At 36.7% G+C, this 144,179-nt stretch overlaps 2 protein-coding genes across 2 annotated transcripts; one reads left to right on the top strand and one right to left on the bottom strand.

Annotated features, from left to right (window-relative positions):
• Window positions 1-76,449: 76,449 nt before the first annotated feature.
• On the bottom strand, window positions 76,450-81,098 carry FGF20 (fibroblast growth factor 20). The gene is made up of 3 exons (XM_039551196.1): window positions 80,495-81,098; window positions 78,153-78,256; window positions 76,450-77,517 (listed from the first exon to the last, which is right to left on the bottom strand). Exons 1-3 carry the CDS (start codon window positions 81,018-81,020, stop codon window positions 77,272-77,274), a joined length of 876 nt encoding a protein of 291 aa, XP_039407130.1. The 5' UTR covers window positions 81,021-81,098; the 3' UTR covers window positions 76,450-77,271.
• A 5,429-nt stretch (window positions 81,099-86,527) lies between these two features.
• MICU3 (mitochondrial calcium uptake family member 3) lies at window positions 86,528-141,087 on the top strand. Its single transcript, XM_039550581.1, has 14 exons — window positions 86,528-86,674; window positions 99,105-99,258; window positions 102,904-102,935; window positions 103,726-103,804; window positions 107,150-107,197; window positions 108,543-108,625; window positions 113,575-113,646; window positions 114,970-115,008; window positions 117,376-117,471; window positions 122,570-122,670; window positions 124,057-124,228; window positions 128,837-128,945; window positions 129,901-130,058; window positions 138,817-141,087. Exons 2-14 carry the CDS (start codon window positions 99,210-99,212, stop codon window positions 138,925-138,927), a joined length of 1,149 nt encoding a protein of 382 aa, XP_039406515.1. The 5' UTR covers window positions 86,528-86,674; window positions 99,105-99,209; the 3' UTR covers window positions 138,928-141,087.
• The last annotated feature ends 3,092 nt before the right edge of the window (window positions 141,088-144,179 follow it).

Below are 144,179 nucleotides of genomic sequence, written 5' to 3'. Positions count from 1 at the left end.
GATACACTGGACACTATGGAAAATACTGCTGAGGAACATACCAATATATCTGAAAACATAAGGCATGAACTGGCTTTGATCTTAAAAGAAAGCGAGGAAAGTAATAAATACATCCTACAAGGAAATGTGATGGAGTAAATCACTGATAGGCTTTTGCACTTTAAGCTCTTTAAAAAAAAATAACAACATGACAGTAAAGTAATTAATTCAGCCCTTCCAGTGCATCAATGCTTCCTCACTCATGATTCTTTCCAGTCATAGTGATCTAATACGTGTAAACAGGTCTGTGGCATTTGACTTGGTGTTAACCTTCCCTAGGTTTTAGTACTTCAAAGAAACAGAGGGAGTTTTGGAAGGTTCTTGTATTACCTACAAATCAAGGGGCTTGGAAGAGCAAAGGTCATCCATGGCACAGCTTTAGCAATAGGGTGTGTGACTGAGCAATGAGACTGAGATAAAGACAAATCTAGAGGAAGCTGGGAAAAGGACTGAAGATTCCCTACAGGGATAACTGGGGTTGAAACAGTTGCTGGAGGAAAAAAACAAAAACAAACAGAACCAACCAACCAACCAAAAAAACTTAAAAAAAAACAAAAACAGAGTAAAGCAAGGCTGCGTGCCTTCTGGCAGAAGAGATGAAATTAAGAATGTAGGAAAGGCAGGTCCAGCTCCAGCTAAAAGCTGGTAAGCAATCTTGTACTCAGGAAACCTAATAGATGAGAGCAAGGACTTAGACTGAAAGAGAAGAATTTACAAAATCCACTCCTCCTGGAAGGAAACAAATGAAGGGTCCATGCTCTCCACAGTTCATTCCATTCCCAAACTTGGAGAGAATTCCAAATACCTGAACTTCACTATTTCTCTGTGGATATAGTACATTTCTCCGCCTATCCAGCATGCATTTTTGTAGCAACTGACAAAATAGTTCTGAGGATCTATCCTAGCGTAATTGTAGTTCAGGAGTAACTCAGTAGATTATACAGAGCCAAGACACTAAAGAGACACTTTGCTGCAAAATTGGAATACACCAATACACCTGAATTTTTTCTTCCTGCCTACACTCATAGGACAGACCACAAGAACTAAGGTGCATCACTTGCATGATTACATATTGTCCTACCTCAGTGAATATGCAAGTGAAATCAGCAGCAAGTTACTGCACTTTGTGCCTGTGGGTTCAACATATTGTTCCATGCATTCCCTGCTCTGAATCACAGTAATTCATTTTTCTTCTCATTTTTTTTCAAAATGATCATTATTATTGCACCTGATCTTCTCACAGACCTTAAATATTAAAATACTGATGAGACCTAAATAATTGAATATGTTGCTATTTTACAAATCAGAAACTGAGGCTAGCAGAGCCAAAACCATCCACAAAACCATCAACTTTAACACAGAACTAGAGTTCATATTCATCACTTTCTTTGGAGGAAACACCAAAAACCACTCAATTGTAGAGGGAAGAAAAAATTCCATACAGTGCGTTTTTATCAATTTTTAGGCAGAGTAGAACAAAGTTTTTCAGTTTCTCTCCGTCTTTACATTTAAGTGCTTGAATGTGAAGATTATGTCACAAAGGTAATGGTGGAAGATATAGCAAAGAGCAAGGTGCCACATTTGGAATGTCAAGGTACACTCCAAAAACAGGATTTGATTGCTTTATGAGACAGGATAAGGGGGAAAAAAGAGAAAGAGAAATAGACAGCAATTCTGTTTCAGCAGTTTTTAACCTTGTCAGCAGCAAATATGTTTCGGGTGAAGATTTGTACACAACAGAACAAAATTCCATTACTTCTCTCTCCAGCAGGATTTGGAACTGAACAGGAGTCCAACTCCATAGTTTTTAAAAAGCATCCCAGCTTCCAGGGAATTGAAGATGCACCACGAAAGAAATTTGCTTCAAGTAAAATCAAAACCATAGGAAGCAACCCTGCGAAACTTTAATTCAGTGTAAATCAAATTGAAAAGAAACATTTAAAAAATTGAGACAAACTTCCATTTATTTCAGCAAGCTTTGAATTTAGATCTTTTAAACCTAGACATTTCAAACTGAACAAATTAAGTAAAAATTGAGGAGCTAGATTCTCAAGTTAGAAGGCAAACCTGTGACTATTCTAACTTTGACATTAGGCTGAGCTATTTTTCATGATGTGCAAGATCTTAATTTATCTGAGTATCTATTACATTTTGTCACTGTCTATACAAAGAGTATAGTCATTGATTACCTTGCCAGAAGAGTCAAGATAATAAAAATTAAAATTCTCATATAACAGACCTATTCAAATTAACCTCCTCGATGAGAGGCAACATCAAGATTGTGATTTGCAAAAGCCAGAAACTTCCCTTGAAGTGGCTTAGAATAAATAGTTGTACAGTATACCATCTGAGGTCTGAGGTAAAGACAGTAGTAAAAGACAACAGACATCTCTTGAATTCACTAGAGTCAAGAGCAAGCTCTTAAAAAGTAATGCTATCTCCTTTGAGGCAAGAGTTATTGGCTAGACAGGATGGCTCCTATTTTTGTACGTAAGGTTAAAGTAGTGTTTCTCTCCCGGGTTCCAAATAAAGTCAAAAATCTTCAAAGATAAATTTCTCCTCAGTAATCAACTCAGCATAAAACTGAACTGTCAAAGAAAGATTATGATATTTCAGGCTTAAGAGAACATGTAAAAAGTACCTCACTGTTTTCCCTTCCTATGCATGTATCCATGAATCCAGCAATGGGATAATGGTTAGGCAGAATCAGAAATATAGACAAAAGTTTAAGTCACAGAGAAACAGAAGAAATATATGCAAAAAAATCAAAAACAAACAAAAAAAAACAACTCCACAGTCAGGGAGCAAAATTATGTAAAGGACAAAATAAACCATCATGAGAAAGCAGTGTGAACCCCAAGCAACAGATGTTTTTTTCCGGTAGCCAAACAACTGGGGAATTGTGTACCAAGAATGCACTCTTGTGGGATTCTTTTTTTCCTCTCTTAATGCAGCTACTGGTTCAAGTACCAGATAAATTTCAACCCAAGCATCTCTGTTAACACTATCAATATTGCATAGAGACTATATTTACATAGCCCATAATTTAGCTTATTAACATGATAGGCCAGCTCTTTGAATCAAAGTCACATTTATGCCTCATTGAATAAAGCCTTAAATACTGCCAGACAATAAAATCTATTAACATGTACATGAGATGTATCTGGTGCATAATTAGATTTATTAAGATGAGCTCACTCAAAATTTTGCATTTATATTTTTATATTTGTTTATCAAGGGCTGAAAAGTAGAAATTAATATCTTCCCATGTATCTTTTATTATTAATCCAAAAATTATAACCACCCGTGTGAATTAGATCAGGTCTGTAGCAGCAGACACTTTCAGGGCCATTCAACACTGCACTTACAAACTGTACTGATAAAAGAGACAAGAGTCACTTCTTCATCGTAACTCAGTCTGGCAAAACAAAGCCAGGGCTAAATGAAAATGAGATATTGCCAGGAACACAACACAGATGCCCACACTGGCAGTAGCCATCGATGTTCACATGTCTTAAAAGCATGGGTCTGCATCTTTTACAGCCACAAGTTTTCTGTACATCTACAGGTCAGCAAGTAACAAAAAAATACGAATTACAAAAAGCAACATAAAAGTTATGAATTGTCTTAAAAGCAACAATGCCTCTTCACAATTATCACTTCATTATTGTGCAGGTACTGCTTTATCATCTGCATAGCTATATAAGTAGACATTTGTGGTGACACAATGTTTTTCAGTATCAGTGACTACTCTGATATGTGATTAAACCACCTTAACGCATAACAGTGTAGAATGAAGACAAGCTATTGAAATCAGGTTTGGAAGCATGTCTGATGTTTGAAATTACAATTAAGGCCTTCCAGCTGTTTAATGAGTTTAACACTAAACAGCAAATATAAACTTCCTTATTTCCTTTCCTCAGTTGAAAAAACTTCAATACTAGTTTGCTCATACCATCTGAGGCACATCTAAATATTTAAGGATATTTGGTGAATAAGAAATGTGAGTCATTCTAAATTTTGCATTAGATGCAAAATCGTGTCTAGGAGAGAGTATAAAATTTAGAATGAATAGTTCACATCTGTCACTACTTACAAGACTGTTGATACTAGTTGGCAACTTGAACTTATATAAAGTATTATCCAGATCATTTATTCTAAGAAAGAGATTTTAACTGCAATACTTGTTGTCTAAGTGTAAATTCATTTAGTCAGATCTGTAATTAATAAACCGATAAACAAGTACCCATTCAGGCTGACTTAAATATCATAAATAACAGTTGAAAAGGAAGACTAATGAAGGGAATGTAGATGTTTATCCAAGCCATGTATTCATCACAGACACTGAATTCAAATATATGTATCTAGTACCAGATACAGACACAACTCATTTATAAGTGGGTGTAATGACCCTTTGCATAAAAACATGAATATAAGTCTACACAAGTCAAGAGCAAATATGTCACCAGTCCAGAGGAATTTGTTCTTCTGATGAATAGTACAATACTGCACTATTAGCAGCTCATTTCTAAGCTACCATACACTTCTGCAAAAGCTGCAGAATAGAGGAAGAAAAACTAATCTAGAAAGTAAGGCAGGAAATCAGTAATCTGCCAGGGAACATAGTTTTCCTGATCATTAACCTTTCCATTTATTAGGGCTTGTATTTCATAAAAGCAGTACGTACATGCTTCGAAAAGTAACATCATCAAATTCTGAAAGGCTGTATTGGTTATGTCTCTACACATGAAAACATCTACTGTGTGCATGTGGAGAGTCACACAGGCACACTAATTGAGCTATTTGCTGTAGTACTACATGTTTGGGAGTTTTCCTTTTCAATGTTACCAATCCTTTCAATGTACCCACAGCAACACAGTGAAAGGCCTCCTATTTAAATGCAAGAAGCAGACTAGGTTTCATCCCATATCAGAAGTAAATTGATCTTTCAGAAACTCTGGGGAGGTCTTCTCTGGGTTTTACACTGAGGCCATTAGAAGTAAGCACAGTCAAACATCAAAGGATGTGTCAGTTCATTCTCTTCATGAATATACTCCCAATTCAAATCTATCTTTTTATATGAGCTTTTGATTTTGAGTCACTGTATTTTCACTGAGGTTATTTTGTTTGACTGCTAAGGAGATGGCCTACACTAAAGTTCAGCTATCTTTAACTCCAGAAACCTCCCTTGGGATTAGCCCTGAACAAGCCCCTGTACTTCAAATGTTATTCAGTAGAACTGCTAGCCATCAGTCAAGGCAACATGGAGTATCCTGCCTGGCAGCTGCTTGTTTTCATAATGCCAAAACCAATATGTAGCTTGTCACTGGATCTAAAATAAGGGAAAGTTGTTGCTGCTTTCAAGCTTAAACAGTTCTAAAACTATTAAACAAATAGTTAAAATCTCTGGGCAACATTGCCCTTTTTGCAGAGCTAGGGAGTGTTCTTCTCTCCAGAAGACTGACACCAACAGGCAGGGCAGGATTCAGAGTGGCAAATCAAACACGTGGATAAAGAAATACCCAGAGTTGCTTCCTGACTGTAGAAAGTCAAAGTACATACATAGAAAGCATTACAGCACAACAGTAAACATAAGGGTTAACTCCACTTTCTAAAAGGATATTCAGAAACTGGAAAAGAAATTACGGAATGCAGCTGAAACTAAAGTCCATTAAAGCTACTATTAAAATAAATTCCTCTAGTGCTTCCATAATTACTTCAATAGATGTCTTTTTAAGACTCCATTAAACACACTGTGAGAAAATTCTGATATTTAATCTTAACATTGGCTAAACATTCCTCATCTCCATTTTAAAAGTAACCAGAGAAGTAGAAAATGAAAAGGAGATTAAATAGTTCAAAGACATTTAGGTCCAGGCTTTTGAACATTTGGGACCTCTAACAGCAGAGAAAAATGACAAGTGTTCCTGAAATCTGTGGGAGAATAGATTACTGCCTATATTTCAGTTTGCAAGTTCAAGAAGTTGTCAAACAGAATGCAAGATGTCAATTTCATACATCTCACCTGAGCTACACACAGTGCCTCTGCATCAGCACATTGTCTCTATACACCATCATTTTTTATTAATTAAGTACTGACTTGTATACCATCCCATTAACCAGATTCAGACTCCATGTCATCACATGGAGAGACTGATTCAGTACTGGCACAGAGGGACACATTTCCAACTACCAAATCACCAAAGATCTATTTGTTTTGAAAAGACTAATGAGTGATGGAGAGAACTGTTAGTAAAAAGAGAAGATATAAGCTGTTAATGTAGTCAATCATTCAGTCTTCTGAAAATGCTGTAGGAAATAGAAGAGAAATAACAAAAAATAAATCAGAAGACAAAAATAAAAAGTCAAATTAAATATTACTAAAAATATAATTTGCTTTGATGGAAATGTGAAAATCATTTTTTTTTCTTCCACTAGAAGTAGTGTCTTGCTACTATATGCATTTAATATACATATTGTAGCATTGTAGCAGTAACATTACAATGATTTGTACAGAAAGAGATAATTATTTTGCCACAACTCTCATTTTTGTACTCTAGAAAGTATGACTCCTTAAATTATACTTTTTTGACACCAGTTTAAAAAATTAATATAGACTCCTCTACATAAGCATAAAGACTCTGAGGTCACATAGCTTATAATGCAGCCAAGATTTAGCTTATAGCTCTTGAAGCATCATTATGTCACCATTTAGTCATTAAAGTTTGGTTTGGCTTTTCTTTTAATTATAGATGTGTTCAAACAATTTCATCATTACCCTATCTCAAATGGTATTGCTGTTTTGTCAGTAGCCTGGATATCTTTCTTGAAGACATAAGTGTCACAGGTCCTCTAACTGAAGCAGTTGTTGGTGCTCTTAGAGTTCACAGTAGCACTGTTTTCTTTACATGTAGCTTCCTGCTTCTGTTTTGAAAGAAAAGATACCTATGTTAAAAAAAAAAAAAAAATCTGTGGCTTTTTTCTGTGCAGAGTACTTGGCCTTCACTTTCCCATCACCTTTACTTTCTGCCATCACCTCTGGTAGATACTTCCAGATTTCCAATAAACTCCTGTCTGTCCACCCATGCCTCCCACCTGCTGCCAGACCTTCTGTCTTCACATTTCCTTCCTGCCTCTAGTCACAACTTCTGCTAAGATCAGCCTCTTCTGGCCCCTTTTTTTATTTTGTTATTTAAAAAAAATCACACAAACAATGGCAGAAGTCATGCTGAAAACGAAGATGAAAAAGCATCTGATAGCTGGAAGCAAGGTCACCAGGAGCTGCTTTTCTAACATCCCAACTGGGTCCTCCCTTAGGAGGCAGAAATCTTCTGTCCTTATCAACTCAGCAAACAAGAGAATTCTAAGAAAAACATTTTTGTGGATTTATCTGGGAGATATTTTAGTTCTATTAATTACATTTCTGGCTTCTCAATCTACACTTTCTATCTCTTACAGTAAAACACCCTGCATTGGAAACTAGCGACAGAGTTAGCTGTCAAGTTTGTTTTTGGATTAAGTCAGTTCTTTTCCACTCTTCCTCAGTTATAATTGTGGTCTCTGCACTACATTTTAAAAGTCCTTCCAAGACAAAAGACACAAGTGCAAGCTCTTGAATAAACTGTAAACTAGTAAATATTTATATATTCCTACAATTTCTTGTAAAGATAAAATCTGATCTAACACAGACACTCTCTGTAGCCCCCAAGAATTCAGTGTGAATTTTGAAAGTAATTTCCTGTTGATTTCCATGCACAATTCATTTCACTTCTTTTGAGTACAATATACAAATATGCTTTTTTTCTATAATCACATAAGCTATATGTTAGGTTGGTTTGAGTAAAAAAATTACTTTTTTCATTTACATTTTCATATAATTACAAAAAGGATATTCTGGCTGGGAATTTTACCATGCATCTTTCACATAAAGGGAATATCTATGCTTTTCACTTTATCCTCTGGTAAATGAAGTACATAAAATCCACTGCTATCATTAGTTTTTCAATATGTTGTTTTTATTCTGCTGTATTAATCCACCACTATTATGATATCTAAACAAAAACTAGTGCAGTTATTGGAACATGAAAATAAAATAACAACCCAAAACATAGGTATTCTTTTTCACTTACAGTATGGATGTCACGTGAGCTACACGAACACAGAGTTGCTAAAGAGCTATAAAAAAGAGAAGCCGCTAAAGAATTTACTTCAAACTTTGGCCCATTTGTTGTCTCAGCCACATATCCCAGTTTTCCCCATAAGACAGAGTCAGTTAATTAAATCATTGTCTGGTACAATGCTACTGTATTGATGTTCTCTGTTTTTCTTTGAGGATAACTTTGAGGATAAAAGCATAGGCAGGGTTGCTTCCTATTTTGTCTGAAAATACATGTACTCTGGGGGCAGGTGGAACAAAAGACTTTGATTTTTTATGTCATTTTCAGTTTTGGGAACTGCTGCTGCCTGAAGGCTATGGGGCCCTGAGTGCTACTGTTGCTGTATTTAGAGAGGTTGACAGAGATACCCATTCTTAAGGCTTGATGTTGCTGATGTGGAATTCTTCTGCTCCATTTGAACATTTGCAACTCTGGTCCTAAAGCACTTTATTAAATTCAGAATTTATCTGAAGATTATTTTTTTATGTCACGTCACTGAAGCTTTGCAATACCTTTTTTGTCTATTAGAACTGTTCTGAAGTCTTCATTGGCACCACTGGGTATCTGTCACTTTAGCCTTTCAGATTCCAAGAACAGACTTCCTCAGTACCTCCTACAGCTATTTTAGCTTCAGCTGAACCAAAATACTAAAAATGGTAACATTTTGTCCTTGAATGAGCCTGTTAGGGATATTGTAGGTAGATGTTCCCAAAGTGGAAATTGCATAGCTTAGGTCAAACCTAAGCCTTCTCTGATCCTTTCAGCCTCAAGTACAGGGACTACAGCTACGTGGAGACACTGTCTACAACCATTAAAAAGAGGTATTATTGTTACTTTGCTGTTTCCCTGACAGTGCCATAGAAACCACTATGCTCAGCATTAATTTGTTCTGACCACCTGTTCTGCCAGTAGAAAAATGATAACTTAATTTCCTTTCACCTGAGAAATAACTACATTCCATTTTTATTCTCATTTGTTTTTTCCTCCTTATCTTGTCCCTAACAAAAGGAAAAAAAAAAAACAGAAAAAGAAAGAGCAAGGGAGTATCATTGTATTTCTTCATATTTGACAAAGATGAAAGTCTCTCCCAAAAAACCAGCACTTTCCTTTCAAAGGCATAATTATCTCCTTCTTTTGTTACTCAATCCCACTTGATAAAATCAAACTTTGCTCCCCAAAGACATCTTTACCCCTCAAATATCTTCCAAAATTCAGAAAAAAACCAACACAATGTACACTGCAAAGGTTTCCTAGTTCTGTAATGGTTTCCCAGTTCACGAAACAGTGAAAGATCTTTTACTATTTGGAACAAAAGGAAAAAGCTTGAAGTTATGCAAAAGTGCTGTTTTTGCCACAGTTCTTTTCCATGACTTCAGATTTCTAAAAGGTGAAAATCTTTAGTGAAAGCTAAGTTTTAGCACCCCTCTTAAGATTCACCACCATCACAGTGATTTAAAATGTACTTTTTAAAAATGACGATTTTTTTCCAACTGGCTAAGCAAATCAGCCCCATAGGAATGTTGCTTTTCTGTAGAATATTTTGAACTGATCAAGTGATGGAGCCAGAGCAGGCTAAATACAAAAGCTGGCAGAAGAAAGAACTTTTATAGTAGTTGCCACTCAACTCTTCACTATGCTGACACTTCTGCAAAGAGTCTCCTGATCAGTCTTTGAACTGTTTGACTTTTCTGTGCAAGGACTATGCTTTTCATGCAACAGCCAATAATGTACAGAAGAGAACAAAAACAACTCTGTGCTCTAGCACAAATCAACAGAAGTCAGTCTTCCTCTCACACACACTGAAATGTTAAACTCTAAGCATCAGTGATCTGACCACTACTCTAAACAGAGATTTCAGAAGCAAAGCTACAGAGTTCAGCATATCTTAATGTAAGAAATAACTTGAAGGTGCTTTGGGAGAAACTGAAACCTTCAGAAGCTAGAGCAAGGATTCCCCCTACTGGAAAAAATGTAGACTTTCTACAGATTCCCATTTTGGTTTTAAATAGGGAATGTTAGTGATATTTTTAATGTATGAGGAGTAGGTGCAGTCTTACTAGCTTTGTTAAGGGCTGCTGAAAATAGCCGTTACTAAACTTGAAGAGAAATGACTGCAGAAAAAAAAATCAAATCAGGAACAAAAAGTAGCATGTTTGGTCATAAAGACAGAAAGATTAAAAGATATGGTGACTAAATTAAGAAGTGGCCATAGCAAAGAATTAAATCTGCTCTCCTGGCCTCATATTACTGATTATTACAGTCAGCAGTGAACTTCTTAAAGACCCACTGGAGATAATTTTGATTTCATAACGCTGCACTAAGGTGAGGACTATCTCATACCCACAGCATGTTCTGCCACAAAGGTTGGTCTGTTTGCTACCATCACTCTGCTATCTGATAAGATGGTTCCAACTAGCCAGCCAGAATGCAGATAAGATCTCCAGATTTTAAATCGCATATATTACCAAATATGAAACTACTCATTTTTGTTCTTAGGTTTCATATTCTATTTACTTGTGGCTGGCTTTTTTTAAGCTGTCCTCTCTTAATAATATTATTGAAAATTCAAAGCGGAGCCACTGATTGCTTTGAGTTAAAAAAAAAATTTACACAACTTTGGAAAGCTATCTGCTGACGTACTCACATAAAATATTTTGTAGATTTTACATGCAAGTTCTTCACTATGTAGATTTTCTGGGAACCAGCTATACCTACAGAATAATTCCCCTTAGTAATATCAGGTTATCATGTGTCCCTGGGAAAGGTCAAGACAGACCTCAGAAGAACTGCATCTGTTAGGGTTTTGAAACTATGTCCAGAATGAAAGTTTTCCAGACTTACTTCCGTAAATGAAACTGCAAATTTTCAACACTGTTCGTCTTGTTTTTTCACCTAAAACAACCACAGTACAAGATAGCAAAAATATTTTTATGAAGAAAAATATATTTCCAGAGACGAAAATAACCTTATTACTTCAGTAAATAAGGCATTCTTTGTTTTTTGGGGAAACAGCATTTACTAACCATAGCTACATTTTTTTGACATTTGTGTCTGTATAGGAAAAAAAAGTATGTCTTCATTAAAAACAGCTACTTGAGGGGTTTTTTTCTTCTTATGAATGAGAAACCTGATTCCTTTGAATAAGAGTATAAGGGCAATGGGAAGCTAATTGATATAGTGGCCACATGACACCCTGTCAGATTCATATTTTCTTCCAAAACATGCAAAAGCAACTAAAAAAAGCTAAGCTTTAGTGACCTAAACTTAAAATCTATAGCTTTAATATCCAATAACACTGCAAACAACAGGCTTACTCCTGAAACTATGATGACTTATGGATGTGCCATTTTCTCCCTAGCCATTCTATCTTAAAATATAAAATAAATGTGAGCAAAAATTTGTGAGGTTATCATATACTTTTCAGGAAAAAGCTTCTCAAGCTGTGTCTTTCCCAGAATACTAAAGACATTTCAAAGGAGTGCATGTAAACCAGGGAAACTCTTCAGTCTGCATAACTGTAGAAGGACCTCTTTGGTCAGATATACTAAGTCTTTGGAGGTACAAATTTACTTGCCTTATTCCCCAAGAACTTGTCCTTGATACCAAACCTGACTGGAAACAGCACCTATTGGACCCCCTAACAGTTCTTTATTAACTGCTTCTGAATAAAATTGTATTTTGAGTTGGCTTCTTCCCAGATCAGTGTAAGCTGCAAAGAAAAACACATCTAATTGCAGCCACTCAGAAAAATCACAGCTAAAGAGATAATCTGATGGACTCCACAGGTTTACATTTCACATGTGAAACCCAAACAATGCCCACAGGCAGGGATGTGGAAGTGTATAAATACAGCTCCAGGGAAAAGATAAGTTACTATGAGATAGACTGAATTCAAAATCTTTAAGCCAAACACATGTGTAATCTAAAGAATATTTACATTTGGATTCTGATTCACAGCATGAGCCAAGTTATGATCCTATTTTCTTCACAGTTTTGGGGTTTGTTTGTTTGTTTGTTTTTTTGTTAATGGAAGGAACTTCATCCTCTGCTCTTTTCTCTCACTGCAGAAAGTCAGAATTTGCAAAGCTGTATGCTGAGAAATCTACAAGATCATCAGAAAAAAATTCCTGTAGTCCATGAAATTTCTGGAAGTGGAGGAAGGTGGTTTATTTTTATCTTTCCCAGCTTATGATTTTTGCACTGAGTCACAGTCAAACATTTTTCTGAAAAAAAACTAACTTATCAAAAGCATAAAGGAGAAATTATAGTAAATGTCTATGAAATCAAAAACAACACTAAAGACATACAGGAAAAATCAAAGGAAAATCAAAGCAATAATTATGCTATGTTGTTTTGCCCTGACATTAAAAAAAAAAAAATTACTTAATAAATGTAATGGAGATGATCATAGCATTCACATTTGCATTCTCATGAAACCTTGTTATTTTGCAGATTTTAAAAAAAGGTTGAAAGATTAGAATATTGGGAAGTCAGCTTTCTCTGTAGACATGAATTCATCATCCAGTATGATGCTATGGATTATTATTCAGTTGGATGATTTCAAGGCTAAAGTGAATAATGGTTTTCATTATTACATCCTGCATAACTTTTTTCTGGGGAACTAATTTGCCTGAAATTTAGTCATTTAATTGGAGGCAAAGCTAAAGAGGTGAGACCCCTCCATTGGCTTTTGAAGTTCACGTTCATGGCACAAGACTGCAGAGACATCCCACTTGGTGTGGTTAGACAGCCAGGAAAATGATGCATGCCTCAACAGCAGTTGATGCTCAAATTCAGTTATCAATGAGGTCTTCAGTGTTGGTCCTCTTCTGCTGATCTCACCTCTCAGTCTTTGAGGTGCTTTTTAACCCTTTCAGATCACCATGATCTGTGGCTTTTTGTACTTTCTCACTCTGTCCAGGCTGACTGTTCATCGTTCCCAGTGAGTCAGTTCCACACCGGACCCAGGGATAACTGCTCACTTTGCGCCTGCTTTGCAGCTGTCTTAACTGCAGCGTTGTCACATTATTTACCTTATGGCCCCTTATGGCCTGCTAAATGTTAAATCAGCAATTTGCTAAGTATGCTTATGCTAAATCCATATACCCATAAGGCAGTAATCAAATAGTTGATTTAGCAATTCAGCTAGTCTCCATCTTGCCACTAGAAATGCTAAATAGATTTGTGCAAGATTGGTAATGTATCTCCACTCAAGAGTCACCTCCCCTTTGCATTGGTCCATGACCTCTTCCTGCTTTCAGATCTGTTTTGCCATACAAATGCAGAACTTTGCAGATATAAAGAATCTGAATAGGCAGTTACCTGCACATGGTGCAAGTTTCAAGTGCCTTCTTACTTTTGAGGGGTTTAACCCAAATCATACTGGTAAAAATTCAAATAGAAAAGCCAAAACACTGCTGAAGGCAATCAAATTTCTGTTGGACTGAAATGTTTATAGCTTTCACACCCATGATATACAAGTTCACATGCTACATGTGAATGCAGTAATTTTAATTCTCCTGAATACAAACACAAAAGAAACGGGAAGCAGGCAGAAAGAGCAGGAGCATTGATGGAAAGATGTGCAGAAAGAACAGCAGCAACAAAAGCAACAAAGAAGGAGGTGGGATGAGAAGGGATTTTGATTTCTCAGAGAAGGGTGAGTGTGCAGATAAGGTTCCTAAGAGGCCACTTAGGAGTGTGTCTGAGGAAAATTGAGGATAGCATGTCCATTCAAGTTTTAACCCACTAATAACCACAGTCATTTTCCATAGTTCATTGTGGGGATGAGGGCAGGACAGAAGGGGAAGAGTCAAATTCAGATTAGTACAGAACTGTTTTGTCTGGAAGTGAGTCAGTGAGAAGACAAGAACTGTTTCAAATTATTTTGGCCATCACCAAATTTCAAAATACTGTTTCCATAATTAGGATTATTTTATAATACTTCCAGAATTTCATCTGAATCTTAGCTTTCTAATAAGTCTGTATTTCTTTTGCTTGCAGGAAAATGGACTGCAAAGGTACAAATTGTGCAAGTTCGAAATAGTCAAAATATGCTTGCTTCCTATAATTAATATAATTATAATTAATATACTTAAAATAACTGAATTGCTATGCAAGGCAATTTCTCAAGACGTTTTCATATATCAGATAGCACTACAAACTACCAGATCTGAGAAGTTATTTCTCTATAAAAGCACAGAAAAATACGGTAGTGGTATGGTTTATTAATAGTACATGAAATCTTATTCCTTCTTTTCCACTCTGAAAATAAAGTGTCTGTATGGGAAATCCTGGGCAAGGAGTCTGCTGGGCGTATCTAGCAGTGTTTAACCAGCAGGATGCTGCTTCCAGGTGCCCTGTATGGGAGGAGGCCATGACAGGACCAGCACTGGTCTCACTTCTCTAGACAGCTCTGAAACAGGTGGAAACCACTCAATGTTCACCAAAACTTACACCAGCTGGGGAGCACACGGTGCCTTTGCTCAAACATATTAATGAAAGTGATGGCCACAAGGGTCAGGAGACATAAGAGTAGAAAGAGAGGACAAATATAAGAAGATAAATGATGAAAAGGGCTTAGAGAACTGCGAGGCTGAAAACAGAGGCAGAGAAACAAGAGAGACAGGTGGAAGAAGATATTTTGAAGGATGCACCTGGAGACATGCTCTTGGAAGGAGCTGCTCCATGCAAGAGGATGGAAGTCTGAGAAATTACAGCCCACGGGCCATACATACCAGAGCAGAGATACCCCCCAGGGACTGCTGCACAGAGGCAACCCATGCCAGAGCAGATGAAAATGTTTAAGAAGCAAGAAGCTGTGGAGGAAAACAAGAAGCAAGGAGTGGCAAAAAGAAATTCTTATACACACCTCAGCCTGCCCCAGTCTGTCCCCTCACCAAACAAACTGGGACACACTGAGTGTTACGTGCTGCAAAAGCTAGCAAAGTTGAGGCTAAGGGTAAAGGAGTTTGAAGCTGAATCTGGTAAAGGATAAGGAAAGGTGACAACTTAAGTGTTTATAAAAACTTTTTTTCTTCAATACCCAACTCAATAATTAAATTTTACATTAATTAGTAATAACTAGAAACAGTGAAACTTCCCAACTTTCTTGTTGCAGGGTTTGCCTGCAACAAGACATCAAAAAATTTTTGTTGGGAACACTTGATCTTCAGAAGAAAGGGACAATGTTAAAAACACTGAGAAATTCTGATCATTTAGCTGGCTCCTGCTTTATGAAGGAGACCGTCCTGCCAGAATAGCTGCATCAGCTGATTTTCTTGAACAATTCTGTCTGTGTTTTTCCATTTGTATGTTTCCCTTCCTGTTCCCTTTGGTCTCAGGTTCTACTGTGGCACTTGAACAGCTTCAGAAGGTTTAAGTTTCCAGTACTATCAGTTGCTTAAAGCTCCACCTGCCTTTACGTTCTCCCTGAAGTACATAATTGACATATCAATTGCAGCAACCGGCCCACTAGGTTTTATTTAGCTAATGAAAAATGATTTATTATTTATCGTCTTTTATGTACTCTTTACATCTTTAGTAAAATTGTCTAAAACTTGTTATGCATTTCAAGAACTGATTTTTGTACCTCTTGAAAGGCAAAGCACAGAGACAAAAAAAGATTAGAGCCAAATATCATTTTACTATTCATCTTGGTATAAAGGCAGAATTGGTTTGTCATATTTGTTATTCCATGAGTAAACTTACAACTTAAATTCCAGCAAAATATATCAATCATCCCCTTCCATGAAACACTAGTTCCGAGAATACCTGTCATAACTTCCAGTGCAGAAAAAAAAGCTAACACATGGAAACAGAATTTAAACATAAAACCAGTAAAGGAGGTTTGGGTGTCTCACTCCAAGGCTCGATTCTCAGTCCCTTTCTGGAACTGAAAATTTTCCACACCTCCTTGCAGCAGCCTATTTTTTCGTTGTACTTTCTAAGCTGTTGCACCTGTTTTACTCCTCAGTGAAATCACTAGTAATGCTTCTGCCTTCCTAGTAAAATGTCCTTTGCTCTATGAAACTGTAGTCTATTCCTTGCTGAGTGAGATTCAACTGAATTCAGCTGGAGCTAAGTATCAGCCAGTCTAGTATTCATGAACACCAAGCAAAAACTGGGTGCTTATTGGCAGTCATATTTCTAGATGTTTGATAAAACATGTCACTACATCACTTGCTTAACAACTTTTCCTTCACTCCCTACATTCCTCAGAGTTTAAATTTATTAATTATAAAAAACAAAACAAAAAAAAACCACACAAAAAAATCGCAAACCAACAAACCAACTAAAAAGAAAAAAAAACAGCCAAACAAACAGCCAACCAGACAAACAAAAAAGACCACCAACAGACTTTAAAGGTGAGGAAAAAAACTAACCAGACCGGCAAAGCAGTGACATATTTGCTTTATGTTGTGTGCCCCTTTTGGAAACAAGCACTCTGTTTCACCTGGTGATGTGTATTTCAGGCAGTAGAGGGAGTCTTTTATTCAATGGAGCCACATTCAGTTCCACTCATTTACTCTTGAGTCTGATATTTTGGGGGATAATTGATTTAAAGGTCAAGGCCAGCAAACCAAAAAAAGATTATCAAGCAGAATGTTTGCTCTTTCTTCTTATTCAGGAGGGAAGGAGAACTAAGATCTTTTGCCATCTAATTGTCACTAATGTTTTCTTCCAAAAAGAAGAAAAATGTTAATCCATGCTTATCTTTCCTCATCTCAGCATTGGTTTGCAAAGGCCTTGAATGTTTTCAACAAGAGGTAGTAAAGATTTGGCTGCAGAAGACAGGATTTCTTTTTTTTTTTCCAGGACATGAAACAGCAAGTCTTGCAAATAATGGCTATTTACCCCCAGCTCTTTGCACTGCTGCCTCCATCTATGTACTGTTGCCATTAGTATTGAGAGAGCCATTGTTCATTGTAAGAAAATATAAAAGAACATCATTATAAGTTCAGATTTCTACAGTGGCTTTCTGGATGGGTTTTGATCAATGCAGAAGGACTGCCTGAAAAGAGAAACATTCTCCAAGAGAGTGTATTACACAGAAAGAGAATGCCCTGACACTGAAAGGAACCAGGGAACAAAACCATACCTACCAGTAGGCCTAGACAAAGGGCACAGGTCGAGTCCCTTCCTTTGAAAGCACTGATTAATGTGAGGTCCTGTTACCTGCTATAATCATTGTTTTGTTCTGAGTGAAAGCTTTCCTACATTCCTAATTTGTCTTAGGGATGGTAAAAGAGAAAAAAAACTGTCTACCTCACTCCAAGGGTGAGACAGTGTCATTTTGCCTGTTCACTTGTTCAAAGTGATGGATACAAAGCACACAGGTTGACGTACAAATGTTAACCGAGTGATTCCCCTGACAAGCAGCCCCTGTGGCTCACATCACTCAATTATTTACTATTTAGCTTGATAAGAAGGAGCATTAATGTTGTTTCTAAATAAGACCTTGTTATGGCAAAGTTAGCAAGAATGGTTACATTCTGTTAGAGAAAACTCTCCATTTATATGCACATGTGTAATTTCATATTAAGAAGCTAGATAGGTGTTTGCACCAATTAAGTCTCTGTATTTGATTTTTCACTGTGAAATACAAAAAATTCTTGCAATCCCTGACTTATTAAAATTAGTAAACTAGGTATGCTGGGGTCCTGATGCTGTTGTCATGAAAGCCCATTTCCACTTGATTAAAATGTGATTTACAGACATTTGGGGCATGAGGAAAGCTCAACACCTTTGCTAGTGATAGAATAGCAAAAGGGAACCCAGAACAGACAGACTTCTAGGACTCAGTCAGGTGCCTAATCTAATACAGAATGAATACATGTTAAGAGCCACAGGATACAGAAAGTAAAGTACAGCAAAAATTCCAGTAGCTGAGCTTGTGGACAGAATAAAGTCAGCACTCAGATTTTGTCTACATCAAGAGCAAAAAGGAACAGTTTAACTATTTCATATACAAGGAGTCACTGACACTACGGACATGTCCTACCTAGGGTGGGAAACTTTGGAACTAGCACCATCAACAATATCATGACTTTCTTCATTATCAGCAGATATTTTGCCCAAAACTTTAATTAGTCAATAAAAGTATGAGGTACCATGCCACTCAACTTCCTACTTTCTTCAGACTCGGCCCAAAAATGGGAGGCCTGCTTTTTTTATTCTGTCAGAATATTATCATCCAACTAAATGTTGCGATTTGGAGATGGCACAGAGTAATTGACTTGTGTGCTGCTCTGAAGCATGGAAGTTATATTGCTCACAGAGCATGTACAACATCTGCCACCTGATATAAGCATACAACAAAATAACTAGTTTTCTAAAAAAATATTTTAATTTAACAGTACAGGAAGAGGCAAGAAGAAGTACTCTCTTGGATATAGTTCATAGGCTGTGAGACCAAAAATCCCTGAAACAGGTATTGCCAGGGCTAAAGAGAAAATGTGAAAGTCCCTTCATGAATACATGGAAGATGAGAATAACAGAAGTTTTCATCCCTGCTGTTACTTCTCCTAGGAAAAGCCATGAAAATCCTCATAAACTGGAAAGGAATATAACATTTTGACTGTGAACTAGCAGGCTAGGCAGAATTCAAGAGTTAGGGGACTTGAAGAAATAAACAGAATCCAGCATGTTTCGTCATTAGATTCAGCTTCACCTGCACTCCTTGAGCAGGGCTTCTAGCCATTCTGTGCTTCTGATGGTAAGCACTACTAATCAAACAATAAACAAGCTCTTTAGTTAATAGTAGTGGTTAAATACCAAAACTCAGCAACCCCAGTACGAAGTACAATGCAATTTGTATTCTGAAGAAAATCCCTGCTCGTCTAACATCTCAAGCTACTGATTAAAGTAAAATTATTGACTGTTTATTGGTCTGATAAATCAGGTGACGTATTGTTGGTGCTTTATGCAATACTTCAGCTTTTATCAATGGCCTTTTTAACCTAATTTATAGAGTGTAGGCAGCCATTCTTGAGCATGAAATAGCTTTTAAACCAAAATGGGATTTAAAAAATACAAAACGTTGCCTTATACAGCCCAGTGTCTGGCCACCATTTGATGCTTTGGACATTCCCCAAATAATTTATGGCAAACAGTGACATGTAGTAACGTTTAATAACATTTGTCATTTTACGTTCCTTCAAACATTTGAGAAAATGCCCCCTGTTCAGGTTATGTACTTTTGAAAAGCTTCACCTTTATCAGTTAAAGCCAACCAATCATGATAACATAACAATGTTTTTCTCTTTCCCCTCTCTCTCCACACACACACATATATATATATTTAAAATCAATTACATATCTTTCTCATACTTAAAACTCTGTGTTTCTCACACAGATGACATTTAGTTCAGATATTTATCACCTATGAACTTCATCACAAATACCACAACTTGCATGGAAGCCCCCCTAATGCCATACAAATCTCTCTAATCATCTCGACGAAAATTCACCCATGCTTTGCCCACTTAGAAGACCAGAGGAATCATTTGGATCATCCACAACACACGCTTGGTAGCATTTAGCTGCTACAGGCAGCACCAGAAAGCTATGCAAGAGAGCTAAATAAACCAGCTTATATACAGCAAAGTAGCATTGAATCAGATAAATATCCCATTCTTGCTGAAATGACTACGAAATAGAGACAAACAAAAAACGAGACCAATGAAGTGAAACAGATTTCTACTCTGTACTGAACAAGGTAAAAGTCCTGATACAAGTTACCCCACATTCTCAGTAGGAAATGTAGATTTTGGGTTGTCTTTTTCTGCATTTCACAATTGTGATCTCATGTCAGAATACTGCAATTCAAACACTCTTAAAAATCAATTACATGCTTAGACAGGGCTGCACTGTGTTAGAAAAAGATTGCGTGTACAAACTGACATTACTGACACAGCATAGAAAACATGAGACTTTATTTAATGCATCCTGCAAGTTACATAATTTTTTGTTGATTTTAAGTTTGTGCAATTAAACTATTTTCTAATAAGACCAGGTGCTACCTTTAGGTAAACTGATTTAATTTACTGATTTGCATTAATCTGTAATGAGGTATACCATAAAACAGATATAATCCCATGGACATAGTAGGTCTGTTGTGTCCTTGACTAGCCCTGATGCAAGACTTTTCCTCATGATGTGTAGACAGGTCCAGACTTTTAAGGGGAAGACACCCTTCAACACAAGTCTGGCTGTCACAAGGCCACATCGAGTCACAAGAATGTGACTACAGCTATCTGCAAACCTAAATGCCATTTTCTATCCTTTCATTTTCACTGAAGCTTTGAAGTAAATACGAAAAGAGCCAGAACTGAGCAAATTACCTGAGGACTGAAACATTTTTGACATAAGTCTCAAATGCAGTTCAAGCCTTTTATACTTGTTCTTCGTTGTTCTAGTTTTGTTTCATCTCAGAATGTGAGTGATGGCAGTGATGATGGAAAGATTGGACAGCTGGCCTCAATTCCCCGTGTTGGATACAGATAGAAACACAGTGAGGTGCCCTCTTTCAGGAGCCTCAGAGCCCGTGCAGCAGAAACATTTAACTATTTCTTTCTGAAGGAATTGTGCAACAGGAAGGATCCATTTCACATCCACTACTTCAGCAGGTTCTGTATGCTAAAAGATTTCCTCTCTAAGTGAAAAGGCTGTAATTTCAAACCCAGCTGCAAGTAATGTGCCCAACTTGCTGTGCCAACATGAAAAATTCTCAAATCCTCTTACTGCCATAAGTCCCAGCAAGAAGTTGCTGAGCAATCTCTGCTTTGACCCATTCACAAAACATGGGAAGAAGGTTATATTTTAAAAATTGTGCACTAAGTCTAGGACAATGAAGTTTGCAATGAAATCTGACTTAGAAGTCAAAGCAATCTCTTATTCCAAGTATCATCCTCTAGAAAACAGTTTCTAATGAATTCTGCCCATCTCTACCCCCATGACAGTTGCCCCTATTAGACTACTTTACCAGTCTGTGTTTTGCTTCAATTGGCATCCACCATATGTCCTACGGCATAAGAATAAGGACTCCATCACAATAAAAAAGGATGGAACGAAGACTGGACTCTCATATTTTCTGCCTCAGCACCTTTAAAATATGTAGAGTAAGGTAACTGGTCTAAGAAACCAATTTATATCTCCCCATTACCGTCAGGTCAGTTCTCAGGGAGGTAAGTGTAGGCTTCATCTGCGTCACTTACAGGTTGAAGCAAGAAAGAGAACCTATCCACACTCCTGCTGGCACAGGAAAAATAGGGGAATATACTGAAAATTTATGATAATTTTTTTATAAAGCCTTGACTTGTAGTCAAACCACCACAGTTTAGGGCTTTTAATATCATCTATAACATGTGAGTGAATATGTAACACTTGATGGATAAGGGAGTGTTTTTTCAACACTCCTACTTGGTAATTATGCATTCTGGAATAAAAAGATGCAATTATTAGATACATTTTTGTATGCCATGCTAGATAGAGCAAGAATGGAGCTGTTCCACAAGATAAGGTCACTGAAGAAAGCAGGACAGTGCCCTCACTACCAGAACACAGTCCCAGGAACTGAGTATGGCATGGGTTGTAATCATCAAATATAGGCAAGGTGGCAAGTCAGGCTAAGATCAGACCAGTAAAACCATTCAGGACCAGCAGGGATGCAGGAAAAGAAGACGTAGATCTGCCCATGGCTTTGCTCAGGTAACGGCTGAAGCCCAAGCCCATAATCCATGAGTTCAGGTTGGGGCTGGGCAGTGCAGTTTAGGTCTGTCCCCCTAAAGCATCAATGATATCAATTTGAGCACTGTTTGCACTAATACTTAATCCCCCATAAAAGGCCAAAATATTTCACAGGTGAAAATAAGACAGGTAACAGAGATGTTAAGTATTCTTAAAAAAAAAAAAAACCAGCAAAATCATCTTCTCCTTTTCTTATTCAAGCAATACTGGATAACAGGAATTCTCAAAAATATGCAGCAACTATTCAGATAGTAATATTAGTAAGTTATTGTGACACCTTTCTCTTCTGCCTCCTATTTTTAATGTGACTTCTGTAACCAAAAAGGCAGATGCATTATAATCAGCCTCAGTGGGTTAGCAAACAACATCCAGAGCATGAGAACAGATACTATATAAGACAGCACTGACAGACAGAAACTTTAAAGGAAACAGGATAAAAATCATGACTACACACAGAGGCCTCTTGCACAGTTGGCATTTAAGAGCCAGACTCAAACTTTGATAAAGAATGCAGTTCAAATTCTTTCATTTCACTGTGATGCCAGCATGTGACATGGCAGGCTTTCAGAGATTGTGAACAGGTCTTTTATTCTTGCAGCACATTAATCTTACTTCAGAAAAGGTGTCAATTTTGGGGTTTTTTGAAAACTTATATCAACTATTTAATACTTACATTTTACCAACAAAACATCGGTAACTTCCTGTGGGAAGAATCTACGTGCATAATGCTCTTGTTCCTTTTGAATTACCATCACATCTGTGAGTTCTTAGACACCCTATCGGGTGTATAGGAGTAATAATACACAAGAAGACTACATCAATTTAAAAAAAAAAAGAAAGCTCTTCAGCCCTTCGCCAAGGAATTTAGCATCTATATAAATGTAGGGACAGCAGATAGGTAAAGTGCCAGATTAGAGGACTACACTGCCCCAGGAAACGAAGGGACTTTATCACTTGAAGAAGCAGAATAAGGAACTTTATCACTTGAAGAAGCAGAATAAGAGATTTAAAGGCAGAGGAGGTGATTTACTGCTTGTGCCAGATTCCCTGTGATATCCAACTTGAATTTTATTTTACTGGTGTAAATAATAATATTAGTTACATTATAATCTCTTCATAGTCTGTTGTTTCTAACTGGGTCTTCCACTGAAAAATATTAAAGCAGGCTGCTCTATTATTAATTTTTTAATGTTTGCATTTAAGGCTCCATAATATGTCAGAGAGCTTTATCAAATTAAGTTTAGGTTACCTGTGATATATGAAGCATATACATGTTAAATCATAGAGTCACAGGATGGTTTGGGTTGGAAGGCACATTTAAAGGTCATTTAGTCCAAACCCCTTGCAATGATCAGTGACATCTTCAACTAGATCAGGTTGTTCAGAACCTAATCCAAGCAGACATTGAATCTTTCCAAGCATACAACATCATCTCTGGACAACCTGTTCCACTGCTTCACCACTCTCATTATACAAATCTTCTTCCTTATGTCTAGTCTTGTCATCCCTCTTTTAGTTTAAAATCATCACCCCTCGTCCTGTTGCAACAGGTCATCATTTCTTATGAGCTCCTTTAAGTACTAGAAGGCCACAATCAGGTCTCCCCAAAGCCTTCTCTTCTCCAGGCTGAACAACTCCAGCTCTCTCAGCCTGACTTCATGGGAGATGTGCTCCAGCCCTTTGATCATCTTCATTACCCTCCTCTGGACCCACACCAACAGGACTCCAGGACCAGACACAATATTCCAGGAATACTGCAGAGTAGAGAGGAAGAATCCCCTCCCAACCTGCTGGCCATGCTTTTCATGCAGCCCAGGGTACCCTTCACTCCCTAGGTTATGAATGCACACAACCAGCTCATGTCCAGTTTTTCATCTACCAGCACCCCAAGTGCTTCTCCACAGGGTTCCTCGCAATACTAATTTCCTGAGTGCTATAGAGTGGAAATTAGAAACCAAATTTCCCAATTTTTGATCCTAGGATCTCAGTTCAAAAGTAGGCAATTCTTAACAGATAGGATTTGAAAAAAATGAATAGGACAAATAATGTAACATCTGCTTGAAATTTGGACTGAGATCATTGTTCAGCTGACAATATTTGATGCTCTTTTCTCCATTCTACTCATAAAGAACCATGGCTATATTAACAGAATTTAGTTACTTACATGCCAAGAAAAGGCCTTTAGGTTATAATTTATCTTACTTCCTATAGCAAATTGTGGCATATCTTCTAGAGAACTGTGGATGTCTTAGTTTACCAGACATTGCATCTCCTGTTTATGTTAAAGTTTCAGCATGAGAGAAAAGGCAGCACGTTTACATTGGATCGAATTGCCTAGAGCAAAATGGACTTTCAAATACTGCATGGAAAAATAATCACACAAAATCCACTTCTAGAGATGTGGGAGTCTCAGCAACTGATGGCCAGTTTCAAAAATATGTTACCCCTCAAAACCAGATAAGTAGAATTTATCTTATGAGAAGCCATACAATTAGTGACAGTGAAGCATATGGTAAATCACTCCAACAAAAAAAGGAAAGGAAAGAAATAAAAGGATGGAAACTTACTGATACCATGTTGTGGGAAACAGAAATACATTGATGATTTCAGAAAAGCAGGTGGCCATCCATTCAGATGAAGAGTTGGCTAAGTCTGTTTTTTTAACTCAAGAACATTGCTTCGTCATGTCCTGTCTTTGGCAGGGATTGAGTTAATTTTCTTTCTAGTAGCTGGAAAAGGGCTGTGTTTTAGGTTTAGGATGAGAAAAAAATTGATAACACATTGATGTTTCAGTTGTTGCCGAGTAGTGCTTATACAAGTCAAGGAGTTTTAAGTGTCTCATGCTCTGAAGAGGTGCACAAGAAGCCGTGAAGTAGCATAACCAGGACAGCTGATCCAAATTACCCACAGGGGTATTCCAAAGAACAGAATGAATAGTGACTCCCAGATGAGGGATATTTGTCACTGCTCAGGATGAAGAACAAATAAATAACTTAAAAGGGCATAAACACAGAACTCGCTCTCTTTCCTTCACCTCCTCCAATGGCTCTGTGCCTTCCATCAAATCTAAACACATCTACCAGAGGCAGAAACCACCAGGAACTAGTGATCCCTCATGTCTTTGCCACACCTCCTCCATGACAATGCCTAGACCCAGAAGAAAGTAACATGGAGAACACAACCCAAGCACAAAGGCAGAAAGAGAACAAAAAAATATTTACATGCTATGGCAGCTTAGGGCATATCTATAGCTTTCATAACAAACCTGAAAGAGAAGCTAAACATTGTCATAGCAGCTCCTTTTCATCAAAGAAACAAAGCAGTTAATTTATGCCATGAATTCTAGCTGAATTTTGATTTACTGAAATGGCAGCACAATAGGTTCACTAATTCCTGGCATGCCACTTATTTAATGTACTTAGAGAGCAGGATAAAGAAAAGTACCAGCTTATCATTCAGTTTATAGAAAAATAGAGCAAAGCCCGTTCCAAAACATTTCTCCATATTGAATGGTCTTAAATCTTTTATTTTAAAACCATCAAATTTTAAGTTCAAATGCATTTTTGAAGAGATCATGTGTGGAATATAAAAACTAATGAAGAATACTATAGGTGATCTTATGAATTGTGGATCTATTCTAGACAGCTGTAACTGCTCTTAGTCCAGAGATATTTTGTGTGAAATATTTCACCTAGAGATGACCTATTCTTAAAAGTTTGTAACAATAGACAGCTCTGTAATATTAAATCCAGATACTTTTCTATCCACTTTTAATGCTACGTGAACACTGCAAATAGCTGTTAACAGGCATCTCAGGCTAATTTATGTTTCTCTGATTTTGACATCCACATTTCTTTCAGCTAATGTTTTAGCAGAGACTAATCACTGACAACCTTGTACTTCCCCTTTCAGTTCAAACTTTTAAGGCAATAAACTCAACCTCTTCACTTCTTTTTCCTTGCTTCCTTATTGTGCACAAGTCCTCATGCCCTCCAGCATTGTCTTAGCTACCTGCTTTTGATAACTTGATTTCACTTTCTAAATTTATTTTTTGCCACACCAGATTATTCCTAACATTCAGTGTTGCTTATTGTGATACATCTAGTAACAAAATATTTAGCTAAAACAGACTGAGAAATGCTGAGAAATTCCTGATCTTTTAATTTTGCATATTATCAAAATGCTTACTGATGGCTTGCAGTAGAGGAATATAGAAAATGCTATATATATAGCATATATACATATAGCAATATAGTGATCTTCCTTCACTCGTGAGTAGTGCTTATCATTTCTTATGGAAGTTGTACTACAAAAATCAGATTTGCATTTTATCAGTTAAGGCTCATCTGTTTCATACTTTCCATGCCACATGCTGCCAAGTATTCATCAAGTACTAAAGATGGCCAAAATGGCTAATCATAACTGCTAGCACAGACAAAAAAGAAATTAAGCAGATAAATTGTTGTGACCAGAGTGAAGAGTTCAGGTTTTTTTCCAAATTCTCCATGCATTCTGTTTTTTCTGGTCATGCCATAAGACTTTTGTTTGTCTAGTCTGCCAGACTGTAAAAGCTAAAATGCTGAAGTGGATAGCATGATAAAGTTGAATTGCCACCTATAGTCTTTTTCCCAATTACTTGAAAGATGATGTTTATTAAATAGATTTACACTTGGTAAATTATATATTTTATAGCATGTGCCATAAAACAGATGGGTCTGACTGGCACAGTTACAATTAGTGACAGTGAAGCATATGGTAAGTCACTCCAACAGTGGCAACCCAAAACAGTCAGTTCAATTAACCAGGGCCCTGTTAAACCTTTTCAGACTCAAATTAGTATTGCTAGCATTGCCATTAGCATTTGTAGCTAAACACCAGATCTGCTGTTAAATTTTCATGCCCTTGAAAATAAAACTACATCTATGGCCAAAGCTCCAAATGGAAATTTAAACATTCAAGGATTTGTTCAATTAGTAGTTCTAAGTTGATAAGTATTTCTCCTTCAAGCTCTCTCCTGAACTTAGAGAGCTCCAGCTATAAGTTCCTGATAAACTGATTCTACGTGTTTAAAACACAGGCTTGGCAATCGCTGTTGTTTTAATGGATATCCTTTGTTTGAAACCTGATGTTTACTGAATAAGAATTTACTTTGAACAGTTCAGTGTATTTATCAAGCAAAGTCATGCAAATACTTTTGCTGTTACTTCTCATTCAGCTTTGGCAGTCTTGTCTCCATCTGTGACCAAAGGGTACAGAGTGCCTTCTGCAACGGCCGTGGGCACATAGCTCTGCTGCTCTCATTGTGACATTACATAAACAACCAGGCAACAAACATGTCAGGTCACCTCGCTCATTCAGATGAAAATTAACCTGGCAAAAACAGTAACAACAAAAAAAAGGTTTCAGACATCTTCTAACTGCACATAGGTTGACGGGCACGTGCAGATTAAAGTAGGGAGAAGAGCAGGACGATTCATTTCAATAGCAGAGTGAAATGTGCCAGCCAAAGCCACATCTCAATAGGTAGATACCTATGTAAGACTTTAACACCAGCTCTGACTTAAGTTTTGACCTCTGAAATTCATTTCCATCCTACTATTTTACACCTATGTCCTATTGCTTATAGAAACACACGTAGTCATCATTGTTAAAATTTACTTAGACCATAGCTATTAAAAATTAACAAGTGATTTCCTCAAAAGTGCAATCTGAAATGATAACTTAAAGATAAATTCTAAAAATGTTATGCTTATATTTGAAACATATAGAAATCAATCAAAAATATGAGACATCTGAGGATTCCTAAAGATAAAAATCCAGTTGACTACATTAGCATGCATCATTCTAATTTTGTCAGGATTTCAGTTACACAGACAAATAAATAAAATCTATTTCTTAATACATTATCTTATTTCATTAAACTGACCTCATTCTCCTGTCCTTAATGCACACTGTCATTGCTGTTGGCTTTATATATATTTGAAACAAGTAGATCATCTACTACCACTTCCCTTTTACTTTCACACTCAATAGAAAAGTAAGGTACCAGCTCTCATCCTTCATGCAACACCCCAACTCAAAATTTAGACTACTCTAACAATTTGATTCCCCTCTAAAGCAGAGGAATTACTGTTCATTACTTTTTGCAGGTGGAAAAGCCAAAGTCTCTGATTCCCTGTTGCCCTTGTCTTGCCATGTAGGGTGTAGAAGTTGCTACAACAGCATCTTGGATTACTTGGTCAGTAAAGAGCACAATGTAATAGGCACAAGGATGAAAGGGTTCAAATTTTCAATAGTAGATAACTAGAATATATATTAGTATCAGCATTATTGAGAATTTTTTAGTGTTATTTTTCCCTTTGCTTCAGCGAAAGTCCAGGACAAGAATCTGGTTCAGAGAACAGCTGCTTCTTGTGCAAACAGAACAAAACCATCCAAAACTCAAGATATGCATACTCTCTAAAGGTATGTAAATATCATCAAAAATATATTAGGAGAGATATAAAAACTGTGCTATCTATCTTAGAAGAGATGTTTATCACTGTAGGACTCCACAATGTGAAACAAGCATCAGTATAATTTCACCACAGGAGAGTATAATTTTGCCACCACACTTGAGGAATTGTGGCTCACACAAGGAATAATACCAATCTAACCATTGACTGAATAAGTATTCTCATCTCAGAAGAATTTCAAATATAACCTGGAAGGTCTGTGGGCTTTTCAGAATTCTAGCTGGACTTCCACAGAAAAATAAGCAGCAGCAGCTTTGATATTGTATTAAAATGGAGTCATATCATGAAAAGCACTGCTTCATATTACAGGGTGAACATTATATTGAAAACTGAATTCCCTCTTTATTAAATAAATATAATTTAACTCTAGTTTCAAATAGACAAAAGAAACCATGTACACCTTAAGCTGAAGTTCAAATATTGTTTTTCTGAACATAAACTAGCAGAAAAAAAGTTCAGGAAATGAGTCAAGCATCAGAAAACCAATCATATGAGGAAAGTTGGAAACTAAGGCCCACAAACCAAAGCTTTTTTAATTCTGCACCTACAAAATTTGTCTCAACAAGCAGAAAGAATAATAAACATGAGCCTGGTAAACACAGATGCACGTTCACTGCATATACGAAGAGTACGACAAAAAGAATTTGGAAAGCTGTGAATTGCTTCATTCATCTAATATGATAACTCCGAAACCTATCTGTGGTAATCTAAAGATACCATCTTAAGATGGAACTGATACCTTATACCAAGCTTAGTATCATTAACTCTCCTTCCAAGTTCCTGAACACAAAAATTATTAACTATTATCTTAACAGAAAGATAAGTTTAATTTATTTTAAAATCCTAAATGCTAGTCAGAAATCAGCCTTTTATCCCTCCTTTTTCCCCCCAGGCTTTCAAAGCCTTAACTTGACTTTTTTTGTCAAATAAAATCTGACAGTTCAGAATGAAGCTTATAAGGTAAAATAAACAGACATCAAACTAAGTAATGTAAGGGCTACTCCAAAGATGTTCTATTTCATGTTTCATTTCAAAACCTCTGTTTTCTTCTATTTTTCCTGAAATGGATATAAAATGTCCAGATTTGTTAAAATATGTATTTATAGTTAAATCCGTGAGCCTAGTCGGGGTACTGCATCCAAACAGAGAGAACACACGTGCCTTTTACCACCCACCAACACTATCTATACAACATTAACATCAATAATAATTTCTATTCTTTGACTTACAAGGTATGATAACTCTGTAAAAATAAGAAGCATACTGGTAGCTGTGTACTGCTTCATCACAGACAATGAAAAATATTGCAAAAAGGCAAGTTTACCATAAAACTCTGGCTTTAAATCTTTGAGACAATTACTTTGACTTTAAGAACATTGCAACAAATCAGCATTTTGTTCACTTTAAAATTAAATTTACCATTACAGGTAAGCATTAACAGTCAAGAAAGGGTTGAATATAGCTAATAGGTTTGTTAAATTTGAAGCTTGAGGCTTGCTATTTCAAAAAAAAAAAAAAAATTGAAAAAGCAACGTCCTGAGAAGGAAACTTTGCCAGTAACTGGTCAAACAACATTACCTGGCATGACAGGAAATCAGCATGTGGCAACAAGCCAACTTCTAAAGCTTTCGTCAGATGTTTTAATCACCAAAGATTATTATTCCAACTTTAAGAAGCTTATGTGATTTATCTTCGTGGGTCTGACAAAAGAAAGTCAGCAGTCATTCCAAGAGAGGCACTACTATTGTGCTCTGTGATATTCTAGACTGTCAGGAAGTAGTACAATGTACATGATACACTCTGTGTAATTCTTACATTCCTGATTGTATAAGCCTCAAGAGAAAAGCTCTATGTGATGATGGTCACATACTTAAGTGGGGAATTGAACATCATGCAGGACCAGTGTTCTTATTTCTTCAGTGAAATAATTACACATTATGGAAATACAGAAGAATCTATGATTGAAGGAAGAAGGTTCATTCTTCCTCTTAGAAATGTTACCAGAGAGTCATGTTTTCTTAGTAGAATTTTTATTCCTGTTCTGAAAGGGCTACTGTAAAGAAGTAGTTTCTTAAGAAGCTTGTAACAGAAATAATTGATGGACTTCCAATAAAAACTAAATTAGACTATGTGAAATACATTTATCATGACAAGAATCACAAGAACCAATACTGCGCAGATTTGAAAATACAGGATGATCACAATTCCCTAAGCAACTGGCTCCAACCCTAATTCCATCCCCCAGGGTTCCCAGAGAAATGATTTGGCCTTCTCCTGAGACAGCAAGGCTCCTTCTTGCCCCAGTGAAGCAGTACAAACCAAGGTGATAAAGCCACTGACTGACAGGACATGACCATAGCCTTCAATTGCTATCACTCCTATTCTCACGACAAGCCGTGATCTACCTACTCTACTAGATATTAAAGTTCCCAAGATACTAGAGCATAGTCCAATGGAGGCTTCAGAGAAGCACTCTGAAGATGAATAGGATTATTTCAAGCTTCAGGATAGGGGAAAAAAATTGGGAAATTTATTAAGACAGACTATATCCAGGTTGGAAGGAGCTCTGAGTGACCTGGTCTAGTGAAAGATGTCCGTGTTCACAGCAGAGGGTTGGCACCACTAGGTCTTTAAGGCCCCTTCCAAGCCAGGCCATTCTAGGATTCTCTATGAATGCTAAATATTAGAACAAAGATAATGCTGAGGGATTTGTTGGTTTGGGGTTTGGTTTCTTTTCTTTTTAATGGTGGAATATTTAATATCATCTGGTATCTGGTTTGACCTAAAATTTGGAATCAAAGGATTAGCATCCAAGGTGGCTGAAAATCTTGAAGGAAATGGAAAGTGGATAAAATAAACACTTTTGTTCAAGATGATAGATGCTTTAGCCTCCTGTATCTACCTCCTTAAGTCAAAAGCTTATTTGCTATTATACACCATTAGAAACCAAGAATGGTCTTTGACTTTCTTCCTTAAAAGATCCATCACCTACAGCATTTACCACATAGCAAGCTGTCAAGAGGATGCCTTCTCATGCTATTCACTTATTATTAATAGAAGATGGGGCAGGCATTTTTGACACCTTCCAGTAGGTATGATAAGGCTACAAACACAGGTCACAAAAGAAGTACCAATGAGTTTCTAGTCCTTTTTGTCCCTGCATGTGAAACATTGCTGGTAACCAGTGATAGAAAATGTAAAGCTTTATTAATAATTAGCATAATTAGGAAATGGCTGAAATTACCTTAAAAGGCCTCTCTTTTCAGACTCCTTCTCCCTCTTAGTTTCACATAATATTGCATTTTTCTCATAGCTATTTTATGGTGTCATTTTTCATAAAGTTATGAGTTTTGCACATAAAAGAAAAAGTTACCACAGTCCAGTTCTATGAAGCCTTAAATTTTATGCAAGTACATTATTTCTCTTTCACTAGACCACAACTGTATTTCTTGTCTGGGTCTAAAAATAGAAGACAATGACAATTTTTAGCTCAGAACAAGACTTACAGCTTCTAAAAAGATAGTTAAGGAATTAACAAAAAAAGGTTAAAGTCTGAAGAACCACTGTACCACACATTAATGCTGCTATGAAAACAAATCTAGAAGAAAGTCAGCTTTCACTCCTTCCCCTATTTTCATAGAAACCACAGACACAACTTTCAAGTACCTTGTAAATGCTGTAATTCAGTGACCGTGCAAAACCTCTGACCATTACTATGAACTTCCTACACTTCTACTAACAGAATACTGACCTTGATAGTAATGTCCTTTAAGGTATAGGTCTACCAACACCTTCACAACCTAGAAAATAGGCAACTCTTGCATCATGCCTTGTCAGATCAAATAGCCGACTGAATGACAAAGCAAAGGGACCGCACACAAAGAGCTGCCTGTCAACACCTCTTCCCTTTTAAGCTGACATGTCTGCAGATAAAACTCCTCTGTCACTCATAACTGAGAAAACAGCATAAACTAAAAACAAAAATCATGTCAGACCATTGAGACTCAGTCTGTTTAATAGAGTAACAGCATGAACAGGAACAGTTTAACTGAGACTGCATGACAGTAAGAGCACTATCTGCATTTTCAACCAAACTATTTGGCCTTTCCCCCTTTAATAGCCTCTTCTTTTCAACTTCACACCACACTTTTTCATCCTTGTTTGCCCTACTCTGTTTACCTCTATCCCACATTCATTTTATTTCATTACAACTCTTACTCCCCACAAAAAAGCCTCCAGGCTGATGTTTCCTACCATCATACTTTTCCATCTGTTCACCCATTATTATTCTTTCTACATCAGTCTACATCTTTCTTCCATCAGAAATTATAGTACAGTGAGAGGAAGTGAGAGGAACCACCTGAGACGTGGGGGTTGGTCTCTTTTTCCAGGCAACACCTTGACAGAGCAAGAGGACACAGTCCCAAGCTGCACCAAGGGAAATTTAGGTTGGATGTTAGGGAAAAGTTTTTTACTGAAAGAGTGATAAAGTACTGGAATCATCTGCCTGGGGAGGTGGTGGAGTCACCATCCCTAGATGTGTATAAAAAAAGACTGGATGTGGCACTCAGTGCCTTGGCTTAGCTGAGGTTGTGTTAGGGCATAGGACTCGGTGATCTTGAATGTCTCTTCCAACCTGGTGATTCTGTGAAGTGGGAACAGCATGTGTTTAGATGTTTTGCATTTGAAAAACACTGCTGCAATTCATATCTATTGTACAGATTTACCTGTCTTTGGGACTGCTGAAAGATTTCTTCTCCTCTGTCCATTCCCTCTTTCACCTGTGGTTTAATCCCCTTTCATAAGGTGTAGGGACACTGCTCATACGCAAGAAGCTCAGCTCCATGACAACAGCTGCAAAACTGATAGCTCTCTCATTTTCCACCTGTTTTATACACATGAATACAACTGCCTTTGCAGCAATTGCAGTCTAAAGTGAAAGTGTATATAAAAATGTGCCCACACCAACAGGCAGAAACCAAGAAGGTGACTAAAACAGGTCATCTCAACTTCTTTTGATTTGTTTGGCAGGGATATTGTGGACACTGTAGTCACCTATCACAAAAATCTCTGCATGTACACCTTAGAAAACATAAAAAAGAGGAATGCAAATTTGTGGACCCAATTTCTAAATCTCTTTAGTAAAGAGATTAACAGTAAAGAAAAGAGCTTTTAATGAGAAAGCACAACCTATTCATAGTTAAATCTGTGAAAATCTAACATAAAATCACTACCTTAACAGAAATTGTTAAGAATTTACAGAATCTGGCATAATCAGTTGCTATGCATTTTCCTGAAATCGTTCCAACAGGTTCAAACTTCAGCTTCAAATTACAAAAAGTAATTACTGGGGGAAAAAAATATAAGACTGAGCAGGAATAGCCCTCACTATTTTTCTTACCATCATTACAGTTTTCCCATGTTTGCATGTCTCATGGGCATGGGAAAAGTAAAACAATGGCAAACCTGACTACACCTGTGGTGAATGGCAAGTGCAAATGTCAGACCCTCAACTTTGAACGCTCCTAGTATTTGCAATTTAGCATCTAGATGGCATTCACCATCCCTTTATGTCACCTTCTTCCACTATAACAGTGAGGAGACCTGCCTGAAACAGAGCTACAGCTTAATTACATATTTCTGATTTAAAAAAAAAAAAATTACTGGCTTCTATTTAATATGAGAATAAATAAGTAACATTTATCCTAAGCCTTATTTTTAAATTATATAAGGTCTACAACTATGGAATTAAGTTGTGCTGGCATATTGTTAATATCCTTTGTTTCATAGAATTTATTTGAGATAGTCTGAATTGAAAAAGCACAAATTCCCATATAAAGGGAATTATAATTTATACTTTTAAGATAATAGAACTTTAAAATTTCTCATATACACAAATGTATGACACATTGTTTTCTCTGCATTTGTATCAGATTTCTCACAACCAAAATCATCTAGGATTACCATTAAACATGTACATGTTTTTAAAGGAGGCTAATCTTACTTCAGTTTGAAGTAGATATGGTTAGACATTAAAGTCTGCATGAATAGTCTGTTTCCTATTAGGACTCATGCAAGCTACCTGTCCTCTGAGGCTCCGATTTTGCAGCTGTCACCTTTCTCAGCATTTGGGCAATGAAGGAATCTTTTGTTCTACTGAAAAGTGGTGCATTGTTCCCTGCTCAGGTGCCCAGAATAAAACATATAAGGCAATACAATGAGCTTCTCTCCAGACTGGCTTGAGGTTGGTTTTTTTCTTTCCTTTATGGAAGATTTTTCACTGAATGAAACTTTCCTTGCTCAGGTGAAGAAAAATTGCAACTTCTCATTTAAGGTCTTGAAATAAACAATAAAGACTTCAAAATATTTTTAAATGGCATTAAGTGTGTAAACATAACAGTAAATTGAACGGTTTTATTTTGATTTGTGTATTTCAACAAAAATATCCAGGTAATTTCCAGACATTTCCAAAACACTACTCATCTGCTTTTCTTTTTTCTAGTACCTAATGAGAAATCCCAACCCTGCCCATTTCCTTTGGCTCGATCTCCCTTAACTGCTGCAGGAAAGGCCTTCACAATTACTCTTGCCTGTTTCAAATACTCTTTTGATCTATCCCGTTACAAGAAGGGGCTGTCTCATCACCTCTAATTCACATGGGCTGTGGAAGAAATTCCCTGTGAAACACATTCTCTTATTAATTATATAAATATATATTCTCAGATATGTGTTTCGGTCTCTACAAAATTTCAAAAGGCAGGCAGAACCCTCTAGAAAGCGACAAAGATTTTTCTACTCCGAAGAAAACTGTCTTCACTCTCAAGGGAAAGAAAACATCAAGCCATATGTATAAAAAGTGAATAAATGAGATCTCAAGGAGATGAGAATCTATAATTCACAGACAGTAAGCCTGCATTGGCATATTTGCATATTGATTTTCATTATTAATGCCCTTTCAATGCAAATCTCCTAATTTTCCTCAGTTAACATGCTTTTATTTACACCAGAGTTGTCTCAGGCCACATAAAATGGATCACTTTGAATGAACTAGGATATGTGCATCTTGCTAATGCCATCATAAACTTGGGTCAGGGAGCTCCAACCACTAATTGGCATAGAGACATGGGGACCAGACTAGGCACAGCCTGAAATAAAACATCCAAAACATGCACAACATAGATTGTGGTTGCTCAGAAACTATTGGTGTTCTTTCCAGAACTCTTTCCTCTTTGCTGCTTAATTTGTACAGACAAAGTGTGAGAGAAGCAGACAATAAACAGGCCTTACTAGATCAAGTGTATTTGCTGAGCAGCAAAAGGTATTGCACATCATTTGATGAAACTATAAATGTCACACAACTGACTGAAGCAGAAACCCATTACCTTTCAAAAATACAGTTATCAGGAAGAGAGTTAAGGATAAGTCACCTTTGTTTCTGGTCTATCTGGGTGTCCCTTTCTACTGAAAGACTCAGTTATTCTTGTTCTCTTGTTAATTAAAACTGGCATTTCTAAAGAAAATTCAGAGGCTTTTAAAACCAGGAACTCACTATAAAGCAAGGATCTACGTGCACCCATCTCAGTCTTACCTGACCACAGGACTCATTAGACAAGCACTGCCATGGGATTACTGTATCAACCTGAAAACATCTCTCAAAAGTCTAGGGACAGCTCTTACACTGCAGAAAGAAATCACAAGGAACACAAAGCATATAAATGAGTGGTACACACAGTATAAAGCTCTTTATCTAATTTACACCCTTCTGAGCTCCACCCATACAGGTGTGTATGCCCTGAATAAAAGGGCACAGCATGCAAAGGCACTTGTGATGTAAGTTCTGGTTAAATATAAACTATCAGTTGGGTTCCTAAATACTAAACTGAATTAAATATATCATGCTTAATGCAATATATTCTGAATGTAATATTAACATCTTTCCGTGTCAGGAGAATGTGGTGAGGTGTCCTTAAAGGTTATTGCATGCATTTTTTAGCTGTAGGGGAAAATAAGTTCTTGCTCATCACTGCTTTGCCTGTTTTATAGCAGTGGATGGTACAATTCAGGGTGTGTAATGCTATTAGCTCAGAATGGCAGTGTGCTCATCTTGACCTCAGTCACATGAGAAACAGAAGGTAGATACAGGTCGTTAGATAGTTAAGTCTAGAGCTTGCTGCTAGCAATATTTAGTATTTGATTATGTTCATCCTGACAAGCCAGAAAGGCTATAAAATGTGGTTATCATGAACGCACTTTTGAAAGATGCTTTCTGACTTTATGATAATTAGCTTTATTTACCAGCAAATAGAGATACAATTTATAAAACTTTCACAGTTCTGTGAAGCGATAAACAGCTCCTGCATCTGTTATGTTAATTAAAGTCCTTAGGATAGCAGTAGTTACTCAAACTCTGCTACAGAGTCCTCTGTGGTATATTTCAATAACAAACAGTCTCAGTGAAGAGCCTTCGTGTGTTACCCTACAGTGATCATGTAGTTAGAGGTACAATGGTTTTGCTGGCAGGATATCTATTTCCCGTCCTTTTCCAGTTGTTTTCCAAAAAACTGATTACCCATGCAAACTGCAAACTATTTTTCCAGCTTGCAAACTGCTTATTGTTGGATTTACTTCTGATGTCTGGCCTACATGTGCTCAGAAGGTTTTCTGTATCAATTAGTGGATTTATCTTTTAACTCATTTAATACTAACACTGACTAATCCTTCTTATCACATTGCCACATTACATATTTCAGATTGTGAATTTTGTACAGTCCATTAAAATATCGGAAATGCAAAGCTGACAAGATCAGCCACAGTCATAAATGAGAGAGGTAGGTGGAAGAAAAGTTGTCCTTCAGCTGTACAGAAAGCTAATCATCTGCTAACAGAATTTAGCAGAAAACTTCCAGTAAACACAGGCTTTCAGTAATCCTGCCTGATAGTGTCTCTTTTGTAATCTACCATCTGAATGGATGAAACAGCTCCTAATGGAGCCTTTCCTCTTGGCATTTGACTGTCATGTATCTACAGAGTGGAAAACAGACTAGACTGCTGTCACCTCTGGCATACCCTATTTTCACTCCAAATCTAGTGAATGAAATGTAGAGAAATGAATTTGTCTTCTGCTGATTAGGAGCAGCAAGTCTGTGATGTGAGGTATGAGAGAAGCAATCTTTCTTCTTGCAATTTTGGCTGTCAGAGAGGGCAGATGCAGACTAGGTGAAGGCCAATCTCACGGCCACCAAAAGGGGCACTGCTACTCCTCATTTCTGTCCCCACTTGAGGGCTCCAGCCCAGTCCTTTGCACCAGTGACTGTGTGGCTTCAGAATGTCTCAGCTCAACTGACTGATTTGATAGAAATAACTGATAAATTTCATAAACTGATAAATCAACAACTGGAACAAACAACTGAGAAAATTGGCTTTCTGTCAGCAAGCTAAACTAATTCATCCTCTGAACAGGACTCCAATAAACTGATTCATATTGATACTGACAGCAAACATCAAAGATGTGTCCTTTTGAAACTGCTGTAAAGACTGAGGTGCGAGCACATAGCCAGCAATAAGAAAAAGGCACCTGTTTGGAGAAAGAGCAAATTATTTAATTAATTGGCATTTGAAGACACTTCAGAGTGGTTTTAGTGTAAATTTACCAGTACCATGAACTTACATTCACAGTTTGCAAGGAAACGCAAATAAAACATTTATTATCTTTCTTTATGTGCTTAGATACAGAATTTCAGATTAAAATTTCAAGATAATATGAAAAAATTTTTTTAAATTGTTTGTACTTAAACTGGTGATGACTACAAGTGTTACTCCTGTAATTTCCTAGAGTGCTTCTAACATCTTTGAATTAGTACAACACTGTTAACTGTAATGTTTGAAAGAAAGCTCTGTTCATCTAACCCATTAATTATTCCAAGAAATTTAATAAGTGCTAATTATACACAGAAAAGTAGCTGCTGTAAAGTTCAGGAAATTACCGCAGTTTATTAATACAGAGACTGACGATGTGTATCTCTTTATTTTTCATTAATATTTTGCATCTTGTCTTTCAAAATTTGAATTCTCCAAAAGAGATACAACACTTTGCACTTGTAAAACAGACACATTTCCAAACAAATTATCAGCTTGCTTTTTATCTCTTGATATGTTGAAGTTATTTTTCTGCACCGTATATTACTTCTTAGTTATTTCTTTAATATTTTGGAGGGAGGATTGGGACATAGCTTTAAATTTAGCTTGTAATCAGAGAATATACTGTTTGCATGAACAGCACCAAAATAGTTTGGCACTTGTTCTGCAAAGGCTTGATTTATCAAGAAGTGACTAACTTTGTCCAAATAAACACAAATATCAGCTCTCAATATAAAATAAACTACAACATGAATGAGATGAGAAGTACATAACTTATACCAAATCTGTAGTTGAATTAGTTCTTTTGCAAGCATCTGCCCATATTTGCCACTAAAACATTGATGAAACACAGTCTTCCAAGGACAGTCAGTACTCTTCAAGAGCACTGTTTGACAAAAGGACCAGAACTAGGGTATCTACTAGACTAATTTTCTGATTTTAGCAACATACTTTTTAATCTTACTGATTTCCCACATAAATTTAATTTTTTCTACTAGCTGCTGGAGTCAACCCAATTCTGGCATTTAGGAGCAATTAAAGGACAGTGATGTCTCTGCAAACATTCAGCTTTTTAGCTTTTTCTCTGCAGTAGCTAAATATGCTGAAAAAGTTACTTCTATGACAAGCTATGCATCTGCATGACTCAGGTTTGTATTTCTTTTAAAAAGCAAATAGATAGCAAGAAATGCAAACAGATTAAATGGATTCTCTCTACAACAGACAATATGCCATGAATCAGGAAGCAAGTCAGCCATAAAATTTGCTCCATTACACACACCACCTAAACACATTTCCATTATGTCCTGTGATTATTGTTTCACCCTTCACACTGAAACTCAATTTGATGTGATGGAGATTTTAAGTACTCTGAAAGTGTGTTTGTATTATCAGCCATTTCAACACAGGATTTAGACAGACAAAATTTTAATAGTGTTACTGTTACCTCTATTCACCATCATTTTTAACTCACAACTTCTGTGCTTTACAAGCACACCTCCAAGTAACAGTCTTTCATGATTCATCCTTGTAGCCTAACATGGCATTGAACAACATTTGACAAGATGGTCATCAAATATTCAAAGGTCAAGACGAAGTACTTCAGGATGTTAATTTCCACTAGAAAGTATGAATATTTTTAAAATCAAAGTATAGGTTTTTTTCAGGTATTGTTTCTTTCTACTGAGAAAAAATATTTTTAAATACTTTTTTTATTTATTAAAAACCATAAACCCTAATTTCTAGAACATCTGCCCTCATAGGAATATAATCGTATTAATAACTCCCCTGGAAAGACAGTGACAATTTTAGCCTGCAATATTTGTGATTTTTTTCTACAAAATTAAAGCCAAGGAAAACAGGGACATTGGAATGCAGGAATGTCACTTCAATTAGACTGTTCTTACATCCTTAGAAGCTTTCAGTTATAATAAAATAAGGAAATAGTATTACTTCATTTTACAGAAAAAAAAATGTCACGTTTCAGCCCAAGAAAGAAATAAAAAGGAGAGAAATGTTGGCTTCTGGCTAATTGTATCCTGGCCACATTTTCTAGTTTTATCTCTAAATATGTCATTTGAAAATATTCCTGATTAGACCCATGGGCAAAAGCATATTTCTTTCATCTCTTGCACAGCCACATGAACATCATTCTGTATTTTTCAATCTTCAGGTGATACACTTTGTTCTTCTAGGATAAAAAGCTCAAAAATATCCAGAACTGTGTGCATCAATATCTGTACCTTGACCTATAGGAGAAAGTCTTTGTAGGAAAACCTACATTCGTGTGCTCAATGCAAAGAAGAAACAACATATGCTGACTGACCACTTTGTTTCTTTCATTCATTTTACTATCAAACTGGGCTTTTAACTCACATACCATCTTCTGGACTAAACATGCACCTTATTTGCTTCTTCAACTTGTACGTCCAATTACTTTTCTGTGAAAAATGGCTTACAAGAAAAGAAATACTGCTGAAATGCTAATCATTTGGCTAAGCTCTAACATTTTACACTCCATTCCTTTTAAGAGAAATATATGTAAATCTACTGGAGACTTACAGTTGTCAGTGAAAGAGTTTTGAGCTTAATAAGTTTTTTTGCTACCCTCTCAACTTGAAGCTCACCTCCATTTCAGATGCTGGCAGGTGAATTTTGTGCATCTCAACAGTTTTGCACTGCCAGGACTTTAGCTTAAGCTCCTGTATTTTCTAACAGGTTAACCATCCTCCTTTGATCTCTGTGAGGCCCTGTCAGGTGGAAGTTCTTTTAAATCCCTGAGCATATTTGGGCTCTGTTTGGCTTCACAGCAACTTCACCGGTAAGTGTACATGAGCATTCCGTACTGTTTGGGTTTTTTGCACAGAAATACTTGCAGAGTCAAAGGTGAAAGGTAGAAAGAAAAACATATAGCTTACCTCTCCTATGTAAAGTAACACTTGCCATAAAGAAAATGCTAATCCTTCTTGCAAAAATGTAAAAATTGCCTTCACTCACATACACTCAAGAAAATAACATTATCCTTATTATTGTAATAATAACATAAAGAAAGAAATCTTCCTTTGTTTATTTTTCTAAGCTCCAGAAAGTCTACCAGAGAAGCCAACTCTGCTGATTTGGAGACTTTTCAGGTTAGGATCTCTTACTCTTTTTTGTGCAATAATTTTGGAAATGCAAGACAGCATGAAAGAGTTTATGTATTAATCCTAGGACTACAGTTTACAATCTACTGTATTTCTACTCTATTATTGCCATTGGAAACTAATTTTTCCCTCAGGTTGTAGCAGTATTTCTCATTCTCTCTGTATTCTGGAGATACTTTTATATATGCCACTATCACGTGGATAAACACTTTTAGCCAGGTTTCAGCAGTATATTTCTGCTTATCTGCTTTCACTTTGTAGTGTCAATGTGCTCATATGTTTTCTCACTTTTCCATTATCCTTCTCCAAGTTTACACAATTCATTGAACAACAATAAGTAGAAACAGATTCATACAGAACAGAAGAGTGTGTAATCTCCAGACAGATTCATACAGGACAGACAGAATGTAATCTCCAATTCATTTGAAGATTCTTTTCCACATTTCTGCCTTTAAAAGATATGGCCACACTAAATCAAACCAGAGGAACTATCTAATCCACTTTCCTCTCTAACACTCACCACTAACAGCAGCTTAACAAGAATGTAAAGGTGTGGATACATATAGAACAACTTGTGCAGAGAAAATCTCCACACCATGCTCATGAATATGTACTAAAATCCACCTGGAGAAGTTTCTGGATAACAAATTACAGAATACTTCAGATTTACAGTAACAGACAAACCTTTTTCCAGCACCTGAGAGATTTGCCTTTCATTTGAATTAATGGTTCTGTCACTAAACTCAAATATAAAATAAAATTACTGTCTGACACATAATTTGTCATCAGTCAAGATACAAGAGTATCTAATTAAGCCAAAATCACCTGTTACTTCAAATTCTACCTTTCATTCTCAGCTTCCACTCTACAAATACAAAACCAGCCATGGATTTGAAATAATTCTCCAGAGATATATGAGCAATCCAAGTATTTTTCCTCTCTTTCAAAAGGACATGACTATGAGAAGTATTTAGTGGTTGTTTAGCGGCTATCTAATTATGCAAGACAATATTTATGTGGAAAATTGAGCCCTTCTATGGTTGAATTTTTTCATGAGACTTGGCTGGGGAGTGTACTGGGTCTGGCTAGGATTAAGTTAATTTTCTTCATAGTAGGCCATATGGTGCTGTGTTTGTACTGGTTATTGCCTACTGCACAGGATATGCTCTGATCATTCTGATCTCTATCAGTTTTAGTTTGCAGGCTGAGGTTTATAAAACAGTATTTACAACGAAGACATCATCATGGGAGTAGTTACAAATATACTTCTACACAAGCAGTGTTCATCACTGAGCAGAGTCCAAATAACTTATTCTGACTTCTCATTTAGATGCTACATAAAAGGTGGTGGAGGGTAATGCTGCTGTCCTTGTGAGCCTGAGCTTTTAATACATTGGCAAAGAATATTGGAATATGGTCAAATGTACTAAAGAGATTGCAAAATTTATGCTGCAATAAAAAGAAAAGCTGTCTTTTCTTTTAGCAGCTAATGGTATTTCTATGGATTTTACATTACAACTTTGTTTTCCTGTCACAGAGAAATATTCATGAACATAAACATACCAGAAGCTCCTAAGTTAATTGTCTACAATCAGAAATGAAGTCTAAATCTCATTCAAACAAATTTATTCTGCATTTTCTCTGTTCCTAAACCTTATGGTCATTTTTACTAATGTTCTCTGCCTAGTTCTGTTCAAAACACTGGTTTCTATGTGTAATATTTAACTTCCCTTTCATTTCCTTTGGCTTGCTAATTTTTACATATAATCCTTAAAAACCATGCCACTCTATTTCTCTTACTAAAATCCATGGGAGCTTTTGCAGAAAAAGAAAGTGAAGGTTAATTGGTATTATTCCATTTCCTAGGCAGCTCTTTCATTTCACCAGGAAATGACTAGGACTTATACAGCAAAAGCCAGGTAAGAACTGTTATTCCATTTCAGAAGGAATGTCATTCGTACATCGTGAACCAAATCAAAAGGTTTAGATTCATTTTCTTTGTTAGTAAAATGATTCATGCTACTCTGTTATTCTACTGGTATTCACATACCATTTTCACACCCTTAAATGACTATCATCTCTCTAGTCACTGCAGATTAGAAAATTAAAACTCACGGCCATTTTCCACCCTTCCAACAAAGAGGCACACTCCGTGCAGCTGTATTACTGATAAGATATAATAAACAACTAAGTCTGAACAAGAATCCTCGATCTCCTGTGTCTCAATTCAAACTCTGAGTAAAAGAACTCGAGGTGTAAAGAAAAAGAAGAAAAAGCGATAAAAACCTACATTGAAGAGCTGTCAGATACAACATTTTATTTGATAGTTGCTGAAGGGCAGCAAGTAGCATTAAATCAGGGACATATCATTCAGTTTTAAAAATGGAAAATATTTCAACTTAGTAAATACTCTGTGCAACAGTACAATAAAATAGACATATACATAGTTTCTCTTCAATCAAACATCATTTCTACTGTCTCTATCTCATAACATAAGTTTCACCCGGTTTCCTTTCACCAGAGGCTGAGTAGAATCCTCAAAAGTTCTTTTTCTTTTGGAGCAGAGTTTCATGCCTGCAGTTAATATTTTTATTAAATAAATAGGTTAAAATATATATAAATAGTTTAATCATTACAAAGATATCATTAACTCAAGAGAAGCTTGAGAATTCTACTGAGATTTTTCCACAAGGTGTCAGCTACTTCATTAAAAAGCATTGCAATTTTCGGTATGTCCTCCAGGTGTAGCATTTCCACAGCTCATGAGCAGCATCAAGCTCTCACCACTGATAACTCTACGCAAAAAACTACTCAGAGTTTTAACTTGTATCCAAACAATCTCAGTGACTTCAAAATATTTGTACAGGGTTTGTATCAAGACGGAATGCGGCCCTATATTTATAAACAAACTACTAATTTCCAAGAATTTTACTAGAGATGAGTTTAACCCGTTTTGGGTCTTTTTATAACTTCAGAAAAATTATCTGTCAAAGCAACGCCATCAAAGTACATTCATGGAATTTATACCTCTCTTGTGAATATATTACTGGTTCTTAATTTTTGAAAGTAATACTATATTGCCTTTACCAATAATTTATTTAATGCCAGTTTGAAAATATATAGCATACTTTATCTGAGATCCTCAAAATTTTTTCCTGATGTTTCCAATTTTCAATATCTTATGAGTCTGAGGAACAAAATACCCCAGTTTTAAAGGGAGAGGAAATGAAACGTAGGTTAAGGAAAATACTTATGTTTCAGGAGTCCTCTAATTCCATGCGACTGGGTCTTTGGATACTCAAATGAGACTGCTGCATAATCGTCTGTTCCAGTAATTTGATACACAGGGTACTTTGTTACATCACACCTAATAGTCCTAACATACACATTTTAATATGCATTGCTTCCGCTTTGTGGGAGAAGGGAGCAGGAAGGCAGATGTGTAACACTCTTGCTTTTCCATTGAAACCCTAGAAGAAAAATATAAGCTGACAGACGTAAGGTTATTTTTCCTAATTAACTTCATGAGTACTTGTGGTGCAGATACAGCAGTTTAAAAACTGTATAGTAACCAAAATTAAAGCAGTATGTGCAGCTTTCTGATGACTAATAACAGCTTTAAGGTTTTTGTCAGTTATTAGCGATGGCAACATTAAGAACAAGGGGGTTGTTACTTGGCTTGTTTGATTTTTGATCAGAGAAGTTAATAAGATGTTTTAAAATTCCCTAATATGCTGGATGTTCATTGAAAGATACTTAGGAATATAGTAGTCTTAGCCAATGCATACAGTGAGCCAGAGAGAGAATACTTCTGTGATGTTTTATGCTGAAATACAGTTTCACAGGTGAGGTGACTTCTTGCCCGTATGCTAGCATTCAGAGTTCTCAGTTTCCCTGTTGAGTTGGATCCTTCATCAACTCAAACCAACATTCATTGTTTGTAGAGTAAAATGAGTCCTTAATCACATGAAAATTCCTGTCTAATTTTTATATTTGTTCATGAATATAACAAGGTACTCCTAATCCTAATATTATCATCATGCAGATGGAGAAAAGCTGGATCATAACTGAACTGTTGAAATACCCTTGGTGAAATTCTTTTTAAATTACACTCAGATACATATCAGAGACAAACCAGAGCCTGCCTATGGATTTCCCCATGTGGCTCTCGAGAGTGCTATGTGGGCATATCTATTCACCTTCCTACACATCTTTGACTGATCACACCAAAGAAAATCAATTTTATTCACAAGAAAGATAGATAGGCTTGGGTTTCAGATCAGTTTATCTGATTAAGAAAAGAGAGGGCAAGTTAAGAGTCAGAAAGGCATTCCCCATCCAGGAACAGCAAGTTCCTTAAAAAGATACAGCCAGTTCTGCAGTTTAACCCTAAAATAGCAGGGGACCAGAGGGGTGTTTCAAGGGTCCTGATAGTATTATTGATTCTTGGAGGTTGTTATTTTGTATTTTCTTCGTAGCAGTTTCTGTGATATATAATAAATGATCAGTTAGCTCAAGAGAACTGAAGCTGACAGTGGCAATATAAAATACAGTTCTGATAACTCATCAAAATAGAAAAGCCAAAACACATGATAAGAGGAGCATAGATCTGTCAGGGCTGGGAATGTATTGAGCACTGAGGTAAGCTAAACTTCAGAACAAACACACAGATCCACATTCTTCTTCCAAGCTGAATATTTTTGTACATGCTGGGGCATGCTTTCATTTATCCTGGAGCTATGTTTCTCCAAATGTCCAGGTCAGGCATAGTTTAGGGTATTCTGCAGCTCCTGTTAGGAGCATAATTGTGGTTTCATTCATGAAATTCAGAAGGCAGTGTGGTGTATCCATCTCATCTGAAGTTAAGGAGTGAACGCATATCACATAAAAAAATAATGCATTGTGTTCTCAAAATTTGCAACAGATTATTTCTAGAAGAAGACACTTCACAACTGTAGCTGTTACGTATAATAAATAATTTCATTGCCTACTTCTCAGAGTTGAGCATGAAAACAAAACAAAAAAAATCCACTATTTTCTCCAGTTTTCAGTTCCCTTTATAGCACAATATACAAATAGTTTTACTGAAGGAGGGTGTGCCAAAAATATTAATTGAATTAATATATTTTAACTTTTTTGTACAAAAAAGTAAAGTGTTATGTTTGAGTTTTAGGAGCATTCACACTAGATTGTACAACATATATGGAAGTTCTAGTCAACCAATCTTACTTTGATTTTAGTGACCATTTATTTTCATAACGCAAATATTTGTGCTTTCAGTGAATCAGTTTCATACCTGAAAAGCAACACTGGCTTGATTATAGTATGATAATGTAAATATCAAGTGGAATATGACAGAAATAAAAATAACAGTGACCAGGTCAAGAAAGTGGTTAAATGATGGCTCTGAATGGTAATAGTGTCTAAACAGGTTTGTCATACTCTAACTAGAATACCAAAACCAGTTTTACTTAACCTGATACAGCTTCTGTTTAGAGACAGGTTTTAATGTTTTTACTTAATGATTTCAGGCTTAATAAGCTGTCTTTTTCTTAATGACCTTAGGAAAGCCAACCAAGAACCAGCAGTTCCACATTATAACATCTCTGGTTTACTTAAAGCCTAAACACTGTGCAGATAGCTGCAGTAATGGCTATCTCAGCTGACCTACCAGTAACCCCTGTTTTGACCTGTAGGAATAACCCTCTCTCTAGAGGGCAAGAAGTTATTTCAATTATGGGGCCTACTGATTCTTCTGTTTCAGTGGAAAAGTTTTAGGTAGAAAGCATTTCCAAGGCTTTCCTGGCTTTTTACATGCTTAGTTTCTCGGAAGTTTTCATTATGACATTCCAAACAAGCTTGATTATCCTTCCCTCAGAAAAAAAATTGGAAAAATAATGTAACAATTCAAGACCTCAAACTTGAAAATTTATTTTTTCAGTTGTCAGAAGTAGAAGGGAAAACAACTGCAATATTTGCCCCAGAGCCCTGCTAGTTGACCAGCTCAGGAAATCCTCTATCCTGCCATTTGCGCTGCTGTTTGCAGTAGTGATTGTCACTATATATCAAAGACCATGTAAACATCTTCTTACAAAAGGCAGAAGACTCCTTACTGTGTCAAGAACATTCCCATTTGCTGCAGTGTCTTTTTAATTAAAACAAATCAACAGCTAACCAAGATCAACAATGTTAAGGTAAGTATAACATATAAATATACCTCAACAGGTAAAGGTATCAAAGGTACCAAAAAGTCATTACATCATTTACTTCTACTGTTTCCAAGGGCAGTTATATTCCTAAGTACATTCATATATCTGACACAATTCCTTTTCCAGAATGATGGCAACGTTTGCCCTAAAACTGATACATTTACACAATTCCTGATTAATACTCAATAGATCATTGTGGGGCAAGAATGGAGAGGGAACTTTTTTCAAAGATGGATGTGCATCTGACCCCTAAGAATTTGACTTGTATGGCTCCAAGGAGAAATATATTTACTAAACATGTAGTTTAATAGACAATAGTATTTTTTCAGAGCATACCGTAGAACATCTTACAATAAAATCTTTTTTGGAAAATGTGTTTCACAAGGAAAAAATCATATTCACATACATATAGTATGCTAATCCCTATTTTGGGGGTATGTATGCCTGCTCTTGGAATTATAAAACAAGAAGTAGGTGTCCTTTGAAAAGACACATTTTTAAGAAATAAATTACAGCTCATCTGTAGTTACTAGCGTTATGATTTTACCTTGCCAAAACATTATTCCTCTTTCATTTTCCTTTCATGACATTATACTTTGTGCAACAGGAAAGAAGAAGGAGTTGAACACGAGGTATGTCAGCACTTAGTGCAAAAGCTTTGTGTTTAACTGGTAGTTTCTACTTCTCCGTTCCTTAAGCTACAACTTCATTTGAAATTTATTTCATTTTTACTGACTAAAACCATCAGAACCTAGTCCTATTAGCAGCTCTAAATTAAGTCTGAAGAAAGAGTTTATATACAATTTCGATTTTTTTTACTATTGAATGTGTTTAAAGAATGAAATATTAAACAGGGTATATAGGGCATCAAACAAAAAATTATTAATTTTAAATTAGAATTTCTTTCTTCTGGATAAACTCTTTCAATAAGGTTGCTCTGTGGAGGGATGGGAAGAAGGTGCCAAATACAAATTGGAATTTTTTGCACAGATATAAGAAAAAGCATCGGGAAAATTATTAGTGCTTATCCACCTCAGAGTAGAGTGCAATTTTTCCTGTTGTTTTCTTTTTTCCCCTAAATATTAAAAAACTACATGCAATACAGTGTTTTATAGTCTTTTATGAAATTTCATTTATGCTGTGGAGCATATCCTGTATAACAAGGTTAAGGCACTTTTACATTTAATCATCAGCATATAATGCTTATACAGCCTATTACTTAACAGCTCTGAGTGTCTACCTACTCGCAGTGAGAGTAATACCAGAGATTATCTCTGATCCCCATGGAATTATTCTGGTATTATAACTGATAAGCCCAAAACCTTAGGCACTCGGCTATGTGCGCTACTTGTTGCCTGCTCTCTTTAGCATATGTTGAGGAGAAGGCAGGAGGCAGAAATAAAGATACTGCGCAGGAGGCAGAAATAAAGATACTGCACAGGAGGGAAGGTGAGGCACAGGCTCTAAACCTACCAGCTTCTTGCAGCAGTTCTGTGCCTGTGCCACAACAGCTGCAGTTTAGAGTATCCTTGGACCCTGAGGAGTTTCAGTACCAAGCTCAAGCTGCTCATGCTTCTTTGTTTCAAGGATCTGCAAACTCATCCTTCAAAATAATAGTTTATTTACTCTTAAGCACAGTGGTATTTCCTATTCATGTAGCAAACACTTCTAAAATGTGACAAAAACTGCTTGTTTCATTAAACTCCTGCTTGTACTAAAGATTGCTATGGGCCAGACTGTTACCTAATTCCTTTATTTTGGTGATAATTCCTTTCGCACCAAAAACATGCTGGGTGACAAAAAGAAGGACAATTAGTTGGCCTCTTCCTTACCACGGAAACATAGAAGTAGCACAATGCCGAATGAATGGCTTGTCTTTTCTGTAGCAAACTGAGCACATATTCTTCCTTTTATTAATAGAACCTGACATGATAACACTTTTTTCTCTTGATTTCTTCATGATAATTAATTATCCTAATACAGAAAGTGTTTTATACGTGAATACAACAGGTTTAACTTTTAGTTATAAATCAAGTCTGCGATTCAATTTTTCTCCTTTTCTGGTATTCAGAGGTACTTAGGGGACTTTTCTATTGCTTCAAATTGGATAGATCATCACTAAAGTGATCATGACTGATGTCTTTCTTGCCCTTACCTTGACTCACTATTTATGTGATGAAATTCTCCATACTTCCCACTATGTGGCATCAACTTTTTTTAGTGCCTCAAACAATATGTGTAATAAACCATTTTGAAAGCATTTAATAGAAAACACATTTTAGGAAAATCAAATCTTTAAACCTGTCTTTTCTTCCTCAAATTTCTGCAAAACCTAGTAAGTGGGAGATCGGACTAAATTTCAAATACTCTTTAGGGAGTATCATTCTATGTTCATTTGTTCTCAATTCAGCAATGATAGCATGCTTTTCTTCTGTCTCCAGGGAGTTTTCTCAGAAATTTCATTCCTTTGGTATCTGTGCTTCTGGTCCCATTTTCAGCTGGGACATGAGCGTAGACCTGAGCTTAGGCTCTGTTTTGTAGGAGGTGGTTGTCTACCACTGCCACATCGCTCTGTCAAGCCAACAAGAAATTGGTCCCAGGTTGTTACAGCACTAGAGAGTCCCTGTATCCCACTGCAAATCACATCAATATTCATAAAATTCTTAGGTAGCATTTGATTACTTAATTGAAGAAGAGCACTTTCACCATGCCAACCTGATACATCAACAAAACATGAAATTATTCAGGTGTCTTCTTACCTGTGTAGCCCACAGTAATAGAATTTTGAAAGTAGCTTGCCTAGTAAAACAAATTATTGTTTTGATTAAAAAATAGTTCATGTGGCTTAATTTTTTTCTAATAGAAAAATTTTGTGTTCTCTCTTCTAATAATTCAACTGCCACAGCAGGTTATTTGGCCTTACTTGGATAGGAATTCTTTTGCTAACAGAACATGTCCTACCATTTGTGAGTTGAATAGAAAATCAAAGCCAATACACGTGGTATTTCATCCAGTAAACATGACATTCCAGAATGTGAATGGGAACAATATGGGCAAATTCCTGCTTTGAAGTCAGTGGTAATCTCCGATAGACCTAAGCACAGGCCACATTTCACTTGATGAGTTCTACAATCTGTCTCTAAATATGGCCGTAAAATCTGAAAGTAAATAATTGACAAGCCAGGTTAAGATGGAATGACTTGACAAGTGTGAAAAGAATTAGAAATTCATAGATCTGTCTCAATGTTTCCAGTGAATTTGTGTTTCATGATTGATAGACATTTAAAACGAATTAAAATAAATGTGAGCTCAACCATTATGAGAAAGCAGACAAGCCACATGGAGAGCATATCCCACTTCATGGTCTGAAAAAAGAATATTTGTGCCTTTTTAAACAGTAGAGAATCCAGTCCTCAGTCAAAATTACTAGATTTTTTGGTGTCTAATAAGTTAATTCTCAAGAAAATAAGATGTTCAGAGCTTCTCTTACTTTTTCACTTCCTACTTTTCTCCCTCCCTCCTCAACTCTGTCCCTCATTTCCACTTCCAATGTGACTTTTTTAATATCTAGGAACATTATAGATTATATTTTCTTTTTCTGTAGGAAGGGAATTTTTATAGCCTCTCTGTCTTCTGCCTAGTAACCTGCTTTCATGAAAATTCATAGATCTTTTACACCTCTAACCCAGATTCAAAATAGTTTGAAAGATACTAGGGTCTTTCAGTACACTCAATGGTATTTACTCACAAATGCATACCTATATTAAGTTTGCAATCATTTATGTAGCAATGAAGGCTTCCAAACATATTGGAGGATATTTTATTTTTTTATGTTATCATTTTCCATGGATATGTAAATCTCATTGAAGTGCCAAAAAGAAATAGCAAGGATTTTCAGCATGTATTACAAAATGGCTACCAAGAATAATTTGAAGTGATCAACCACAAAAACCATTAGTTAGAAACAACAGAAAGTTAAATACATTAGGCCTCTACCTTCAGAATTTACATTACGAAACTATAGATGCTTACTCTGTGTGGGTTGAAAACTAGCAATGAAAACTTACTGTAATGGGTCCTATGTATCTCACTGATTGATAATCCAAATAACTGTGTTTCCCACTTCTCATAGATTTTTCCTCTATATTTTCCTTCAGATCTTTGAGTGCTTATAATCTACCATCAGAGATTCTTCAGAAAATTAAAAGCTTTGAGGGTTACTGTTAAAACAGAAAACTGGAGGCAGAGACCTGTAACACAGAAATAAACAGAAAAATATTGGTTTCATTTGGGTCAAAACTTTACCTACTTTAGAGGAAGTTGCATTTTTAAGGATCTGAGTATCTATTGGACTGAAATGCATCAAGAAGTTTAAAAGGTGTGAGAACCAGAAACTTTTATTATTCTGATAAGCACAAATTTAAAAAAAAAATATTTCAAACTTATCTGAATTCTGTCATCTTGGCTGTTCTGGAAGTTTATTTAAAAGTTTAGGACAAAGTGAAAAATTCTACAGATCTGATGTCTATTTAGCTGCTTGCTGGAGACTTATTTTAGGGCAAATACACTCCAGGTGCTTCTGTTCTGCTCTGTGTCTACCCTCTGTTCCCAGAATGTGACTGAAGTGAGTAGCAGCATTTAAAGTCTTTAACCTTTAGACAGTCCTAAAAGCATTCCACATCCTGCTGAACATCTCATAAGCCAGTGGCACTGGACCTATAGCCACATCTGATTCCCAACATGCAAACCCTTACTTGGAGGCTTTGATAGACTGTTAGAAATTACAAGGAAAACAATATAAATGCTGCACATAGATTAACAGATCATTATTAGCCCTTTCCACACTAAAAGCTGAAACCTCCTTGATCCTAGACTATAAAAAGCCTTCTGAAGCATTTTGAGTTTCTCTTTGATTCTTGGCCCAAGCTTTAATTTTCTCACAGTGCTGCAGCTCTGGGTTTCATTAGGGATATCATCTCAAATTCCTTTGTGCCTCTACTTGTTTGGAAGTGTTACTTGCACCCTCATCTTGGCATGCTTCCCCACCTATATAAAAAGTTAACTGATGATATCAAGATGGTTTAAACCATGCCTGCTAATGAGCATTGTTTATTTTTTGCATCAAATTTGGTCTTATCATTAACCTGTAATATAAAAAAAAGCTTATTAGCTATCTCCAAAAATGAATTTTTTATCATATTATTCTCAAATTCTTTATAAGTATTTATATTTTTGCTGCATTTTCAGATAGTTTATTTCTTTATGGAAGTTTATTTTCAACTAAATGTTATTTTATTTATTTTGAATGTGAACTCCTTTTGCACAATAAAATCAGGAAGACTTATGCCTTCCAAATGTGTATCGATCACTCCAAAATACAATGCATTATAATTTTAGCCCCTGTAAATCAGTGTGAATAAATACTTGAACAGAAAGTCTCACTTGCAAACTATTATTTACCAGTTTCTTATAACCACATGGTAAGCATATAATAACACTATTGTATATTGAGGGGTCAAAAGTGGCCAAAAACCAGATATCTCTCCAGGTTCTACAAAGACTCAGACAGGGAGGGAAAGAAAAACTCAAGAACGCCAGAGTCAATAGCAATTGCAAGGAGATGGAGAGGGTCTTTTGATGCCAAACTGGATCTTGAATGTGAAAGCCTGACAGAAGAGAAAAATTTATAATGATCAGTACAAGGGGATGAGAAAAAAAAATTCATTGTAATGATAATAATAAAAATGAAATTATTGCTTGTTTGACATAACAGTATTATGGATCCAAGATGTTATGTCAATGAAATGTAGCCTTAGAAACATTTTTTTACTTTATTCTACAAAAGTTTCTTGAATTCTTTGACTGTGAAGTTCCATAACTGGTTAACACATACTGGCTGCAATGAGCAGGACTGAGCATATGTAATGGGAAAAAGATTGTTTTTATAGTCTACTAGTCTCATCAAACTGTCATCTGAGGTATTGTTCACTGTTAGGTTGGGATTTTGAAGCTACTTTATATCTCTTGTCAGACTTTAATTTGTCTTTCTTAGGATGAACTGTTTGGAGAAGCTTTCAGTTGCAACAGCACAGCCTTTTCTGAGAATGATATTTTGGCACTTAAAAAAATCTTCCACTGAAAATCTCCATGCTTGTATTATCAAGAGCAGAAATCTAAAAGTTGTCTAGGCAGTGTCCACGGTGTGACATGCACTATTTTCTGTCTCTGAAAAATTGCCTTTATTGTGGTTGAATTATAAGCCTTTCCAAGGCTGATGTTTACACCTGGTCAGCCAAGCTTTCCATGATTCCACCTGCACTGAGCACATTGTTGCCAAGAGATGCAAGGCTGTAATAGGACTTCCGCATGCTTGCTCCAGCTGATAGCTAAATTCTGTGACACAGGACCCTGGAGCTGAAAGCAAAATGTCCATTTCTCCTATCCTCAAGTACCTTTCATCTGGCTCCCACACAATGCAAGAGAAGAAGACACTACCTATTTTGAATGCAGAAGAGTGGCAAGTGTGGAGATACAGCTTGCAAGTCAGCAGACAGAGAAAAGAGAGGAAGGAGCTGCAGAGTTAGGGAAATATGGGAGCCATAGAAGAGGCTCCAGAAAACACAAATATCTGGAGTTCAGAAAGATGCAAATGAGCCAGGATTCTGGGAAAGACACACAGAGAAGGAACACAGGGAAAACCTAATTTCTTTCAGAAATTATAGGAAAGTATGAATTAAAAGAGAAGAGATTTCAGGAAAAGGAACAGCACTAATTAAGTTGAATCCACTAAGGTTATACATGATGCAATTAGACACCCAATGAAAAATCCCAATGACACCTAGTATTTGTGATAAGTTGCAAACAAAGTTAGTGAGCACTGCAATTATGTGCATATTGTTTTCAAAAACTCAGATATTCTTAAAAGAATAATTCTTCATGTCTCATTTTTGGCAAACAAAAATGGACACAGTAAACTTGGCTTTAATCACTTTGTGCTTCAATTCCATAGTCGCAAAAATGGGACACTGATAATACATTTTCAAAGGGAAAATAAAGATAGGTTTAGAAGCAGCCATTAAGCAATTAGCTGATGTGATAAGAGAACCGAAGAAATTCCCAGGAAAAAAAATTAATAATTCTGCAGTCAGTCAAGATTTTGGATGATGTAGCATAAATAAGGCCTGAGGCTAAACCACATACTGAACAAGATAAAAAGAAATGTTGGATAACTATTACTCACTCTATAAGCCAGAGGTCTCCTGGGAGAAAAACTGTGTGTGACTGTGTAATTAAAGATTGTATCATAACGCATATGCACAAGGGGATGAAATAAGGCTGAGAGGGAAATGTTCATTCCTGTCTGTCCTTCGTTCCTGACTTTTAAAATTTTAGATCTACTATTTCAAATGTCATACTAGAATAAAGAAGCATTTGTGAACTTTTTATAAGGAGAACAAAGGGAATTTTTTTTTAAGTATTGAAATAAATATTAGCATTGTAAGCAAAAACTGTTTACTTACGCATTTAAAACTTATGCATATAAAAAAAATAATATTATTCCACAAAAAACTGGTTCAGAACAGTCATGTATAGCTGAAGTTGTCTGTTACTGCTTCATTCATATTGAACTTACATGTTGCATGTGCTTCTTTTCTCCGTGATATGTGACGAAGGGGTTGCAAAAGACATCAGACCATAAGATACTGAGAAACCTGCTGCGCACCAGCATTCTTAGATAGCTGAAACTCTATCAAATCCTCTTTACCCTCTGTTCTCTTACCATTTGCTCTTTGATCTTCTCAGTCCAATGGAATCCAGATAAACTTTCTGAGCATTTTCTTGGCTTTCAAATGCTTTGCCACTATCATCTTTATAAGGAATAACAGAATACACACAGGAAAATCTGCAGAAAACTTTTCAATCCATCTGAACCACTTGTTTACTGGCATTGAAGTAGCTCTTGGACCAAGACAAATACAATATAAACCACATACTGAAAATCCAAGCACAGCTATTTGAACGATGTCAAGACAACACCTCGCTCTCCAAAAACCTAATTTTTTCACTACATTCTTCATAATTAATCAAAATTGGATTCCCTCTGAATATAAAGTTAAGCTTCATTCATGCTTAAAATAAGAAAAAACAGAGTATCTGTTCTCTAATGAGAACTAGCTTTCCTGTGTCAATAACATGAGTGATGCACTGCTACTTAAAGGGATAAACTCTTCATCTTAAAAAATCACAGAATCATAGAATGGCCCGGGTTGGAACGACCTTGAAGATCATTTACTTCCAACCCCCTGCTGTGGGCAGGGATACCTTCCACTGGACCAGGTTGTTCAGAGCCCCATCCAACCTTGCCTTGAACACTTCCAGGGATAGGACATTGACAACTTCTCTGGGCAACCTCAGTTCCAGTGCCTCACCACTCTCACCGTGAAGAATTTTTCCCTAAGCCAGTTATCCTCCTTTTTTGCTGAGGCACCTGTTGATTCAGACAACCCAACAGCTGTTTTAATGTTGGAGTTCAGTGCAAATATGAGTCCAGGTTTAGGATTCCATCAACTGAATCAGAAATGTTGCTACCCTGTGACACAGACGGTTGAAGCATTTAAGTTCCTTCTGTCAGACTGATTCCTTAGAAAGTGTGAATGGGTGTATTTCTCCTAAGAGACTTTATTACGGACCAGGTGTCACGTGCCTGTGTGCTGTGTAAGTCCATTTGGATATTTGTTATGCTGCAGCAAATGTCAAATACCTAAACCCTAATTTATTTGCATGCTCTGGCCAGTTAGACAAAATGGAATGATATTTCTACACCTGAACTAAGTAAAACTTAGCTTAAGCAGATGATCTAATAGGTTGCAGATTTGATATCAATTGATGCCTTAGGTTTTAACTTTCATATTTTTCAAATCCTGTACTGCCTAGTGTGTAACTCTGAAGTTTCTTGTAGCCTGTTAATTTCTGCTCTCTCATGCTAGGTAGACATAACAAAACCTCTCCAGGCCTGCTCTTCAAGGACACTCAGACTGGCCTAGGCCCAAAAAGTATAAACCAAAAGCCTCTAAAGGGGGGGGAAAGCTTGGGGAAATTACGTCATTAACTGAAGTTTTAATTGGAGAATTAACCCTGATATGCAAATGAACCAAACTTATAAAAGTGTGAAGAACTCGTGACCTGTCATCCATCTTGGGGTCCATTATGGCAGTAGCCTCTGGCTCCCCAGACTGTACCTTTGAAGGCCCTTCAAATAAATACCTACCTTTATTCCTTTATTCTTGTCTAGTCTCTGTTTTTAGGTGGCCATTTCAGGCATCACAATGTCCACAAAAACGGTACTTTCTCAGGAGGGCAGAAAATTCTTTCTCATCCTTGGCTTTGGAAAAACCAGGTACATTCTTGCTTTAGCAAGCTGAATCAAAATAATTTGTTTGGGGGAATTTTAAAACAAATCCTATTTGCTGCTTTCTCTTCATTAAACCTTTAGTTACTGTGTAGCTTTCCTCTACGTCTTAATTTCTTTCCTTCTTTTAATTAATTAGCTCCTCTTGTATGATTGGTAGCCATATCTCATTTGTAGCGGATTGATGCTGGCTGGATGGCAGGCACTAACCAAAGCCTCTCTATCACTCACTTCCTCAGCTCTACAGAGGATAGAAAACATAACAAAGGGTTCATGAGTTGAGATAAGAAACAGGAGAGCTCACTCACCAAATACCATAACGGGTGAAACAAGCTAGAATTAGAGATATTAGTTGAATTTCTTACTAACAAAATCAGAGCAGACTAATGAGAAGTAAAGTAAAACCTTCACAACACCTTACCCCCACCCCTTCCTCCTTCCCAGCTCTATCCCCTCCGCTAGAAGTGCAGGGAGACAGGGAATGGGAGTTGTGGTCAGTTCCTCACACATTGTTTCTCACACTCTCAGGGGGAGGAGTCCTTCCCCTGCTCCAGCATGGGGTCCTTCCATGAACTTCTCCAGCATGAGTCCATCCCATGGGCAACAGTCCTCCCAAAACTGCTGCAGCGTGGGTCACTTTCCCACAGGGTGCAGTCCTTCAAGGACAGGCTGCTCCAGTGTGGGGTCCTCTCTCCATGGGTCTCCCACGGCATCACAGGCTCCTCACAGGAGCAGGCACCAACCTGCTCTGGTGTGGGTCTCCTCCACAGGCTGCAGGTGGATCTCTGCATCCCTGTGGACCTCCATGGGCTGCAGGAGGCAGCTGCTTCATCATGGTTTGCACCATGGACTGCAGGGGAATCTCAGCTCTGGCACCTCCTCTCCCTTTTTCGTCCCTGACCTTGGTGTCTGCAGAGCTGTTCCTCTCACGTTATCACCCCACTTTTCTCTGGCCACAATTACAACTGCACAAAACATTATTTTTTTCTTCTTCTTCTTAAATATGTTATCACAAAGGTGTTGCCACCATTTCTAATTGGCCCAGCCTTGACCAGTGCCTAGGGATCAGCTGTCACCAGCTTCTCACAGAAGCCACCCCTGCAGTACACACACTACCAAAACTGGGCCATGCAAACCCAGTGACTTTCATAGCACCATGGCAGCTGTCAAAAAAGGAATACTGACCATCTTTTGCAAAGTAAGAAAACAGGTTTCCCATTTAATACACACATATAAAGGCCAACACTTTTTACATATGTTCTCACTATTAGATCTGTTAAAAAGAAACTGCTTTTGGTTCAATTTCATTATCTTTCTTCCAGGCAATCTATAACGTGGCTATGTCAAGTGTCCCTTTATTAGCTTATGTTCAATACAATACTCATCAAAACCAGTTTAACCACCTTTGATGGCATATCAAAAAACAGAAGCTAGATTACAATCTACCAGATCACACAGCATATTGAAGATGTGAGGATGGACAATATGTATCTGCAAAGAAGAGAAGGGAAGGGTAGAGGGTGAGACGGTCTCATTTGTAGTTACTCACAGCTGCTTTATGCACCATCTTGTGTACTTGTACAAACTGTATTATATTCCCTGTTTTTTGAAAACATATATGTTTTACAGGCATCTTGAGAACAAACTGCAGCAGCCACCTTCTCTTTTAGGCACAGTAACTAAAACTAATCTCCTTTTTCTTTAATATTTTTTCTTCAGCACTTGTGATATGAATTGATATGAATTTTGAATAAAGTTGTTTTAGAGGTAATGACTGATTTTAGGATATTGCTGGGAGAAGTGGAAAGGAAGAAAATAGATTCTGAGAATTAGGGTATGACAACCATACATTTGAATACCTCTGACAGTCTTTGTAAGTGAAATGTTTCCATTCTTTGACATTTGCTTTTTAAAGAAATGTTTTAAAATTATTATTTTTGCACCTTAATATTTTTCTTCCTACGTGGATAAGCAAGGATTGAATTAGCAACCTTCAGACCACTTTAGAAACTATACAAGTTTTACTTTCTGCTATTCTTCAATCCTGAATTTCCTATTATTTTCAAATACTGAATTTTCTCCAGTCTTTCAATCCACAATCTCTTTCTTCTTAGCTGTTTTCAATTTCAGCAATTCAGAAAGTATTCCTAAATGTTCAAGACCAAAAGTAGTCAACATATTTTTAGAAATTTTTTTAGCAAATTAACAGTCTAATAAAATAGAAATATTTATGTCTGTCAATGCAAAAACCAGGTCTATTCTAACAATAAAGAGTACACCCCTTTTGGCACCTGAACTCAGTCTTAAATTTTTTTCTAATGCACTTCACTGAAAGTTAATGAAGTCATTCTGTGTCAGTCATGTTCAGACATGAAAGTGATTCAAAACACAGCATTTGCAACTTTCAGTTTAGGTTTCACAGGGCAATAAATGAGTTTGCTAACATAGAACAATTGTTCAACTTGCCTGATTACCTGAGGAGAGGGATGATTCGCAAATGGACTCCTATATCAGACATTAAACTGCCGGCTGGTTACCATTACCAAAATGAATAATGAAGTAGCACTGACATCTGGATGGGTTCTAGGCAGGCGCTGATGTATCAAGATAATTTCTTTGTTTTAAAGAGTGATCCTTTCAGTGTCACTGATATGATAAAATGCATCTTCACTTAAACTGTGAAGTGTGTTATGGAAACACAGAATTACAGTAACTGCTAAAAAGACTTAAGGGAACTGAATCATAAATAAAATTTCCTCTCTCCATGTCCAAGCAAAGTATTGGCATGATGAGATAATGCAGTAAACATCCCAATAAAATGACAGAAAGTCAAGTTTAACCCCTCTAAGTGCTTTGACATTATGACACAGTTGATAAAATCTTCCACATACAAAGTAACTTTTGGTGTGATGATTTGTCAAGACTATATAATTAATTTTCAAGCAGCAAATGCACTGCTTTATAGATTTCCAGTAAGATGTATGACATAATTTTCAATTTGGTTCAGTGACGCAGAGAGGAAATTATAGAATGTGACCTCACATAAGAATATTTTTTTGTGTTTTGCAGTAATAGCTTAGAAACACACTGACACCATGAATTTCTTGTCTATTATTGTGAAAAGGATCCGTACATTATCTTTGCATACATTTGAAACAGCATTTGATGAGTTAAAAAGAAGTCAAAACCAGTTGTGTGAACTCACTCCCAAAACCTTGTTCTGTATTACTACAAGCATTATTTGAGGTTTAAGAAGGAGAATGTATCTGGGTGTTTACAAATAGAATTAATAGCAGCAAAATATCACTCTTTTCTTCTTGCTGCTAAAATACAGATGTGTGTATGTAATACAATTTTATATATATATACATATATACACTGTGTATATATAGGTGTAAATACTGCTTAACACTTTGAAAGGTTTTGATGTATGTCTAAGTTCAAAATTCATCAGCTATCTGGAAATCACTCAGAAAAAGAGGACTCCTTGATTTTCATGGAGGCAGATTGACATCTTTACTCCAAGTGTCTGAGAAAAAGTGAACTAGTTCCTATCTTTTCATACTGCTATGTCATCCAGGAATACAAGGATGCTGTCCTGAAAACCATTTCCACAGCAAGCCAATAACTGCAACACAAATTGGAAAATTTTTGTAGAACTTTGGGAATAAGTGGAAGGTTGTAGTTTCTTTTTAACAATTTTAATTATCAGACTAGTTTAAGCAATTTCCAGGAAAGTAAACGCATCTTAAACTTACTCTAAGTTTCTATTCTGAATGATCTCCATGCAAAACAAAGTCAGTCATGAACAACAACTGCATGAGAAATCAGCTATTTAAAATTAGTTTCACACTCTTAAGAGGAAGGGACTAAACCAGTTGCTGATTAAGCATAAGTATTCAGTTACAAGTTTTATAATTATACTTTGTTCATCACTTTACAGAAGCTAGAACAGTGGTAGGTTTTGTATGTCTTAAGAGTTACTTGGATGGGAAAAAGAAATTACTGTGCAGATTCTATTGACATTCAAGGCACTTAGATCTGCATATGAAGACATATAAAAAGTCTTTTGCACATGTAACAGATTTTAAAGTTACGTGAGCTTTTTACATCTTTCATTATTTATTCTTTAACATCACACACATAATTCAATTAGAAGTGAATTTTTATCATAAAGCCAAAATGTTCTTCATTTTTCCAGCACATCTGTCAGATTTATAAGCTAATACATGATGTAGACATTAAATGAATGCATTTTTGACACATTTTTCTGCTTACTTATCAGTAATTGCAGATTTCATTAATTGTCAGCTTGCTGTTCTTTACCTCTTAGTGGCTGTTGTATAGGGAGTGATCTACAATAACATAAACTGTCAAGTTAAAAAAACCCTCCACTTCTTAGATTGACAGACATAGCTGTGCTAGTCTTTTTAAACTTAAGACCAGTGAGAAATAAATTCTGCTTTATCCTATTCAGACAAAACAACAAAGTATTGGGGGGTTTTCCTACAGATTTAATGTAAAAGTCCCCAGATGACAAACACAAAAGCCTAGATATCAAACAGGTTGAAAATGCTGATGTTCAACACCTGCACTGTGTGAGGGCCAAGAAGTAAGCTAAAGCCTTTGCTAACCAACACACCTGCTTGATAGTTTTTAACCCTTTCCTTTTCATTTGCAAATTACTTGCTTAAAATAGGAGAGGATTGTAATAGAATGATGCAATCAGAGAGATGTTAAAGCACAGTTTTAAAATAGAAACCACATTCTGCCTTCTTGTCAAAATATATCAAATTACTATTTTATTTGTATTGAAGACCCATCTAGCCTGACAGATTAATAATACTGGAAAGGATTATTTATGGCTACAAACTTATGGAAAAAAAATTACACAGGCTTTGTGGAACTGTTTTCTGTGTCTAGCAAATGTTTGTATAATCACATGATTATATCTGACCAGGTATATGCTGCAAAAAAACATGAGCAGTCTAATCATTCTCCCTGCTTTTCAGAGGCGGCAATGATATGATTAAAGACCATCCAGCCAAAGCTGAGCCCAGGTATCTACTGGGTCTTCTTTGGCTGTCCATAAGCTCTGATTGCACAAGCTGAAGTGCAGGGGGCTTATGCTTAATGTCGCAAAGGAATGAACAAGGGCCCATGTTGTAGCAGTTCTTACATTCCAGTATTCTCCAGTCCTTCAAAAAGAAGAATATTTGACAGTTTTTCTCCTGTTGTAATTAATACTAAAATGGAGGTTCATAATATTAGGTCCTCAGCCACCTTTAAGATAATCCACACAGGCTAATTGCCATTGTCAATAGAAGCTGTTTGCTCATCTGTGAAAACTTGTGCAGCAAGTGCAGCTAATATGTCGTTTTAAGTTGATGTCACTTTCTGCTTCCTTCACTATTCCATGTAGAAAACACTTTCTAGTGTCTTCCATTACTGCTTGGAAAGTTCCAAATGAATTCAAAACCTATCACTGTACTGGAATAACATGGGATATTGCATATGGGAGATAGCTCTACTTCTCACAGCAGTAAGCAGGGTTGAGGCGGAAAGGGCGGACTCAGCTAAGTACAACTGTAGCTGTGCAAACTATGCCTTTCCCCACACCTAAATTATACTAAAGAATGATCACACCAATGAAGCAGCAGCAGGAGCTGTGATTTTGTTGGAAGCATTGGTAGAAATTCTTCGTATTTAAAAATAGGAGATCCCATCTAATACCAGGAACTCTACTTGGCTTGAATGTGAAAGTTATTTGTATTTTTTTCATCTTTCCCTCCATGTAAAAAAAAAATATCTACAAAACTATTCAGTGAGAGTTCTTCAACTCTTACTAATTCATATGACACTTCAATTAGATGAAGTGCTGGCTATCATTTAAGGTAACATAATTCTCAAATCCAAACCCCAGAAGGGAATAAATTAAGAAATTAATACCCTAATGATGAATTTTCCTCACTTCATATGGGTCAAGAAGCAATTCACAGAAAGCCCTAAATACAGAGGGTTTCTCAATAGCAATTTGAGAAAGGCTGACTGTTCCATAAAATAAGCCATTTGAAGGAAGAGCAGAGGAGGACGGTCTCTAAACAGGACTTTAAGGGTGTTCAAAAGTGATGAGGAATCTGAGGCTGAACACCCATGTAGCTGTTATTACGTGATCTAGATTTGTATATTCTTGTGCTAGATACAGCAAAACAGCCAACTTCAGCTTCGTGTCTTTTTTCCGTAAAATCACAGTCTGCACAACATTGGGCAGATGGAAAAGGGTCCTTACTTAAAGGAGTTACAATACAAGATCTTACTCCTTTGAAAGGGTAGCAGAGAAAAACCATCTGCTTATAAGACCTGTCACTGTGATCGAGGAACTTCAAGTTCAGAGTTAAAACCCACTGAAAGGTAACTCCAGAGCATGGAGTCTGACACCTTCAGACACAAAGCAGGAATCCTAGTTAGAGTCCCCGTCAAACAAGATGAGTTTACCAGGGCACTAGAATCCATTATCAAGCAAAACATGAGCAAATATGGAGTTTAAGAAATCAGACAGACTGCTATTAAGACAGTGAGTTCACCTCTCCTTTCTTCCTGAGTGTATTTGGTATTTATTTGATAGAAAATCCTAAAATGTTTTCAACAGCAATATAGCAACAGTTTTTTCATGCTCCAACATCTCAGAGGCAAGGACGTGCAGCATTTTACTATTTATTACCTCACCAAAGATATTTTGGTGTGCTTCACGAGAACATTCATTTCTCCCTTGCTAAACAAAATTATATCCAAAAATTTGACAATACCTGTGTGGAAACAAAGAAAAGGCAACCCAAAATTTCTTTTGACTTGGCACCTCGTTTAGCCCATCCTTTTAACCTCCATTTGAACTTTGGCAGTAGTTAAATTGTAGACTGATGCTTTAAATAGAGCTTAAAAGTGCTGACAGTGTTGGAATAAAGGTTTGAACACACTAATAGGTTTTAGTGTCTGAAAGTTTTGATAATCTGGCCCTGAGTGTCATGGGTCTCTCTGAGTGGATTCCATCTGTCCCATAAACTTATGTATTGAAACGTAATGCAGCCCTTTGATCTTCCTTGTGTGAAGATCCTCATGTTCCATAAAATCATCAAGATGGTCTCATTCACTGAAAAGCCAGATCTCAGACTTGGTGATTGGTGAGACTATACTACCTGCTAGTGTATGTGCCCCTTCCCCTTTTGTTTATGTCAAGTTTCAGCTGCAGGATGACCTCACAAACGCTATCGAAGTATCAACTGTCTTTGTTATTATGACATAGTCATGTTACCATAAAATATTATGCTATATGACCATATTGTGACCTGGCTATGTTAGCATATTATCAACTGAGACTGTAAAATCAATACTGATGGTGGTACTCTGCAGTAAAACACACCATGGTGAATTAATAGACACATCAGCAATGTTGTTTATCTGTCTGTAGTGTTTTGATATCTCTAGGTGTTCTTCTGTGGAGTTTGTTAAACAAACATGACAATAAACAAGCTTGTTTCCAATTAGCATTGCCACTGCTGGAAGTGGAGCAAGAAAAGGATTATTTTTAACTGAGTTCATAACTAGAAATTAAACTGAGACTGAAAGCCCGCTTGCCGTAAGTCCACAGCAGAGAGGACTCATGTGTGGTCTTTCCATGCTAAGACACTCAGCCCTACACCCAGAGCTGACACCAAGCTACTTAGAAGATTTCTAAGATCCCCAGAATTGCCACTACAGGGGAAATCCAAACAGGGCTGGACCCCAGCTGGCCTCCAACAGTCCCAGAAAATGAAGCACTGTGAACCCTCAGGGGATCCCCTTATCCTGCTTCAGCATCCACAAAGCAGTGCTGCTGTGTTTGAGTCATTTTATGCAGAGAGATGTAAGGCAGGATTTTCCCTTAGTGACTTTTCAAGTTCATTCAAGAACTACACTGCATATCTGCAAACGCAGCCCAGGTGACTCTTCTCCCTGTATCTTCATCCCCAAAATTCATTTAGGACCTTATGTGAATTAGTTGCTAAAAACAACCCTTGGCACTGTAAATACCATGTTTAGGATTATATATCACCCAGAAAATAAACCTATTCTGACATGTGAAATTAAGTTTCACTTAATTTGGGGTTTTTACTTCCTATCTTCAGAGAAAACTTTATTCATTGTATTTATTTATTTCACAGTTTTATTTAAATATCATCTGTATGATGAGAGGTTTTTTCCAGCTCCTTGCCATATAATCAGTTAATTCTAATTTTAAAATATTATAACAATTATTGATATTAATTATTAATATTAATAACCATTATTGTTTTTGTTTTATTAATAAATGACTAATTTATAAAGGTACTATTCTCTTATTATTATAGATGCTATTAATAATGAAGTTGTATCCTGTATTATACCTCCAAAAACAGGTGACAAAAGCATGAAATCTTTTCATGTAATTTACAGTTATTTCATTAGATGGCAGTGTTACATTCAAAACAAGTGTTTTATTCTTTTATACATATGTTTTTTATATTCCCCAAGAAAAGCAGTTGATCTTATGTTACATGATAAACTGTACATGTATGTATACATTTTGGAATGTTCAAATCTTACATCTGGAAGTGTATCTTAAAATTAAATGCTAAGTGTTGATAACTGAATCAAGACATTATTCTTCTTGCCAAAAAGTTATACGTTTAATAAATAAAATATTATTTACTGTCATCTTTAAATCCTGGGATCTTTTCAAGAAATCTGTGTTTCAAAAATCAGTGTAATCAGAGGAATTATGATTTTGAACAACCTTTATATTTTCTTGATCGTTAGGACAGCTAAGAATCAAGTCAACTCAAAACAAAAGTTTGAAACTGCTTTGATAAGTTGCTGTAAAGAGCCTTTACAATGCCAAGAATGATGAGTTATTCCTCTTGTATCACAGATATCTATGTTGCCCCTTTACTACATTAAAATCTGAATCCATAGAGCAAAGACTTGCTATCTTACTTTTCAGAAAATCTTATTTTACTAGAACAGAAAGCATATCTGATAATTTCTTTTCTTCCCTAATTTCTTTATACTCCCTTCCTCCCTTGATACGTCTATCAAGGAGGAAGAAGGAGTATTAAAATAGAAAAAAAAATTTCTGTGTTAAGAGACACAAAATCTAAGAAAGGTAACAACAAAATATTTAGTATGAACAATAGTGCAGTAGAGCAAGAACTTGGAGGATGAAAGAGTTGTACTGGGAAAATGTCATTATATGCTTGTCCTGGTCCCATCTTCTGTCCTGCACATCTAGCATTGGACTATGTAGGATATTGAGATTGACGGGCAGACCCTCTCATTCAACCTGGTAGCATTGTTCATAGGGAGAACCAGGAACAAAAATTATTCATGCTATATGTATGCTTCTCTTCAGGTTATAATTGTTCTCAAGTGCCCCATGCTGCCTTTTCTCTTTTTCTTTTTCTTTTTTTTTTTTTTTTTTTTGTCTGGGAATAAATTCTACTATCAAAACACACAAATTCAATTTCCACCTACAAAGTCTGTTCAGCATTTTAGTCACTCCATCCATGCAGATCTGTACTTTTTTACTTTCTGTCCATAGAGTTTCAGTCTTGCTGGAGGAAAATGGAAGAACTACCGTAGCTCTTCTTCAGAATTTCTTTTATCATCAGTTGTGCTGATAGTAGCAGCACTTTTACTGGGAAAAAATAAATTCCAGTTAAAAAATGGTGTTTATCGCTCTCTTTGCAGTATACATGATACCAACATGGTTACTGATGTACTGTTCCTTTTGATTGTACTTTTCAAGGTTACAGGACTAATACTGCAGCTCCCTGATAAGAGAAAACACCCTCCTTACTGTTGTACTGTCCTTCCATGTACAGAAGTCCCAGGCAGTGTGCTAAAGTGGACTGCTTTTGTCTCACAATATTCCTTGAGGGACTTCTATTTTTCAAATAATGTCTGATGTGACAAGCATTTTAAGAATCTCTGGTTATTTAGAATTCCATCTATTCCTCTGGAAAGGCATGCTATCAAAATGCCATGTCCTTTACTGGCATTTACCCTGAAGGCTGGGAAAGCATTTCTGTGAAAGGTGGAGTTCTGAGCAGTACAGAATTACAGCAGATGTGTTACAAAGCCCTGCCTCAGGCTACTTGTTATTTTTGCACCCTGTCTGAGCTGATTGGTTTTTCCCATCTGTGTGAAATCAGCATGTTTTCCTTTTTTATTAATTACTAGTGTTGTCCACCAGTATAAGCATATCACAGATTTGCCCACAAGTTTGTGTCTCTGACAGAAATATCTCTTGTGCCCTCTCTTGGTCTTTTGCTGTATTTAAAACGGCATGACTTTTTGCCCATCACTTTTCTTTTCAGACTTCATCAAAAATATTGGATCCTCTTAATTTAATTTTCTGCTTCACTTTATTTGCAAGGTACTCAATTCCAGGAAATTAGAAAGCAGCAAATTGACATTATTATTGGCCCTTTGGGAGCAGTAAGACTGTGCATAATGTGATGAGATGATGCAAGTGCCCCAAACATAGAAAGAAAGCACACAGGTAAAGAAAGAAAATAATTATCTTAGTAATTATAGTATATGAAAAAAATTGGTTTTTCCAATCTTTTCCTGTTCATTCTGATCTATGTGGCTAGGAACCCTACTTTTTCTACCATGACAGCTTTAATCCAGCAAGCAGAAATTTAACTTTTAAACTGAGGTCTTTAAAAAGATGAAAGGTAGGATGACGATGATGATGATGATGACGATGATGACGATGACGATGATGATTAAAGGAAAAAGACATTGCAGATCATGTTTTATGAGTTTGCTATGAGGCATCATAGGTGGCTAAAGTTTCCAGTGAAGCTGAAGCTCTTGCTAATGGCTCTGCAGTGTGTGTCTTTTCATGCCTTCCTGGTGAAATACCTTCCAACAAAATTTGTCTTCTCATTGGACACAATCAGATAACAACTCAGAGATGAAACACAATATTCTCACATTCGTGTTTACTAATATATTCATGCTTCAAACTAAAATAATAATTTATGGAAGCATTTTTTTTTAATATTAGAAAAACTTTAATGCACTACAGAGACATCAAAGGGATTTAGGAAATTTTAAGTATAAATTGTGGACATGAAAAACTACAGAGATTAATAACGCTGATAGTTTGTTTTATCTATGAGTGAATATGGCAGACCAGAACTGAATGTACAGTCCAAAGTCTTAATGTTTCTGTATAATCAGACATTGATGACAAAAGAACTCCATTACTATGAAATTATAGTTTGATCAACATTCCCTATCAAATAGACTTGTGTTCCCATATAGTTTGTAGAGTGTGAGAAAAACACCACTATGTTTGCCAGTAATCACCTTTTTCACTATTTAGTTGGCAAATAAAATACAGGACTATGAAAACCTGTACCACAAGAGGCCTTGGGTGCTGTAGCTCAGAGAATATGGAAAGTGAACATTCTACTGAACGCTCTTCAAAGAAAAAAATTCATCTGCCTTTTAAGGATAGACAGCCAATGAGATCTGTGTCAGACCAGACAGTTTCTGATCCTGCTTCCCAGCTATATAACCAAGGGCTAAACGCTGGGGAAGCAGTTTTATCTCCGGCTGCCTTTGCCTCCTCTCCCTGCACGCACAGCCCTGCTGCCCTCACCCCCTCAGCACATGCCTTGTACTCAGGCACTCTGCGTGTCCCAGCCTTGCTCCTTCACCTGCCTCAGCTGCATCTCCTCACACAGGAACAGCGTTAGCGCTGCAGGCAAAGGTAGCCACACTGGGTGAGGGATTTGGCATGCCTTGAGAGGCAAGGCAATACCTTCTTTTGGAGTAGGAAGAGGTAAAAGCAGGGGGGACAGTGGTTCAAAATCCAGAGCTGCCTCTGACAGTAAACACTAAACAGTACAAGCAACAGGAGCATAACCTTCATCAGAAAAGTCCAGGTCTCTCCAATGAAACAGGAGATGCTGGTTGAACAAGGAATTAAGGCTATAGTTTCTAAAAAGACGTAAAAATGGGTAATTAGGAAGACCTGATTTGGTCATGAAGGTGAATGTGTTTATGAAAGGAAACAGGAGGTTATGTATACAGAATAAAAATTGATGACTGACGGATTAACCTTTGGAGGGATTCAACTGCTTGGGGAGCATAGTTTCTGCAAATAGTAGGGACATGGGACTGGGAATAGTTCACAATATGTTAACCCCATCCTGTCATTCTTAGTACTTTAAAACACTGTCTATTTCTGTCTTAGGAAAAGAGAAGCACAAATGTTAGCCAGCTATGATCTGATTAGATGAGTATTCCCATATATTTCCAACAAACTTAAAAGAGATTAATTTCCTGCAAAACTCTATTTACTTTCTAATAGCATGAAAAAATAAATCTTATACCTCATAAGTCAGTAGCAAAATACATTCATTTTAATATCATTAAACAGTTATGAATTTTATATAGAAAAGCAGAACACAAGCCAATTTCCTTCACCTTTTTCCAGCCATGTGAAGGAAAACCTTAACAAAAAAAAAAAAGTTCAAATAAGCCCAAAGACCAAAAATACATTTCTTTTGATTATTTTTACCTTAATATCAGATTTCCTCTGCTGATTTGAATAAGTTACCTAGGAGAAACAATATATAAAAGTCTGTCTTCAGATCTCTGATAGGAAATCCCCTCTACAGCAATAAATATTGTATCTATGGCAGGCAATTGGCAAGCTACCTTAATCATGATAGTCCCTGGCTGACAATCACACAAAAGTGAGACCAGAAAGTATATCTTAAATGTTTCAGCACTTGGATTTTCCTAACTACTCCTTTCAAGTTCTTTATGAACAACTTGTATATAGATCAAAACATGCTAATTTCATCATCACTGGCCAGCATCATAAAAGAATCGTACAAAAACATATGGGCACACTCACCAACTTTTTAAGCAATCAAATCTTTCATAGAGCTATTGAAGTTTCTTCATGAGATAAAAGTGTTTCACTGTTTTGAAACAATAGTACTTTCTTTTTAGTATGAAAACATATGAGAGTGCTGTGTGTCATTCATCATCCGCCACCTTTTCATTTGAAACACTGTCAAGGGGCTGCCTAAATATGCAAAGGTAGCAAGGGCTACTACACTGCACAGCCAAGAAGGGTTTGGGGTTTGATACTGAATGCACCAATAGCCCAAGGCAGCAAGAAAAAATATCAAAAATACATACACAGTACCTGGATATGAGATGCCTTACTTTTGCTCACTTGAGACAGTCTTTGAAAAAGCATTGCTGAGCTACAAGACATCTGTTCTCAGAGATGCTCAGGGATAGGAAATTCATCCTAAAGAGTGACCTAAAGAAGGTGAGAGCAAATAGAACAGGTTAAGGCAAACACTGCTAATAACCTAGAATTAAATAACTTGAGCTTTTTAAGGTGTATATGCCATGAAGAAAAACTACATCAACGTCTACATATTCCTTACTGTAGCTGTTGGCCCGGCACCATGACAGAATGGAGAGCACTTTACATAGTTAAGATTAGCAGACACATTCCTAGATAAAAGAATTCAATTCCTCATTACAGTCAACTTGAGAAGTTAACTGAGGTTATAAGCCACAAAACCACAACCACTATGCGAATGTGGATATCTTGAGCACAATTCTTTGTAATAAATCAAATATAATGTGGTGCTTGCAATGGTACTTGAATACAGCCATGAAAAATGTCTATCAGATGAGAACTTCATACCATATGAGACAACTTCATACTGCACGTTACAGTGTTTAGCATTCACAAGCACAAAACTCACTTCAGGAGATATTATGATTTTGGAAAAGATACCCATGGCACCATGAACTAAAAGAAAAATTGTGAGTAACTAGGTACTATGCCACACAGAGTTCAGTGTTTGCAGTTTCTACTTTATACATAAAGATAATAGCATAGAATTAAGAGGATTTACCAACCATTTGGTGACTGTTAAGTACTGGATTCTAGATTGCTGAGGAAAGTTTAGGCAAAGCAAACTTCTCATAGCAAAAATCTACTCTTTGTACAAAGAGATAAGTTTATATAGCAAGAGTAGGGATTCCTTTGGATGAATTGTAAAGAGATCAATAAGAAAAAATCCAGATATCCAGATCACTACACTGAATTACAGAGTGTAAGAACTTACCCACCCTGAGACCCATGTTCATGTCTATTGCACTTTATAGCCACTGGAATTAGAGATGGATGGAAGATCTTACAGGAATAATAAAGAAACAAACATGTCCCCCTCTCTGTCAGTCACTGAGAACAACGGAAACACTTGTAACTAATTTGAAAAGCATAGTTCATAAATATATGATAGAGTAGATATATATATTTAAAAGTTTATATTTGAGACTCAAATGTGACTTAACTAATGTGATTTAAATGGGTTCTATTTGTAAATAAGGTAACAATCCTGACTTGAAGATACCCATGAAAGTAATAAATAGTTTGTGATATTTTAAGTGAGAATAAAACATGATTCAATTTTTCTGTAATTAGACAAAATATATAAACCAGGACCTTACCACAGGAAGAGTTTTACTAAGCTCACTGTCAAAAGACTGCCTTTCTAACACTTTTACTCCTTTGCCCATAAATTGCATGTACAAGAGACTTGCTATAATAAGAGAATAACAGCAATAGCATTTTTGGATGTGTTCAAAATACAGATAGCTATTGTCACCACTGCTTTAATTCAGTATTTTCTCTTTTTCCTGCACTTCCAGAATGGTTCTAGTGTCTGATCATGTTGCAGATTAAACAGCTATTTTGGCAAGCTGCCAACCAATTTCTGTTTGAAACTTAATCTCTCTCCAACCGGCAATAGAAGTAACTGTTTGACCTCTTCCCTGTTTGGGTACTTTTTTTCTTCCTGTTTGTGCACAACTTGTTGATAAAGATGTCATGGTTAAGTATGCCCCACCTGAGGAGCTTTTACAACTTTCTGGTTTTCTGCCCATTAATCTCTGAATGTTAAGAAATCATAAAGGATTGTCAAAACTTATGCAAAGCTTTGTATCAAAAACTGACTTAAAATAAATGCCATAAACCAGATTTCCCAGATTAGCATTGTCTCAGTACACGGCAATAAATTCTGAAGTTGTTATATGCCATTACACTAACAGCAACAATTCCACCACAGTTGCTGAACATACTACTGCAAAGGAAATTGTTTTAAGAGAAATGTCTGATAAAGTGTATGTTTATGCAGATGTCCAGGAAGTGAAGAATTCCACCATCATATTTTTCAACATTTTGAAATGTTTATTTCTCTTTTCTTCCTCATAAAAGGAAATAGCCCAAAGGAGAATTGATAGAGGAGAATCCCTAGAATGTACATCTATCTTATTCTCCTCCCAGAGAAGTGGTCTCTCCCAATGTGGTAGCGTCTTATCTCATGCAGTTGCTGTTATGTTCATGTAACTTGAGTCTTCAAATGGATCCACTATAAAAAAACCCACCAAGTAATTACAGAGATTGGAACAGCAGTGAATTCAATAGTTTTTCTCACATTAAAAGTGAAAGGAGAAAATGCAGTAAAGATCTCCAAAAGGTCTCCTTACTAATAGCATCTCCATGCAGTATGGAGCAATATGAGCAAAACTTAAGCATCCTGCCACCATGTTCTCAGTATCTGACTCAGGCTTGGCCCAGTACATTAAGGCAATAGCAAAGACGTATTTATGGTTTATAAAATTGCCTTGTCTCTGTTTACTTCTTTGCTGTATGGAAAAAGTAGTAAGACAAACCTAATGATTTGCAATGGTATAACTAGAGCTGTGGCACAGTGGTACTATTAAGATCATATAAGCAGAGAATAACTAAATTACACCCATTGTTCTTAGAGCTGCTGGTAAAGGCCTAATTAAACTTCACAGGGGTACTGAAGCTAGAACAGATGCCTATGAAAAAAAGAGCAAAAAAAGCGCGTCAAGAAATGAAGGTAGCTGGAAATGAAAGCTATGATGAAAGTGTACTTGTTAAATGACTCTCCCGTGTCATCGTCAGAAAGTAAAATCTGCCCAGCCCTGAAGTGCTACCAGAGAGTGTGGCCATACCAGGGATTTCAATTTTCAGACAGAAGCAGTAAGCTGGCTGTCAGACCTGAGTATGAAAGATAACATCAATAAGCTTATGATAGAAAACTTGGAGATAGGGACAGGACCAAACTGCTTCATGCAAACACAAATGGCTCAGACCAATGAAAGGATGGTGTACCTTATAGACTAGCTGTCCACTTTTTCTGATTATATCAGCTTGTTTATTACAATATACCCATTTCCAGAGGAATTTGTGTTCTCCTATATCTGATATTATGGCTGAAAATCTTCCACAGAAGACTGTTAAGAATTCTACTTTCTGGATCGTGATCAAGTGCACAAAGATTAATGAAAGTAACAATTTCACTTCAAATATGCTCAGAAGTCAAGGTTCCTCTTGGATTTCAGAAAATCTTTTTTATGGCCAGTATGCTATTTCCAACACAACTTGGAAAACAGCAGCAAAAACCAAAATATGTGAAGAAATACAGAACTGGCATGGAGCACTCAGTTTCCAGCCAGCTCTGAGATCAACAGGCCAAATTTTACAGCTGTTGGGAGAATCCATGGGAAGCAGAAAGCAGAGCTGCAACTGCTACAGAAACTGAATTAACTGTCTTGAATGGTTCTTCCCTGGGAAAAAAAATAAATGAGGAAAGGCAGAAATATGGCAGTCAATCACACAGGAATTTATTTCAAGATGTGGCATTTTCTCTGCCTTCAGAGATTTCCTCTGAACCTTGAACACTGTCACTTCTTTCAGATTACTCCCTTCATAGTATTAGAGCAGCCCACACCTTTCAGATTTATACAGTTATGAAAATATAAGGAGCTAAACTACATCATCTATTCTACTGGTTAAACAGAACAAACCTCTCTTTCTATCCTGTTGGGCTTTTTGAAGTGGGAGTGCAAACCACACACAAAAGTATTACAGCTGGTGGGGGTGGCCGAGGCTGTGACCCAGGAAGAGATGACCGGTCCGGGGAGATGGTCCTGAAAGGAATCGCCTTCCCAAGGTCCGGTGTCTTCCTCTCAGCTGCTGGCAGAGGGGCCCTTGCAGAGGCTGTCAGCTCTTTAGTGATATCAGCTCGTGATTCCAGCTCAGCTCTGCAGGGCAGCCTCCAGGCCAAGCCAGACCAGAGAGAGAGACGAGAAGGCCCATGTGGCTGGTTCCGCACGAAGGGAGCTTTATTATGGGTCCCCTCCGGCGAAGGGAGGCCAGGGATGAGCTCTCTCTCTACAGAGGTGAATTGGTCTTCTTTTATAGGGATACAGGGGATCAGCAAGGGGACCAATGGATTACAGAGGGTCTGGGACAGACGGATGGGTTACAGAACGATCTGCATAGGGTCCCCCAAAGGATTGTGGGTCTACCTTTCCTCGCCATGACCCAAGTGGTTGCCTTTTCAGGGAGTCCTGCTGGGCAATTGCAAAATCTTTTATCTCAGCAGACATCCCTCCAGGGCAGTGGCTGGGCATATCCCACACAAAAAAACCCCCAAACTCTGACAACTAAAGCTATTAGTTTAACAACATATAAAAATTGCTCTTTTGAGGTGCTGCTTTTGTATCCACCATTCTCAAACTAGAAGAACATTAACTGCACCTGAAAATCATGATGGACAGGATGTAACAGAGAGCAAATAAATGCTGCAAGCAAAATGAAATAAGGAACCTAGATATCTTTCTTCAGTGTATTGCAAAATGGCAATACACCAGAAATAAAAGGGAGTCTGTGACAGTTTTTCAGGGCTCTGGAGGTTTTGTACAGTCATTCATCACCACTGTACCTGCTCCATTACATTTTGTTCAAGGTTTATTTGCATATATCTAAAATGGAAATGGGGCGAGCACATATCACTCTTCTTCTTCTTCACTTAGATATTGGGTATGTGTTTGGATCCAGAAGTTTCAGATGATTATTCACCATGTAGGGATACCCTCAGTTACTGTTACTGACTGCATCACACCTATAAAAAAAAATGCACAATGATAATAGCAGGATTGATTACAGCCCTTGACATCTTTAACGTACTTTTGTAGATGAACTGTAAACTGGGAATCCAAGGAGAGAGAATTCTTTCTGCTGTGGTTTAAACACTGAGTGTGCTTGCCAGAAATGCATGGGAATTATATCCTAAGCAGCAGGTACTTCTTTTTACACAATTTATATGGAATAAACTACTTTTTAAGATGTAGAGGAAGAATTTTTCTATTTAAAGAATATACTTTTGTCTTCAGCTATTGATCTATCAGTAATGGGACTCAGTGTCACCCATAAAATCATTATTTTATGGTAAACTGGAGTGCATTACAATGTTATTTTACTAAGATGTTTTCAGTGCACTGTAGATCTTCCACTCCTCATGTTTCAGAAAATTTAAATGAAACCTTTTATCTCAGTAAGTTACATATTGGTAGCCACAAAGTGCTGAAACATACTTTCGTGTATCTGTATTTCATTTCTATTTGGCAGAAAGTAAAATGATTTTGTCAACAGTACATCAGTAACCTATGCTCATCCACTTCACTATAGATTGGAAGAAGTTCTGATGCAGTGAAGCTTCTAGCAAGCGTGCTATATACTGGGAAACGCTCTTCATTGATACCTTGATTTTATATAAATGATGCCTGTGCAGTACTTGAACCATATACAATTGCATAAAACTGAATGCAAATGAGTTATCTTGAGCTGGAGCCCACTGGGAGCATTGGCATCTGAAACATGAGACCACCTCTGGTACACCTCTGGTGCCCTCGCCTGAACTGCCTTCCCTGCAGTTTTCCTAGGGCAGCGTTGTCCATGCAGGTGTCAATCATGTGACAGCAAGCTTCAGCAGATTTAGGCCTAAATTATAAATCTGTCATTAACACTTTGTATTCTTGCAGAGCAGACTTCCCCATCAGTTAATATTCAGATGAGTTTGTGCTTCATAACTGACAGTTCTGAATTAAATTAGTACGATCTACCTGTTTTGTGGCTGTATCTAGCACAGAGACAGCTCATCTTTGTTCTGACAGTTTTCACAGAACATCTTATGCTGAAAATAATGCCTAAATGAGGAACTAAAGTAAGAAAGGTGTCATCTTCAGCTTCTCTGTACCCAGTGGAAAAACAACCCTTGCTCACAGAAGCTTTTCATTCAGCAGTATCTGAAACCTTGTACTCTGAATTTGTTTCCCCTTAACCATATTGATAGGGAATATAATTAAAACATCTTATATAGTGATGAGACTACTACATGAAAATTTTACAGAGAATAGTTATTTGTGTGTTAGTAAAGACAGTACGAATCCTTTGGCCAAAAACCATCAAGCATGTTGTGATTTGAATCAAGATTTCAAGAGTTAATATTACTTTCTCTGTCAAGGTAACTGCAATACATTCTTCACAATTGTTGCAGGTTTGAAATGTTGCACATAGTGTGCTAAGAGACTCTCAGTTTAAAAATAACAGTAAACCAAAGAAAGTGAAGTTACTTTTAATTCCCTTTTTAAATGTGCATTTGAATTTAATACAATCTGCAAGGCACTCTCATAAGTAAAAAAAAATTAAACATTCTTTTCCAAATAAGGACAGTTACAAGGCAATGGTATGCACACAAAATATAAACTTATCTGTAACTGATAAACAATGAAACATGAATGTTCAGGTTTTGGATGCATTGCAAGGTAATGCCATTTTTGTATCATGACACTACTCAGGGTAAATATTGGCACTGTAAATGATTTCTCATTGGGGTTAGGAACTTGTATTCTCTTCATATTCCAGTAAAAAATAAACTCTTTAATAAATAAATATATAAAATAAATATATGCTATCCAGAGATGTATAAATAGGTCCATCCTGAAGAAAAGTTCCAGCTTTGACTACGATGTATCAACATCTAACGTCCATCACTAAAGTGGAGCCAGTAAAACTTCACATACAGTTCTCAGGATTTATTACTATTTTACAGTCCATTTCTTTCGATTTCTTCCAGCCATAATCTCATCCATATGATGTAGATGGTTCCTTGCTAATCTACAGGCCACAGGTCATCCAGACAGAATTGCCAGGAGTTCATTATGCTTTAAGAAGTCCCACTTCCCCCTGGTGATTGGCTACCAAACCATGCAGCAAGTCTTGAGGAGGCTGGTCCATGCTCAGCTTTAAGGCTTTGTCTCCTAAATCCAGTGGTTAGAAAACAGAGGCTTGCCTGTCACCAAGTAGGTTCTTCACATCCAGCATCCTGACCTCTGCGGTTCCTCATGCTGGCATCGCCATGAAAGCATGGCCAACAGCTCCAGTTTGCTTTTTTGCCAAAGCTGCCTCTTTCCTCAGCTGTATCCTAACACATCTTTGTACAGTTCTGGAACTCTTTCAGGATCCACAGGCCGGGGCAAGAAATGTGTGAATTTCTGGTGTCTTTTGGATCTTGCCCCATCTCTGGGAGTACCGTCTTTGTTAAGTGCTACAAAGTACCTCCGCCCTGAATCTCCGTGTTTGTACACATTGGATGAGTAAGTGTTGTACCAGTTTTCCTCAAATTGTTCCCTGAAGATGCACTCAGAAGTTAGTTTCTCCTACAGAAGGAAAGAGAAAAGAAAAATAAGTTAAGCTGTCACTAGATATTTGAAGACATGAAAAGATATGATATAAATAAACAAAATACTTTAGGCTTTGTGTAGCCTTACTGTTCATTTAAATGTCAACAAACCAAACCCAAGAAGAGTATGTAGACCTGACATACAGGAGTATATTCTGTAATTCTGACTTACAGGAATTATATTATGTAGAGTTCTGTCTTGGGGTATCTACTGTTGTAGAAATGAGAGTTGGTAGAGGGACTCTATCAACATCAGATGCAACATAACAGAGCAGGAAGGTATTTCCATATCTCACATTTTAAACTGGAATGACCACAACCGCATTCACATGACCACAACAATGTGGAGAAACAGAATATTTTATCTCAAGATGTTTTAAAGCTTGAAAGAAGAGTAGGGCTGGTATTACCCCAACAGCATTGTAAAAATCAATTCTATTTTGTTGAAGTATCTAGGGCTGTACTGTGTACTTCAAAAATACATCACATATTTCAACAGGAAAAGATGTTAGTGTTTTGAAAGCTGAGATGAACTTCTTGAAGGGTTTGCATAGTGTTAGGAAGCAAATCAAAACCTAAAGATGTACAAGCTGATATGAAAGTGGTACTTACAGAGCCATAGAGTTCTCCCTTCTCATTCATTCCAAGGTAAAGGCCACTGTCCACACCTCTAATACTGACCAGTCCCACTGCCACACTGATGAATTCAAGGATACCTGAAAAAACAAATATGGCTTTAATTAATTTTGTAACCATATAACACATAGCATCCAAAAACTCAGTTGAAAACAAGTAGAAAATGTACATATTATAGTAAATGTGGCCTAGTTTCTCTGAAATGTCAAATACTATGTGAAAATGTACACAATGATCACAGGAAAGCAGTCTGAGAAGCCTCATGTAGGAACATGAATCCTACATCATTTAACAGACTTTTTTTTTAAATGTTGAATGTGAAAGGATTTTATTCAGCACTGAGGCTAAAGCCATCACTACTCTGCTGTTGCAGTCTTTAATGATTGTACACTATTTGCTAAACTGCCTACTCAAATACTGGAAGATATGTTTGAATTGCCTGAAAATATACTTTACAACTTCTACAGAGTTATCTTAAAAAAACACATCCATTATTAGGTCATTTGAATGGAAATCAAAGTACAGATGGGAATTTTATATAACAGAATCTACCCACAGAAAAAGAAAAGTATTTGCCAGACATCTTATCTAGCCCACACCTCTTGACACAACTTGCTGTCTTTACTGCAGGCTTTTAAAGTGCATGAAATATGCTGCTTTTTTTTTGCTACTGTTTGGATTATAACATAATATTATTTATATTGCATTTGCCCAAAAATGTAATATATATTAATAAATTGTTTGAGAGATGAGGTACCATTTGAAGAGTGAATTTGGCAAAGCTAAGCCAACGTACTTAACCAATTGATATGCACAGATTACAGCACACACAAAACATGAAAGAAAGGGAACGTGTGAACTGGCTTTTTGGAAGTTGTTAACAATGTAAACAAAGCCTCAAAAAGAAGTGCCAGAATCATATCTAAGATATTGCTGTTCAGTAGCAAAACCACAAAACATTAAAAAAAACCCTGAATCTAAGGTAAGTAGTTTTAAATAGTGCAGCCGATTATGACTTTTTGTCTGCTTACTATTTATGATTTCAGGACAATTTTCACTCTCAGACAGATGGACTATCTGGACTATACACTAATTTAGAATGTTTTCAATTTTAATTGAGATTTGGCAGGTTTCTTAGTTGTATTAAACAGCAAAGAAAATAAATCCTTTACAAAGAGTAAGCATTAAAAACTGTATTACACATAAATCATCCTAGTTTTCCAGTTCATAAAGCACAGAGTCCCATAAAAGAGTTGGAGGTATTTTGTCTTTCTGATATCATTTTCAAAGCCACCCTTTTCCAAAAGCATAATAAGCAGGTGATACAACCCACGAAGAAACCACATCAGACAAACCTGCCAAGAGTTGTGGTAGAGTAAAGGTAGTACAATTCTAAAAAGCCCAGTAAATGTTAGATCTACAGTTAACTTGATTTTCCTCTTAAAGCAAGGATTTATTTCATGTTTACATGCTGTAGGAAATCTTCCTTCTGAGAAGAACTATCTGACTACTGCTCTTCTACTTCTTAAAACATCCATATGTTATAAAAGCAATTAAGAGCCATTCCAGCAGAATGTTTTGACTATGGGGAGGATGATAGGAAGCTCTTTAACCACCTTTTTACAACTGCTAAATCAATACACACCAAAACTCACATGTAGTTGACAACAGCAGGTTTGTTCGGATCTCCAGCTTCTACAGCTACTATCTAGGATTTACTCTCATATCACAGGAAACATTTACATTTTGGGGCTGTCTGCACCTCCTTTGGGTTTATTGACAGAGAAAGCTGGCTGTGAAGCATTTTAAGCATTTGATCAAAGAGGCATTTTAGGCTCCTCTGGTCCAGCTTTATATCCTGTGAAGCAAAGCAGTCTAATGCAGCCTAAGGATCAGCATGCCCAAGTTTCTGACCCTTAGTGTTTCACAGAGACTCAAGAAGCTCCGATACCAATAGCGAATACAAAAAGAATCAGTCTGACTCCCGACCATTCCCACTAAACCTATCAGTGTATGCATGTGCTTACAGACCCCCAGGACAGGCTGAGCAACGCCTATCTCCTGACTCACCTGGGATGCACAGCCCTCCCTCTCTACCCTGCCCTGGTGCAGACCCCAAGGTCTAACGCCGGAGGGTGAAGCCTTTCGGTTCTGAGGGCTCATTCACCTGCCTCAGCATCACCAGCATCCCACCTCCCTCCCAAGAGCACGACTGCTCCCGCCCAGGTACACAGAGAAGCGCTTACACACACAAACCCCCACACCCGCACACGCGTTTGGGAGCGCGCACACACGGGGGCCGTGCCGCAGCCGCCTACCGAAGAGGCTGTGGTCCTGGCGGGTGCCGCGCACGCTGCCGTCGGGCAGGATCTGCAGGTGGAAGCCGGTGCGGCAGTACAGCTGCCGCCGCCGCAGGATGCCCTGCAAGTGCGCCAGGTCCGCCGCTGCCGCCGCCGCCGGGGCGCGGCGGTCCCCCCGCTCCGCCGGGGCGCGGCGGTCCCCGAGCAGCGCCGGGCGCTCCCCGGCGGGCGGCAGCAAGAAGTGGGTACCCACGGGCTGCCCCAGGCCGTCCAGGCCGCCCAGGAAGCCGCCCACCTCGGCCAGCGGAGCCATGCGGGCGCGGGGCGAGCGGGCTAGGGCGCGGCGGCGGCGGAGAGCGGCTGCCGGCCTCTCCCGGTGGGCATGTGGGGGTGCGCGGCGGAGCCCCAAGCATGGGGAGCCGGCGGGGCCGAGCGGAGCGGAACCGAGCCGTGCCGTGCTGATCCGAGCCGGTGTGAGCCAGGCGGCGAGGTGCTGTTCATCAGCCCCGCGTGTGTGTATATATATACGGCGGTCCCCTGACATATGCTAATGAAGCCGCTGCGGGGAGGCCGCGTTTGAAATTGTAAACCGGCTCCCCCTCTGCTCGCACCTTCCTCTGATCTGCGGCGACGGCGGGGAGGGGGCTCCGGGCGCGCCCCCCGCGCGCAGCCGGGCGCGCACACGCGCGGCGGGGGCGGGGGCGCGGGCGCGGCCCCTGCGCGGAGCGGAGCGGAGCGGAGCGGGCAGCGGGGGACGGGCGGGAGCTGTCGGAGCATTACATGGACAGGTGCAAGGAGAGGCAGGAGGGAAGAAGGAGAAAGGGCGTTACCTGAGGGTTAGACCTGCCCAGACACACATGAAAGAAAAACCCAAAGATCTGACAGTTTTACTCCCTGTTTCTAAAACGCTAATAAAATGTACATGCATTACGCTTCGCTTTTATCGCTTCAACTACAAGGAGGGGAATTTCTAAAGAAATTGGCATAGTCAGGGAGGTGCTTTCCCCTCTGCAAATTCTCCCTCGCATTTAATTTATCATTAATGTGACACGAAACTGATCTATAGTATTTGGGTATTGACAGGAGGTCTTATAAACATAAATGGGCAGCCCCATCATTTGAGGTAAATATTTTCAAAACTTGCAGAGAAGAAGAAAGAAAGATTCAGAGTTGGCTCATCTAATCCATCTTCTTTGGGGTTTTTCATTAGGCTCGTAGCCAAGATCTGTAAGCATCATAAATTAGCAATATCATCTACTGAAAGATCCCTGCTGTATTTCTACAGTGTTTTGAATCAATTTGGGCCTTTGTTGTCCTGTTCCAAATGAGCATATGCACTTTCTTCATTCCCAGAGTAGAATGGTTCACACATGAAAATATATTTTGGTAGAACATATATTCAGTCATTATCACAAATGGTAAAACAACTCTACATTAAATCTAAGAGCTTGACTTTTGCCATCTTTCCTGCATTTTCTGTAAAGTCTAATGAATTTTAGGGCTTAAATGGCATGACCTATCTTAGCATCTAAGATATGCAATTCTTTGCCAATGTTAAAACATGGTATTAGAGTATAATATGTAAAGATCTTTCATAGTTAATTCTTTCAAAAGTTCAAGTGAATCAGTTGGTGGTTTAAGATTTCATTTAAACAAAAAAGGTGCAGAGAATCATGAGAGATTAGTTCTCCCGTCTTGCTTCATGGTCTTTTCAGTCACAGTCTAAATCTGAGAGATCAAATGGATTTGACTGCTTACCTTTATTTGCTATGGAGAGTATAGGGCTAATTAATTGGCAGGTGCTTTAAAGCAGGTAATGTGACACCTTTTCATCATTGCAGTCCTAAGTACTGCCCCTGTGTGCACCTGAATTATAAAAAAGGCTGCTTTAAAGCAAGTGATTTACTGTGGAGGGATTTAAAACTGAAAAAATTAATGCTAAATACAATGATCAGATAAATCACCTCAGAGGCGAGCACAAGCAGACCTGTTCTGAAGGCAGTTACAGATAGATGTTATATTATTTTACCTTTCAGATAACAGGAGTCTGTCATGTGGTGGGACCCAAAAATCCACCATAATCGAGATTTCAAAGCACATCTGTGTAAACATTATCACATCAGTGTAAAACATCAACCAATGAGCTTTCTCTTTGAAGCAAATCTACTTAATTGTAGTGCTAAATCAAAGAAATAGATCAAAGTTAAATAATCTATATGGCACCTATTTCTCAAATAGCCTGTTCACTGATTACTCAAATACACCAAAAACGTTTGAAACAAACATCAAGTATTTTTATTGACATGACTGGCAGGTCAAGATCAAACTGTTCATCACAGCTGTTAAGTTGCAGGACATGCACCAGGATGGTACAGTTAAATGGAGGAGGTATATTTTTCTAAGCCTAAAGGTGCTCCCATACAGATACTGTTCCTGGGTTCAAGCAGTACCCTCGAGTCCTACCAATGGTAGAGATATCTTCGGTTCAGATAACATCACTGTCTCCCGTGGAGAAGGGTTGGGGTTATTCTGAAGAAAAAAATAATCTTCAGCCATCACACACTGAAAGACCCTTATGGCTAAATCTTTCCTGTTATATAATGGAAACATTTAAAGTAGAGTGGACTATATAACACCGATCTTTTCCGAGTGGAGTCTTTAATGTCTGGGAACTAAACCGGTTATGCTGTTTTATAAAGTACCAGAAAAGAAACAAAAAGATAAGATTTTTTGTGTGTGTTTGCACTAGTCATGTGACAGGAAAAGATAACACTAAAGATTTTTTTGCACCTTCTGAAACTATACCATGGGAAGTTAAATAATTTTGAAGAGTGTTTTTACAAGAGTACATAATTCAACTTAAAGTATACAGTACAATCTAATCAATTCTACATATACTTCCTAGAGACGGCACTTTCAGTGTCATTGAACAAATATATATGTGGTCAAGTTTTTATTTCCATAGCAAGTAGTTAGGACTTCTGTACACAATATAGTTACTGTATATTTCCTAAGAATAGCATGTTGTCATAAGCAAAACCTAGTGGCTACCAAGGGAGTGGAGAATGTAATGGACTGCAATCTTTCATAGGTAGTCTATATATATATGGAGAGACAGATCAATCTATATATCCATAAAACTCCTGTTAGCTATAAAACTTTAGGCCCTGCAATTTATTGCACCTTTGTTAACTTTAGAACTCCCTTACAACAGTAATGTGCCAGCCATAAATTTTTAATTACATAATAAAATATTGGAAAGGAATGGTTCATGAATACATGAGGAAGCAAACACTTTGTGGAACAAAAACCACTGACTAGCACCTGAAGGGTTATGTCCACCTGGAGATACCTGTGTATCATGGCCAGTTCCAGATTCTTCCTAGATTTGGACACAAAAATATGGTTTGTTGCTTTCAGGAAGGCAAGAGGAACATGCACAAGTTACAATGAATGCCTTTCTGAGCGCTGCAAGTCTGAGTGAAAAATGGTGTATTCTTGTGCAGAATTTACTAGAAAGAAAAGAACTTTTCCAAGGCTCCATATACAAATTAGGCTATAATCTGATGATGTAAAGCCTTTACAATGCAATACATGCAGATTTTAAAAACATTGGCAGCTTTCTCTTCTGAACAGATACAGTAGCAGGCATGTATGCATGTATACATACATGTGTATTTATATTTAACTATTTAAGAATACTCAGATGAGGGAAGAGCAATGATGATTTTTTTTTTTCTGTGGGAAGGAGGTTCTACATTTCTCACACCGTCATGCTTTGTTTTATTTCTTTAATTGAAGACAGAAATTCTCAGGGCTTTTTAAGATTCATGATTTTACTGTCCATGTTTTTGTGGACACACATGAATAAACCCCTATATTTGGAGAATGGGACAGAGAAGCTATTGCAGTGAGCACACATTTACATGGCCACATCCAGTGAGAATCCACATATCAATATTCAAATGCGTCATTTGGCAGCTTTTTTATCAGTCCTGTAAGTGAATCATTGCATTAAAACAACCTTTATTTATTTAAATTACATGCTTTCTGAATCTGTGCATACAAGATGTTCAGACAGCTAATGGTTTTTGACTTGCTGCACAAATAAATTTTGCTCTTGTTCCTAAGCAAACACCTCACCAGGGGAGTTCTGCCTAAAATTAGCTGGGTGTAAGTAGTTACAGAGGTGAATTGGATTTTTGAAGTGAAAGAAATTTTAGCCTAAAAGTGTTATTGAAAAGTCAGTAAATCGTGGCTAACTAATTTCAGGAAAGCAGTGTGAACAGGGAGATAACTCATGGCTCATGACTACAGTTCAGGTGACTGATGAGCTCTTAACATGTTTATTTTGGGACACCACCCTGACCAAAAGTAGTTTCTCTTCCAGTCAAACCGAAAAGGTAGACTATTTGAAAAAGGTAATTGTATTGGTGAATGATGTCTCCTAATGAAGCAGCTAGAACTGATAAGATCCAAGAGCCACATTCTGCAAAATTTTCCAGACTGGATGCTTAGTCATGTACTTGGAAGTACTCATGTTTCAGTCATGCCAAGCGTCAGAAACTATTATTGCCTTGACTCCTAAATACTGGTCTCCATATTGGCCTTTAGTCACTCAGTACAGAGATGTAACTCAGATTTGCAGACAAGGATTTTGCCTGGGAGCCATACATGTAATGTATTTATAAAATAAAGCAGTAGATATAAAAAAATAACAAAAATAGTTTTTGACAGATGGGAGTAATGAAGTCAAGGGAATTACTTGAGAAATGAATTGGCTTACAGTATTCTCAAATATTGAAAGAAATGCAGGAAATCTATCATTCAGCCCAGATACCTGCCTTTCTGCAATAGCTCTGAGGTAACTCAACCTTGGCCACGTTTGCAGTTGCATGATCTGACAGACTGTCAGTTGACAAACATAGCCACACTTCTTTCTTGACACATATCATAACCACTGAAATGTTTCTTAGGAACTGAAAATGCATGAGAATGTCTTAAAAGGCTTTAAAACAATTTATCATTTGTGTATTTGCTGAAATCTTGTTCATTGTAATATAAAAAGCCATTAGAGATTTGGGGGGGTGGGGGGACGGCAATGATAACTGGCTGAAACTTGGGGAAAAGGTACTCATGTAAAGAAGAAAAAGACTGAGACTGTACCACTGCACAAAATGCCCTAAGGTGTGCCGTGTCTGGAAATGTTTGTATGCAGTTTATGTAAAGTTTCAAGGTAATGTAGACGGTGATGCAGGTTATACCACGCAAGAATGCCCTAACATGAAATGCCTGACACGATGTATTGCCCATCAGCACCAAGCAGGGACAAAAGACCATGCTCATCTTTCACAACTGGTCTTTTAACTAGTACTTGGTTATGCTAAGGAGGCTACCTGTCGCCAAGAGTATTTATCGGAGGAGAGGCTGCTGACACGGCACGGACATCACGGCATCGTGCGGCACACACCCCCGGGAACAAGGTCATGCACTGACGGGGTAAGGCTCTGGAGCACGATGCTGAACACGCGCGGCACCCTCCGTGCGCGCAGAACTGCAGCGAGGCCCACGCACGGCTCTGCCCCGCTCACGGCAGTTCCCACGCATCACCCTGCCGGCACTCTGGCTTGAACTGCGCGGACCCAGGTCCGTGCCGGTTCCTCGTGTTTGGTCTGGCCACCTCGCATCGCCGCTGCCGCGGCCGCGCCGCGCCGCCGGCACAGCACATCCCCCTGCCTGCCGCTGCCTGTCCCGAGGGCCGGGAGCGGCGCCCGCGGGCGGGCCGGCGGCGGCGCGGGGCGGGGCGGGAACTGCAGGGCCCGCTCGGTTCCCCACCCCTTCCCCGCTTCTCGCGAGGCTTCTGCCGGCACCGGGGGCTCGGTGCGCCGGGCGCTGGGGCGGAGCGGGGCTATGGCCGCCCTGCGCTCCCTCCTGCGGTGGCGCCGCCGCCTGGGGCCCGCGCCCGGCGCTCCGCCGGCCCGGCGGCTGTGGGGCGGCGGGGCCGGGGCGGCGGGGCCGCGGCGGTGGCGGCGGGAGCTGGGCTGGGCGGCGGCGGGGGCGGCTCTCGCCGGGTTCGCGGGGTACCGGCTGTCCGAGCGGCGGCGGGAGCCCTCCCGGGAGCCGGCAGCCGCCGAGCCGGGCGGGGCCAGGGCGCTGCTCCCCATCCCCGTGGCGGCCGCTGCCAAGGAGACGGTGACGGTAGGTGTGTGCGCGCCTCTTCGCAGGGAACCGGCTCTGCTAGGGGCGGCTCTCCGGGAGGGCGCAGAGGTGACCCTGCGTGGAGCCAGCTCCGGGCCGGGAGGCGAGGCAGGGCCCCAGCGGGAGCTGTCACCCGTCGGGAGAGACGGGCTGTCCCCGGAGCGCGGCCGCGGGCGCGCCTTGGCTGCGCGTCGCAGTGTGAACTCTGCGTTTCGCCTGTGGTGCTGTCCTAGTCGAATCCTTCTTTAATAGAAGACGCTGGTTTGCAAATGGAACAGCTCCGGGCAGCGCAAACCCTGAGTTTCGGTTTATACTCAGGACAATTATCTTTCTAATATGAAATTTCCTATAGAGTGAAAGGTTTACACTGAACTTCGTAAGAAGTGACAGTATTGAGACAAATAACGGTTCAGTTGGACTAATTCAGTGAAAACACCGGTTGAGTAACCAGGGGTAGCAAGAAACAGTTGTCGTTAACCCGGAAAATGAAGTTTGCTGTTGTAGGGATGAACTCCTGCACCACAGCCTATGTAACATATGGTAATGATAGCATTGGGGTTTTTTCATTTAAAAATGTCGAGAGCTGTGATTAGGCAGTTTGTCAGAGTGCATCTGCTAAGACTGGAAATCAGTGGTGCAAATGGCCTACTTTGTCTATACCAAGTTTATTTTATACTGTGTTTGAGAACAGGATCAACATTTTTGCAGTGGAGGCCTAATCCTTAAGTATGAATGTTGTTAGCCCTTTTGCCCTGCATCATTAGCTGAAAGGCAGATTCTGTTGGCAGCATCCTTGGTGAAGGTAAATTGAATCTAGTATTTTTGATTATTCATGGTCTTGTGTCTGGAATATGTTACTGTGGCACAGAGGACTGAATACAAACTGTTTCAGTTTTTCATAGTGTTTTGATTTGACAGAAGTTTACGCTGTTTTACTTATCCAGTCTTAATTGTCAGTTTTCTTTAAAGGGAAGTATTGCTGCTGCACCTTTGAAAAGTCAATGAATTTACTTGGATGTATGATTATGAATTTTCATGTGCATCACTATAAAAGCATTGAGGTTGAAAATTAAAGACTAAGTTTATACTTCAATTAATGTAAAACTAAAAACAATTATAAAATGTAATACCTGTGTATAACTATTTTTTGAAGACAAACACTGTCTTGAAGCCAAACAACTTTCTTCTGTGTGGAAAAGGGCTCTAATTTGGTTTTCTATTTGCATAGCAGAAAATTTGAAAGATTAACTTGAAATATGTCTGTTCAGATTGTGTGGACCAAATCCAGACTGACATCTGAGAATATTAGTTTTATGTTCCAGGTTTTTATTTTTGAATGATTGATATAACTGATTTGAAATTGCATGTGTGTGTGCTCAGGATTCCTGAAAAAATATCCTTTCAGTTGAAGCCCCCTACAAATGAGGATCAAATAGCTGTGGAATTTCTGGTCTGAGGTAGAGGGTTCATGTGCTTTTTCTATTATTGACTCTTGTCCTGCCCAATGGCTTGTGGGGAAAGACCGTAGTTTGAAACCAGAGCTGGATGGGGAACCAGCAAGAATAGTTTGACCATGAGCTCTATCTGTGATCCATTTGTAATTGCTCTCTAGATCTGTGATGAGCACCAACTCTTTCACTACAGATTTCTAAAACATTTCCAGAGATGGAAAAAAGTTGCAAATACTGTGTTCAAATTGCATTCAATGGTATTCATGGTATTCTACAATGGTATTGTATTGTAACATCCTTTATTAGAAGGCTGAATTAGTGTTGCCTGAGTGGCAGTAACTTTTTTAATTCCTAATTTTGAGTGCTGAGTTTTCAACTTTAATAGATTTTAACAGTTTAAAATGTCTGATAACTTTGAAAGTAGAAAATTCTGTCATGAAAAGTCATAAAGATGTCAGTCTTACTAGGATCAAGGTTGGAGCTCTTGGATCTACTGCAGAGTGTGTTAAGAGTAATCATTGGAGAATCATAACCTGCAGCTTCTGTATAGATGAGTTTGATGGAACTGTGATGCATGTTTTTGTAGGATATTTTTACAGTTTTATCAGGTACTGACCAGCAAAGAATGATGAGGCTCAAGTATCTCGGGATCCTCTCCAGCTGCTTTTGGTTGTTTCTTTATTCCTGATGCACAAAGTCTGGCACTGTTTTCTGGGGTTTTCTAGGTTTACCCTTACCCCACTTTCCTATTTCCCTAATTCCTCATTTCATTTCCAGTGACAGGCTGCTTTTCATTCCACCAAAGCAAATAATGCATTTTCTTTTTCCTCCCTTCGTCCAAGCCACAGTCTTCTACTTCATCCGAATATTTTCATTTGTGTGCTTCTTCCTTAGCCTTTCCTCTAGCAGCATGTTTTCCCCAAATGCTATTTACTGAGATCATTGGAAGCAGGAAGTGGTGTCTCTGCTGTCAGTATCTTAGTAAAGAGATCTACAGCAGCTGGTAGGAGCAATTACACTGAATGTTTCTTGCCTCATCCCTGGGGGACAGAATAACCACTAAAAAAGACCCCAGTACTGACTGTAAAGGCACCAGCCCTTGCAAAACCTGAAATCTTTTCCTTTAAAATGTAGACAGCTGTAATGTATGGACTTGTATAAACATAGACTTGACAGAGAGTCTTAAATTTTTTGATGTTGTGGGGGGAAATCTATCTCCTCCCATAGTTTTTGTGTTAATTTAAAAAAAAATCCATTCTGAAACATTGATGATGGATAATTTCATTTTTAAAGGTTAAGACATAGTGTGTTTATAACTGAAAACAGTATCACAGTGTAAAGTATTCAGCTATTCAGAGATTTCAGGAGTATTCAGGGTAGTTATGGCTGTCTCACCTGTAGCATTGTGGTTAACCTTGGCCAGCAGGCACCACACTTGTACCACACAGCCACTCCCTCATCTTCCGGCAGTGGGATGGGAAAGAGACTTGGAAGTGCAAAAGTGAGAAAACTTGTGGGTTGAAATAGAGACAGTTTAACAAGCAGAGTAAAAGCCACACAAGCAAAGGAAAATAAGTCATGCAAATAAAGCAAAACAAGGAATTGATTCACTGCTTCCTGTGGGCAGGCAGGTGTTCAGCCATTCCCAAGGCTCCATTACATGTAACGGTGACTTGGGAAGGCAAATACACTGAATGTGTGTGTCCATTTCCTCTTTCTTCCCCAAAGCTTTTATTACCAAGCACAATTATTGTGTGGTATGGAATCTTCCTTTGGTAAGTTGGGGTCAGCTGTCCCAGCTGCGTTCCCTCCCAGCTTCTTGTGCACCTCCAGATGACTCACTGATGGGACAATGTGAGAAGCAGGATGAGCCGTGACGCTGTGCCAGCACTGCTCAGCAATAGCTGAAACATCTCTGTGTTATCAACACTTTTGGTCACAAATCCAAAGCATAGCACCATACCAGCTGCTGTGAAGAAAGTTAACTATGCCAGCCAAAATCAGTACAATACCTAGTACTAGCTATACGTCCTTCTTACTTCTTTGGAGGAATTTTTGTAAAAGTGTAATAAGTGAAGTGGCCTTCTTGTTTCATCCAGGCAGCTCCAGTGGACAGTAGAATAGTTTTCTGATACCCCAAGCACTGAAAAATGGGTTAACCTAGTTTACCTTTTGACTATCAAAGAACAGGGTTTTTTTCTGGCAGGTCACCTGCTTCCAGATAATGTTCATATGGCCTGTGAGAGTATTTTGAGGATTGTGCTAGTCCCAGTTAATATCCCTACAGCTGACTTCAAATTCTGTCACTGAGTTGAAATAATGCTTGGCAGTAGTGAGAGAATATTTAAGTATATAAAGTTATCATATATATCTTGATAGTTGGTTGCTTTGTCCTAATTTGTCCTACTACTTTGTCTTCTAGGTTTTATGAGCCAAGAAATTTTAAGAGGGCTTTTAGATTCCAGGACTAATAGTGATGATGACACAGGTGTTGATGGGACACCTTTTTGACCGGTTCAGAAATGAGGCACATCTTTTGAGAGTAACTGGGAAAAAAAAGTGTTTGAGACTTGTAGAGAAACAGTGTGTCAAAATGGTCTGTCTGTCTGTCTCCATGTTCTATGAAATCGTTACAGTATGAAACCTGATGAGGAACAGATTTGTGAGTTTATGTACAGATGAGTAAGAAAATGCTCTTTGGTAAAAGTCAAGTAAGCTCTGAAATGTGTCACCAGCATGGGGTGTGTGGTGTGGCAGACTATTTGATCAGACAAAGATCATGTGATCAGTGCAAAAGTACATTTGCTTGACCAAGCATAACATTTGAGGTGTTCTGATGGAGAGTAAGATTTTTTGCAGAAGCAGCATGAAGCTAAGCTCCCTACAGGATTACCTTTTCCCAGATGCTTTCTGAAAATAACTCTGGACCCGAGGGCTTTATAATGATTACTTGGAGTGAAATCTTGGACACTATAATAAACCAGCAGTTTTAATTCCAGGGGTGCTGCCACAGAACATATCAGAACCAAAGTAAAATTCTGCACTCAGAGCTGCTAGTTTTGTGTCTGAAGATTTTGGTGAAGACTGGGACAGCTCCACTAGCAGACAGCTCCTTTAAAGTCTAGGAGATGGTTGTGCAGAGCAGGAATCTCTTTGAAAGAACTGTTACTTTGACAGAGTGACAGAGTTCCTCAGAGGAGGTAATACTTGTCTTCAAGTTCCTTACTTCCAGAAGTTCAGTGTCATTAGTAAAACTTACTAAAATGGTCTTGGAAATACCAATGATGCCTCTTTGTACTCTGAAGAGATCTTTTATGTAATTATGTTGTCATTATGTAAAGGTAGTGAACTCCAGACCACTATTTATTTTTTTGGGATAGTCTCTGAGAATCACTTCCTTCAGAGATGATTTAGGAATTTAAAGAGGGGCAGGGAGAGACAGACACAGAATGTGTACTTTATCACATTTCTTGAAGGCACATTCATTTCCAGGAGGAAGAAGCTACATACCTCAGATGTTTCCAAAGGTTTTTTTCCTAGTAGCTCAGCAGTACTGTCAAACTCCCACTTTGTGAAAATACTCAATGGTTCAAGTGTTTTTGTTGCAGCACATTTCTAAGTGCATTATGTCATGTGTTTCCATCTCTGTGAAATGAAGAACGCTACTTTACCTCCAAAAAGTAAGGGAAGCTCCCCTCGGGAGGAGACTCTCCTGCCTGCTCAAAGAGGATGCTGTTCCAAAAGATGCATAAGCATCACTTTTCCAAAAGCCACTTGCAGCAAATGCTATTTCATAAGTATTGTGCGTTTCATGTCGTAGGTCAGTTGCCAGATGTAGAAGATGGTTTGCTCTTTGGCTGGTCATATGTGAAGTTCCTTACCAGCGTAATCCTGAGAAGGATACTGCTTGCCAGCCAGGTGTAGTGAGAGCCATGCTGAAGGAAAAGGAAGGTTTACCTTTCATCATTAATTCTGTGTTCTTCATAATGTTAAAAAAGGATGGCACATGTTTGGGACGGACAGATCAGCTACTGGTGTGTTTTAGTGTTGCTTACAGTGAAGCATATGAACATCTGGAGCTGGATATACATACTGACTAAAGCGTCTTGAAGAACTGCTATAGGCGAAGTGGCTCTCATGTGAAACTAATGCAAGGACTGATACATTAGTTACCCCAAGGATTTCCTGTAACAGAGTTATACCTGAATGTGGCCCTCTTTACAGCATTTTAAACACATTCCAGCTTCCTATGCTTGTAAATACTTTAATATAATAATGTCCTTATCTCAGTGAAGTGGGATCAACTAACAGAATTGTTAGCTGTGATACATCTAAGTAGTCTGCTAGAAATACAACTTCAGTAAGCATCAAAACAATTTTGTCTACTTTGGGATTTTCCCACACTGGGAACCTGACGGTTAACCTTTTGGCCACCCAGCATGAAAATAGAATTGTGCTACTTTTATCTACATGGGAGCGTATTAAATAAGCCTGAAGTCAAATATAAACGAAGGAAGTTAGGAACAGCATTGCTTTGAAAACCTTTGTATTTTAATAATTTGCACAGATTCTCATTGATGGAAGACAGATTACTTTGCAAGCAAAAATTCAAAGAAAGTTATTCACTGGAAATAAATTAAAGATTAAACTACTGTAGCAAACATATTTTTGACTGCAAGCAAAATGTACCTTTAGTAGTAAACGCTGGCTTCTTTAACTAAAATAGACTCTCCTTTATCTCAGTTGGAAAAAGCAAGAGAACACTGATTTGACTTGGAACACAGCAAAGTTGTGAGATTTTATGTGATAGTGCTGGAGCTTTTTGCCTCACATGCACACACAGAATGTATATTTTGAACTATTTGTTCTGTAAAACATTTTCCATTTTTTGTGGATATTCTCAGAATCTGGGAGTTGGAGTATTATTCTGGGTTCTGATAATGGATTCTACTAGATTACTTCTGCAGAGCTTTATGAGCTTGTAGGCATCAAATTTTTAATTTCCAAAAATCCTGTATCTGGCATTTAAGCTTATCTCTGTGGGAAAACTAGGTATTTTGTCACGGAATAAAACTTACTAATTACTGACCTAATGTTACACAAGACTCACACTTGACAAAGAACATTTCTTTTGTGTTTTTTAATAAAAAGACTTGACAAAGAACATTTCTTTTGTGTTTTTTAATAAAAAGAGTAATGAGGTACTGTTTTATCTTCTGCACTTTACTCCCAGTGAATTTGAGCCGTATCTTTGCCATTTTTTTATATTTGCAGATAGTTCAGGGTCATAACTACGGCAAAATTTTAGCTATTTTGATGTAACTGTGGGCTCATGCTCTGTGTTAGGCCTTGCATTCTGTAATGACAGTGTAAAGTTACTGCATGGGTTTCACTGGAAGGACATACAGGTTAATTCACGTTATGCCAAATTTTGAAAGGAAATGTTTCTGAGGTAAGACAGCCAGTAAGATGAACATGGAACACGGGAACAGAAATGGAGATTAGCCTGTGCTCCAAGGAACTTCAAGGAGTACATGGAGACCTTTGCGGAGAATGATGCCTAGGAAATCCTAAGGCATCAAGAAAACCAGATTTTCAGGCCATTTTGACTTCTCTCTATTGATAGACACGGTACATGAAAGATGAACCCAAAATGGGAATGGGTTTTTAACTCTGAATTTGCTTGATAAAAAGCCTAGATTTTCTTCACTCAAGTTTTTGCTGTGAATAGAGAGAGAAAATACTGAGCGGTGTCACCCTGAAGAGGTTCTGCAAGGAATGCTTTCGAAGTTGATTGACTTAAAAGTGTCGATTGTCCATAACAAAAACCTTCATCTAAAGGACTACTGTTTTGTGGCACATGTGGTGGTATTATTACAAGTAGGGCTTTTGGTGGCCCTCTTTAAATACCATACTTGCAGAAAAGAGTTTTTTAGTAATTATATTAAGTCATTGAAACATGTTAGTGAGAAAGCGTTATCATCATATTTTCATTTGGGTAATAAATTTGAAGCTTCTGAGGCCTTTCCCAGATATTTTAGGCTATTGTAATATGTTTGTAGCATAGATTGACAACGACAGCACAGACAATTGAAGAATGATACTCTCCCTTCAGTGAAGTACCTGCCAAATTACTATTTGGTCTTCAATTTAGTTTTACTTGCCTTGTTTCAATAAAAAATGTTTCCCTCTGTTTCCTTTGCCTGATTGTGGTGTGTGTATAAGTGTTTAATCTATTTAATCCATTTTAGAAAGAGCTTTGAAATGTCCTCCATGGGAGAATTAGGTATGTGTGTATGCAGTTCTGTGTTAGGGAACAGCAGGAAAATAGGCCAAGATAATTTTTTCTCTTCAGCTGATTTAAACACCTGAAAAAGGTGCTGTGTGCTCTCTGCAGTCCTTCTATAAGAGTATGGTGCTGGAGGATGGGGTGAAATATGGAGCAATAAGGTACCTACCAGAGTTTGAGGGAGGAAGGGCAGAAGCATGATAACCATAAGTTGTTTGATTATAACTGTTAACACTTAAAAATTTTTGAGAATAGAGAAAAGATAATATATTGTTTGTGAACTCTTGCAAGTTTCAGTCTTGCATATTTTTATTTACTTCTTGAGTTGTGAAGTTGGAAGGATGGAAAGTTTATCTACCAGCTAGATTCTTGGTTTTAGCTTTGGACTTTTTTCCCCTGTATTTCTACTAATAAAGCAGGTCAGTGTGTGTGTGCAAGTAAACCAGAGATAAGCAGCTATGCCTAAAATTAAGGTATTACTGTTCTTGGGAGATTTTTGACTTTCTGTGTGAAGGAAATGGCCGTGTCTTTTTTAAAAGACAGAGAATTGTAATGTGATGCAAGATCACACTAATTAGTAGGCATGATTGCCAAGAGGATTAGTAAAAATGTAGCATAAAAAGATCTCCCTTCATTTGTTTGTCAGAAAGATGTACTTTCATGAAAGTTTTTGAAAATAGTTGGTAATCACAGAGAGATTTAGTCTGGATAAGCTCTTGAAACTTCAAATAGAAATTGGAAACTTAGTGAATCCTGTTCACTTCTTCACCAATAGTACCTTCCCTGAGGTACTAAACATCTATTTTCTGTCTCTTGTTCAAAGAATCATAGAATGGTTTGGTTTGGAAGGGACCTTGAAGATCATGTAGTTCCCAACCCCCCTGCCATGAACAGGGACACCTTCCACTAGACCAGGTTGCTCAAAGCCCCATCCAACCTGGCCTGGAGCACTTCCAGGGCATCCACAGCTTCTCTGGGAAACGTGTGCCAGGGTCTGACCACCATTCTTTTCTTCACAGTAAAGAATTTCTTCCTAGCATCAAATCTTACTCTACCCTCTTTCAGTTTAAAGCCATTCCCTTTGTCCCATCTCTACATGCCCATGTAAAAAGTTCCTCTCCAGCTCTCTTGCAGGCCCCTTGTAGGTCCTGGAAGGATGCTCTAAAGTCTCCCTGGAGTCTTCTCCAGGCTAAACAATTCCAACTCTCTCAGCCTTTCATCACTGGAGATGTGCCCATTGATACAGTAAGACTGCCCAAGATGGGCATAAATATGAAATAAATCAATCAAGAGCAATTGGTGTTATCACTAAGATTTTCACACCTGCCTCACTGCATTATCATTTGCAAATGTTGGGGAAAACAGAACGTGTTTCATTGTTATGTGTTGAGGTGAATTTCTTAAATGAATGCCTGAAGTGCAAATTGAGGTAATATTTTAGAATGTCCTGGTTTTAGATTAGAATATTTGTTAGTTCCCAGTAATTGCAGCTTTTATACAAGAGAAAATGTTTGTATGTTGCATAAATTATTAGGCATAATAGAAGCAGTAAAGCTCTGACAAGAAATTTGGACAAAAAAAATAATGTTATTTCCAAAGATGGTTTTATTTGTCAGTTTGCTAATTGTGTGCCTGGAGTCTTCTGCAGCCAAACTTTGCTTTTACTTGGACATTTCGTGTATGGACCAGTGATCAAATACATGTTAAGCCTTGGTTACATGTATTTAAATTCATATTGGATCAGTAGCAGAAATAAGTTGTTTTAATTATTTCAGATAAAACCACCAAGTTCAAAATAAAGTGGTGCTTTTACTCCTTGGAATAAAATTATGCTTAAGTTCACAGTTTTCCCTCACTTGAAGCAGGTGGAGCTTGCTGCTGGAGCAGGTGGTATTTTCTTTTCCATATCTGTAAGTTCCTGTGGCCTAGGTTTGAAACAAATAACTGGTTTTTTTGGGCGTAGGTCCAGGCATCTGTCTGACTTAAAAATAACACCACCTGAAGAAAAGTTCTCAGTCAGACTGGTTCCCTTATCCAGTTTGATTCTTGGAAAAGTGAACATAAAGCACCAGAGCAAGGGCATGCAGGTATTGGGCCTTTAGGGAGGTACTCCTCTTTATGGGGGCAGGCTGTGTTCCTGTCAGGTTACAATGATTTTGAGCCAGAGCATGAAATACTGGCATTGCTATATAGTCAGAGGAAAACTAGATTGAAAAATTAGGCAGAAATTAAGGCTTTGCAGACCTGAGTACTGACATGCATCAATTTTAAGCATGTCTTTAAAATTCCATGTTTGCAGTATGTTATTTTATACTTGTAGGAGCATAGAGTCCTTAAGGTGTTGAAATATGTGTCTGAGAATTTAGCAAATGCTTTTCTGAGTGTCTCAAGCGAAATATTAAGCGGTAGTACCTGAGACAGTGAGAATTCCTTGAGAGAGCAAAGAATCTCAACATGCTCTCTAAATACTGACAGTGATCAAAATTAAAATGATATTTGAGAGATACATTATCTAGAGATTTCCATGATTGCGTATGATTGATTTTGACTGATTACAATTGATCATACATACGGTGTGTGTAATATGGCCTTGAAGCTGTTTCTTTTCTGAAAATTGACTTTGCAGAAATATTGCTTTATTACTTGTGTTTACCACCTGAATGTATTCATGAGCATGTTTGTAGTAGTGATAAAATAACATATGTATCAAAAAAAAGATTATAAAACTTCAAATACAGGGATAATCAGTTTTGTCACTACAAGCTCTGTCAAAACAACTGAGTTGTGTACTTCCCACATGAAGGCATAGCTTGAATGCCACTGGACTGCAGAAGGATCAGTAAGACCAAAATATTCAAACAGTGAGATAGGACAGAAATATTTTGGCTTGCATGTGAGTATGTCAGAAAAGAATTCAGCTTCTGTCACTTTAATATGACTTTGCAGGTCTGGCTGTTGGACTTTATTTTTTTCTCCCCATATTTAATTTGGTAATCATTTGAAGATTATAAAAAAACATGAAGCCATGGTTTAGAGCTGCTTCTCAGGCAGAAGTGCAGAATATTTGTAGAGCAGTCTACTGAAAACTAAATTATAGTATAAGCCTTTCTCTTCATCTTTCTATGAGAGGTTCGTCTGTTGAAACATTTTCACACATATACACATGGAGCAATGATTTTGAAAGTACTAGAGACGGTCCAGAAAGAGAAATACACAGTCAATCGTGTTTTGTCCTTATAGAAGGCTGGCTAAAATGTCCTAGATAAGGTATTAAGTAGTAAGACTCCCCTGTAAAACATCATCATTTTTTTTCCACATAGAAAGTGTTTTATCTCTTCTAGGCACATTCATTTTTGATGCTTCTATAAGACAAATCTAATTTAATCTCCTAGTTACAACTGAGGCCATAAAATTTTGTTTGACTGCATCAGTCTCACCAATGTTTTTTTTTTTTTTAAGGATGTTTGCAAAGCTGAAGAAAAGTGAGCCCAGATCTTTGACTGCTCAATATAAATTTGCTTCTAATTGCTGAAATCTGTAATCTATTCTTAGAAGGGTTTTGGAAAACCAGTTTCTGTTTGTATTTGAGGACAGTTGTCTCAGTGGACAGCCACTGCAAACATCTTCCAACTTATGTTTGGGTTTAGATGCCTCTGAAAAAGTGCATTTGTCTGTTTTCTTAGTTATTAAAAGAAAACATAGTATTAATTGACTTAATGTGTTCCTTAGATAGATGAAGAATTTTAGGAATACTGTATGAAATGACAGGAATACTGAGCAAGTTGGGATATTTCATTTATAAGATGCTGCATTCCTATTTTAACGTAATGGGAGAAGTTACCTGTATGATTGCTCTTCCTTCTAGGAAACAGTTGGGGTTTGGTTTTTTTGTCTCTGAAAAAATGTTGATACTTACATTTTCTTCAAGATAATGATTCCACAGAGGAGCTTGCCTCATTATGGGCTAAAAAGAGTTTTCAGATAGCAGTAGCATATTTTCTGTTAAAGGTTTGACAGTGTAACAGAAAGATGTGAGAATTTAGAACATTTACAGTTTTGTATTACCAAGTTTATGTGTAAATCGGCTGGATGGGAAACATACCAGGAACTCCTGACATAAACCTCTCATGGTATGTGAACTTAATGCCATATTATACTTTTGTAACTCTGGGGAATTACAATTATGCTCGTCTCTTCTTCAGTTCCCTCAAATATGGTAGCTTTATGCTGGAGTATATTATGGAGGTCTTTTGCCTATTACTACCAACAGCTGCACTCTATATTAAGAAGCAATATAGAAAAAGTATTACTCTGTTCTCTTCTGGAAATATCAGAAAAATGAAATAGTTTTCGCAGAGTTGTTTGAAGTCTGCCTGCTGAAGTTATGAAGACTTCCTTGAGTTAAAGTTGCCCCTTCTATGATTCAGGAACTGAAGGTCTCTTTTTAAATTTTTTTTTTCCTGAGGTTGGGTAGTACTACCAAGTTCAATGCACAAAGATTTGTTGCTAAAGTTGTAGAAGACTGAAAATGATAGAAGTGAAATCCCAATTGTAGTTTCAGCTCTTACCACACAAAAATATTAGGATGTGTTTGACTTTATGAATTAGCACTTTTATAGCTAGTTCCTTTATGGCAATTGTAAATCATAACCTTTTTCATAGATTAAAACATGTCCTTTTATCTTTGCAGGTTACAGAAAACAGATTAGACCTTGAAGATTTACACCTTTACGCAACTCCGCGGGAGCAACGGTTTCGTAGGTTTGCCAGTCTAGAATATGAAGGACAGCTATACATGACTCCATATGACTTCATTCAGGCTGTTACAAGTGATGAACCCAAACGTAAGCAGGAATTTTACAATGCTAAAACTGCTAAGGAAAACGTCTGTGGTGCATGTTATTTTCCTATTTGCTTTTGATTCCTACTTCTGTTTCTGATTGTAGTAAAAAGCATCTTCCAGAATTTTATTTTTAATTGTGTTCAAATGCATACCATCAGTATCCTGATTGTTCCTAGATTGTAAACATCTGTATGCTAGTTCAACATTCTTGTCTTAAAGGTTGCAAACAGCTCAACAGTTATGAAAGATGGCAAGTTAATTTGTGCCATTGCACTGACACAGTTTCTTTCTGAGCAGGCCTGCATTGCTGTAAAACTCTTGCTTCCTCTTCTGTATAGTTTCTCTGTAAGCAGGCAACATATGCATTCTCTAAAAGACTTAAGATAACATATATAACTATATAATGGCTTTCTAAAAACATGCTTTGAGTAAGAGTTTCAGTCCCCCAGGGGATCAGCTTTCTACACTTAAACATTGCCAGTGTTAGTACTATGTGTTAATTAATAAAAAAAATAACTATCAACTTTTATTAGGTCATTTATTGTAAAATCTTTGCTTTAAGTGTCAAAGAGTGACTAAACAGTAAGGTGATCCCTTTCTGCTTTAGTTTGATTTCCTGGCCCTCAGGTTTGCAGTTCATTGGTAGCAGTACACGACTTCTGGGGAATGGGAGTATCTTTGCTCTGCTGTTACATGTAGAATCACTCACCTTAGGTTTTCCTTTCTTAAGTCTACACCACAAAGTTACTATAGAGAGCAGTCAAAAGCAGTGCTAAAGCAGGCAGAAGAAGCTTAAAGTTCAGTGCAGATGTTGGATTTTTTCCCCTTTGTTCTCTTAACAGTAATGAAACAAGAGGAAAGAATTCAGCCATGGCACATCAGTGATCAAAACTTCTGTAACATTTGAATAAAGATATAATCTCACTGTAATAGTGAAGGCAGAAGATAGAGCTTAGATGGTGAAAACTTGCAAAACTTTGAAACTCGTACTAGAAAGCAAATCTCTTTTTTTTTTTTGCTTTGCAGTTAAAAGAGAGGAAGCAGATTGCTTATCACACAAGTTAATACAAATACACATCAGTGCTTTATATCTGCTCAGACCTTCAGTTCTTCCCTTTTTTGTTTCTGTGGAGTTGGGTTTCACTGTGTATGGTCGTGAAGCATTTGTGCTATATATACTGGACATCATTAAAACATTTTGGTTTAACTCCATTTTATGACAGTTTGATTGGCTAGACCACACTATATGTGTGGTTTGCTATTAAAATTTTTCCATGCTAATGAAATTTCTGCTTCCTACTCTCACAAAGCAAGTATTCAGATTTTAAAAACAAGCTCATAAGTACATTTTGTTTATCTCATGGCAAAGGAGATCTGGAGTTGAAGAGTCAGGCACCCTTCTGAGTTCAGTGTAGCAAACCTTGTTTCTATTAAAATCTTTTCTGTTCATCCAGTTCACCTCTGAGACCAAAAGCGGAACTAACCTGGATGTCTTTTAGGTTTTTAGACTGGTATCAGAGATTACATAATTATTTTAAAGGATTATAACTAAGTGGATGACTTCATTCCAGTGCAGGTCTTACTGACTGGGACATTGGGACAGAAGGCTGATAAATAGGAAGTAATAGCTGAAATAGTAACAGCACAGATTACAACTTCCAGCTTCTCATCTCTGACTATGGTAATTTTAAACTTTGTGCTGCAGCATTGCCAAAGTACCGCTTTGTCTCCTTGGGCAAGTCAATTGCATGTCTTGCTCTGTTGAAGGTAGTATATTTAAGGAAGGAATTTTTCTATTAATACATTTTAAACATTTTATTTTTTATTTTTGAGGTCATTTTATAAATAACTTGTAAGTTGTATATAATCAGGTCCATTCAGGCTGACATACTAGACCACCTATATTTTGCATAATAAAAAAAGAACATATACCTGGGGTTTTTGTGAATGAAGACTAGAAAGGTCTTGAGTTTTGTCAAAAAGCAAAAATACCCTTTGAAGCATAATAATAGAAGCTCTTTATGTCTGCTTTATAGAAAAGCTAATAATACTAGACCTGAATGAGATTTGTGATGGAGTGAATGCGTCTATTGTGATTGATTTACTTTGGAAATCATGTAAACCCTACAAAAGTCAAGAGGGTGTTCACTTCCTTTTTTGATTAAACACTAACTAATATGGTAAGGGTATGTTTTCTTTTATAAAATGTAACTTTTTACTCCAGGCAGTTATTACAAAAAAATATAAAATAAATGCTATAATTAACTTGCTTCTGCCTTTATGGTGCAGGCTTTCATTTGAGAACATATATTATTTTTAAGAGTCATTCTTGATACATTTTATAATCTGAGTATGTGTTTATATGTTTAGAAAGCAAAGTAAGAGAAGAGGAAGTATATTTTGTTCGCCTCAGTGCTAACTATGGTTAATTTAGCCTAATACTGAGCTGCAAGAAGTGTGTATATATATATATATATATATGCGCATAAATCTTCACTGACTTGCCTAGAAAGAAAATATGTATATAATATATGAGACTGGCAAATTATCTGACTGGAAAATTAGATATATTTGTTCTCCAAGTTCTTTATGATAGGCCTAAATATATATCAATTTATATGGCAAATGAGGTTGTTTTAGGGGATTTTATTTAAAAAATTAAACTGAAAAGCTTATGAAAATCTGTTAGCTTATGTTATGACATTGTTTGATATAACTCCACCATAATTAGAGTGGGATCTGTCAACTGTCTTGTTGCGAACTTTTACCAAGATGTAAAATTAAAATTTCAGTCATTTTCTAACCATGAATTAATGAAAGACCATAGTGAGTAGCTTCAGTATTGTTTTAATTATTTAAGGGAGCATGGAGTTCATTATGAGAGAAGGATTTCTGATTACACATTGCTCTATAAAAAGAAGCCTTTACCCACAAAAAGTTATGGATTTGACCACATAAAATGCTACTGTCTGGACCTTTGTGAATTCTGATATTCACAGTGCCTTATCTTAATATTGAATCTGTACAAATATTTGTCTTGAGAGGGTGATCACAAACCTCACGTTTTGAATTCTTGAATGATTATGAACAACTCTTGTTCAATTATAACTAACAAAGAATTGAGCCTGACAGAGGCTGGAAAAGGAAGCACAAATCTGAGTTAGTAGGAAGGGATGAAGGGTGTCTTAGCACTTGGTGTAGTTTCAAGAGCTTTTTTTCTGTATTTGCTTTAAAAAGTATGAGTAGTCAGTGAAGCAAGGATCATAATCCAGGTCTCCTTACAATCTCCATTTTAATACTACTGCTACTAAATAATAAATTCAGAATATTGATACTATGAGTTAGCATGAATGCCCTCTATTTCCTGTTAAATGTTCTAAGGATGTATTTTGGAGGTTGAAAGTCTTTTCCTGCATTGAAGCAAAGTTGGATTAAAAACTATACATCTGAATTGTTTCTTTAAAGTTAGGACTTCAGGTATGTATTAAGTTAAATGTTTTTTTAATAATATAAAGACAATTACAATCATGAACTGAGGCAAATAATTCTTTGCCTAGAAAACACAGTATAGCTGCAGTCCAATTTTTATGACACCACATTGGCATAACTAAATTCTGTGCATTCATAACTTCTTCTTTTGTTGCAGATGCTAAAAAGTGGCGATCCCTTTCAAAGCAGGTGGGCCGTAATTCCTGTGTGGTCTTACAACCATACATTTTGTTAATTGATTTCGTTTGTGATTCAAATGTAGAGGTGCAGGAGAGTTTAGTTCCTTTATTTTTGTCACTTCAGACTCAGCTGAATCCAGAATCTCAGATACTTTAGCAGCTGTGCCTGTTTTGTTGGATTTACTGGCTTTCTCAAGCATCTGTCAGTTTCTCCCTCAGTCCATATCTGACTACATTTCTTAGTGTCAGGGTGTTTCCAAAACTGCCTGAAGTACTTACGCCACTCTCTCCCTTTTGTGGTGTTTAAGTGCCTCTTACTTTTTTTTTTTTTACATTTGTATAACTGCAAAAGAACTCTGTCTGTTTCCCTATATTTTAAGTACATTCATATTCATGGATGAAGTTCGCTTTAGTTCAGGTCAAGTGTTTTAAAAGAGCAGTTGCTCGAATTTTGTATGAAAACCTTACTGAAATCCAGGGGGACTTATCCTTGGCTTCAGTCAATATGAGCACTGGTGAGTTATTTCAGCCACAAATACATTGCATGTCTCTCTCCAGCTCAGCAACCACTTAGTATTCATTCAGATGAGTAATTCTTGCAATAATCATGTGTGCAAAAATTTATGGAGTGCTTGAGTACTTCCAAAATCATTGTGGTAACTGAAGTTAAATTAACTGGTAGATTTGCATGCAGTTCCTTGTCTTTTATATTGATATCCTAGAATTTAATCATAATCTGTTAACTACTTCATTAAATACTGAAATATATGCTTTTACATTTTTTAAACCTTATTTTTTAGGAACTGAATCAGATCCTTATGGAGACACCACCAGTTTGGAAAGGATCATCCAAACTTTTCCGTAATCTTAATGAGAAAGGTGATTGAGGAGAATTTATTTTCCTGAACCAAATTATCACTCTATTTTTTTTTGTGATGATGTACTTTAATCTGAGTCACATTTTCAAAAATAAAAAAGGGCTTGCTGTTGCTTTCTGCATTTTACAGCATGGAAAAGTTCCATGTAATGTCTACAGTGTTTTAATGATGCCATCTTACAACTAGCCTCTGTAAGTGATTGGGGACTCTGAGTTTTGTTAAGCTGATGTTTGAATATTTCAGGTTCAGTTTGTTGCCATGAATGATCTCTGGACTATAGACAGAATATTCCAGTAAAGAAACAATATCTCTTTACTTCTTTCCAATAGGTTCAATAATGTGATTATTTCTAAATACAGTAGTGGTATCTTTGATCACTGAATAAGCATTTAGTACACAACACAAGGAGAGTTTCAGAAATGTTATATATATTCCTTGAAACTCTGCAGATGAGGGCTTTGATAGCACTTAAAACTCACTGTTGGTAAGTGGAGAATCACTCCTGGTCTCGTCTGTTGTATTTTTTTCTTTCTTAATAAGCTCTATTGCTTCAAAACAAAAAAACATAGGGAAATAAAACAAGGATGGCTTTACAGACATTTAAAAGCTATTTATAATAAATAATCTGTATATTTCTTTGCTTATATTCAAAATGGCAAAGGTCTGGTGGCACATTTGAAGTATTTTTAAAAGCAGGCACAAGTACTTGTGATAAAAGAAAGATGCTTTATGGATGTTTAAAATAAGCACGCAAGCAACAGAATTCCAATCAAATGTGTGCATGTAATTGATTAATATAATTCAAATGCAGCTCAAATTTATTAAAGGGGTAAGTAGTATGGACCTACTCTCAAAGGAGGCTCTCTAGTGCATGGAGGCACTCACTTTTTTTTTCTGAGTCTGCAGTCAGGACTCCAGAGAGGCAGAAATTGCCACATCTTTGCATTGTATTTCAATGTACTTCTTTGCTCTAGGCTAGTTTCTATATAGGCAGAAGAGTTAACTTTTGAAATATTAATTGCATAAAAATTCAGCTTCAGAATCTGTTAAATCCATACATTATCAGATTTAAAAAATGTATCTAGGTGTTGCTTATTAAGTCTGTAATAAAATGTCTGCAAAATGCGCAGTCATGCATATCTTACTCCAGTTTTCTGCCAGTGAAGTTCTACAGAAGTTGATGGAATTGGTAGGACTCAAACTGTCCTAAAATAAGATGGTAAAATTAGTAATTGGCTTTAGCACTTGGATGTCTTTTCAGCATGTTTTATGAAAAAGTGAGTTATGTTGTCCAGTTTTATAGATAATACTGGTAAATATGATGGGTCTTATGACTGATTACTTAAACTGGTGAAAGAAATGGAAATAGAATTCAGGTCTCCTTAGTTATAATTTAGTCTTTGTTTTTTTGTTTCTTACTCACTTTTTTTAAAACATGCACATATGAAGCAAGTAGCAAAAGCCTATGTCCATGTATTTTGCCATGGATTTATATAATTCAGCTGAGGCACTCAGATTTATCCCATTGACCTTAAGTTTTTATTATGTTTTACCCTTGAGTGCCCTCCTGCTCTTCTTTCTGATCTTAGTGTAAGTTTTTCTTTCCCTTCAATCATCATTTCAGAGCCCCTCTCCCATAACACTCAGAGCAATCAACCATAACTATCTGTCTGCAACTACAATATGCCAGTACAAACAAAAGGAGAGAAGGCTTTCAAGGCCGTTTATATTGCGTTCTTCATACCTGTGATGGACTGCTTGACAACTGCACTTTCTTCCTGTTTTACAACAAAGAAGGTGCCGTCAAGAAACCAAAAATATATATTTACATTTATTGACTGGCTATTAAAGAATGTTTTCCATCACTGAATGAGAACCTTTGAGGTATCTGATTTCTTGATAGATGCTTGTCCAAACAGATTCAAGCAGGCCTTTGAAAACTTAATTTCAGCAAGCTGCTGTATAAAATCAAGAAGATAAAGCATAGAGCATGTGTTACTTAAATGCCTGTATTTAAACATTGCTAATCTTCAGTAATGTGTAAATTGAGGAAAAGAGTAGGTGGTATTAAAAAATTCTTAGGAACTTTCCTAAGTAGATCTACTAGCAGTAATAAAATCCTGGTTCTGAAGATTTAAATTTGCTCTTGGATCAAAAGATGGGATATGGAAGTAAAATCCACATGAATGATACAATGTTTTGAGTTTTAATTGTACAGGTTTCTCAGTGCAAAAAAAATCAGATGACTGTTTACATAGTTCGTCACATATTCAGTTAAGTCAGATTTTAAAAGATATTTAAACATCCAAAGATGTGGCTGTTTTTGGAAAAACTTTTGCACCTGACTTGGACTGAAATCAAGGAGACAGCCAGCAACTTTTGAAAATCCTAGCTGATAGACATCTTTACTCTCAGGCATCTAAATACTTTTTTTTTTTTTCATGCTTTTGAAATAATCTAATATTGTGGACTGACTTAACACTCCTTGTTTTGGAGGACAGACAAAACCAATTTGTTAGAAATCAGGAACAAGTTTTCCTAGTTGAGCCTCAAAGATTGTTGGAGCTAAGGGCTTTTGGGAGAGCTGCAAGCCATTGTTTTCAGTTCTTACTGAACTGTGAGACACTTCTCTTCATTGCTGCTCTGGACATTCTGCAAGGTTGTCTCTGTACCCCTTGCTCCAGAGCTAGAAAGCACAAGTACAACTTATGGTACCAGACATACTATTTGGGTACTGACTTCAGCTCCAATTTAAATTTTGCCTTAATAATTTCTGAAGAGAAGAGGCAGTGGCGTTCCACAGTGTGGTTCCCTTTTGTAATCTTGCAAAAAAACATGAGATAAAGTTTTAAGGTAATATAACACATGCATTTACAAAGCACATATTAAAGTCAAGAACTGTGTTCAAATGGTGTGTATCAGGAGGAAGCCCTATTAATGTTCTCAAAGTAAATGTTTTCAGTACTGTTAAAGAGTATTATCATGAATTACTGATGGGGTTTTTGGAAAGAAAATTGAATAAATCATTTATATTAGCTTTTAAGAGTCTAGCCAGATTTTGTTTAATGAGCCATGCTCCATTGACTGTTGTTTTATATGCCATGTTTAATGTACTCCTTCCCTGAAATACTAAAATACAAACCCCCCATAAAAGCCCCAAACCATAGATTAATATTGTAGACAAATAACTTATTGACCAGGTTGAATAGTTACATGCATACAAGTATTAATATGCATATGCACATGTACAAAAATTCTCCTTATATATGGATTTAATGTTTTCAAGTTTAGGATGTGAAGATAAGGTGAAACTAACATGGCATAACTTTTTTTTTTTTGTCTTCAGGTGTGATATCTTACACAGAATATTTATTCCTCCTATGTATTTTAACAAGTAAGTATTTTTGGAGAGAAAGTCTAAAAGATTCCTTAGAGTTTCAAAGCTCTGAATGTGTTGTGTGTTAAATTACACTTCCCCTCCTTGCATATAGAAAACTACACCATCCATCTGAACCTCTTTTGCCCTTCTGGAATCTTGTGTAAATAAATGCTTTAATAAATGCTTTAAATAAATGCTTTATTTAAATTCATTATTATCTAGAATACCTTTTAGTGACTGTTGAGGAAGCTGTGCCATACACTCCAGCTAAACCCCAGTCAAGAGCTTAAATTTATTTTCTTGTTTGAAATTCCTACAAAATTTGTAGCTAAATTTGCTGAAGTTCATAAGGGACAATTGGTTTAGGGAGAAGAGAAATATACACATTGTTACTGATTTGTTTCACCAATTAGTGGATAATGGATAACATCAAAGAGTCAATGGTAAAATACAAAGTATTTGTGTCAGAAAACACTAACAAAATTGAGTAATGATTCTTCTATCACCCATAAAACTGAAGTAGAATAACTCAGAGTAAAATAAGCCTGATGCAGACTTTTATGTTTTAAGAGGAGCTTTCTGGGAAGAAGCAAAGGATTTTACTTGTCTTTCACTTGTATGTAATGAAACAATTTCTATTGGTTTCATTAGGGGGGGGTTTTTTTGGACATGAACTGGATTCCTTTTATGAATCAGAGCTGGAACTTGACTCTGAACACTTAGTATCTTCCACTATGGGATCAATGGACATTTGACTATTATTTCTTTGTTATCGGAATGAACTTTTGGCCATAATTCATTCATACTGCAAACCACAGGGTATCCCCAAAATGTTGCCTAAAGGCTTTACTTAAAGTTACCTTCAAAGTTGCCATGTTTCAGAAATAATTTAAAATTTTAATCTGATTTCAAATTTCAATGGCTCTAAGGATGTAAACAAGAAAATGCTGGGTGTCTTTCAGCATGACATTTATTTTGACCAGAAGTTGCATCCTCTTTTTCAAAATCTTTTAAAGTGTCTTTTAGAACACTGTGTTTTCTTAGAAAATTTCTTTTCTTCATATCTGTGTTTGTAACATAAAATGGACTCTACTATTAACTAACACTCTTTTATGAGATATTGTTCTTGGATATTTCATGTTCTGTTTCTACTTTTGTGAGCATGCCTTCTGTTTGAATAACATGGGTTATACTGTTTTACAGATGTTATGATTTGCATTTACTGTGTACACAAATACCCTGACTTAAATTAGTTGGGGGTCTGGCTTTTATGCAGGGACACCAAATAATTTCTTAGAGTATTGCACTTGCTTTCTTTCCAAGGAAATAAATAATTGAATGTTTGGCCTTTTTTTGGCAGAGCCACATGCAGGTTTTAGAATTGCTTTCAACATGTTCGATACTGATGGCAATGAAATGGTGGACAAAAAGGAATTCTTAGTGGTATGTATATTTGCAGTTTTTGATGTAATCTTGAAATTAATGTGATGATGTCAGTAGTCATGAGAATACTATCTACATTGCTAGCTATTCTTCACTGAATGTAGTTGTTCATTTGCCTCATTTAAAATAAATAGTTATTATAATATAAACTGAAAACAGAAGCTCCTTCTTAGAGTACACAGGAGTGTTGTATGTAATTATTTTTGAAGCTTTATTCTAATTTTTATTCCAGATCTTTTTAATTGCTACTGTAGTCACAGACAGTTAGGCTGTTAAAGTAATAGAAATGTTTTCATGGCTAGGAGAGTTATTTAATTACTCTAACAATGAAAGGACTTGTAAAAGAACCTTTTGCTGGGAGACCACCTCACTTTGCCATTCATTTTCCTGATAATCGCAAGTGACCTGAAAATAATTGACTGACATAATGTGACACTATCATCTGTTTTGGACAAGATTTGTAATGAAATAAAACATACCGTGCATATATCTACTTCAGCCCATAAATCCATATGCTGAAGCAATTTGCTAAGCTGGGGTTCAGTGAGTTCTCTTTAAGGAGAATATTCTCAAAAGTGAAATTGACTTTGACCTGAATGATTTCCACAGGCTTTGGAGCAGTTGGCAGGATATCTAGAAGTAGATATCTTGGCAGTAGTTTGGTTGTATCCAAGGTTTTGTTACACTACTAATTTGAATGACAGTATTTTTCAAATTAGAGCTTTACTCTGTTGATGGCTTGGAAACAGCAGTTCTGTAAATTCATCTTATTAATTATTTAAGAGGAGTTTATTTTTGGGGGGTTAGAAATTTAAACAGTTAAAAGCCCAGACTTTGAAAGAGAAATTCACATGTTGAGATTTGAAAATGAAGAATAATTTGGCACTTGAGGGAAAATCTTTGAAAATCTTAAATCATCCACTATATATTCCTTTTTATCATGATAAATCTGATAATTGCATCTTAAAATTTGAATACTTCATAAGTTTTCAGGTAGTAGGATCCACCAAGTTCAGGAAAATGATCTTTGCACTAAGAGGGCTATTTGCGATTTATATTCATTTAATTTATTTTCTGATTTCAAAAGAAATGGGAAGAATAATTAATGCCATTCTAAGTGATGTCAGTGTTTGATCATTTAAAAAAAAAAGAGAAAGGCAGAAAATTGACCACTCAAAGTTAGGGCTTCTGAGTGTACAGTGACTATGTGGCTTTATGTTAAAAAAAGTGCACCATAAACCAGAGATCTAGAAATTGTTAGTGTCAATAGGCAGCAGCTGTCTGGGATTACACTGAAGCACTCAGTTATAGTTGTGAACATAGGTTTTGACATTTCTTTAGAAATTAACATTTAAAATGTTGTGGTTAGTGGTGTAGACAAGCTTTCTGAAGACTACGCAAGACCTTCATTTTCTGCTGAACAGACAATATAATAAAACAGTTACAAGAATTGAATCAGATGTTGAAAAAAAGATATTTGTGTAAAAGACATACATTTTATCTTCATATGTTTTTGTGTAGTTGAGCTTATAAATAAATACAGTAAGTACACATGAGAAAAAGCCCAGTGCCTTACTGAAAAAGATGGAACAAAATGCAAAGAATGAAACACACTTGGAATGTATTTAATTAAGTGTCAGAGCCCAATTTATTTAAAATAAAGACTGCCTTATTTCCTGTGTGTGGTTTCTTAATTGATTCAAATAAACTATGCTAACCTTAAGAAAATAGAAGTATGGAAGAAACTCTCCTCTATATACTGAACTTCCCTCAATTCTCCTTCAGGGAAGTGAGATCTGAGGTCTAGGACCTTTTTCTGGTGACATGGCTTAAGCAGAACAGGTGTCTGCTTAAATTCCAAATTTATTTTGGAAAGTGACACCACTTGCAAATTGTGGCATGCTGGTCATTTTTCTGTATTCTGTTATTGAATGTACACATCCTTGTATGTGCTAATTCTTAATAAGCATCTCCTCCAGTTGGAGGAGCAAACATTGGATTAATTAGCAAAAGGAAAATAGGGGAAGAAGAAAAAAAGCAAGTACCTTTCATGATTCAGTTAAACAGAATGTGGTGGAATAGACTGACAAGTTTGTTCTTAAAAGAAAAAGGGCTTCCATTACTACAGCTAAATGGGAGGAAATTGAAGCAAGAGGCTTTGTCTTTCAGAAACTGATGCTAAAAATGAAATAAAATAAGCATGTAAAATGGGAAGCAAGGACAATATTTAACTATGGATATTGCATCTTTCTTTCTAAGCATGCTTTTATAGTCTTCTTCATGTCCTGCTATGTATTTGTTCTCTGTCATGATCTCTAGCTAAAGTTTCTCCTTCTTCTTCTTCTGTTAGCAGACTTGGTGAATAAAAGAAAGAAAATAAAATTTTCAAACATTAGATATACTGTCCTCCACCTGTGATTGTATTTAACAAATTTGTATAGATTAAACTTGAGTGCAACTCTGCTTTAGTAGGTGTCAGTGATCCTTCAAAAATTAGATCAGAATCCTTAAGTCAGAATGTTAGATCTGAAGTGAAAAGAACTAAAATAGGTAGATAGATTTTTGTGTAATAAAAGTAAATATGAAAATAGAAGTTGATTCAGTGATACTGCAGCTGTGATAGAACTGGCCCCAGAACATACATTTGGCATCTTTACTCACCTTGCCTGAATATGATGTATCATATCGTGTGTGCCTGGAAGCAGGAGACTGTTCAAAAGTTGCCATTTGAACTACCCCAACATCTGCAAAGTATTTATCCATTAATTACAGGCAGCTATCACAAAATTGGTATTAAGTACTATTCAGTTTTGCAAATGAAGAGACTTTAAAGAGCTTTGTTTAGGGATCACGTATTATGTGATTCTTGAGGAAAACATGTGTAGTGAAGAGTTGAGAAATACTTAATTTTTCTAATAACAGCTGTATTGTTTTTGTAAATGAATTCCACGGTGTTTGTGCTTTCCTCTTTGCTTATGTCACAGGGGTGAGGTCAGGGAACAGAAGGATTGTGTTGCCTTGTTATTGGAGATCTTGTTTTTGCTGCCTTCAGCAGTCAAACTCATTATCCTGTTTCAAACAATGTTCCTATGAAAGTACTCCTAGATCCTTTTTGCATTCACTTTTTTTACTCACTGGTATCCTATAGCACTCTTTCTGAACAAAAGATCCATTTCCAGAAGTTTAGCAAGTGCTTTCATAATGCATGCAACAGAATCCTACTCCTTTTGCCTCTGTGGCAAGGGAAATAAATCCAAGGATGCCTTGCTTTTTACTGCTCTTTTTTAGTTTTTCAATTACTGCTACTCTTCTCTCCTGCTTGATGGCTTGTCACTTCACTTTTCACAAGGGATTTTGTTTCTGTTTCTCTCTGTTCATGTAACTTTTTTCTTTGCATTGTTCTGGGTTGCAAACTGTGTAGTGCTGTATCCTATCATGACTCTTTCCATGTCGGCATAAGTTACAGTAACTTGTGCCTGTAGGTTTGCAAAAAAATTAGAAAAAATATACCAAGGTCTGTAAATTGACCCCATACTCAAAAAAAGGTATTGTGACTCACAAAATATTCTGGTCTGTATTTGCCTTACAGGAAATTCCAGAACTCGGTAGTCAATTTTGGAAATTCATAAAATGGTTTTTTATAAATGTCTTTGCTGCTTTATCACTAACCACTGAATTCTTTCATTTCAGGGTTGTCATACCCCTGCATTAAAGCTTACTGATCCCTTTGTCTTAGTCATCTGCCTTCACTGAAATAAAGATATCCTGAAATTTAGTTTGGAAAATTTCCTTCCAAAATTTATCATACACACTTTATTGTTTCACATTCCAGTCCTTGTGGAGCTCTGTGTACATGCCATTACAGTATCAGGTTTTACCAGACTTCTGGTAGGTAAAATTGGGCCTTTGAAAGGACTGCCACAATTGTGTCTGTATGCCAAGGTGTTTGCTTCTGAAAATACCATATTCTAGATAGGGCAAATTTCTCAGATCAGGGTTCATTCCTTTTCCAGCCCACTTAGAGGATAATAAATGCTACACGTGACAGTACAATATTTTCACATTCAGTTTTTTAAAAGCTGAAGTTCTGGTAGAGATCTAGATGGTATCATAGTTAATACTGCTCTCTCTTACAAAACACTGTGATACCTTTTTCTAATGGTTTGGAAACATTAATTGATATTACTATAAATAAAAATATCTAAATAAAACAGGAACTTGCAAAGAAAGATAAGTACAATCCAGTTCTTACTCTGAAGACATTACAAAAATAAGTGTGCTTAAGAATCTGTATGTTTGAAAGCTTGTATTTGAGGTTTGCTCAGAAGTCACATTTAAAGCTCTTCATGTTGAGATAGTTGTGAGAGGGGTATTTTACAAGACCTGAAGGTATTCTTTGAACAGACTTGAAAAGAAAGGGTACTTGATAAATTACTCTTGAGTAGTAGTTTGTTGCTGCTGAAGGGGAATGTTTCACCCCCACCAGGTGTTTCTACCCCTCCCTCGTGCCAGCAGGAGTAGGAACTGATCAGGTTGGAAACTAATATGAAGAAAAGATTCATCCTGCTGACTACATAACCACACAGATACTAATTAGAACCTGACAAGAAAGGATGTGCCTTGAGGTGGTGAAAAAGGGTGGAACTTCCCCTTTTTATATTGGCCAGATTGGGTAAATAGGACGTTCTTAATATTGTGCTCCGAAGTAGAACTGTTACCCTTACTTTGTGGAAAGAAAACATTTCCTTTTTCCCTTTCTGTGTCATGGTTTAAGTCACAGAAGGAACATAAAGGCTAAGTATGAGCAATAAAGCCTCATTGAAACTCTGATATTTCAGTAAAGAACTGCATTTTAATACTGTTTTTAATGTTCCTTATGATGAAGGATATTGTTATGCATGTGAAAACAGGCTGAACACTAAATATGAACAAAATGGTTTGTTTTTTAGCTCCAAGAGATCTTCAGGAAAAAAAATGAGAAGAGAGAAAAGAGAGGAGATGAAAAGAAACGTGCAATGCTGGTAAGTAAAATCAGAAAAGTTGCGTCTGGTAGTTTGTTTGCTTTTTTTGATGTAGGACAAAATTATGTGTGTATATATTTCACTGATCACTTTTTTTAAACACTAAATTCATACTGTTAAAATTATATGCATAACTTTATATGCAGAACAAAGCAATATTTAGCCTGAACTGCAGTTACTGGGGAAAAAAAAAGAGTAAGTGGTTTATATAAAGGAAAAAATAGTGTTTAAATACTGTAGTACATGTTATGATAGTAGCATTGATTCCTCTTGGAGCTTAGAAATCTAGGGAAAAGGGAGTAGTAATGACCCAGTGTTACTGTCTATAACAGTGAGAGGTCTCAGTGGGAAGACCTAGCTATACACTTGCTTTCAGAACTAACTGAAGCTGTTTATGTAGACCTACTGATCCTGCTGCTTGTTATCAACACAGTAGTTTTAAAATCAAGTGTGAAATGTTACAACTGAACTTAGATTTTATATTCAAATATCATTTCTTACTCAGTTATGCTTATGACCAATGAAAAATATAATAATCTGAAGAGATTTTCACAGAATATTGGCTACTCACATAATGACAAATTTGCATTTCATGTGAGCATAAGAAAGGTAAGTCAGAAATGAATGAGTCTCTGGTGGTTTTTCTGAAGGATGGCAGCAGTAGCAGATACATATTTTACTGTTGGAAAAGTAAGTATCAGGGACAAATCTCTGTCAAGCCCACAGCAGAAAAAAACCCCATGTTCATTTGCAATTTGCATATTTATGGAAAAAACTCCTTATTATAAGAAACATTATGACATATAAGCAGAACTTGTCATGGTGTCCATTATACTTTTGCCAACATCAATGCTTGGTCTCAGTTCTTTGTCCCTGAAACCACAGGAAGAATGATTTTCAAGAACTAATACTTTTTAAACCTTCCCTGAGGAAAAAAAAGGATTTTTTTTCTTCCCTCCCACCCAGAGAGACCTATCCTGCTCAGCTTTTCCAAACTGTAGATCAGTGGTTGAATCTCTCATAGACAGTTTATTTTGAACAAAGGAAACTTACATTTAAAGGAAGAGCTTTCGGAAATTTAAAGATTGCAAAATGGCATGTAAGTCGTGAGGGTAATCTCTAAAAATCTGTACTTCTCTTTGAAAATTTCAAGAGTAAGATTGAAAAGAAACCATTTTTTTGTTCACTGTCATTTTGAAAACAAACAAAAAGACTAATAATATATAAAGTAAAGGTTTGCTTGTCTTAACCAATTCTGTTGTCTTTTTTTCCCCCTTCTTTTGTCTTCATTCTGACATGTGATACTTGGCTTGGCCCATGCAGCGTCTTCAACTTTATGGATATCATACTTCTACTAACAGTGTATGTACTCTGATTATTTTCAATTGATGCAGTCTTCACCAGCGAGATGAAAAAATACACTATGAGAAAATTTATTGTATTTATCTTTTTAATCAAGTAAATTATTTCTGTTAATGAGTAAAATTGTGAGGAATCTTGATTTGCATAAAAGATTGTTGCATGCCTTTTGAACATGCAAGCCTATCAGGAGGAAAGATTGCTCTCTATTTATATAAAATGGAGGAAACGGTATTTTTAAGGGAAAGTACAAAATACATTTCAATAAATTATAGACATATTTTTAATTAATGTGTGTAAATTAAGTCATCCTGCATGAGTCATTTGATCCATCTCTTTGTATCCGTGTGTATAGTGTGAATAAATAGTCAAGTGCATCCTTCACCTCTTCATTCCCCCCAAAAAAGAAACCTGAAGAGAGGTTTCCTATTTTTATGCTTCACTTACAGAACAAATACATAAGAACTTTCAGTGCTGAACTAGGAAAGGATTTTACAGAAAATAGACCCTGTATTACTTAGGTGACAGTAAACTTCTTTTCAGTCATTTTCGAGGGGTGGGAAAGAGAAGCAGCAAGAGATGTTTTGAGGTTTTTAATGTCTTCATCATGACCTGATTAATCTCTGGATCATGGCAGAAGTAAAACAGTTTTTAAAAAACAGACTGATTTGATGTTTAAATAGAAGAATTAATCTAGTTGTGGCATTATTGTGATACTCAAAGTGAGGGGATGGAATCCAGGAGAATTAGATGACTAGTGAAATTCCAATTTTAAAATTTGTTTCTTTATATAATTATTCACAGAAATGCACAGATTTATTTCTTGCGAAGTTGGCACCTATAATTTGAGCAATATGCAGGAAGGAAGTCTGTTGAATTAAAATGTGCAATTGACACGATTTGCATGCTGCAATGTTGTGAGAAAAATGTAGTAGAATATGCAAGGCCTTATGATTCAATAGATTACAGATCAGGCTTTACTGCAGCAAAACTTGCTGGACAGTGATTGCCATATTTATATGCTGCCTCCTATTTCAAACTGAAACCAAACTAGTTAGGTATTCTATTCATGTAATTTTCAGCTTTAGTGAAAAAATCTTCTGGACTCCAGCCATGTTCAAGCACTTTATCAAGATAATGCCCAGGTGTGTGCCATATTTTTTGCCTTCCTACTATCTGAATGGAGATCTCCATGCAAAGGAAACTCAGGTGTATAGGAATTCAAAAATCCCTCTTTCCCGAAATATGATACTTTGGAGTTCTGTTTCTCCTACTGAAATAAGAAGTGTAACAGCCTTTTGTTTCCCTTGATGTCCTGAGGAGTTGAAGATACCCAGCTTCCAAGGAGATGCAACCCTAAAATGTCTGGGATAGTCCAACATGCTGTTTTATGCATGAGGCCCTTCTCACTTCATCTTACAAATCAGTTCTAATTTTTTTAGAAGTGTTGAGGTCCACAGGGCATAGAAAGCATATGGTGATGTTTTTAAAATGTGTTAAATATTTTAGGTATTTTCACTTGCATAGGTTAATTCTTTCAAGTCGTGTTCTGGTGCATACTGCATTTGTGTCTAAGGCTGCTTTGGCATGGACTGCATGAGTGCTTTCACTGGCCAAATGCCAACCAGAACGTGGTAACTATGATGTGATGCATGTAATGAAAATAAAATGTGCGTGCCAGAAGTACTAATTCAATTGACTAAAGTAACTCCAGTAAGGAAACAAATTCAGTGAATACTTAAAATAGATAATTACAGAATTGTATGCATGAAAGAATGAAGTGTTCATTCACATGACAAGGTAAGTTTGATCATCAGACGTGCATATTGTTTTCCTGATAAGTATGTTACAGTTGAAGTTGAACTTCCTAGACTTGTTTTTTGCCTTTTTTTTTTGGTGCAATGATGTCATCATAAGTATTAGATGAAATTAAATTTATATAACTAATTGTATGGTGATATTTATACTTTGACAAATGAAAAAATTAATTGCATAAGTATATAAATTACTTCTTTTTGGGCAAAACAGAATTGATAGAAATAACAGTGGCAAAATGCTGAGTTTAAATGGTTATTTTGATATGTACTTTTAGTAAATATTTTCACTTTACACTTTCGCGAATTGATTTTGTTTCGGAAGGTGGAGTGTGGTGATACTTTTGGTGCAGCCAAGAGCATTAAGCAAATACCTGTAATAGACCAGCGTTCCTTTCATTGACAAAGTGTCATGTAACTGGTTAAAATTTCACTGTTTAGAAGCAAGAGAACCAAGCCCTGCTTTTGAAGATCAGTTAGAAAAGATTTTAAAGTCTATAAATGGTTGTTCTGGTGTTCTTTGTTTTTCAAACAATTGTGCTTCTTGAAACTGCAGGTTCTTAAAACAGAAGGAGAGGACCTTGTCCCCAGAAGCTATTGGGATACTTTGAGACGTAGCACAAGCCAAGCCCTCTTTTCAGACCTTGCAGAGGTATAAAATAACCTCTCTGGTCCATAAACAGACTGGTATTTTATTTATTCTGTTCTGATTGTTTTCCTGTTTTATGAACCTTGTTTCTTCTTTTCCTTTTAATTACTCTTTTGTTTTAAACCTGAAAGTTCTCAGATCAGATGCATTTGGTTCTGTGCAGTGCAATAATTGAAGGTTGTCAATTTCAAGAAAAACCAAAGTTACCTTCTGAAAGATGTGGGAGATGTAGTCCTCTTCAGTCCTCACTATAGGAAGCATTTTCTAACACTAATAGTGATGGCATTTCACAGTAAGAGAAGTAATTCAGGAAACCTTTGTCATTTAGGCTTGGTCCAGTGATATGAAAACTTGAATGAGAGTTGTAGCCCTTTATCTTTTAATCTTTATATTCCTGATGTGCTTTTTATGTATATTATCAGAGCCTATCTTCACAAAAAGTATAATGCAAAGATTGTTTTAATTATTGGAGAAAAACAGGAATGTTTTAAGGTAACCAAAACATTGGTCAGTCTTTTTTAATATTACACAACCATTATGGAAGTCTAGAAATACCACTGAGCTGTCAAATTAATTTCCACAGTTCTTTAAGTTCTAATAATTAATGTTTCATGATCTGCTTCTAGATAATTGAGTCATACATTTCTTTGTATTGATCATTTCAGAGGGTCAGAAAACTAGGTCATTTAGGCTTTTCTGTGCTCCATACACTGAGAGTGATTGCTCTGCTGGTTGTGGCATTAAAGGACATACAGCAACTGCCCACTCTGGTCTCAGAGTTCCATGTTTCCTAAGCAGGATCATAATGAGAAAAGAACAAGGAACCAAAACTGGCCTCCAGAGTAAAACAGTCTTTTTCCTTGGTTTGTAAGCAATGTGTGCTTCATATTAAAATTAATTAGTGTTTTGTCCCTGCTGTTCCTCTGCAGAAGCTATTGAATAACCTGAGGACTTTGATGGACTTATTTCTAATTTACAGGCTAAATTTACTCCTAGTCTCTTTATACCAGTCTGTTGTTCCTTAATTTTCATAGGGCTTTTTCTTCTTTAGTGTTAATCTTCTTACTCATGGTTGTGTTTATAAATGCAGTCATAGCCTTCAGTTTTAGGGTTTTTTAATTTTAATTAAAAATTAATTTTTTTAAATTTTAATTAAAAATTAAAAAAACAAAATAAGGTATTTGATTTTTCTCTTAAGGTAGAACCTACATTTCCCAGGTATTAAATAGACATTTTCTGTATTTCTCTGAGCTTGTGTTCATTTGCCCTTGAACAAAACAAAATGTAGTGTTGCAGAACTGAGTTTTATAACAATATTTACAGCAATAGTAATAACATATACATAGTAATCTTGCAATAAAGCAGTACACCCAGCCTATCTTCTCTTGCTTCTACATTGATGAGCTTCTGAATTGTTAATCCAGTTATTAATCCTAATTTATTCCACTGAATTTTAAAACCCAGAATATCAGTGCTCTTGTCTAGTCAGGTAAGGAGACATAGAGGGGAGAGAAGGCTTCTCGTTTCATTGATTATTTAAGAAGCTTGGGGCATTTGAGTTTTCTGAATGAAATATCATCTTAGTGTACTGTTAGCTGGCATGAATTCAGTCCCAAATATAGATGGACTTAAGTTTGGTAATCTCTCTACACGTGTTTAATTTGAAGAGAGAGAGGTTTTTTAATATCCGATGCCTCCGACTAATATCTGTAACTACAATGTAATGGAAGCTTAATAGCAGCTATACTCAGCAGCGATTTAAATTCTCTGTAAAGTGTATAAAAAGCCTGTCTGCTCACTTTTAAATCATTTCATGAAGAAGAGTCATGTTCTGTATTTTCTCCTCGCAGTTTCCCACTTCTCACCATAATTATTTTTATCTTGCTTGGTTTGGGCCAGCTGGCTTTCATCCCTATTCTTATCTCTCCCAGGTACTCTTGCATCTGAATAATACTATAGCTATTTGTAGTAAGAAAGTGGCATAAAGCAAGGTGACACTGGGGTCTGTGCTGTTTTATAGGCTTTTGAGAAGGCTATATGTAAGTTGAAAAGGAGAGTAAATAAGGTTTGTTGCTATGGGAATCAAAAGGTCTCTTTGGAGAGAAAAGTTATTTATCACTACTGGTTTCTTTCTCAGACAGTGTATAATACTGTTTCTGTTCTTACTAATTTTGCCATTACACTGTCCTGTTGGACTGTTGGAATATGGCAGTTATCATTAAATTCAGTTTTTGGGTTTATTCTTAAATTACTAAGTAAAACTGGAAATCAGTAGGTTAGTTATCACTGTTGGAAAAATCAAGAATTAGCAGTAAGAAAGCTCTTACTAAATCAAATCATAATTGGAACATTTATGTGGAAATAAAAAAAGTGGAATCAATGCTCATAAGTATTACCTACTTTTAGTCAACCCTTGTTAATCAAGAACTTGAAATTAATTTTGCACAATACAAAATAAATAGACTTTGTGCACTTCAGGTTAGAAAATTGAAAAGAAAAGCTGTTGCCATTATGCAGCAAGGCAATAAGGTGATTGAAACACTTGTCTTCAGTTTGTCTCTTCACTTGCATTTGTATTCCAGTTAGTGTAAAGGTAAAGAGAAATGAGCAGGATTTTATTCTTGTTTGAATATATTAGATCAAAATTGAGGCTTATATTTGTATACATGGAAATAGGTGAGGTCATTTAATTTTCACTGATCTAAAAGAAATAATAAATAAAATTAATTTTGTTATGTAAAATAAATTATAGCATTAAATGATTAAGGCTTCTGGTTTTATCCTTTACCGCATGAGAGAGAGAATTTATTTAATGCTATCAGTGCAGAAGGAGCACAGGAATCATTTTCAGTTGCCTGCAGTTCTGCAGAGAAGCATATTGGGTTGAGTTTCTGTAGTAAGGTTTTTGTTTAGGGTTTTTTCATTTAGTGAGGCCAACCAAGTGGGAATTGTGAAAAGACTTACAGATTGTATTTTTTTTTAAAACGGTTCTTTAGATATGGGTGAATGCAACCTAAGTCTAAGGTTTTGAAATGTTTTTGCAAGATGAAAGGCTGTAATTTAACATTTGATATCTTTTCAGTGTACTTGAGGGAAATTGTATGAATGTGCTTAGGGATTTAATTGCTTAAAAGACATAAGAAATCAGGGTATCTGCGTTTCAGTATATTGTGTCCTGTAGAGGAGGATAACAATATTAAAAGACAAATAGTGATTACTTTTCTGAATTAGTTTGCTCACTTGAAGAGCAGAGCTGTCTTAATTGAAGGGCATGAAATATCTCTACCTCTATATACACTATGTCATCTTACTTCTCCCTGGAGAAGAATATGAGAATAAAGAGGAAGCTAGAGTACATGAAATACAATCTTGAGAGTCCTAAACTGATTATACTAAAGAACAGAAAAGTCTCTCTCATTTCTTTAGATTGGATGTTGAAAGAAAGGCATTTGTGTTGTTACTGCCTTGTGTTTTCCCTTGTTGTTGATACACAAATACTCTTGATGAATATTGCATTTTACATTTTTCACAAATCAGTATGTTAATTTGAAAATAATATAATATATTTTAGAGAATGTAGATATGAAATGCTTTTAAATGGTACACAGTTTATCATAATGTTGAACTATTGCATAGTGTTCAAAATTTTTTCCTGGTTTCTTCACTTAGAGTTTCTCTATCTGTTACAAATTTATAGCCTCTTCAGTGAAGAAGCAGAGTCAGACTTAAAGGACTCTGAGTGTGGCTTGCGGGTTTATACATGTAGATATTTACAGAGCTGTATAAACAGTTTTCCATACTTATGGTAGATCCCACAGGTTTATAATCTATCATTATGTTGATAAATTAGTAGTTACATCTCCCAAATATTTGCTAGGTTTCTGTACTGTGCCTTGTTTTGTACTGCAACCCTAGAGTCAGCAGGCAAACATCCTAATGGGTGGTAGCTTGCCTAGGAGGAGCAGAGACTGCTCTCCTACTCTTTGCTTTTCATAAGGTCTTGTCTTTGTAAGAAAAATGAGAGCTCAGACAGGGGGTAATCCCTAAACAGGTACAGTAAGAAGACTAAATATATTACTTTTTAAATTTCAATGTTAGCAGAAGCATGTTAATGCCAGGAGGACAGTGTCATGTTGGACTGCCGTGGCTTATTCAAGAGCCTTATATTACTGAATTATTCTTCTAACTCTTCAGTGTATCAAGAGCTTCTTTTTAAAAGAAGTGAAATCAATGCATATACAGAATAGTTAAGGGCAATGGATATGTAGTAAAAAGAGTGGAATGTTATGCAGTCACTATACACAGACAATAGTTACTTCTGTTTGGACTCCTGTTTGCAACTTTTGCTATTACAAATGGTCAAAATTAGTTGGCTTTCTCTTCTAATTCTGGCCTTTAAAGTCTTTTGTTATTTTTTAAGGAAAAAGTATTAATGCATATTCAGAGATTCCAGTCCTGTGCAGAGACCACAACCCAGTAGATGAGGAACATTCTTGAGAGAAGTAATCCAAATATTGCTTCATTATTTCAAAATCTTTCACAATTCTGGTGTTTTAAATGTGTTTAGGCAATAACATTTAAACTGTAGTTATCTGCCACTTACAGAAAAGAATCATGTAAAGTACACTTAACTAATGTAGTTTTGGAACACAATCCCATACTTACTTTTTGAAATATAAAATAAGATTATATGAACTAATGTCCTTTAATTTATTTGTAGTTTCATAGTGGAAGGGAAAGGATATTGTGTACAAAGGGAGTTATGTTTATGGTTTACCTTAACTGACAAGAATTTTTTTTTCTCACAAGTTTCTGTTTTATTTTTCATGCCTTTTCCCGCTTCATTGCAGCTTCCATTACATTATTTTGTTGGTTTAACTATTTTCTACTAAATGCAATTAACAGCTAGTGCTATTTTTGTGTGAAAAATGCATGCTAAAATTAATGCAATGGATTTTAACACTAAAATCTTTTTTACAACTACGAACATAAAACACAAACTTTTAATAGAAAAGTCTATTATGATGATAGGCATTCTCAGATTATACTTCTGTATCTGATCCAATTGTGGCCTTTAACTTTTTTTATTCTAATATTTAAGCGTGCTGATGATATTTCAAGTTCACTGTCTGATACTACACTGCTTGTACACTTTTTTGGCAAGAAAGGAAAAGCTGAACTGAACTTCGAAGATTTTTATAGGTCAGTCTCAACTTTATTAATTCCTTTTAAAAAATATTTGTATAGCTGTTCTAATTAATATGTATTATATTACTATACACATAGGTTGTGCAGGTATGTTTATATAGTTTATGTTCCCTTTGTGTGCGTTATATACACAAAGAGCAAAATAAAACAATAAGTGGCCCGACAGTAAAAAGTCCTCTTCCAATGCTGCTGCTTTTGCAAATTTTGTTAGCACTTGTGTGTTTAGTTAGTTTGGGGTGCAAAGGTTATGCCCCAGCCTTGTCCTCATTGGTAGGTAGGAACTTCTTTCTTGATTTTGAATTATCTGTATCTTTTATGACTGTTTGTCAGTGCTTTAAAAAACATTTGGCTATTAGCTTAGTTATTGTGCCAGTAAATACAGAATTTTAAAATACAGGGAGAGTGCCATAAAAACAGAACCATAAAACTGTATGCTTCTGTATAATTGAAAGAGATACGTTTAGTTTTTGCTTCCTCAGTAAATACTCCCAATACCTATTGTCTTTATCATTATCACTTAGCTGTGTATTCCAATCAATCAGAAGTTTGCAAAATAGTTTGGCTTAAATGAAGAGTCCTGAAAAGTATTCAGTATTTTACATAATATAAACAACTGTATCATTACGTGAAATCATAATGTAAGTTCAAAGTAGGAAGCAGCAAAGAAGGTAGTTTTTCAAACGGCATCTAGTTAGAATGCTACGGGTTGTAGTTGACAATCAGCTGAACTTGAGCTCCCAGTGCACTACTGTGACCAGGGAGCTAATTTCACCCTTGGTTGTAGGACTAGGACATCACACAGAATCAGGGAAATTACATTTCCTTTTTATAGGTAGCTGTTTTTATATTTGGTGTCCAGAATATACTAAATGGGTTGTTAAGTTGGGAAGAGTTTATAGAAATATCATAAGAACAGTGAAGTATTTTTAAAAAAGGGTTAGATTGAAAGACTGCAAGCACTCATCATACTTGGCTTCTTACAAAGGTGAGGTTAAATTGCAAACTTTAACTACATGGGGAATAAATTCTGGGAATACGTGTAGTACCATGATGGAATTTTGAGTTTAGCATATACAAATAAAGATCCGTGGCCCACTGAAGAAGAAAACTGGGCAAACACAAACTATAATTAGATTAGAAATGTAACTATCAAATAATTTTAATCCATACTGACACATTTCATTATTGTGTTAAGATTGTAATATTGACTAGAAAATATGTCAATATAGATGAGGGATTTACCAAATTTACCATCAGCGCTGCAAAAAGAGAACTAATTTGTGTAACATTTTTTGGCTCATATTCTATGAGTCTTTTAAGGACATGAATAGTAGAAATAGAAAGTATGACAATTTCTTCATGTTTATGTTTGTGCTTTAGATTTATGGATAACCTGCAAACTGAGGTTCTAGAGATAGAATTCCTTTCCTACTCTAATGGGATGAACACCATCAGTGAGGAAGACTTTGCCCATATTCTCTTGAGGTATACAAATGTGGAAAATACATCAAGTTACCTGGAGAACATGCGCTGCAGTATTCCTGAAGAAAAGGTAATTGTTTAGCAGTGGACCACAGCATGCAGTCCCAGTGTCATTAAGATGAAAACATAGCTTTCTTGGACTGAATTACTTAGCACCAGGATTTTATTCTGATCATAAACTGTGTCCCTGGTTTTTCAGATTACTTGCTGAATAAAAAGTAGAAGAATAAATAGCATAGAATTATGTTCCATAGGATTTAGCTAGTAATATTGTTGAAGTTCAGATAGAAGATAAAAATACAGGTTAAATTGCAAAAACCATAAGATGTTAAAAAGAACAATATTCTAGCATTGAATTATTAAAAAAACCCCTTCTCCTCTCCTCTCCTCTCCTCTCCTCTCCTCTCCTCTCCTCTCCTCTCCTCTCCTCTCCTCTCCTCTCCTCTCCTCTCCTCTCCTCTCCTCTCCTCTCCTCTCCTCTCCTCTCCTCTCCTCTCCTCTCCTCTCCTCTCCTCTCCTCTCCTCTCCTCTCCTCTCCTCTCCTCTCCTCTCCTCTCCTCTCCTCCTCTCCCCTCCCCTCCCCTCCCCTCCCCTCCCCTCCCCTCCCCTCCCCTTCCCTGTCCTTCCTTCTTTGCACTGCCACTGGAGTAGCATCTCTTCAGAAATAACATCACATTTTATCTCATTGTTTCATAGTCTTAATAGTAGATCAATTGTAATTATTGTTGGATGTGTGGGTTTTTTAATGACTGAAGAGACAGATATACTATAAACACTAAAGGTCATGAGGTAGATAGTTCTTGATTTGTTTAACAACAAATATGTTGTCAGAAGTGTATCTGAGAGAAATGTAGTAGCAACTATGCATCAATGATAATCTAGAGGATAACATTAAAAGCAGCCCTTCAAACAAAGGATGTTTTGGATATACTTCTTCTGTTTGTGTTTACAGAAGGAAATCAGATTAATCTGGCCTAGAAATCTAACTCTTTCAATAGCTATATCCTTTAATAACATTTACAGCAGAGCTTGCAAAGAAAAGTAATAAATCAGTTTGAACAGTTTGTTTGGGGTCTCTTTATTTGAGAAATGACATTGTCATTTCAGTCTTCACAGTAAGTAAGATCAGTCAACTGACCTGATAGAAGCACACTCCAAAAAATCAACATTTTTGTGTTCAGATATTTGGATTATCTGGTTCTTCCTGTGGTTTTACAGCAGTTAGGGCCACTGAGAGTTAAATATAGCTGGGAAAGCAGGGCTATCTCTTTGACCAGATTAGGTGTAAAATGAAGAAGTAAGATTGGGATCAGAGTTCCTGCTCAGTCACCCTTTCCAAGTTCCTGGTCTAGCTGCTGAGGTGCTCAGATCAAACTGCCATAAAAGGTCTGTGCAGCTTTCAATATTCAGAGCCAAGACAGTGCAACAGAACTGCTATAACTGCATGGTTCCAGATGGAAATCTAAAAAAACAAAGCCACTCACTTCAGGTCTTGCATAAAAACAATGATGTAAGTGTAGCTGTTGTACCGAGGATGGCAAGAATGACACAGGATTCAAGTTCAGGAGAAAGTGGGGCATTTAATTAATTATAAATCCGGTTATATACCTTAGGTCGCCAGAGTAGCATGACATTATTGGTCCCTTGATCAACCACCCCCAGAATGATTGGCTGAGACTCCACAACACCCATTTTAAAACAACCTTCCAATGTACCATAACAAAAACTGGAAAACAAGTTAGCAGGTTTTAGATACAGTCTTGGTTTACAAAAACCTCAAACTGTTTTCTGCTAGCTTGCGTGAGGAAGGAAAACTTCCCAGGATGCTGCAGAAAGCTGGAAAATTCCTCTGCATCTAGCTTTTTAGTATCCACATGTAAGTATCACCTGAGAAACTGAAAAATAATGACAGTTGTAGGTATAGAGAAATACTTTGAATGTCAAAGGTGAAGTTAATATAAGTACAGACTTTTTTTTTTGAACACAAGAAAGTATTCTTTGAAGTTCATCTCTAGGTCTTCCAATGTCATAGCAAGTATTCCACTGTAATTTCCTCTTCTTGGTCTCTGGTGGGACCATCAGTGAAGGAAAACTTACATGTAGAAAGCTTTGTCACTTGTTTACAAATATACTTTTATGCTGTGTTCTGGGAATGTCCTGGCACTGGACTGGTGCCATGTATCTGTATGCCATATGCTATACCTCCATTAAGTGAAAGAAGACATTGCTGTTTTTCATAACTTTGTATCATTGGCTTGGTAAATGTCCTGTCAGTACAGTGGAAAAAGTAAATCCCTGTGACATCTCTTAATGCTGGCCACAGGCTTTTGAGAATGAGACTTTGCCTCTTACTGCCATGGAGGTGTTGTTCATATGTTGTTCAAATGTTGTCACATTTTTTACACTTGCCATAACACTATAATTTGAAAATTATAAAATGTGCTCTCTACTTCATGACAGTGATATGCTGCAATACTAATACTAACCAGAGGATTCCATTTAGAAGAAAAATTAGTCGAGTCTGTAAAGTAATAAGCCCCTACTCTCACAGCTGGTGATGTTAATCTTTCACGGCACTGTACGAAGAAGCCCCTAAAGCAACACGATGATCTTTTGTAATATTTTAGTTACATTAAAATGTTCAGCTGGCATGCTGCCTGCTCACAGGATGTCTTCCTCCTTTTACTAACTAGATGCCAAGCAGTGATTCATTTAAGCTGGCATCGTGAATTGCTATGGATATCAGCTCTGAAGAAAGTGCATTTTTAGCAGCATTGGTACATTAATCTGAATTTTCTTTGATGTAGTAAAATCTAATCTGTCCACATAAATAAAAAAGTTAGCTTCTTTTTTTTGTCGTGGTTTAACCCCAGCCATTGACCAAGCCCCACAAAGCCGTTCACTCACTCCCCCACCAGCAGGATCAGAGAGAGAATTGGAAGGGTAAAAGCCAGAAACTTGAGGGATGAGAAAGAGACAGTTTATTAGGAAAAGCAAAAGTCATGCACGCAAACACGATTTTTGCAGTAGCCTGACCTCTTACACTTATTTTGTGCATTCAGAATTTTTACGGACAAATAAGTGCACATGAAGGATTTGTGAACCTGAAAATGTCAGCTCAAGACTTCGGTGGATGTTTTCTACGATGGCTATTTTGCCACGAAGTTTCACTGATCTGGGAATTTCACAAATGCATGACAGAATTATTCCAGTCCGATAGAGTTTTCAGTCTAAACACAGTGCGAGAACTAGAACTTGGACACATAAACTATTAGTGTCAAATGCAATGAAACAAAAATACTAAGTTTTTAGGATAAAAATTTAAATAAGGAGGTTGTTCTACTTGCATGTATGAAAGTTTCCTCCCAATTGTGAAGGATCTGCTTGTTGAGAAAAGCAATTCATGATGGAGATGGGCCAAGCTCACCAAAGAGTTTATAAATCTTAGCTAGCACTTATGTAGGATCATTTAAGCAGGGGTTTACATCTCAAGTGTGTGGAGACCTATTAAATTCTTCTATTATAACAGTATTACGCTGCTGTCCACATTTTCCACAGTCCTTGCTGTTTCATATTGGTTTGCATCCAACCTCTGCCATATTCTCCTCTGGCACAAACTTACATTTGTATGTTTTCTGTGTTCCAACATACCATAAAGGCTATGTATATGTTTGAGGACAGACATAGATCAATGTTTTAGTTTGAACAGAAAGGCTCACAGGTCTTATTATTGCCTTCAAGTATATTTTCAGAGACAAGTACTTAAACAGGATAAAAGGATAAAAGCAAACAGAAAAATAGCCAGGAATTATAGTTAAATGAGTCTAGGGAGATCAAGGTTTGACAAGGAATGCCATTCCATGTTCAGAATGGCTGAGACCAATGGGAATTTGATATAGGTAATGGTCCTGGCTTAATTCAAAGTCTTATTTTCAGGTCTCTTTCAAAATTGATTTAGAGATAGTTTATCAGATCTTTGGATCTCTAATTAAGACAAGAGAAGAGCAGAAAAAATATCACAAGGAATGAAGATAAAGTAAACTCTTTTAACAAGAAACTTTCAGTGAAACTTTCACAGAAGATACTCTAAAGTCTGGTCAAAATGCAATAGATTTTTTAAAAAGCTGAACAAACCTTCCAGTACTTGATACTTGGAGTATCAGCTGAAGAGACTTGGGTGTCTAAATCTGGATATGTAAAAATTGCACCTTAAAATACAGGCTTAAGGTAGATCATAACACATTTATGGATTCATTCAATGTATTTATATGAGCAGACACACTCACATATATATAATAGTGGTTTGCAGGTTTTCAGTAGTAAACACACTCCAGTGTTCTTCCAAACCTACATTTTTTATTCTCAATATTGACTACTGTATTGTAATAATCCTGGAATTCTTAAAAATTGCCCTCAGCAATGGAACAGTATTTTTGATTTGCTCTGATGAGAATTGCAGTCTTGTTGCAGTCGCACAGAGGAAGGACATACTGCATTCCTCAAGAAACTCCAGTTCTCTGCTTTACTGACTTTTACTATAAATCCCCCTTTTTTTTTTTTTTATGGGTGTGGTATCTGTTCTTAAATGAAGTAGACATATATAATTGCAAGGTTTGTTTATTCAGTTGTTGTTACTACTGGTAATTCTTACAGTGCATATTGTTCTCCTGCTTTTTAGGGTATCACATTTGAAGAATTTAGATCATTTTTTCAATTCTTGAACAATCTAGAAGACTTTACAATTGCAATGCAAATGTATAATTTTGCAAGTCGTTCCATAGGTCAAGGTAAATATCTGTATTTTTACAAAAATACATTGATGTCCATATAGAACTGTTGACAAAAATGCAAATATGTTTTGTATTTCCTAGTTTTAATATTTCCAGTAAAAGGCTAAAAATGCTAGGACTCCAGCTTTCAGAGGAGAAGGCTTGGTCATATCATGAGAGATATTGTGCAAAGTCATGTAAGTGGGGGACAAGCTGAATGCAGAATAGTTGTCCATCAAATCCTACAATACAGGAGTTAAGAGGCACTTGATGACACCAGTGAGAGATCAGATAAAAGCAAACAAAAGCCTTTCTTTACACAGTGAGCATCTGAAACTTGGCCTTCTACAAAGGCTGTAGAAGAAAACAGTGTCACAAGGTCCAAAGACAGATCAGACAGATTTTTAACAAATCAGTAAGTGGGTACTGAAAGAACTAGGCATGTATGACCTACTAAAACCCTTAATAAAACAGTTGTGATGCTTGGGGAGTACAAGGTGAGCAATATGCAAAGTCATCACTTGCATGCTCTCCTCAAGTAGCCTCTTCATGGGTGTGACCCAGTAACACCAGGATGGTCCTACCTCATGTGCCCTTACCAAGGGATTGTGTCATTTTCTCCTGCTCTATTTCTTGGGTTCAGTGTTGTGTCAAATAAGTAAATGCCATATATGTGGCATAGGTTTAATTATAATATGTTTTTCTAATTTTGTTATTGCACATAGTATAATACATGGATTGTTATCTTCTGTGGAAAACAATTGGCACCAATTAAGCAGTGTCATTTTATATCAGTTAAGAACTACTTAGTTTAGAACTGTGAAATTCAGTCCTAATTTTCACTTCTTGTTTTTTTGAGTATTTAAATGTGAAAACTCAGGTTAAAAGTTTACTTGTATTTCATAATAGGCTGTTCACAAAGTACCATTAAATTCACTTTTTAAATTTTTTTTCTGGTGCTCTCCTTATGCAGATGAATTCAAGCGTGCTGTGTATGTAGCCACAGGTGTGAAGCTTTCAGCACATTTGGTGAACACAGTGTTCAAGATTTTTGATGTCGACAGAGATGACCAGCTGAGTTACAAAGAATTTATTGGCATTATGAAAGACAGACTCAATCGAGGGTTTAGGGTAAGGATTCTAATTTTTATACTTATCTTAGTTGACTTTGCTACTTACCACTACTTTAGCATCTGTAGATTTCAAACCAGCAGTGCATATGTTTAAAGACATACATTTTATAGAAACACTGAAGCAACCTGTAAGATAAAATCCTTCGTAAATTCTTGATTTTTTTTTTTTTTTTTTGTTAGAAAGCAATACTTAGAGGACATGATGTACCTTTATAGTGGGCAAACCAAATAGGAGATGAGAAATCCCTCTACACTGTCATTTCTTCTGTATTGTGTGATTCATAGATTAGCATTAAGAATTTTAACAAGGGCCGCAATTATCTCTGTATTGCTTGCAGAGAAAAGAGAATTTGTCTCTCTCAAGCTCAGGAAGTTTAGTTAAAGGTCAACTCTAAATGCTCTTCTAAAACATTATATAAAATACCAAGTTGGAAAGAGTTGCAGCAGAAGGTAGTTTTAATTTTCAAATAAAGAATTAGTGAAGTGGTGTTGAACAATGCTATGTTCTAGTCCAGAGGTGATTTTAATAATTAAACCCTGTACCTAATATATTCAAGTATAATAAGCTAGAGGGCAAGAAATTACTTGCAGTCATTTTTTTTCTTCATATGACAGGTGATAACATTTTTAACTAAATGTAAAATGGTGTTCTAACTAACAACCTTATTGCTTTACTGCTTAGACATAAATCTTAAACTGTATTATGGTTCCTAAAGTCACATTTCAATATGTTATTTCTGTAATTTTAGTTAATTTTAGTTAGCTTCCCAAATGTAATTTTAGAACTTTCTGTGAAGTGGTGTTGAGTCTAATAGTTTACTTGTTATTTCTGTAATATTATGATCAAACATAAAACGTGGATAACAACCACTCCATTTGTAAAAAACTTATTTCCTCGTTGGTCCTCAATTCCTTTTATTATGGTGTGGTAATGATGATTGTTTCACAATTGTTTCAAGCTGTTCAGCTATATGTTTTAATTGTTTACTAATTGTAAATGTGCAGTGTATGTGAATTTAACCAGAAAACAGTCCGCTTACTAAGTAATTCTTGTAATTGTATTACATGTTTCTATTTCACAAAATGCATGACAGAAATCACATATAATTCTTAAAAATCTGTATCATCCAGCACTATTCAGTCTTCTGTGTGTATCTTGCTTTTGCCTGGACCACTATAAAATATTCCAGTGGCCTGCAAAAAAACTATAAAGAATAGCCAATATTCAGAAGAATAATAGTCTTTCATAAATTATAACTCTGATTTAAGTTAAATACTAGAAATCTCCTGTATTACATAGGAGATAATTGTGATTTGGTCCTGTAATTCAGTTAAATGCATTCTCTTAGCTAATCAGTAGTATTCCAAGACAATTACAGTATTAAACTGAGGAATTACAATTTCCACTAAGTTTTCCTAAGTGTCACACCAAGTTTTTCCACAAGTGGATAATAGTAAAAATTCTGCAAAAATTTGCTTTCATAAAAAAAAAAAAAAAATCTGTAAAAATTTTGCCTTAATAAAAACATCTCCCACCCACTGCAGTCTTGGTTTAGAATGAAAAGTAGAAAATGCCTAAGAACCTTTTTTCCAGATGGCGGAAACTGTCATTAATTGCTTCCTATTGTTCGTACATTAAAAGTTACAGAGTATTTAGTGTGTCCAAAACAAGTAAAACTTTGCCCTCTTGCTCCTACAATGTGGAGGGCTCAAATGTCATCTTGCGCTAAATCAAAACTAACAAATCACTAACCTTTTCTTTATCAATAACTTATCAATAATCTTTTCTTTATCAATAACTGTATTTTGAATCCATATTCAAAGATTCAGTCAGTTCCATTATACAGATAAAAGATCGTAACAGCTTTGGCTTATTCAGTATTTTGTAGCAACATAGAAATCCTGGCCATGAGAAATCTGAACCCGTTTATGAAGTACAAATGCCTGATTTTAATGTTAAGTGTCCCACAATTAATGTCTGACAATTAATGTAGTGTCTGATTATCTTTCCAAAAACATCCCAAAATAAAAATTTCAATTAGGCCTATGATTTGAAGTACGATTTTACGTCTTGGACTTAGCAATTCAACCTTTTTAAAAGTTGTTTCACTAAAATGTTTGCCCAGAATCTTGAGGGCGTAAGAACTTGGTACTGGGACCCTGTATTTTAGAAAAGGGCATTTTGTGGTTATATAGCCAGACTAAAGTAAACCTATTTAAGAGCAAAGAGTTACACAAGTGCAATGAAAATGCAGTTCTGAAACGTCAGTCAGTATGTACCAGGTTTGTCCTATTTAAAAGCTTAGCTTTGAACTTACAAACTTCAGGAGGGTCAGGTACTACCTCTTATAAGAACACAATAAATGCTCATTTTAATACAGATTTTAGATACGTTTTTGGAAAAGACTTTACCAAATGAAATTTCTCTTTTTCTGCAATTTAGTACCTTAACTTGAAACCTTGTTTTTGTCTTAGTAGTTTGAAATAATCTCATATGTTAAGCTGCCATCAAGTGGTCAGTCAGAATATTGCCATAAATTTATTAAAAATATTCAGACATGAAAAGCTTTAGTTTTGCTTACTGTTTAGTTAAAATAATTATTTCCCTTTCTTTTCCCCAAATTTAAAAATATATAAGAAGATTCCCTTTCCTTTACAATTCTATTTTTAAACTGAAAGACTTGGAACTTAATGACTAAATGGTAAACATTTTGCATAACACATACTGTACTGTATCTCCTAGCTATTTGTCAATTAAAGCCATTTTTTTGTATTTTCATGATACCGTTGTCTTACGCTTACCCCTGGCTGCCTCCACATGTTGTCTGCATCTGCGCACTTCTGCTCCACAGGGCTACAAACCTATACAGAGGTATACTACTTTCAAATCCTGCGTGAGGAAGGAGCTCTATAGCAGATAAATGACGGTATGTGTTAGCCACCAGTCTGAGTGTGCTGGCATGCCTGCAGGAATGGCTGAGTGTTGAGCTGTCACTGCTTTGTTTCCTGTTCCAAAACTCTCAGGAATAGGTTATATGACTGCAAGCAATGTAGTAGCTCAAGGCATCACATTGTGTGATTGACTGAAGCAGTAGAATTTTATCCTGGAGCTGGTAATGACTGACTCACACTGTCACTGTTTTGTAAGCCAGCTGCGATTTTGTACTGTGTTTGGAATTAGGAAAAGTATTCTTTCATAGTTTCTGTTGCTGTTTTCTGTCTGTCCTGTTACCCCTTCTTAAGTAATTTCTCAGGTACTTATAGCTAATAAGTAGTTACCAAGGAAGATTGTAGAGGCAGATTTTTCTGACTTTTAGTGACTGGATTCTATTTTGATTTATACTGTTACATTCTTGAAAGCAATAATGTATTATTGGTTAAATTAATGCTGTACCAGCAATTTTGAAAGATCAGCACTGTGTCCACACATGATCACCATGGCTGTTTTCACATATTCACTACATGAATGTCCATTCGTGCAATTCAGTTGTACTGGGGGTTTTGGTAAATACTGAGGTGCACGTATTCTGTAGCCATATTGTGAAACTGTCACACAGTGGACACAGCAGATGCTGTGTTAGTAGACATTTCTCCTCTTACATGAAGCAAGAGTTTGTTCCTTTGCAATTCAAGGGTTTTTCCTGTTTCCATGTAAAGACTTTGCAGGAGTTGCTATGAAGGCTGTTGGCTCCCAGATGTATTTTTTACAGAGGGGAGGAGCAAAGAGATGTACGCCATGACAAACAAGGCCCCATGGCCAGTGGTCTGCTCTGAGTGACCCTGTGAGGGGTACAGCACATCTCATGCTCCTGATCCAGGAGGGTTTGACTGTCATTCCCCTGCTGTTTTTAATTCTGAGGCACAATATTAAGCTGAGATTTTTTTGTTCAATAACCATCTTCAGATGGCTCCATACATTGTCATATTGGCCTTCTGAGTCCTCCTCTGTTCTGTCATATGCCTCTCCGAGCACTTGTATCTGATTAACCCTTCCTTCCTAACTCTGAAATAGCATGTCAGGAAAGCAAAGCGAAGCACCTTGGAACCTCTTCATCTGGGGGGATATCTGGCTTCCATCAGCAGTGTAAAATCTGAGTCTGTAAGGATGAGAGATGGGGTCTCTTTACCCAGACTGGTAGCCCATCAGCTCTCCAGTCCCACTACCGTTTTCTTTTGTAGACCCCTGCGCAAGATAGGCAAGGGAGAGGGAATGTATCTGAAGTATTGACATGTTCCTGTGTCACAGTATGTCATGTAGCACAAACCATGTTCTTTGGAACTTCTCAGACCTTTTTTTTTTTTTCCAGTGAAGTGTCACATCTTTTGAGCAGGCTGGTCCTTTGAAATTCAGCAGTAGAGATGGTTTGGGGCATGTCCGGGGGTACACAGCTGGTTTGTCCTACTAGAAAGATGAGTTCTGTTTGATTTGCATATGCTCTTCCTCCTGTATGTGTAACATTTAGCACCCATAGGATTATGTCTTTATTATTTTGATTAACTATTAACACTTTTAAAATTATGCTTCCTTTTTAGTATTATAAACCTAATACTGAAGCATTGTACTAATATGTGAGGGACAGAACAGGAAATTTGATCTTAACAAAGCATCTGGTTTCTCCACCTTACTAATGGGAAGTGTAAATGACTAATAAAGTAGTTTAAACAACATTTTAGTAATCCAAGTCACTAGTCACGTGAGAGGAAAGTCATGGCTTTAGCTTAACCTTCTGACTTTCAAAGCTTCCTTTCTTCTTTTCTCATTTAATTTTAAAAACAATTATTAGGAGTACTTTGTCTTTTTGTCAGAACCCACATTATAGTTGCATTGTTTAAACTGTAAACTTTCCAAGATGTGGAACAGCTCTTGCAGGAAACTGGCAAAATGCTACACAGTCGTGATACTTCCCTAATCATTTCAGTGAAGGGTATGTGACCAAGTACAAGAAAATGCAGTGACACAAAGGAATCCAGTGCCTAATCAATAGAATTATCTTGGTGACAAAAAGAGAGACTGTGGTAAAAGCATCAAGTGTACATACATCAATCACCACCTTGTCAGATCTAAATTCAGGCACTAAATTAATTAATTCATATACTGAGATGATGTAAACTGGGAAAAAATGTACCATGGAGATTTATAAAGGGTGATGTTTCATTCTGTATAAAGTCATTTTCCAAAAAAAAATTGAATTACAGTATGTCTACACTACCCATTTGGAGACAGAGAAACCAGGTTAGATGTCAGGGCATGGACTTGGCTACAGGCAGCCTTACTGAGTTAATGTAGAGGCTGCTGGTTATTTACCCTGTTGTGCTTCCCACCTGGAGCTCCTGGATGCTAGTACCAAAATTACTCTTGTACGCAAGCTTGCTTGGGTAGGTCTGTAACAAATAGCTGTTGCTTGTGCACTGAAGAATACAATGTAAGCCTTGTATATATAAAATTCCCTCTTCCCTGCTGACACATTAGTTCGCTACTGCTCTTCACTTGAGCAAGTGCTTCTTGTTTCTTAACACGAGTCAGGATCACAGAATTGTTAAGGTCAGGAAAGACCTCTGAGATCAAGCCCAGGCATTACAGTGACAGAACCAGTTGTTAAGAGTTCCGTTTTGTGCAAAACATTGCATAACTCATAATATTTCTTCAGATTTGTTGTAAGCTTCTACCAAGGTTCATTGCAAGTGCCAGTTAATGGAAACAGAAACTTTAGCGAAGGCATGTGAAGTGATTTGGTGAAAATAGTGTGGAGCAGAACAGAGATAGTTCTGTCTTTGCCATACATCGTGGAGTGAAAGTGGATTTATATAATTCTAAAAATCATTATTTTCCATTTAGTGTGTAAATTGAAAAGATAATAAAAATGGAATAATTTGATTTGAAATTGAACAATTTCAGTGGGTAATTAATTTTCAGTCTGATGTCCAAAGAAGCACATAAATGTACATGAAATACAAAAATCAGCTGCAACTACATCCCAAAGTTAGGTGCAGTGCAACTACTATTAATTTTTCCAAATATAAATGTACAGTTCATTGTGCTTTGAAACATTGTGCTTTTCTACAGTAAATGTAGAACTCTGGTGAAGGAGATTAAGATACTTGGCACGCTTACCACAGATTATACCCTGCTTTGAATCTGCACTCTGAAAAGTGGTAAACAGCACATTGTGCTGTATGTCACGTATCTCCAAAATGCACTAATGCCATTATTCCACAGTGTAAAGAATGTTGTACGTGTATAATAAATAATGAAAATTTCTCCTTGGGGAATAACTGTACAAGCTGTGTGTGGCCCCTGCAGGGCACACAGCCTGACTCGAATTGGCAGGTACTCCTTTGCACACATTGCAGGGAGAACTGAAAAACATGTTTGTAGAGAACTGCCTAACAGAGCATGGAGCAAAGCTCTGCTTTGAATGTCGTGTGGAAGGATTATCTAGGAAGTTTCTAACAAAGCCCTTTCAAAGTTAATTTCCAAAAAGGGATGCTAGAGACCAACTTACAAAGGGATTACAGTCCATTTAAAGTACTGTTCGCTAAACTATTTGTGTGCTCAGTAACTGTAATAGATACTTAGGCCATAACTGTGATTTTATTGACTACTGAAGTATTGAAAGTAACTATTACATCACAAATGTAAACCTAGAAATTAATTTCTGTGTACTAGTAATTTTCTGAGCATCTTAAGATTTTTTGTATTAAAATAACTGATTTCTAGATGGTCTGAATATTGTGAAGTTTCAAAATTTCTCATTAAAAGCTTTTAGGAGGTAATGGTTAATAGCTGAAAAGAGTACCTTGAGACTGACTGAGGAAGGAAATTTCTTTTGAAAAAGACATGAAAAACTGAAGCATGGATTCAGAACCTCATTTCCAGCCATTTCAACTATAAATTGCTGTCTTTTGTAAACACTTCATTCTGTCAAGTGAGATTAAATTTGTCATGTAGCTAATCTTTTTAAATCTTTAAATTTATATACTTTCCTAGTACACAGCAATTGAATACATCTATTGTAAAAGATAGCTTTAAAAAAAACAAAAGCGGCTGTTGCTTACTGTTTGAAGAGACTTTTGCTTACCTCTTCTCTAAAGCAGAGAGGTGAGAAGTGTGTGATTAGGCACACCTTCCTGACTCATCTTACAAAAGTAACTGGAAATTGCAGAACTTGCACTTTTGATTCTAAACCTGACAAGAAACTTAAAAACATACCTGGATACAGTGGGAGGAGATTATTCCAGTGAAAGGCAAAAGCACTGCAGAATGAGTGGACAGACTGTTCCTTCTGCGGATTTGGTGCACTGAGAGTAGGTACAACAGTGCATACATTAGAAATAAGTACATTAGAAATAAGTAGATGAACAGTCAGTGTATTTCAGCATTTAATGACTTTCATGAACATTTCTCTGAACTTGTTTCATAAAATAATAAATGCATATCTTAAAGCACAGGTTAATAAACAATATGCTTTTGTTAAATAATGCAGTGCAATTTGCAAGTAATGCATTTTTTCATGAGATTGACTATATATCTCAAGTAAATTATGCATTCATCTAATATTTCTAATATTTCATTTAACATCTGTATCATATACTACTGTGGAATAGATTGTTTTCTGCATATTTACAACTTCTATGCTTTCTAATTAAACAAGATGAGGGATAAGAATAAATAGATGTAGGCTTCACTGTCTAATGGTGGGTTTTAATGTACTGCAGTGTGGCAATCTCTTTAACACCTTCACTCAGTTCAACCAAAACAAGATATTGGACAGTCTCTCACCATGTGTCCTGGTTTTAGCTAAGAGCAAGTTAATTTTCTTCCTAGTACCTGCTACAGTGCTGTGTTTTAAATATAGGATGAGAATACTGTTGATGACACACTGATGTACTGGTTGTTATGAGCAGGACTTACACAGAGTCAAGGACTTTTCAGCTTTTCACCCCACCCCACCTGTGAGGAGGCTGGGTGTGCATAAGGAGTTGAGAGGGGACACAGCCAGGACCCCAAGTGGCCCAAGGGATGTTCCACACCATGTGACATATGCTCAGCATATAAACTAGGAGCAAAGTGGCTTCTTTCCCCAGTTATTCTAATTCTTAGTATCTCTCCATCTTTCTACACTTGCTATGAAAATAGACTTGTGGAGTTAGGAACAGAGGAAGAATTAATGAGATCCAGTGATAACTACAGATAGTATGGAGCACAGAGCAGTGCATCTCCCAGGCCAGCCCTTGGCCAGATTTCCTCTCCATTCAATTGACAATTAATTCATGTTGCTGAACTACAATGCACTTTAGGATTAAGGTAATCTAGTATAAAGAAGCTTTCATGTCATCTGCCTATATGGTATTTGGTTTTTGCTGGTACCTCAGTTTAATGAACATCAATAATTTTCTATGCTTTTTGTTTGGTGTCATAGGTGAACTTTTTAGTACAGTGTCAATACAAAGAAACAAGGAGCAAAACTAGAGAGGGAGGTGGACATACCTGAATAAAGAAGAAATACTTTCTTGCATCTTTTAATATAAATAGGCTATTTGTTGAATGCTAACTGTGTGCTGTGAGGTGAGGATGCCTTTTGAATACTTAACCTTTGTATGGATTTATGACCCTCATTTTGTAGTAAGTAAATTTGATCTCTCATTATTTTAATATTCAAACATCTATCTAGTGTGTATGAGCCTGAAAAAAATTTAAGGTAGAATTAAGGAATTTAGTGAATGATATCTTTTTTCCAATTATATGTTTTTCACAGGAGACTCCAAAGTATGGTTGGAAGGAATATTACTCTTGTGTGATGACTGTAACCAGTGAACATCTCAGAGATCTATGGAAGCAATTTCGGAGACGAGATATGCTGAGATAAAGGAAGAAATCAGGATTATCTGCACTGGCTAGAATTATTTATTCCCATGAATTCTTAATGAAGAACAAATTAACCCAGGTGAATTGTGAATCTTCCAGCTGCAGTACAAAACACAGAACTTCTTTTCCATTTAGTGTAGTGATTGTCAACTCCTAAAACTGCTTTTCAGTATATATTTTATTTAATTGATGAACTAACTATACCACATGAGTGGCAGAAGCCTTTTTTTGTAAGAACACCTTTTGAATATTATTTTTTATTATTTTGAGATAAATTTGTCATTTAAAAGAAAACAAAAATAAGTCTTACACCTGGGCAGGAAGATGTTTGGCAGCGAAGAGAAACTGCCTGCATCAGCTTAGACTGTGAATTTGCTTTCAGAAGAGCACTATTTAAAGTTTGTGCTAAAGTGAAAAGGAGACTACTTCAAGCATCATAACATTATATATGAGTTGAATGGACAAATTAAACTCTTAGAAGCTGTTATTTTACAAAGAGAGTAAAGCTGTTACAATGATAATGTGAATGATAGGTATTTACCTAAGAAAAGTACTGTATGGACTATAATGTTCAAATTCTCCAAGTCTTATTATTATGTTTATGAATTTATCCTTTAAAAAATAGTACAGATTTTAAGATGTCTTACAAGCAGTATGTCAAAGAAAAGTCAAAATGTTCAAATTCATGTAACACACACTTTGTAATATTTATTATAAATTTTATTGCCATACACTGATATGTTTCTGGTAGAGTACAAATTCATGTGTTTCTTGTGAATAGTGCACTTTTATATGAAGTGGCACTGAGTAGAAGTTATAGTTGTCTAATTTGCTACTCCGGAATGCAGTATCTGAAAACTAGATAAATAGCTTGTGTTTGTGTCAAACAGAAAACCAACAAAACGTGAATGCATGTGGCAGTACAGAACAACACTAAGTAATATTACTTGAGTATTACTTGTTTGATATTCAGCAACAGCATTTTTCCTTACTCCCTATTAAGATTATTGTTAGGTAGTAGGAATTAAATCCACACAAACAATAACACATATTTTTTACACCCTTCTTGAAAAGGTTCACTGGACATTGAATAAATCTGTATCTGTTTAGGAACAGACTGTGCCTTGAAATACTTTTAGCTGAATACACACATACTTAAACTAATGTCAAAAAATTGTCATCAGAAACACAAATATTTAGTAGTCAGACAATCAGAACTAAAATAATGCTTTTAAATATCTTACTACTCCATATACATGAAAGAAAACTTTAAAAATTTATTCAATGCACATGTTCTTCAGTTACCATCTTATATGTAATGTGAATAGATGTATGGTATCTGTGTAACAGTGCACCTAAGTTTAGAAATGCTTAATTTATATTAAGATTTATCTCTCACAGAAAAATCAAAACAAAATGAGAAGGAAGCTTTTTTTAAGAAATTCCACACTGGGAACTGTAGAAAAAATATGTGCTAAGTGTGGCTTTTATCTGAAAAAAAACCGCAAAACCCAAGCCAGTTCAGAATACTATCAAAGGATGATAGTTCAGTTTATATTTCATGATAAATAAATTCAAAATTTCCACCTTGGTGTCCTTAAACTACTGACAACAAGAAAAAAATGAAATGAATTGAGATAAAGGTTCTTGAATTGACACAGCAGAACACAGATAAGGTGCAATCCCTGTGTAATCATTTAGGGAATCAACTGTATTCAATGTATCGTCTCGGTACGCAGAACTGTCTCACTGCTTCTTGTCAGCATATGCAAAACCCAGTTTACTACTTCAGTGATGAAGGACAAAAAAAAGGGAAGAAAACGTTGGGAGTCACTGAAGGGGTTTCTGTCCTTCCTTTTCATTCATGACTTCCCACTCACAGTGATCCTCCCCTTGGAGGAAGCAGCAGTACCATCACCATTTTGCTCTTCCACTGCCCTAGGCAATAGTGCACTTTGCTTTTATGGCTGGCTTGAGGCAATTTTAGCATTTTTCTATATATTTCCTATCTATAGTTACTTAATATAAAATAGAATGTGAAAGTGTCACATTAGTTTTTAAGACTATTTTTTCTTCATGTTTAATAATGTTATTTAATATAAATATGAATATATACATATAATATTCTTGTTTATTTCAAAATAAATGCACTTGAAACTAATATTCTTTGCAGTGTATATAATTAAGATTCTTTTGTCATAATAATTTTTTTTTTTTGGTAACATGAATGTATAAGCACTTTGAATTAGAGCATCTCACCATCACAAAAAAATAGACTTGTTTCCTTCTTTTAGTCATCTCTTTAGATACCTTTGCTTTTCAGCCACAGAATTCTGCATAAAAGACCTGAAAATGCAAGGACAGGTGAAAACAAGGCAGGGTAATGGCACATGCCATCTGCTGTAGAGGCACCCCTCGGATAAGCAGCAGTCACTGGGCTCAATAAAACCTTGTTCAAAATCTGCAAAATTCCTGGCAGCACAGAAAATGGGTATGCTGCAACTACATTATGTAAAAAGTTGCATAAATTTAGGCTTTGCTTAAAACCAGCTCTTGTTCTCCTCTGTAAGTTGGGAAAACTGTAATGATAAAAGTAAATATTCAGAGGATGCTTAGGAACTGCCCACAGATGCCTAGACCAGCTGGGATAAAATGGGAACTAGCAAACCTTCAGCTTTGGGTAGCCTTGTGATACTAACCAACTTTTGTCTGAGCTGTGATGAGCTCCTAGTTCCTGGTAGAATGTCCTGGAGAGCAGGCTGCTCCCTGATAATCTGCTGATGTTTAAGATCACAGTGGCAGTTTCCCTCCTTGCACATTTTAGCAGTAAGTGGATACAAACTCCTTCCACTGTAGATTCTTGCTTTGTATGACATAGAACGTTATCAACCTGAAGGAAAAAAAAACTACTGAACAGCGACTTTCAGCATTTTGTTAGTCACACTGCCTGGTTTCTGTAGTTATTTGATCTCTTCTTCTCCACCTAAATATCAGGATACAAATGCATTGAAATAAAGGGGAAAAAATTATACAGAAATTTTTCATTTTGATTTGACAGTGTGATACAATGATCATTACCTAATGATGTGCCTTGCTCTCTTGTCCCACTGAGGATATTTTCAAGACAGTTTCTAGTAAAAGAACTGTAGACTAATACTTGCAGAAGGAAAAGAATCAGACCAAAAACTCATTGTTCAAAAAGTGAATCTGGAACTAATTTGTAGCAATACCAAGTTTGAAATCCCCTTAAAATCAAGCCAAAATTTATATGAATATTTTCTAATTTGTGTGAGGTCTGAATGTACAATATTTTTCCCTATATCTGAGAATCCATGAAGGCATTTGGCACCCTGAACCTGTCAGCAGATAGTGCCCTTGGATATATTGCATTTTTTTTCTTACACATACAATTTAATACATGAGGATGTGCTTTAATCTTGAATGGGTAATGTTAATTTTCACCACTAGTTTGACTTACAAATTCCTCCCACAGATGAATATTATAATTAGGTAGTAGCATTACATAAAAATACTAGTACCCACCTGAAATTTTTTTATTAAAATACATAATTTTGTACATATAAATATTCATAGAAAAAGCAATATATTACACCTGGGATTTTTTAACTCTAACCCTATTCAGAAGCTACAACCTAGATTCGAAAGAGTACGACCCTGTAAAAATAAACTTTCAGTTATTCAAATCTCTGCAATAAAATACTGAGTCTGAAGTTAGTTACCTAGGCTTTACAAAAAATGCCCTTGCACTTGGAAACCATCTGACAAAACCCAGTATAAGGAGCAGAGACTGGAATCCAGAAGTCTGTGTATTACCACAGTCCTAGGCCCTATCACCATGTCCCGCAGCCGTAGGGAGGAGGAGGAGAGAAGATCCAGCAGACAGGAATTGTGCAGCAAGATTGATTTAATTATTTTACAAACTCTTTTATAGACTTTTTTCTTCATAGTCTAATTGGACAAAGGACCAGCCACCCCTTGGGGGTGATTGGCTAAAATCCTAAAACATCCATTGTCAAAATATTTTTCTACTATACCATAAACAAGACTTTTAAAGGCTGCAGCTGTTTCATTGTTTACATAACTCTGCTACCTCTTCTGTGAGAGAGAAAAGTCTCTCACGGACTTAGAAAATAGCAAGAAAATCCTTGCTAGCAGCATTTTTGTATCCATATCTGTGCTGTTTTGGGCAGACGCCCTAAGAGCCTGCTGAAGCATTTACTTTCTGTGGTGCTGTGAACCCTGCGGCCTTTTTGTATCATTTCATGAAGACAGAGGACAAATTACCAAAACTGGCTTACAGAGTGGCAGTTAAAACATTTCCATGGGAAGTGGAAAGAAAGAAAATGTGGCTGTTGCTACATTTTGTGCAGACATACTATGAGGATCCCCAGCAACAAAAAGCACTAACATAAGCAGGTATTTCATCCCTGGACAACTGCCAAACCTAGATGTATAACCAAGGCATGGAGTGGCTCAAGTCTGTCAAGGCATTTCAGGGCATTAGCTGTAAAAGTAAGTTTAAATTACGCCATCTGGGGGGGGAAGTTATCAGATTGATCATTTTAAATTTAGATGTCTGCTTTTGGAATCAATCATTAAATCATGTAACTTCTACTCCAAAGGGCAGAAAGCACTGGAACGGTGCACACAGCATGGAATAAGGTTTCTCACATACAGCTCTTGAAGGGTTTTCTACTGCAGGGGTTTTGATTTTTGCCTAAGCAGAGACTTGCCTTAGGGCACTGTACAGATCTCCATTGCACAAGAACTAGTACTGATTGGAACTGGTTTAGCTTTTTCCCATGTTTCCCACCTTAGGGCACTGTACAGATCTCCATTGCACAAGAACTAGTGCTGATTGGAACTGGTTTAGCTTTTTCCCATGTTTCCCACCTTAGGGCACTGTACAGATCTCCATTGCACAAGAACTAGTACTGATTGGAACTGGTTTAGCTTTTTCCCATGTTTCCCACCTTATGTGACAAAGGGAAAAGCAGCAAGAGAATGAAAATTCCCAGATGAATGCATCTGGGAAAAAAACAATGCCAGGAAAAAATTACTGCTGAAAGGGACAGAAGAGTGGGTGGATAATAAGCCCAAATAAGGTTTGAAAAAACTTCCTTGAAGGCAGACTCTGACAAATACAGTATTGTATCAATACAGAGGTAGGAATCAAGAAATTTGAGGAAGGAATTGGAGAAGAGTTAAATGTGCCTCCTGTGGAGAACCAGG

Source organism: Corvus cornix, chromosome 4 (genome assembly GCF_000738735.6).
Source record: "Corvus cornix cornix isolate S_Up_H32 chromosome 4, ASM73873v5, whole genome shotgun sequence".
Lineage (NCBI taxonomy): Eukaryota > Metazoa > Chordata > Aves > Passeriformes > Corvidae > Corvus > Corvus cornix.
This window is presented reverse-complemented; position numbering and strand designations above follow the sequence as displayed.

Coding starts and splice junctions, on each gene's coding strand:
- FGF20 (XM_039551196.1), bottom strand. CDS start 81,020: ATGTCAGGGGACCGCCGTATATATATACACACACGCGGGGCTGATGAA. Junction 78,257..80,494: donor CCAGGACCACAGCCTCTTCG/GTAGGCGGCTGC, acceptor TTGTTTTTTCAG/GTATCCTTGAATTCATCAGT. Junction 77,518..78,152: donor AGGGAGAACTCTATGGCTCT/GTAAGTACCACT, acceptor TTCCTTCTGTAG/GAGAAACTAACTTCTGAGTG.
- MICU3 (XM_039550581.1), top strand. CDS start 99,210: ATGACTCCATATGACTTCATTCAGGCTGTTACAAGTGATGAACCCAAA. Junction 102,936..103,725: donor GGCGATCCCTTTCAAAGCAG/GTGGGCCGTAAT, acceptor CTTATTTTTTAG/GAACTGAATCAGATCCTTAT. Junction 130,059..138,816: donor GACTCAATCGAGGGTTTAGG/GTAAGGATTCTA, acceptor TGTTTTTCACAG/GAGACTCCAAAGTATGGTTG.